This window comes from Mercenaria mercenaria, chromosome 1, assembly GCF_021730395.1.
Source record: "Mercenaria mercenaria strain notata chromosome 1, MADL_Memer_1, whole genome shotgun sequence".
Classification (NCBI taxonomy): Eukaryota; Metazoa; Mollusca; class Bivalvia; order Venerida; family Veneridae; genus Mercenaria; species Mercenaria mercenaria.
The window spans coordinates 49,418,428-49,538,537 of NC_069361.1; the positions used below are offsets into that span (position 1 = coordinate 49,418,428).

At 35.0% G+C, this 120,110-nt stretch overlaps 1 protein-coding gene across 1 annotated transcript; it reads left to right on the forward strand.

Moving 5' to 3' along the window:
- The first annotated feature begins 16,591 nt into the window (after window positions 1–16,591).
- LOC123538728 (uncharacterized) lies at window positions 16,592–86,502 on the forward strand. The gene is made up of 14 exons (XM_053547094.1): window positions 16,592–17,207; window positions 17,871–17,987; window positions 25,175–25,291; window positions 33,337–33,417; window positions 33,630–34,070; window positions 34,931–35,137; window positions 35,739–35,801; window positions 39,042–39,236; window positions 42,080–42,178; window positions 48,145–48,243; window positions 63,287–63,528; window positions 68,603–68,651; window positions 75,794–75,976; window positions 78,885–86,502. The coding sequence occupies exons 1-14, from the start codon at window positions 16,592–16,594 to the stop codon at window positions 79,568–79,570; spliced, it is 3,195 nt and encodes a 1,064-aa protein (XP_053403069.1). The 3' UTR covers window positions 79,571–86,502.
- The last annotated feature ends 33,608 nt before the right edge of the window (window positions 86,503–120,110 follow it).

Consider the following 120,110-nt stretch of genomic DNA (forward strand, 5'->3'; position numbering starts at 1 on the left):
TTGTATGTCTGTCTCTGTCTGTCACAAATCTTGTCCGCACTCTAAGTCAAACATTTCTTATCCGATATATACCAAACTTGAACAAAATGTGTTTGATTATATGACCTCGGCCAAGTTCGTTAACTAGCCAAATCGACCAAGGCGCTTCGGAATTATGGCCCTTGAACATAATTACCAACACCACTGATACAGCACTGTAGACCGGTTACTCAAACACTACCGATACAGCATGGTAGACCAGTTACTGCAACATGTGAATATCAATAGGCTACAAACAGTATACAAAGACAGATTGACTATTCAGATGATTAGGCAGTTGTTGGAGACATGCGCTTTTCTCAAAAGCATCTCTAGTTTATAAATAAGATCAATGCATTATTTATGCCTATATTATTCTATATAATAATGGTCGAAACATATACCATTTTAGCAGCATTCTGAGTTATGTGAAACAAATAATTGCATTATTTGCCAGCGCATGTATTATTTAGTCATGTGACATTACTTGGCTGCAAAGTTACCTAAGCAATATCATAATGGTCACGAGTGTCAGTACATTTTGCATTGATGTTGATCTTTGCCAAAGAAACTAACAGTTACCTACAATTATACTTCATTCGTATAGTACTTACTTTTGATTATATTCTAGTTCTGTCTCTTCCATTAAAGTAAACAGTTTTAAATGATTTCAGTCACATCTTTGTCATTAAACCCACAATGGCCAGTATCAAACTCTTTGTTTAAATTTGGGAAAATGGCCTTCACACACTACATTATGGTACAAGGGCAACTTCGAAAATTTATACCCGATCATAAAATCCAACATTTTTTCTGAACATTCCGCCAAAATTGTCAAAACAAATAATGTCTCAGATAAAACACGTGTCTCAGGGAGAGAGTTTCTATAAAAGCTATTAGCTTCCTAGTCAATTCTCTATGTTCATATATGTAATATTGTAACAACTGAAATTATGTTGAATAAAATATTGTTTAAACCAAAACACGTGTCATACATTTGTTCTATGTAAGTGAGCTTGTCTTCAAACAGACGCAGTATTACCCCATGTGTGTCGGCATCTAATCAAGTTTACGCGGGAAAAAGTCCTATGCACATGTGAATAAAACTTTTCAGCATTTACATGCACCAACAACTCTATTATCATTATTACACTACATCCACTCAAATCATTCGCTAATTGTATCTGTCATTTTTTCCGATCTACAATCTTCATCTTGAACCGATAATTTCCACAATTTATTTTTTAAGAAGCTGCATTGGTGCAAATACTTTTTATTCTTAACCAATTAGATTGTTTCTATCAATATTGCAGGTAGGAGAATATAAATTAGTATACTATACATGTCACATTCGCGTAGTAGTCATAACAATAGTATTGCTTGTGTGTAAGAGTGTGAAAATAATTATGCTTTTGACGCACACGAAAGGGAGATAATTCTGTGTTTTTGAAAGGACAGACATAGCTACATCGAACTGCTTTGAACGATAATCTTCAACACTGAGCAGCAAGTTTCGAAACCGGCTTAACCTAATTACTCAAGGTACGGGTGTATTTCCTTCTAAGAAAGGCATCATTTATGACAAACAGACAATAAGTCGAAATTTCGAGTTAGTAGACAAAAATGTTTCAAGTAGGTAAGCCGAAATTCCGATTTATCTCTCTTGAAATTTCGAGTTAAGTATTTATTAATGATAATAATAGCAATACATTGTACACAAACAGACACATCCGGCACGGCTTCACTTTTCTGCCGTTTGCACAGTAGGGTATTTGAAAGTTGCAAATTATATTTTCATTACATTCCATATCACTGCCGCCGAAAAAAAAAGAGTTCGATTATAACTTTTTATAGCTACGTAGAGGGAACCTACTTTCGAACTATTTCTAAACGCAAAACTGGTTTTAACTGGACTTATTTTAGAGATTAGATGTCTAAATATAGCGTCCTTTTGCGTTTAATGGATTGACCAACACGAATAAGTAAGTGCATGTGTTTTTCATAGAGATTTTAAAAGATTGAATGATAAAAGCTTTTTTTTTTTTTTAAAGCTTATTGCTTTATACATTTAGCGCGATAGCACAAGTTACTTGCCTCTCTTTTGATTTGATTAATACATGCATGTATGTTCCTGTCTTTAGAAATAATAAAAGCATTATCAATACTATAGTCACAATTTCCCTTCATATAACATAACACAGCAACACTGCCTTCGACATCGATGTCTCACCTTCTCAAGGCCAAACTTATTTTATTTTATTTTTTTTTTTGGGGGGGGGGGGGGGGGGGGGGGGGGGGAAGGTTAACGTGGCACCGACACAATTTTAGGTCATATGGCGACTTTCCAGCTTTGATGGTGGAGGAAGACCCAAGGTGCCCCTCCCGTGCATTATTTCATCATGGGCGGCACCTAGGTAGAATCACCGACTTTCCTTAAGCCAGCTGGATGTCTTCCTCACATGAAGATTTAAACGCTCCGAGGGAGGCTTGAACCAACATCGGTGAGGAGCCAGTGATTTGAAGTAAGCGAGCTTAACCACTCGGCCACGGAGGCCCCCAAGGCCAAACTTAAGGTTAATATCATGATATAATATTATTAACCAAGTGATTTATATTGACCTTGTAATGTGTTCGAAGGGACATCATTTTGGCTAAAGGCAGAAGGCCGTATGCCAATTCCCCAGGGAAAAATAACTAGGCCAATTCGGTATCACTTGATAAAATTTAATGTCGATAATTTTTTTAACTCAACTTTCAAATACTTGTTAGAACACAAAATGAATTATGGTAGTTTTGCACATTCATATCAAGGTCACGTGACTGAGACACGTGATGAAAATGCTAATATTGCGTAGGTAGGACCTAGGCAGACATCAAAAATACCAACTTTCACTTTTATTTTACAAAACAGCTTCGACCCAACTTTTGATGCATATGAATAATAAACACCATTTTAAGACAAACTTGGTATATCACTGGCAAAATTGAGATGTTTTTTTTTTTTTCGGAAAGTAGGCAAAGTTCTGATTTTGAAGGTGATTCAACACATCTCGCTTTCGCATCAGCGACATCAGTTTAGTTAAGAATGACAGAAAGCGAAGAAAGAAATGTAACGCCGTATGATACTTTATTCAATGAAAAGAGCTGACAGGTTTTAGCAGGTATGGATGGCGTACCGTATTGGGGCATAATTCCGGCCCTATCCAATCTTTCAAACTGAAAATTGGCAAAATTGTTGCCTTACGTACAATAATTAACTGGGACAAAATGGTTTTGAAAACTTTGACATTTCTTATAGCCTAAGGCATGGAGGTACTAATACGCCAGATATGCCTCCGTGATCCGCTCGAATGTAGTCCAGGAATTTTCCGGTGAAGCTTTATGCCTGTTTGTAGAGTATTGTCTGCGAATGATATATGCTTCAAAAGTTGAGTCGAAGCTGTTTTGTTAAATTAAATTAAATTAAGTTAAATTAATTAAAGTACAAGAAGGCATTTCCTGATGTCTACCGACACAATATTTGCGTTTTCATCAATGTCTCAGTCACTCGACCTCGGTTTCACTGCATTATGCATTATTTCAACCCCATATTTTCTTGCCTACTTTTTGATTGCCTAAAGACAGACCTACAAGACAAGGATAGTCTCGCAGGAAATAAAAGGCTAAAACGCTGATATAATATATTATAAATTGTTTGTTTCGTACATAGAAAGTAGTAACGGAGGCATTTAATACCTTCTAACTTATACCTCGTCATCATTCTATGGTTCGACTACTTTACCCGGGACTTATTCTCTGTGTGACGTCACAAAGCTGGTTCCGGGTCCGAAGGAATGATAATTCTGTCACGCATTGTTCCCAGCCGAAGCGAAATGATTTAATTTTTCAACGCTAAGGAAATACGAATAGCGTACAGTAAATGCATACGACTGCTACCGTTTTTGCTTTAGTTGTGTTTATACTTAGAACCGTTTCATGTGTTTGAAGGGCAGCGAATTTAATATGCAAACTAATTAAAGAGGCAGAAAATATTCAGCGATGACGCAATGGAATAAAGGTTTAATTTGTAGGCTTCCCCTATATATCAAAGAATTTCCCCGTTTCCCGCCGTTTTATAACTTTTCTGACTTGATACTATCAGTCTAATTTCAAATTGTTGTTATTTTAACATTCAATATGCATTACTAATTACGTTCTATTAATTTTAAAGATAGGACGACCAACTATGAGCACTGCTCTCCCAAATGAGGTGATAAACTTATATCTGAACAAATTTGGGAGAGGAACTTACATATCTTCATATCCCTTCAGAATCGCCGTACCAAACTGAACTTAAGCAATAATTTTTTTTTTCTTTTATGCCTTTACAAAATTTTATTAGACATCATTTAGGAAACATGATTTGACGGATGACTAGGGAATACAGTTTTGTTCATATCCTACCATCACCCGTCGCCTAAGCAGTGCGATGGTAGAATACTTTGATTGCAAGATGGTAGGATAATAGAATGATATGATGAGTGTTGTTACGATTGTAGGTCAGCGGTATTAGGATAGTAGGATAGCTATGGGATGATGGTCGGGCTTTTTAGCGTTATCCTGACATCCTATCATCGATATCCTACCATTTTACTATTTTATCATCGCATTCTACTATTCTACCATCGCCATCTTACCATCCTACTATACCTGCTATCTTACCATCCTACCATCGCGCTTTGATAATTAAGCGATGGGCGATGGCAGGATATGCAATAAACAGTATTCCGTAAAAATCAGCAAAATGAAACTATAAATTTAAATAAATATAACTCTGTTTTTATTGCTGCATACCTGTCTTTTTGAGTATTTTTAAATCTGACTTTATAGTTATTCATGTGTTTGTTTATGTTGAAAACAAAGACAAATATCAAACAGGGAATGCCACGTACCAAAATCGCAGCCTCCCCAAAACGAAACCTACAGCACGCAGACGTGCACACCACAAACACACACACACACATACACGTGCACACACACAAAGCCAACACATGAGGACAAAACGAACAAACAAAGGAGCACAAACACATACACACACAAAGCCTACACAAGAGGACAAAACGAACAAACAAAGGAACACAGTGGGGCACCGCCTTGGAACGGTCAGTGGCAAAAACACCACTGGGGAGCTTAAAACCGGTTTATGATGCGCACCCAACCTCACTCTTACCCCCACCATGTTCCAAAGACACGGGACAGTGTAAATAAAAGTAATCCCCTCCAGGTGAATCTCTAACACACGTAATGGAAACAAAAAGGCATGGCATGTAAAACATAAAAATGCTCGTGTATAAATATATAAAAAGCAAGTCGCACTAAAGCCTTATGAATATATGTTACTCCTAATTACATTTGTATCAAGCTGCCTTGATAGGATGTAAGGATAGTTTGATGGTAGGATGATAGGATAGCGAAGTTAAGATAATAGGAAGGTAGGCTAGTAGAATAGTAGGGTGATAATATAGCGTTAGTAAGATTTTAGGATATCATCGCTATCCTAACATCTTACGAGTACTATAGCAATTCTACTATCCTAACATCGCCATCCTACCATCCAAACATACCTATATCTTGCCATTCTACCATCGCGCTTTGATAGTTAGGTGAGGGGCGATGCTAGGATATGAAATAAAAACTATTCCTTACGAATCAACCTTTGACGTCCTACCATCTACCATCGCTATTCTATCATCCTACCATCGCTAACGTACTGTCCTACCATCCTACTGTCCCTATCCTACTTGATATCCCTTATCCTACCATCGCGTTTTGACAATTAGGCGATGGGCAACGGTAGGACATGAACAAAACAGTATTCCGTAGATTACCACGATTTATCCACTTAATGCTTGCTTTTAGACGTCCTCAGAGCTTTAGAAATCCCAATCAGTTACATTAAAATAATTGTTGAATGCTGTGTAAATAAGTAGGCTTCTTTTAAAAAAGAAACCAAGGAGAGGTCCGGTGTTGCTCCTTTTAAAGTTATATCAGAGACATAGATAACAATTGTTATCTATGTCTCTGGTTATATGATATGTTGTGCTATAGACGAAAAACAGTTTCCCTGTTGCAGGTCACTGTGACCTATTAGGGATCATAGTCACTGTGAACATGACCTAATGACCTCAAAATCAATAAGTCATCTTCAGGTTATGATCAACCTCCGCCAATCCGAGGTCTGCAGGCCCAAGCATATCTTAGTTACTGAATTTCATTTAAAAATGTTCAAAAGCTACCTCTGCAATAATTGTACACTGAACTTGGCCCTGGTGAAAGCTGCAAAATTAGCATCATACCATTTTTGCGAGAACCTCACCGGACAGCCTTGTTTGTCAACTGCCCCGTTCGTTTGGGCCCAAGAGAATAGCTTCCGAGAAGCTTTAGAAAAAGCTAAGAACCAAATCCCAATCGAACGGACGTCTGCCGGAAGTGAAAAAATATATCATTCTTTTTTTAAATGTATTTTTTCAGAGATTTTTCTTGTTAATGTGCTATCTGAAAAAAAACTCTAAACATTTTATTAGAGTCTAGTTTATTACTCAGTTTGTAAGGTTTATATGTCGAATTGCCGCCTTGTTTAAATCACGTGATTAACATGTCCGACTATCGGGTGGAAGACACAGAAGCTCGGGAGAACTCTTCTTATTCCGGTAGATCTTCCGAACGGGGCAAACGAACCCGCCAGTTAAACAATAAATTCATTTGATTGAACGAAATACATTTTAACGTGATTCAATTCATATGTATATCTTTGAATACTGCGAACAAAGAACAGTAAATATATCTCTATGTATATATATATATATATTTGTTAATAACTGAACCGTTTCCAACATTTGTAACAATAGTATTACACTGTACTTCTTTATTATAAACGAACAATTATTTTCGTCTTAGAGGATTTCAAAACTTAATTGTGCGCAAGCGCATTGGGTCATTTTAAACTGGCTCGCCGTAATTTGCGCTAGAAAGTGGAATCTAACGCCGTAAAATTGGTAGATTAGTCTAAATTCTCCTAGTTTGAAAGCCAACCCTATGGAGAGGTCTTGACCTCTCCAATAAGATACCCGGCTGAAATTTCGTGTAAAATATAGCTGACTTTATTGTCTAAATCATGAAAACACTTTCTGTTTGAAGAAAATAATTTTTTGCGGAAAGTGCATTGCCACAAGAACATGAAAAACATATTTAAAATACTTAACTGGAATCGACAAAGATATTGGAATCCTGCTTAACTCATATCATGTGCCGTCCCACGCACAACGCAACACACGACAGTATGATACGACATGCGACACGACGCAAGACACGACGAACGACAATACGACACGACGTCGCGACATCAAAGTCGCATGTCGTATCTCATTGTCGTGCGTCAAGTCGTTTGTAATGGTGTGTTGTCGTGTGTTGTAACGCATGTCGTGCGTCAACCTGATTGAGTTTACAACGCTATAAAACGACACGTCTTGCAACATTTACGATCACATAAGGAAATAGAATGGTAAGGCGCATATGTTATGTTATGTAACAATATCGTAAGCAACGTTTTTCAACATAAAATACCTCGATATACCGGAGCGAGAGAAATATCGGAAATTTTTTACACCGTCATTCAGATCAAGTGATTCTCCACTTTGTTTTTTTTTTCTCCTCTAAACGTTGTTCACGCCCGGGGATTTGAATTCATAGATTCCAAATTTTAAAAATACGAAATTTAAAGGAGGTTTGTTTGTTCGTTGGGGTTTTATTTCGAGGATTGACAGAACTCTACTAATTTTAGTCCTTAAAGCCCTGCTCCCGTCCTACCTTTTAACCTTGAATTGTCACTGGAAAAGCATGAAAATCCTGACTATGAACAGTGACGCATGTCAAAATAGAGTCTATTTTGATCTAGAATCTATCTGAAATACCAGTGGTTTTGCGTGCTTAAGTGTGGCACGTGGCCGTTAACAGTTACCTATTGTAATCATGGGTTGCATACACACAATAGAATTTGAATAGCAGCGGAGCAGGGCTTTAACGATCCTGTATCTACACCTCCGTATTTTTGCAAATGATATTTTCTCGTTAGATAAAACAAGACATTTAAGTGTATCTTGTGACTTAAAAATAGGTACAGTCGTTCAAGTAAAATCCTTGCAGTTTTGGAATGTCTTGCTTTTATTATGAACTTATTAGTAGATACATACTAGTATGTCATCAAGTGTGCGAAAGTTAATACTTGTTCTTTAAGTGTATAAAAGGATTTTTAAAACTGTTCTGCGCAAGTATGCCAACTTCCCCACATGAATCAGAGGTAGAGGAAGAATGATTTCAGAAGATACAATGTCTCTTGATTTGCGTACGTATGTGTATAGGGAGAGGCTTCGGCTTCATCAATTTGCCTTATATATCGTATCGGGTAATATTCGCCTCTATAGACGCAACCTCTATTCAGGTAGTGCTCATTACGCGACTTATTTTCAAGTGCATACACTATACACAGATTGGTTTGTTCATACTTCAACTTAATCCCCGACTTCAGATTCATAATCACTATTTGCAATACATAAATTCACAACATGACGGCAGACGCCAAAACAGGTAAGATGCTCTTTTGATAAAGTTTAAGTATCAGACGAACTGTAATAACTTTTAAATAATATACAAATAGTTACATAGAACAAGCATAGGGTGGTTTCAGGATTTTTTATAAATTGGGCCCGCCAGACTGCAGAAAGTATATAGTTTCACCAAAGTTTTTCGTCGTTTTCACTTTATTTCATTTCCCACCATTTTAGGTCCGATTTTCAACATTTTTTAGAATTAGCAAATTTCTTAAGGCTTGAATTTATGCGACAAACCTGCAAACCTACTAGAGGGGGTAACAATGAAACATTGTTGTTACTGTCAGAATCAATTTCAATTTCTATTGGGCCTACGGTCCTGGGTCTCTTCTGTTTATAGGGGCGTAGGAACGGGGGCGTGAACAAATGGGTATGTGCCCCCCATCCAGGCCAAAGTTCGAGTAGCAGAAATTAACAAAAGGGAAGGCAAATTTCAGTAAGGGAGCGTCATAATGTCTATAGGCAATACTTCTATTTGTAGACACCGCTGCGATAATATATTAGTGGAACAGCCGAATTCATATCTTCTTGATGGGTGAATATTTTAAAAAAAGACAAGACAACACGTACTTACAGTCTTTGTTGCTTCTGAAGTCGCAATTCAGTTGGTGAGTACACACAAGAATGGGTCTATGTGGATGGATCTTGGTAGCAATTTTTGAAGAAAATTATGCGAGAAGAAGTTTTCTTAGGATAGGCTGATTCCAGTAGCTGAAAGGTAGAGAATATCTAAGTTTTATCTTTATCTTGGTTGGTCATTGCATATTATAGCTAAATTTCAGAAAAGGACCTGCGTCAACCTAATGTTCATTTCAATAACGAGGACGGTATCCGCCCGATGGTATCACGGTTCATCGTCAGAGGTATCCTACACAATGTCTTCAAAAAAAACAAAACGCTCTAATTTTACTGTGCTTCCGATTTTTGTAAACGAAAGCATTGGCTTACGCACAGAATGCCTGCTTTTCATTTTCTTAACAAAAATTTCCTAATTCAATCCTAAATAATACCATTATTTATGAAAATAGATAGCATCGCCTTAAAATATCTTCATTTTCGTGACAAAAAAACGTATTTTGTCACAATTATTCATATCATATGAGATAGAAATTTGACATGGATATTGTTAAGGTATGATCTTACAATACAATACTAAAACTTTTAAAATCTTCAGTAAATTACGGGATAAATACACGTTTTAGGTGTGAATACTCAGTACACATACATGTATATAAATCGCCGTAAGACCGTATCGCTCACACCAGTACGTAGCCGAATACCCAGTGTGATGTTAAGTCAAAGTGAATTCTCTTCGTTGACTGCAAAAAATGATAATGACTTTATTGTTCAGGGCAGAGTTATGGGTTTTGTGCCTTTCAGTTTCTTTTTTTACAATATCACTGAACATTTTCTTCTCAGTAAATTCAGTTCATTCTTTTAAATACCAAAAACTGGTAAAACTTTAATACAATTACCAAAGAAGACATTTTCTAGAATCAGATATCTCATGAGCCAATAGGTTTCCATTTGTTTCAGAGCTAAGGAAAAACAATAATGTTGACCGTCTGAAAGTTCAAAGAGGGAACAATTTTGAAAATAAAACGTGGACTTCCTCTGAACTTGACCTAATGTGTGTATTATGATCCCCCATTGCTAGAAATGCATAGGTTTTATTTAAGCTAATAGTACTCTAATGTCATTTTGGTTTCAGCGCTATTTAAAGTAAACAATCAATTTGCTAAAACCCACCTTGAAAATCCGAAAGAGGGAGTAGTTCTGTCAAATCACAATAACACGCAGAGATCACATGGAACTTGATTTGAGATATGTATCATTGCATTATAATTTCACCTTGTGTGAAGATTCATAGTTTTTATTAAAGAAAGTAGCATTTAATGACATTTTCAAAGTGAAAAAACTAAGTGATTTTGTTTAAGGTAATGTCAGAAAAATAGAACCTCGGAGATAAACTTGTCTTACAACCTGTTTTGAAGTTCAATGAAGTACCTCTATTGGTTTCTGAGAATTTTTAAGGAATCAACAATTTGCCATATTTCCTAAGTTTCAGATTTGCAGTATTTCAGAATATTAATCTCTATGATCTGATTTTACAACAACTTGCTGTATGATACATTAAAAAAAGATATACAATATGTAAGAAAAATGTTGTCCCAATTTACCTTCTGAATAAAATTGTAGACCCGAATTGTTTATGTCAAATAGTAGCCCCGTAACGGAGCAAGTGACATCTATAGTTATCCATACTCTTAACGCAAGTGTTTATGGACAGCCGCTAAGATTCAAACTTAATCATTGACATACTAAAGGATAAGTCAAAAAACAGATGTTAACATCGGTTACTTTTCAAAGTATAAAATACATTTATCATAAATTTAGTTAAGAAATATTACAAGACTATTATCCATGTGGTAGTGTTACCCTCGAGGTCCGCCAGTGAAAAATCAACGCATGCGCAGTCACATTAAAAGGTTTTGTTAAATTGCTATTACACTTATTATGGATTACCCTACAGATAAATTAGAGATTTAAGGTAATGATAATTAATTTTACAGTTTTTTAATATATTTTTCATCTAAGTTTAATATCTATAAAAATATATTTAGGTTAATATTTTCGAACACAGGTTATGTAAAGTTTCCAATTTTTTCTATTTTTACTATTTATACTACATATTTAATTCACTCGACACTAAATAACATGGCGGTGACACATTAAACTTAACAAGACCAAATCATAGATAACAATAGCTACGAATACCGACAAAATTCTTCTGGACAGAAAAGATCAAGCTTTAAGAATTGCTTTGGTTTGACACTAAAGAATCTAGAAATACGAGAAATTGCAAGTTATAAAAGCTGAACCAAAAGTAAAACAAACAAACAAAAATAACCCCCATATTTACAAGTGTTCATGTATGCTTAATTTACCTTTAGTGATACTCAGTCGATACGTAATGTTTAAAAACTTTAGGTTATAACACTTTCTGATAAAAAAATATGTAAACGAAAAACAAAATAGAAATTAGATTAGGTCTCCTTGAAAGTGGAAAATGATAACATACCTGTGTATCAGGTTTCAGAAGTAATTTACCTTAAAGAGGTAGGTTACCTTGTTACAAGGGTAAATTCAAGTTAGTTTAACCGCAGCATTTGTTTATATTTCGTGTAATATGAAGTTTTACCTGCTACAATATCAATTTCGTTTGTCTCTGTCCCTTCAAATTCAATTTTTACCCAGGTTTGAAGAACATGACCCTCTTAAGGTATTTCATATTGAAGGAAGAAGGAAAATACGGATATTTAACACTTTTCAGTGTATTTTAGTTTCATTGATATCCGTAGATGTCTGCATAATTGATAATTTTACTAGTATGCACGTTAGCTTTCTAATATAAGCTTTAAATGTATATGTCGCGGGGCTCGTGTTTCCATGGTAACGCATTTTCTCTCATTTTTAAACAACTATGTATAAAAGTAGGGGTTTTCGACGGCTTCAGTGCCATTCTGTTAATGACCAACATGGAATATTTTGGAAATATTATTAGCAAAATACCAAGCACTTTACATGGTACTCTATTTTCTTAAAGTTAACAGTAACCATGGCAACAGAGCTGTTTAAAATAGCATATATCTTGCTTTTTGTCGTAATTTCTTATAAAAAACATCGAATAAGATTATCTTTCTAGTTAATGTAGCTTTAAAACATATTATTTCTAACGTAAGTTATATTTTCGTGTTATCTGCATTTATTCAAACAAATTTCACAGCCTAGAATACTTACAGCAGTACCCCTCACCTGGCATTTTTCATGGAAAAATCGTTCAGCATGCTGATATTATTCTCATGGATATTGTTGAAATGAAAATAAAAAGCCGAAGCTGTGTTTCTTAAATAGATCAGTGTCAACGCTTTTGAATTTTACATTTAAATACATAGGTCACGGGCTTCGTTTCCATTGTAACATCAATTAAATTCAAGAAACCACAATTTTCTACAGAAATTCATGACGTTACGTGTCAGTTACCGCGCAAAATTAATAGCTTTTATCTTGAAAGTACGTAATTCTGTGCATTTTGTTTATTTTAACTATTTTCAAATAACCAATATTTGCTGAAATATTTGTTATGAGTCTTTTGCTCTGAATAATCATCAATATTTTGCTTTTTTATGTAGTTATATTGAAACGTTATGCGGAATGTAAGAAAATGGATGATGGTAACCAATGTTATTTGGAATATAATTGGATGAAAGGTTACTTGTAACGGCCATTTTCAAATAAAAAAATCTAGCAGTTTGATTTGTAATACCTATTTTTCAGGTTCCGTTGATAATTTGTTATTTATATACTAAAACTAAGATCTAAAATTGTTCAAATTTCTGTAGAAAATTGTGGTTTCTTGAATTTAATTGATGTTACCATGGAATTTTAAGGCAACATTGTTTAGAAGCGTTTCTGCGGCAGTTTATTCATTATTTCTGCATTATTAAACCATAAAGCATCATATCGGAGGCAGGGTCATGAATTGTTTTCAGGAGAACGAATATACAAACACATTTAATTTGTCGTAAACGTCGTCGTAAATCGTTACGTTAGCTTCCGGTTGGACATGCGCACATACAAATATGAAGGTAACCTTCTTCCTTAAATCAATATAGCACACTCATTACACATTGCGGAAGCAATCATACACGAAGTGCCTATTCAACTGCGTTTTTCTTGTGCACGTTAATCTCCTTAACTGAAAATTACATTTCTTTAGTAATTTTTGGTATTTGGTATTACAGTTCTAACACTTTTCGTATCTTGTATGCAATTAAACAAAAAGTCAAAAGAATCATTGTTATTTAACCCTCGGACGTTTTATAATTCAAAAGGTTCGGTATTGATAAACGGGGATATGTACACCAGTCAAAGGAAAAACATTGTATTGTCATATGTTTTAAATCCCCTTTACATTAACAAAACTGATATCCTTCATGTGGTTTTAAGAATATTTTACCTTTTTTCAATTGGTTTTTGTTGTTCTTAAGGATTTGTCTCTTTTACCTGTTCTAATAATGAACCTGGCTAATATATACACGGTTACACGCACACACGCACACACACACACACATATATTTTTTTCATTTTTTTTACCGTAGAAGTGGGCATCCGTAAAATGCCAACTTACTGTAAATTATATATATATAGTGTACAGTTAGTAAAACGTTTATTGAGCATTTCACAAACGTACATCCGTACGTGATCGATACTTTTTTCAAATTTATACCTTTATGTACCAATAAAATATATTTCAGATATGTTTCAGTCAAGAGTGTGTTAAACCTTCCTAAAGTTTGACTTTGTTATGGTTGATTTTGTTTTGTTTTTTATTCAATTTTTCTGCACATTCTAATTATGGTTGAATTTGTTTTTTATTCAATTTTTCTGCACATACATCTATGGCATGTACGATTTGAAAGGGCGGGACGGGGTCATGGGCGGAGAGGCTGCGTTTTGAAATCGTGGCTTTTTAATTGAATATTTGTCATTGTTGTTTACGATAGAGAAACTTTGCTGTATGACTTGGCTGTTAAAATATTTAATTCGTATACGTGTTTTATTTTATAAAAGAACACCATATTTCTGAAGACTTTGCAAAATCTGCATAGTGTTTTAAGACATCATGCAATTCACTTTGGTTAAGTATTTTTCTTGATATTTCAGGCATATTTGAATAAAACATGACCAACAAAACTGACCTTTAATAAATACAAGTTATAGGGCTGACAAATACAATAGATCAACGAAGAACAAATCAATGAATATCATCAAAAATAACAACAAAAGTCAAACAGCTAAATTCATATTCAATGACCACAGCCGCCAACACATAGTCAAAGTCTTTGTATTTACTAGTAAGTAATGTCAACGATTTATAATTGAATATTATACTACTTACGTTTTATGGTTGAATATTATATAACTTACGATTTATAATTGAATATTATACTACTTACGATTTATAGTTGACTATAATACTACTTACGATTTATAATTGAATATTATACTACTTACGATTATACTACTTACGATTTATAGTTGAATATTATACTACTTACGATTTATAGTTGAATATTATACTACTTACGATTTATAGTTGAATATTATACTACTTACGATTTATAGTTGAATATTATACTACTTACGATTATACTACTTACGATTTATAGTTGAATATTATACTACTTACGATTTATAGTTGAATATTATACTACTTACGATTTATAATGGAATATTACACTACTTACGATTATACTACTAACGATTTATAGTTGAATATTATACTACTTACTATTTATAACTGTACAATTTAATGCGTGTAGTAACAAGTTAATTTTTACATTTGATATCTAAAATTCAGTTTCAGTGTCAATATATTGAAAATCAAAAACAAATCCAAGTTCCTGCAAACAGCAATTAATGGATATCTACTTATTCTTAAACATTTAAACAAGATAACATTTATTTTTTGATACATGAGCTTCAACCTGTTTATATATTGTCTGGGTTGGGCATATATTGTAAAAGTCGTCTGGTCATGGTTGCTCCGTGGTCTGGGTTTTCTCGTGTTTTAGGTTGTGTTGTCTAGTGGTCTAGGTTGTTTCGTGGTCTGGACTGTCTCTACTTCTGAAGGGACAGTTCAATAAATGCAAGTATGTTTTCAATGAAAACAAAACATTCAGTTTAGTGTTATGCTTATTACATGTGAAATTTGGAAAACCATTCTAATAGCTGTTAGTCAGTGGAGTTAACTTCTTATAATTCCATATTGTTAATTAATCATTCTTCCAATATTGACCGCTCCTCCCGCGTTAGTCACAAAAAAAAGGGTCACTGTTACAGCAGAGATCAATATCTGCTTTTCTTTTTGGTGTTTTTTTTTCTTTAATCAGGAATTATAGGAAATGCTGTTTTTAAATGAAATGTGGCCGTAATCAGTGCGGCGGAACTATTCGCGTCGTGCTCAAAAGAAATGACCAAAAGCACGCGGAAACATCGCTTCGAGCAATTTTGGAGGGTTTGTTCTCAATGTAAGTCGGTTTTGTGTTCATTTTATATCTTATGTAAATGTTTCACAAAGACGGTCAAACCTGCTCTGTGCAAATGAAGACTTCTGTTCCCTGTGCTTCAGTTTGTTCATGATGCCCGGAGAAAAGGGGATAGAAATACCAAAAACTAAATTTTAAAAAAGAAAATGTTTGTTTCTCTCTTTTTCTCAATACAGAGTCATTCGCACGGCAAGAAGCATTCTTTTCTGCATTGTATGTTATATTTACAATTGCAAAGAGTAAGTAAAAGCGGACGTTTCAACTTAGTCAACAACAAATATGAAATGCATTTTTGGTCATTTGCCCTCCTTTGTCTTGATATCATGAAAATACAGAGACACAGAGGTCATTAATATACACATGTACGAAAATAGTAAGTTGGACTCTCGTCTTTGGTTACATTCTATATGAAATGAAAACAAGACTGATTTACCTACCTGACATTTACATGATTGGAACGGAGAATAAACACAATTGTGTTCACCTTTTACTTTTGGTCACTTTTGCTCACGTCACAAATAGCTTCGCAACGGTGTAGTTACGTCTTCCAATAATTTCCACTGGGCATGGATTTGGCAGTTACAGAAATTTAAGAAGAGTGTCTAGCATTTTGTTCCCCCAGAAATGCCTAGTAAAAAAGATTCTGTTGAGTATGTGCCCAGAGATATGAACATGTGGGTGCAATTTTAACGTAACCGTAAAAAAGCAATTAACAATATATCATATTATGCTGTGTTTACCACAGATCTATCTAACTTTTCAAACCGCAGAGTAACACCAACCGTTGTGAAAAATGTTTTAATTTCTTTACAGACGATGGCAACTTTAGACAATGAGAGGTATTTGAGACACATACTGTTGTTAGGCGAGGGTGGACTGCTTGTGTTAAGAGGCATTGTAACTAGAGAAGCAGCAAGGAGCGGTCAGACCCTCGAACATATACTTGCATCAAATAGAGCATTATTTCATAACCTTATCCAAGAACAGTATATCATTTTGTTTCCATCTACATCTACAGTTAATGCAAATGTACAAAGCTGGGATATGTCCCTACTTATGGTCGTAGTAAAAAGATTGTTCATGGGCACGTCAGGTTTATCGCCTGCAGAAACAGCTTCTATTCAAGCCTTAAAAGCATACAGAAATTGCATTCAAGGGCATCCCACCAGCATGAGTATGAGTGCAACTGACTATGCTAGAGATCGACGTTTGCTAGAAACAGCTCTTAGTCATCTAGCATCAGGTATAAGTGCAGATATGGATACAGAAATCAAAGACATGATAAGGAGAACAGATTCAGGGCATATTGATATTCAGTCGTCATTCGAACACATCAAAGAGCTACATGCATTCAAAACTAGTTTTCTAGATGCATTAGAAAGCAAATTATTAGTACTAACGGATATAAATTGCGAGTTAAACGATATTAAAAGTAAGTAAGCAAAACAGATTGAACAAAATCATACTTATCTTTACATACTGTCAGCCATCTGATATATTACTTAAATCCCTATTTCAAAAATGATTCGATAGTATGAAACTTAAACATACAGTCCTGCTTGTTCAATATCACTGCAAAGATGTAAATTAGTTTGGTACAAAAAAAAGAGAATTGAATAACTTTAGAGTGTGATAATTATGTAATAACCTCTACAAATCCCCGCCCCATGATCCAATAATAACTACCCTTATTTTATAACAACGTTTCGCTTTATATTTTCATAACGTAGAAAGGGTGAGGTTTCATACTTTATCTTTGAATATGGTATCACTTTCTCTGTTGAAAATTAATTTTGTATTACATGTATTTAGCACATGTTTGACGTCGCGGGAGTGTAATAAAGCATTACATAAAATGATATACACTGGTGTAATATACCTATGATGTCTACGTCGTTTAATGTATATAGGAGACGTTGCTCAAATTGACTTGTTTATTATAGTTAAAGTAAAATATTTGGTGTTTCGACAGGAAAAGCTAACATGTGATATTACAATTGTGACTTCCCACATTGAATTTATTAAACGAGTTGAATAAAGTAATAAAGTGCGAGACTCTATGAGAAGGCACTCATGTAATATCATCTATTTACAGCATGCCTGAATAATATGGATGGAAATCATGCAGGCAGATATGATGCGTTACAAAAACAACTGCAAGAAATTGATATAACCACAGGAGCGACGAAGAACGATATGGCCGATATGAAAGGTACACAATAAGGAATGTAGGAGAATTTTATTATATCTGGTTATATTTTATGTATATGGGTCCCATTCCGACAGAGTTAGTTATGCGGAATGCCTTTATTTAGTTAAGACCTGATATTATGCTTTTATAATTACACACATATGGTTTCTATCTTTATATTAACTAAAGGTCTTATTAAGTAACAAATAGACTGTATTTCTTTCAAATTTAGATTTCGAGGATATGTAACAAAAATTAGCAAAACGCGTCATGCTACAGTTCAAGTAACTTATTTAGCTATTTTCGATGAAAACACGGAACTAATGTTACGATTAAAATTTATAAGAATAAATATGAAAACGAATCGTTCAAAAAAAAAAATAAGCATGAGATTGCATACCCCATTTCTGAAGAGAGGCATGTACAATGTTTACTATCCATTAGTTCGTTCGTCTGTACGAAACACTATGTTGTTATTTATAACTTTTATTACAATTTAAGTGATTCCAATGAAAATATATGTTAAATATTTATCGCCAATAAGAGATATTACAATGACACAAACAAATGAGTGTTTAGAAGATACGTGTCGAGATAAGTCTCGCCAATACGTCTGAGGTCAGTGTCAAAGACGATATAATTTTAATGCATTTTTTAATACACACCACTTCGTGTCTGAATCATTTCTTTAAAACGACCAAGGGTTCCAACTGAACTTTGCACAAACATTAAGAATGATGAGACTGGAATGTCCTTACTTTTAAGGTCAATGTCGTAGGCAACGAAACATATAGTTTTCATACACTTTGAAATCCAATAAGAAAAGATAGGATTCATTTATTTCAAACTTTGGACTTTGCCAGCTAATCATCAGTATTACAAGGATTACCAGAAAATAGTCTATCTATCATTGACATCAACTATGTGATAAGAAATAATTAAATTACCGAAGTAATAGATTACTTAATAAGTGTCATTAATGAGATACGCTAAAAATAATCATTTGATGAAATAGACATGATACAATGATTTAAATATGCTTCAAGAAATTTCACATCAACTTTTTCCATAAATGATTGACAAAGTCGACTCTATTCCGATTTATTAAATCGGGAATAAACAGAACCTGGGCAATTGGTCCATCTCAATTTTACCTGTCATTTCTAGAGCAAACTCCTGTTATATAGCATACATTTTTAAAAAGACAAATAATTTACATAAAATCAGGTTTGTCAAAACCACTTATGCCACATGGCTTTAAATCTACAGTATTTATTGATACATTGTTGAAACATGTTAGCAGTGGTAAATAATAAGGGTCCTTATTCTTTATCTTTGAAAACTGCTGATCTTTTCGTCCATGATGTTTTATTACATAAATAAAGTGTTATTACTTCAAAGAAATTATTTGCATCATACCTATAAAAAATAACCCAAATAAACAAAATAAGACATTTTATCTATTCTAACTTATTTCAGCTCGATTATGATGAAAGCTTTAAGCGTACATGACTCACTCCCGTTATGACACCATTACTGGTTTTGCTAAGAACCGGACTCGCAAATAAAACATCCACAGTCTCAAAAGATGGGTGTACCTCAATGCTTGATTTTATGACCTCTTTTATGTCTTCTTTATATAACAGATATCACATTTATCTCAAATACTGTATATATCGATATACGCTTGATAAGTTTTTAAAATGATATTTTAGTTACTTGCAGGAGTTGCATAATGTTCCTTAAAAGGTCAACGTTTGTGCAATATTAAATATATGTATTTTACACCTGGAAAGACGAAATGCATTCTTCTAAAGAACAACTGTTAAATAGAATTTGCAAGAAGTCTAACAATCTTTTGTTTCCAATTTTATCCAATAAAATGAAAATTGCTGGATTATATAAAATGTTATATAACATGCACAAGTTCGCATTGTTGTAAATGAACTTTATTCAGTTCAAAAGTCACACTTTTCAAAATAAACAGATGTCATAAGATTATCATGATATGATGCATATATTATGTGAAGCATGGACTGTCGGACTTTCTTGAAATATGATCCTGATCAAATACAGAGTATCCAAAACACTGTGGTATCTGTAATAACCAACACATGTACATGTATCACATATAACGCTTGATATATCTATATATTTCTTACCTTCGTACAAAATTATCCGCAATTATTACACGACTGTACTGGTTTTGAAATATAACCACAGTCTATTACCAAATTGCTTGTCGGAATTATTAGCGCTTAAGGTACTTCCGCCATCTTGAATTTAGAGTGACCTTCAATTGAGGTGTGAAAATATTGTGAACAAAAGCTTTCAAATGCAGCTGTTTCAGAGTACAAAAACAGCTCAGTTTGCAAGATCTGAAGTAAAAGTAGCTGTATAAAAAGTAATAATAAAATTTGGAAATAAACAAAGAAGATATTTTACCTGTATTTTTCCAAATTTTTGGTTAGATTTATAAATCCTTTCAAAATACTTTATTAAAAATTCATGAATGGCAAAAGTTAGTTCAAAGTATCAATTAGTGCATAGGAGAATTGTCTTACCGAATAGAACTAAACTTAGTACAAAATCTGTTTTCAAATCTGACCACCTCATGTATTAAAACAAAAATAAATCTGTACATATTGCTATTTTCAGCATACATAAAAGTAGTGCAATGTGCGGACAATGATTTTTCTATGTATGGTGTACCAAACTGCCTAAAATTGTAAGAGAAGTCTCAGACTTAATGTGAACAAGATTTGCAACGATCCAAAATTCTCTTCAAGGATTGTGCAAGTATAAGAAAATTTTAATTTACTATTGTGGACTTTATGTACTAACGCGCTGCTTATCTCACGGAAAATTTGGTGGAAATGGAATTTTCGGCACTTCCTGCGCTAACTACCGAAATTACTTAACGTAACTTTCTCACACATACGTGATTGTATATTTATAAGTTACAAAAACAATCGAAATATTTGCGTTATCACGTTATATGCAAATATTTTAGACAATCTTAAAACATTTGGCCACAGTATTTCCGCATACTGGTCGGGGACAAGTTCGATGTGTATAATGATTCCTTAGAGGTTTCATGCGTCGTAAACTTGCCAATTTTGATCTTTCGACTTTTTATACAATATGAGAATTTATGCAGCATGTAATAAATCGCAGAAAAAAAATGTGCAACAAAATATGTTAGGAGGTATTATAGTTTGTATACAATTGTAGATAACCTGATGATTTGTCACACTTTCATAGATTTTAACAGATATTCTTGCATAAAAACTACTTTTTTCACTGGATCCGCCCATGTATTAACGGGAGAAAAATCGTGTGCAAACAAGGCAATTCACGTGCTGTTAATACCCGATTTTTATTTTTAAAAATGCTTTCCCAGGGACGTATATGTAATTCTGCGCAGATTGACATCTAGTATCTACGTCTTTTTTCTTTCATAAAAACCTCTACTTGAAGCATTAAATATGCAATCTAAACCATAGAATGATTTACTGTATCAATAAGTTGAGTAACTAACGAATACGCTAAACTCCCATTTTAACTCTGCGTCAATTCAGATTTTGTAGACAACCGTGAATTTTAAAGAATTGCGTGTTTACCTGTACGATTCTTTGTTTTTAGGTATTATATTTATGATTTTGATATGTATCAATCAGTATGTTTTTATCTAATTTCTCGAAGAAATTATATAAACAGCTTGGAAACATGACACTACGTTCGCACTCATCCGTACTCCAATATAACTCGAATGTAAAGTTATTATTCTTGAAGTTGTGATCGAGTCCACCAAATTGTGAACTGATACGAAAAATTATCGGTAATTTTATATTGTAATAATGAGAGATAAAAAATCGCTTAAAAACCTTCAGGATGTGCTTTTGATAGTGATGTTTATTTCTGAGCCCTGGATACGGATATTTAAAACATGTTTACCGTTTCCGAGAACAACTGGAATGGTAAGTAAAAATGTACCGGAATCGTCAAGTCATCACATATGAAAACAATACATAAATCGTCGTGAAATATATTTTTATGCAAGAATAGCGGCCTTCGGTCTCGGTCACAAACAATCCCGCGGGCTTCTGCAGACGTTACTACACACACAAAAAAGCGTGTATTATCCCTACAATAAATGTGTATTGAAATTCCGGCATAGAAATGGACACTGACTTTACATTAGTGGTCACTGCGGTGTTGACAGCGGAAGCAGCGGTCCAGTACTAAGACTGTCTACAAAACCAAGGATAACGAGTTCTTTATCTGAAAATTACGAACATTGGGATCAGTGTTCAGTATACACCTGAAAATGATAGACTTGCTAATTGCCGAGTGCACACTTGTTTTCTATCATCGTTAATATAAAGTAAACTAGTAAATATTCGAACATATGCATAATCTCATAAACACTTCTTTATTGTATGTTCTCTGAAATTAACAAATAACTGGCTCAGCTGAGACACCATACTTTAAAGTAAATTCAGTTTATTCACCACGAGGGTTCAAAATGCACGGGAGTCTCGTGATAGTACATGCCTTTATTTCACATGGTTGAAGTGTAAACAAATAGTTAAATTTGCTTCGTTTTATTTCTCACGGAAAAGATCGGACGGTTTTTTATATTGGAATAATCATAGAACAATATATGCATTTAAAGTTGAAAGTTGATTGTTTTATACAGGACGTAAAACTGAAACAAGTAAGACCTTTACTTTTCCAGCAATGTTCCTCAGGTGAACTTTGACATTGTTTACAAAGAGAAATCAGTTTTGTGTCATCTTGAAATGCGTTGTTCGGCTGAAACGTAAAGTTCCCGGAAAAGTTCTAAAATGGCTTATTTGGAGGATTTTTGTTTTATTTATAAATTCAACACAATGTGCAATATTTCCAGTTTTTGAAAATGATTGAAATCGAACTGTTTTTTAGAAAAAGTCCCGATCTTTCATCAATATTTTGTCAGCGGATGCTTACAAATTTAAGTGAAACGGCTTTCTTGTCCAAAAGAGGTGTGTAAAGCGAAAAACTATCATTACACATTGCGTTTATTCTTTAAAGGTAAAGGATCGGTAACAAATTAAGGAGATCGGACAGTGCAAAACTATACTAAATGGATATCTCTAACCATTGATAAGGAGGCATATATATTTCAGTAAGGAAATCTGAGGTAAAAGAACAATCATATATTTTATTTCTTGAAATAAACATGGAGGCGAAATATTTTAGAAAAACTGTGCACGTGTTTTGCGCATTAGAATGTTTAACGACATTTTCTTGAGAAAATAGCGCTCGTGTGCACTATTTTGGCATTTCTTTGATTTGAAAATAAATATTTTATAGCAATTTAGGATGCATACGATACTAAAATTTTGCACCAAAAATGTTCACTCATTTTCTTCCAAAGCACTGTGGATATAGGGTTCAACGTAACTTTCATACTCGTAAGCTTACCTACAGATATATCTTTTCAAGTTTTATCATATATATTTTTGTGTCCTTGCATTTCGAAAGCTGTTTCGAGGATTCTGATTTTTCACATGAATTTCTAATTTAAATTTGCGGAAGTACCTTAATATGCTCCTAAGGAGATAAATAACCGGTGTTCATCGACGCGCAAGGTCTTTTCTCTACTGAAGCTCCCAAACAAACAATTGAAACAAACATTACTTTCAATGGCAAAGACATATTAAATTTTGTGGAATTATATTTCAGCAAACATATAATTTCTGTACAGCACATTAACATTCAAACATTTCTTTAAGGATTATTCTGAACATGTTATATTTGGTTGTGTTACATTGTTTTAGATATTGCCCCGATGTTATTTCTATATCATCAATGCATATGTTGTGGTATACATAACAAAAATTGTTATGGTAGTTAATAAAATATATCAGAATATTCTTTGGATAATGTTTTTAAAATGAGCCTATGATACGTATGGATAAGTGTACATGCATGTTAAATAAAAACTGATTCCATCCTTTATTTAACTTTTAAATAGGCCGTACTGGAAAGAAGTTGTATGTATTGTTATATACCCTTCGTGTTTTACCTTCTGAAAATAAGGTTTTTATATCTCATTTCGTATCTCAGTCGATTCAAGAAATTCCAATGAAACAAACCTCAGGTACAAAGCATAATAGGAAGCAATGTGTATCTTGGTAGAACCATTGAAATTCTGCAACTCAGCTGGATCTTTTCTAAAATGCCCCACAGTTGAAGGGTCGTTAACTAATTACCGTAGCATTCTCTACAACGTGTTAAAACTGACATTAAACCCTTTTTAACCCTTGAAACATGCAAATTAAATGCTAAATAAACAAAATAAATTTTTCAAAGATATCATGGAAATCCGCGAAATTATGTTAACATTTAAATGTTATATGTAAAGTTTACATTATTTCTAAATCTATACACGCGGTCAAGAGGTTAAGAATGCTATTATCTTTAGGTATACATGTAGACCAAAACATTTTCATTTTTGCGAAAATTCAAACGAGCAAACTTGCAATCAGCATTGAACTAAAATGCTTGACATCATAACAGTTGACGGTGTACATTGAATTTAAATTATTAATATCTAGATTTGACAATAATAATTCTTAGATCATTCCTTTTTCAATAACTCAATATAGAGTTATGTTTCCTATAGATTATACTTTCTCTCAATATCTTCTGTTAATATTTGAAAAATCAGGAAAATGAAAACTATGTTTTGGAGTTATTCTACGGACAAATGTTATCAGTAAATTCTATAATTAGAACTAACAGAAAGCAAATTATCAGTACTAACGGATATGAATTGCAGGTTAAACGGTATTGAAAGTAAGTAAGCAACACTGTTCGAACAAGATTAAATTTCCATTTATCTTTACATACTGTCATCCATCTGAGATATTAGTTTAATCCCTAGTTCTAAAATGATTTGATAGTACGAAACTTAAACATACAGTTCTGCTTGTTCAATATCACTGCAAAGATGTAAATAAGTTTGGTACAAAAAATAGATTTGAATAACTTGCATGATGATTATGAAATAACCTCTACAAATCCCGTCCCCATTATGTATCCGATAATAACTACGCCCCGTTTTATAACAATGTTTCGCTTTATACTTTCATAACGTAGAAAGGGTGATATTTCAAGATATTTCATCTTTGAATATAAATGCAAATTTAACATTACAGCATGCCTGGATAATATGAACGGAAATAATGAAGTCAGAAATGGAGCGTTACAAACCCAACTGCAAGAAATTGATATAACCACAGGAGCGACGAAGAACGATATGGCTGATATGAAAGGTACACAATGAAGATTGTAGAATTTCATTATATCTGAAATTATTTTATGTATATGGGTCCAATTTCGCCAGAGTTAGTTATGCGGAATGCCTTTATTTAGTTAAGACCTGATATTATGCTTTTATAATTACACACATATGGTTGCTAGCGTCTTTATATTAAGTAAAGGTCTTAATAATTCACCAATGAATTAAACTGTATTTCTTTCAAATTAAAATTTTGAGGAAATGTAACAAAAATTAGCACAATATGCGTCATACTACAGTTCAAGTATCTAATTCAGATATTTTCGATGAAAACACGGAACTAATATTATGATTAAAACTTATATGAAAACGAATCGTTGAAAAAATAAACATTCTGAGATTGCATACCCCATTTCTGAAGAGAGGCATGTACAAATTTTGTTCTATAGCTTATAGTCGCAAATATGTTTTAAAAAGACAGACAGTTTACATAAAAACAAAGACAAATATCAAACAGGGAATGCCACGTACCAAAATCGCAGCCTCCCCAAAACGAAACCTACAGCACGCAGACGTGCACACCACAAACACACACACATACACGTGCACACACACAAAGCCAACACACGAGGACAAAACAAACAAACAAAGGAACACACACACATACACGCGCACACACACAAATAAAATCTTGAAAGTAAAATCAGGTTTGTCAAAACCACTTATGCCACATGGCTTTAACTCTACTATATTTATTGATACATTACTGAAACTTGTTATCAGTAGAAAATAATAAGGGTCCTTATTCTTTATCTTTGAAAACAGCTGATCTTTCCGACTATGATGTTTTATAACATCAATAGAGCGTTATTACTTCGAAGAAATTATTTGCATCATACCTATCAAATATAACCCAAATGAACAAAATAATTTTTTTTATTGATACTTACTTATTATTACTTACTCGAATATGAAGAAAGCTTCAAGCTTACATGACTCGATATGATACCAGTACTGGTTTTGCCACTGGCACCAGATCAGAAAGAAAATGCCTCCGAACGTGGTGTACCCTACCCCTAGGTATTCTATAAGAACCATGGTCATGAACGGGAAAATATACTAACCCGTTTCAATCGCGCATTTCATACCTAAAACACGCAGTGCGGTAAATGTGTACTATGGATATCAAACAAGTGGTAATTTATCTTCCATTGTGTACCGGTCACCTTTTTTCAATACATCTTATCTTAGAAAAACAACGCGTAGTTTATAGTTATTTCAACGTTACAAAAAAAACTTGCTTGAACTTCCCTGGTGAATCTCCGTTCTAGATTACAAAACCATTCTGACTGGCTGTTGTGTAAATGTATAACAATCGTCATTTTACTACACGTTTTCGCTAAAATGTGAAAATGCAGCATAAATGTGTAAAATGAATAAAATAAACAGAACAGATGCAGACCAATGTACGATTTAAAGTTAAAGATCATATACAAGATGAATTTCATTCATCATTTCGATTTTTAGTGTAAAATTGTGATTTTTTAAATTCTGTTTTTGTTTGTTTACGTTTCGCCAAACATGTGCACACAGCCGTGACCTCTAGACCGGATGTTCATTAGGGAAGGTCAAGCAAGTTTTTTCAGTAACGTTGACGAAAGCATAAACTATGTTGATAATCTCAGCAATATGGAATATTGAGACAATGTGACTGGTGCACGATGGAAGATAAATTATCGCTTGTTCAATATACCAGGTACCCATTCACCGAACTGCGCGTTTAAGTTGAGAAATGTACGATTGAAATGGGTTAGTGCACTTTCCCGTTCATGACCATGGTTCTTATAGAATACCTAGGGGTAGGGTATAACACGTACGGAGGCATTTTCTTTCTGACCTGGTGCCAGTGGGTTTTGCTATGAAACGGACTCTTAAATAAGACTTCCACAGTCTCAAAAGATGGGTGTACCCCATTGCATGATTTTATGACCTCTTCTATTTCTGCTTTATATAAAAGATATCACATTTATCTCAGATACTGTTTATGTTTATATCGATATATATGCTGATGACTTCACTGTTTATAAATTTTTAAAATGATATTTTAGTTACTTGCAGGAGTTCAATAATGTTCTTAACGTTTGTGCAATATTAAATCTATGTATTTTACACCCGGAAAGACAAAATGCATTCTTCTAAATAACAACTGTTAAATAAAACCTGCAAGAAGTCTTTAACAATCTTTTGTTTGCAAGTTAATAATGAATAAATAAAATAAAATAAAAATTGCTGGATTTTATAAAATTTTATATAATATACACAAGTTTGCATTGTTGTAAATGAACTTGAGTCTGTTCAAAAGTCACAATTTCCAAAATAAACAGATAAAATATAATACTGATCAAATGCAGAGGATACAAAACACTGTGGTATCTGTAATAACCAACACATGTACATGTATCACACATAACGCATTGGTATATATATATATTCTCCCCTTCGTACAAAATTATCCGCAATTATCTCACGGCTGTACTGGTTTTGAAATATAACCACTATCTTTTACCTAATTGTTTGTCTGAATTATTAGTGCTTATGCTCCTAAGGAGATATATTAATAACCGGCTGTAACCGACTCGCAAGGTTTTTTGTCTATTGAAGCTCCCAAACAAAACGTTTGAAGCAAACATTACTTTCAATGGCAAAGACATTTATTTGTGGAATTTTATTTTAGCCAACATAAAATGTCTGCACAGCACATTAACATTCAAACATTTTTAAGGATTATTCAGTACATCAAAACAACCTTACAGAAAATTTCATAACTGGTTGTGTTACATTGTTTTAGATATTGTTCGATGAAATTTCTATATCATCAGTGCATATTTTGTGGTATACATAATAAAATCCATTATGGTAGTTAATTAAATCTTTAAGAAGATTCTTTGGATAATGTTTTTAAAATGAGCCTATGATACGTATGGATGAGTGTACATGCTTTCCAAATAAATGCTGATTCCGTACTTTATTTGACTTTTAAATAGAAGGCCATGCTGGAAACAAGTTGCATGTATTGTTATATACTCTACAGGTACAAAACATAATAGGAAGCACTGTGTATCTTTGTAGAACCATTAAAATTCTGCAACTCAGCAAGATTATCTTTAAAATGCTCCGCAGCTGAAGGGTCGTGAACAGTGTGTTAACTAATCACCGTAGCATTCTCTAAAATGTGTTAAAAACTGAAATTTAACACTTTTTAAGCCTTAAAACATACAAATTAAATGCTAAATAAACAAATTAAAATTTACAATTTACAAAAACGGCGAAATTATGTAAGCATTTAAATGTTGTATGTAAAGTTTACATTATCACTAAATTTATACTGATATTTTTATTGATGTAAACTCGGTCAAGGGGTTAAGAATAAAAAAGCATATTATTTTGAGGTAGACTCCAAAACATTTTCATTATTTGATGCAATTAGCGAATCAAACCATAAAATTGAAAAGGTGAGAAATGAAGTGTTGGCTGTCAAAACTGAAATAGTGGAGGTAAAAAATCAAGTGTTTGAAATTAAGTTGAAAGTCGATGGCATTGAAACAGAGCAGATCAGCATGGAATCCAGAATTACGAAACTTGATTTTCAGATGGAAAAAAATTCATACAGGAATGAAGTTCTTGAATCAGATTTTGAGTCTTTAGCATATAATTATGAGAAGAAATGTGAAGATTTTGATAAACTAGAGAAGCAAATTTATAATTTGGAGAAAGAGAACCGTCAAAACAATTTAAGAATGTTTGGTCTATCTGAGGATGGAGAAGAAACAAATAAATTATTGAAAAGTTAAATTGAAAAAAAGGTGAAAATTGCCTATCCATATCATGAGTACGATTCTTGTCCAATACTTAATGCTAAAAGAATGGGAGCTATCCAAGATGGCCAGCCTAGAATGGTGTTGGTAAAATTTAAACATTTTGAAAATGAAATGAAGATTTTCACGGTGAGAGACGAACTTATGAATAATGGTATTAAAATAGCAAATAACCTTACACATTTGGAAAGGGATAAGTTGAAAGAACTTGGAATGCGAGGAAAAAGAAGGTATTTTAAGAATGGTGTTTTACAGATTTTGCCTGACATGGAACAGGATGACGTGCAGAAAACAAGGATATTTAGAAAGGCATCAAGGAAATCAGATGTGAATCAAGCATCTCTCGTACAAATGGATACCACTATAACAGTGGTGTCTTCAAATATTGACTAGGAGGAGGCCAAAGCTCTGCACATTTTTATAATAATTTTAACATTTTATCCTGGAATATATGTGGTTTTGTAGAAAAGATAAATGAATTTGACTTTATTGAGTATCTAACTTTAAGACATTTGATATTATCTGTCTAAAAGGAAGTTGGGTTATTGATACAGATTTAAGCCAGTATTATTTGAATAACTATGCTTGCCATGTTTGTAATGCAAAAATGTCGAAAAAAAGGTGGCAGAAATATGGGCGGTGTTTTGGTTTATATCAAAAGTACCCTTTCAGCACTATTTAGCCGTATTTGTAAACGTTATTAATATGGAATAATTGTTCGCGTTGATAAAAAATGTTTTAACTTAGGAGTAGATGTTATTTTTTCGTGTTTATATTTACCTTATGAGAATTCGCCTTTTTTATAACAATGAAACGGAATTTTGTATTAAGTGTTTTGAAAGCCCTATTGTTGAAAATGCAGACATTTTTGAAAATTGTGAATTGCTGATTGGTGGCGTTTTAAAATGCAAGGACAGGGCATTTATCAGATAGTGAGTCCGTAAATGAATCCATTCCTGAACTGAAGGAATACATTGATATTTTCAATGATAATGTTGGAATTCCACGACAAAATATTGATGACGTTGTCAATAAAGTTGGCAAGGAATTAATAGAGTTTTGTAAGAGTTATTCTATGTTTATCATTAATGGCAGATTTTGGGTAATAGTGAAGATTTTGCGTATATCAGTACGCATGGATGCAGTGTTATTGATTATTTTATTTGTACTAGAACTATTTTTGATAAGATGTCTCACTTTTCAATAAATTCTAAGTCTTAAACGGAACATTTACCATTAATTCTATGTTTGCAAATTAATTTTACTGAGAATATGTCTTCATTAAGCGATGATTTGTATGAAAATATTACACCTGAAAAAGATATAATTTGTATAAATAAGGAAAAACAGTGAGTTGTTTGAATCTTCACTGTTAGATAATGTAATAGGTGGTGTGTTTGATGAAATTGATAAACAAATTGATGATAGTTATTCAAATATTGACGATATTGGCAAAAATTTTGAAAATGCCGTTTTAGCATGTAGTGACCCGTATAAAAAAACGCAGACGGAAATTTGTAAATAGGTCAGCTGTGGAATAATATTGGTTTGATAAAAAATATAAAGTTCTTAAAGTAAAACGAAATAAATATTCGAGAAAATTTCGTGAAAGTAAATGTATTTAAATTCTAAATTCTTATATTGACTGCAGAAAAAGAGTTATAATGCCGCTTGTTTATATAAACTTGAATCTGCTCTTGAATCAATGGTAAATTGTTTCTGTCTATAAAAAGTTTATATAAAACAGTGAAAGCATGTGTAAGATGTAATAATACAAATACATATACTTTTGAATGTCCTCTTGGGTTGACCCTATACTTTATCTTGGGACCAAACGCCGCTCTTCATGGAATTACACGCCTCAACACGTGTATCATTGAAGGTTCTATGTTCTTTTAGCATGTTTAGTTCTGCTCAACCCGGGGCTAGAGGGCGTGGACGGTAGCCTGCATTTCCACTACCGTCCATGAACAGGCTCAGTCAAACTGAGCCTGCAACATTTTCGTTTTTGTTGTGTTGAGCGACCTGTGAAGTTTCCACTTTTCTCTATTTTATTTGGGACTCTAGAAGGAAAAGGTGTTTTTATAATGATAAACGTATTGAAACTACAAATGCTTTTACATAACTATGTTGGTTAAATTATCATTGTTTAAAATGTCCGAACAAATGGCTATAAACGCCAAAAAGGTATTAGTAATGCTTTTGAACAATATCTATAATTAACTACCAATGTCACATAAAATAGAAAAAGTGGAAACTCCACTTGTCGCTCAACACAACAAAAGCGAAAATGTTGCAGTTTCGGTTTGATTGAGCCTGTTCATGGACGGTAGTGGAAATGAATGCTACCGTCCATGCCCTCTAGTCCCGGGTTGAGCAGAACTCAACATTTACACATGTTAAAAGTACAAAAAAACAACAATTTATAGACATCCGCAGATGTGTTCATACGGCAGTGCACAAACATATTTCAAAATTTTTGACTCGAAGGAATGTCCAATTTTGTTATACGGGTCAGAAATATGGGACCTGGAAGTTATGGAATGTATTGAACGGGTGCATATATATGCATGTAAGAGATTCACGAGTGTTTCTTTGAATTCATGCAATGCAGCTATCATGGGTGATTGCGCTAGAGAACCGATATGTATATATTCCTCTAAAAGATGTATTAAATTTTGGATAAGAACTTTGTATATGAAAAATGATAGATATGTTAAGAAATGTTATCTTATGCTTAAGCACTTAGATGAACTCAAATATAAAAAATGGGTGACTACATAAAGATTAAATCTATATAAGAATGGGTTTGGTTATATATGGGAGAGACAAAAAGTAGAAAATCCAAATCTATTTATTACAACTTATGTTACTAGATTAAAAGATCAATATATGCAAAGTTTGGAGTATGAATGTTTTGAAAATAGGAACTTAATGTTATATAGAAACTTCAAAAGCTGTTTTGATTTTGAAATATACCTAGGTTGTATTGATATTGTGAAATTCAGGCGTAGCATTGCAACCTTTAGGTCTTCTCATCAACTGATGATTGAAAAAGGAAGACATATTGGAATACGAAGAGAAAATCGTTTTCTGATGCACCATTCCCTCTTAAAATGTCCAATCTACGGAAATCTACGTTTAAAGTACATACCTAAAATACTGGGAACATGCAAGTTTGCATAAATTTAAAATGCTAATGTCATGTAAAAATGAAGATATGTTACGTAATTTAGCCATGTTTATATATTATGCCTTTAAGCTTTGATCTGAAATAATAGTTTACTGTAAATATATTAATGTTACATGTATCTGATAAAGTAAGCGTCATTGTATGTATTACTGAGTTACATAATGAACATTCTAACATGCTGTCTTGACAATTTGATGAATTGTATATTTGTATAATTGTATATATGTGTATGGGCCAGTTTCCTTAATGCAAAATAAACTGAACTGAACTTCATTTTTGCAAAAATCCAAACAAGCAAACTTATTAGGGTACAATTAGCATTGAAGTAAAATGCTTGACATCATATAATTGACGGTGTACACTGAAATGAAATATATTAATATATAGATTTTTCAAGGATAAGTTATAGATCATTCCATTTTCCATAACTCAATGAAGAGTTATGTTTCCTATAGATTGTACCTTCTCTCAATATCTTCTGTTAATTTTTGAAAATTCAGAAAATGAAATCGGTGTTTTGGAGTTATTCTACGGACAAATGCTACAAGTCAATTATATATTTAGAACTAATTCTTCAGAAAGGAAACAATGAAGCTATGGTTCTTGTACAAAACATCTTATCTTAATGTCTTACAGTTTGAATAAAGAACAATGTTATAAAAAGTAGGAAGATAGAGTAATATTTTTTTTACATTGCAAATCATCTCAATGGGTTCTGTACAAATACACAAATTGTTAAATGAGCATCTAACAAATGTTCAGCATGCCCATATATGAAATACATACCCGTATATGAAATATTGCTTAGAAATTAATTAATAAACCAATGTTCCTAGGCTAAAGCAACAAAGGCATCTGTTTTAATTTTTTTGTGTATGTAATATTTGTCTAATCTTTGATAAATCACAACAAATTTTTTTTTTCAGAAAAAAATACTTTTCATTCACAACTGAATATATCACATACAGTTATTATATGTAGCTTTTTTCATTTTATTTTCATACATGACAGCACAACAGGCAAAGACTTCACGTCAAGTTGAAAAAATACTGAAGATGAAGATAAATGATTGCACACGAAGTACTAAGAACGGTAATTTGAAAAATACTAAAAGTCAATTCATAAAACTTATTAAAAGCATAAATATTTATGCAATTTATTTATAGCTCACGTCATGTATCTCAGTTATATTTCTTAACTTATAATCGTTAATCATTTAAACGGTAATTTATCTTAGATTTTAAAGCTGTCTTTACTTGTAAGAAAAGGAAATATGTTTATTATCGCCTTTTATTGCTTAACAGCATTACAGACTATCATAAAAGCGGAGTGTGACCAAAGGCAAAAAGAAAAGGATGCCATGCGTCTTTTGTTTGAATTCATTGACATTATTCAGAATCGGGATGACTTTTCTAAAGAAGAAATCAAAAAGATGCTAGAACAAAGGATTCAATGGCATGGTGACCTTTGTGTCGAGTTAGTAGACGATTTACTTTCCTGGTTTACAGATATGAGAAATATTCCCGACACAGTACCTGGAATTGCAGAATTAGGTTGCATCCGAATACCAATAAAGTGCTCTTCAATGAAAGGAATGTTGAAGCATTTAGAGTATATGGATAGTGATGAAAGCAAACAACGTCTTTCAGATATATCATGCAGTCTCAGCAAAATGCTCGGTTTTTCTTGCAGCCTTTCGTGGACCATAGCACCTGACAGTTTACAAAATGTTATGAAAACATTATGTAAGTTTAAGATCGGGCCAGAAAGCTTGTTCAATTGTCTAGGTTTTTGGCACTAAAAGTATTTGTTGTGAAACAGCAGAGTCGAAAATCTTTTGTCTTTCAATAATGATATTTAAGGGCAAGGAAACCATGATAATAAGTTATTTTATGTGAAAGCTTATCTAAAGCCTTTCATAACGCTGAAAGATTTTTAAAAGTTTGAAATTTAAGATAATGACTGATTATGGCGGTTATAAGTGTTAATTACGTCATTTACACACTGCTGATTTTTTATTTAACAAATAAGTTGAAATAACCATTTGAATAGATTAATTTCATATATTTTTGTTGTGTAAGATGTAAGACATGGTAATTTCTCGCAATATAGCTGGGAAAAGTAGAACATTATTTTAAAGAAATAAGTAAATATAATTCAGATACGTATCTAAAATGTTAATAAATCTGCCATGTTTGTTTTTGTTACCATGGAACCAAAATGGCTGCCATTTTAGATAAAATATTTAAATGCTTATAACTTTCTCATTTTTAAGCCTATTTTGAAAATTCTTTCACTGGTTTAAATGATTAAAGAAATCCTAGAAGATGAGAACAGCATTGACATTCCCTTTTATTAAAAATCTATATTATTAATTGTGTATGGAAATAATAATTTCTGTGTCTTGTTTTATATAAGACCAAGTAATATACCAAATACTAAAACTGAGAATGTTTTATGTCTTTATGTACATTAAAACACGTTAATCGTGTTTATATACCGACCTTTCGAAACATTCTTCAAGAACTCAACATACAAGTAAACAGAAATACTCCTGATTTGTTGTCAGCATGCATAATATTTACCTTAGTACATTTTCTTTCAGCGGAAGAATTTAAAATTGTGATTCCATTTGAAAGTAAATCACTGAAAGGCTTAACAGATATGTGGACTTTCTTCGAGGGAGAGGAAGCCAATAGTCATCTAACAAAAATATCGGAAACGTTATCAAAAATTGTTGGTGCAAACGTGAGTCTGACTGCATCAGTTGTAATGGACCAGTTTACAAAGGCAGTGTATGAAAGAAGTAAAGGTAAATATGTTACTTTAAAGACCACGAACATACAGAAAGAAGTATGTCTATCATTTTATCAGTATGTGTTGAAAGTGATATCACATAAATTTTGCAAGTAACTACCGGGTATCAGAGGTCTTTTATCACAAACGGTTAATATATATAAACACCTCTGCTTTTAATATTAACTTCTATTCTATTTATCTTTTTCATAGCAATTGCAAAACCTTACATATATGGCAGGCACGTTTTGCACATCAAATAGCCCAATACAATGAAACTTATAGAGATAGTATAGCAAGGCAAAAGACGCTTGTTACGGCTTGTCCATTATTTTCGCCATTGGCCGTCAAAAGGCTTTGTCATTTCGTGTTCCTGTATTAGCTTTTAGCTCAGATTGTTTTTGTATTTTACATTCAGTGTGCCGTGACCTTAGAACATTGATATTCCTTTTTGATCTGTGTCATTAATTTTGATATACAATCGTCTATTTAATATTAAGATTTCAGATATTTTGTTTATTAGAAAATGTGCTTTTTGGCATTATGTTACCCGTGATATAATCACATATTAAAGAAAAAATGGTACTGTTATTTTAGGAAGCTTTATTCTATTTAAGATAACATATCAAGTTCAATAGATACAAAGGCGCAGGGACAGGAACAACTAGGAAACATTCAAGGCAAGTATGGCAAGATAAACAAAACACTGATTTCTATAAATCTAACTTTACTACAACAACTTTGTTTCAACATACATGCAATATTTGTTAGCTAAATGGAAATGTATTGACATAGTCTTTCGGATATGTTTTAAATTATTTTGAAATTTACATATGTATCTCATACTTCAGAATTACGTCGGATGTGTCGCAAAGATATTATGCCGCAATTCTGCATACGCAATTTTTCCAAATATAGTACAATTTGAGTAAACAGACCACTTAGAGGATGGCAAAAAGTGATCTTTTCACGAAAACTGACTCTTAAGGTATTAGGCCCCTCATAGTGATGTTTAAAAATGGCATTTGCTTGGTATATTCTTACAGTTGACCGTGCTTTACATTGTGTTGCAAATTTTTAAAAAACTTTTACCGTGCCGTTTTTTATAAATTTTGTGTAATTCATGGTATTTCCTCAAGCTCAAGTAGAGACAAATTTCAAAGTGATGGCCTTTATCTAAAACTCTTGCAGAGAATTCATTATACCATTACTTTTTATGAAAGAAACATCAAACTACTGGTAAACAATTATAAAACTTAAAATAAAACTGTCAGTATCATTTTTTTCTAGGGTGCCTCAAGTAAAGGGATTTAATGAGACAGAATTCTAACTCCAACATTGAAAAATTAAGGTCGAATGCTGTGGGTCTGTTTTGAATTTTGCTCATTTCATTCCAAAAATAAGCTTGGGGCAGAAGTAAAACCTACCTGCATTTCTTCCACAATATGTAATCTAAAGAATGAAGGCAAAATAAAGAACTTTTACCGTATGTAACTCCTCAGTATTTTTAAAGATGTCTAACTCTACCCCTTCTGTTTCAGAGGTAAATTCACTTTGAACAGCAAGAAATCGCTTATCAAATGTTTTTTCCCCACTTCTATGCAATAAATCAACAACAAGTCATGAAAGAAGTGAAAACTTACTAGAGAAAAAGGAAAATAAGGGAAAATAAATTTGGTCCCAGTGGGGCTTGAACCTACGCCCCCCTGAAAATTGCAGTCAAAGTAGGTTTATGGTAAGAATTGAATACTCTTCAAAAAGAAGGTACTCTATTATGGGCCTAATACCTTAATTCAGCATACTAGTATTTTGTTCTTTCAGCTTTGGGGTAAATTCCAATAACGGTATCTTGCATTTCCACTACCGTTCATGAAGCTAAATCGAACCAAGCCTGCAACATTTTCATGTCGTGTTGAGTAACCTGTGTTTTTCCTCTTTTTCTATTTTCCTTACAAAGAGGACTGAAAAAGTGGTCTCTTCATGCAAGCGGTTTCACTGTACTATTGATGAAAATATAACACACATTTCTCTCATTACTACTCTCTCTATTTCAAATACCGTTAAAGCTCCTCCAAATAGCAGTCTGAGTTTACGAGAATTACTATCAGGGCCCGACAAAACCGTCTAAAAGACGGACTAAATAGCAGCCTTGTCGTGCCATTCACGAATGTCTCTTGGTTCGCTGGCCTCTAATATAAGCACGCCTCTTCTGTTTGACAACAGTCTTCATATTGAACTCATATACATATACTAATGTTTACCTACTATAAACACACAACTTCTTGTAGACACACCCTTTCCTCTCCTATCAACAAAACTTAAAATAATTAGGTTTGTGATTTAAAAAATATAGCTAAATTTACTTACGAAAATTATAAACTGGCTCCTAAATAAACACTCAGTTTTATACAATGAATATTCAGCTACAAACTGGGATTTAAAGGTTCTTTAATTTCCTATAGTACCAAGTGCAACATTTTACCCTCCTAGATAACTATTGAATGATCTCCTCTTTTCGCATAAAGAGTACTAAGTTAGTTGCCCCGTACATGAATTCAGTACTTGAATTATATGTTGTTAAATTGTCCTGTCCTTTGGGGTCATGGAGTCCATTTAATAAATATGTAATAGAATTCCGCTTAAGCCGGTGCTAAGGGGTGTGAAATGTATTGCAATTTCAATTATCTCTCGTGAGCAAACTCAATTAAACCTAGTCTTTTCTAATGCATGCTGGGTTGCATTACACTGACACCATATTGTACCTTATCCCTGAGTATGCTAACCATTGTAAGAGCCATTGTCATGAACTGGAAATTGTACTAACCCATTTCAAAGGCACATTTCTCACCTAAAACATACATTTCGGTTAATGGGTACTATGCATATTTAACAAGTGGTAATTTATCTTCCATCGTGCACGAGTCACATTGTCTCTATATTTTTCTTATCGCAGAGACAATATATATATTTCACCATTTCGTTAACGTTAAAGAAAAATCTTGAATGAACTTCGCGGTCTAGACGACACGACACATGTTCTAAGTAAAAACAGAACGTGTAATATTTACATTCATATAATAAAATTTGAAATGATAAATCATAATAGCCATCATTTGTATTGTTTATTCAATTCACAATGCACATTTATGTCGAACAAACACATTGTAGCGTACGTGTATAGTAAAACAACAATTGAAATCGTTCAGATGGAGCTCTTGGTACTACCTGTATCACGGGACTGTTATGCATCCTACCCCCGTTAAGCATGTCTTCTATTCTATTTTAGCCCGCCCGCTTAGCTCAGTAGGTAAGAGCGTTGGTCTACGGATCGCGGGGTCGCGAGTTCGATCCTCGGGCGGAGCGTATGTTCTCCGTGACTATTTAATAAACGACATTGTGTCTGAAATCATTAGTCCTCCACCTCTGATTCATGTGGGGAAGTTGGCAGTTACTTGCGGAGAACAGGTTTGTACTGGTACAGAATCCAGAAACACTGGTAAGGTTAATTGCCCGTCGTTATATGACTGAAATACTGTTGAAAATCGGCGTAAAACCCAAAACAAACAAACAAAATTTATTCTACTTTAGTAACACAGCATACGGTTACTTCATAATTTCACAGGTGATATCGCCAATACGAAATATAAATAGACTGAAGACAGTTTATATTAAAGCCTAACAGTTTCCGAAAAAATAAAGAAAATTGCATTTATGAGATATTAGGTGGAATAAGAATCTAAAATATCGCTGAAAAATACGGATATGATCTGATAGTTTTGTTTTAAATATGAGTCGTGAAAAAGAAACATAAAATGTTGGGTTTTGCTTTAACATCTATGAATTTAAAGTTAAATGATCCATTCTTTTCTGAAATCTCTCTTTTCTGAATAAATAAACAGATGATTAAAAAATATCTTTAGAAAAACCAGAGGAATTGTTGCAAGAAGATGGAATAAAACAACACGCTGTAGAAATGAAGTCGGAGGAAAAAAGCCCAAAGCCAAAGAGGAAAGAACATGATTCTAAAAGCAAGAAAAAGGGAGCAGTCGGAAAGCTAAAAGACGTCGTGTCCTCAACATTTTCGTTTTTACAATTTAAGTCTTACAGAAATCAAGGTAATCTATGTCCAATATTTTTTTTCTATTATTTCTATATATTGTATTTCAAAACAGTTTGCTTCGAGATTCATGTGATTCGTGTGATTATGCCCCCAACCACCTAACTGTCCGTCCATAACTCTTAATTTCTGATCAATAACTTGAGAACGATTTAACATAGAACTTTCCAACAGATATGATGATTTCTATTGATTTTACAGCCATATTGTCAACGTCAAGGTCACAGGGACCTGAACATGGAAAGCAATTTCCGATCAATAACTTGAGAACCACTTAACTAAAATATATAAACTTCATAGGATGATTGGATATATAGAGTATACGACCCCTATTGATCTCGGTCACTTGATAAAAGGTCAAGGTCATGGAAAGCATTTCTGATCAATTACTTTAGAACCATTTGTCACAGAATCATCAAACTCATATGTTGAAAGGGCTAACGGAGTAGATGACTACTACATGTATTATGTTTAGGATAAATCAGTCAAAAGTAGAGGTCACAGGGGCCTGAAAATGGAAAAAATACTTCCAATAAAAACCATTTGACCGAGAGTATTAAAACTTAATTGAGTAATTGGACATGCAGTGAAGATGACCCTTAAAGATTTTGAAACATTCAATTCATCAATAATGAAGGTCTCAGAGGCCACCCATTAATCAACCAACCGTCACACTTTTTTCTTTCCGATCAATATCTGGAAAAGTAGCTGACAGCTATTGTTTTTGGCGTCGATCAAAAGTGAAGTTCACAGGGGCCTAAACATTGAAAACATTTTCCAATCGCAAGGCAGAGAACCATTTGACCCACAACCTTCATACTTAATAGGTTTAAGGGCATAACGGAGTAAATGACTATTAATATTATCACAACGGAAGGAGGGGGGATATATACTCAGCGTCACAGAAAAGTTACCACCCTAATGACCCTTATATTTCAAAAAGCGTATTGGACTGTGTTAAAAGCATAACACGACTACATTTTTGACGCAACTGAAACGTCACTGGTGTAAAGATTTGTCAAATTCGATTGACTACATTTGAGGCACGGGCTACACATGCAAAATCACTTTTTTTCTTCAGTAATGTCGACATGTACGAAAATTCTATCGCAAATCATTTATCGCACTTAAAAGTTAGTCGACAGACTAAAAGGAAAACGTTAACAAAAACAGAATATCCTTGCTAAGCATGCCACGTTTAAGGCACGATCAACGCCATCAGGCCATTGGCATGACCAAGGCCATGAAAAAGTGACGTCGATATTGTATAAAAAAGTAAAGAGGTATATATTAAATGGTTACTTTTCAATGACGCCCAGTTTCGCTTTGGTGTTGTCCGTTTGTCCGCCCGCCTGTCCGCAATTTCGTGTCTGCGTACCTGGTATTATATTTGGGATTTCACAATGCCATATTTAAGTTATGGTCCTTGACCTAGTGAAAAATACAAATAAAGTGCTTGTGTAGCATGTTTTTTTTTATCAAACATTCACCTAGAGTCATGAAATCAAGTAGGCATATTTTCCAACATGTGAATTCGTGCACCTGAATTAAACTTTGTTGTTTCTTTCACTTTGCAAGACTAGATTAGTTTATACAAAACAGAGTTCTTATCATTCACGATTCAGTGTTTCTTACATTTATTAAAGCTAAAACGGGTCATGTTCAGTTGACAGGTTTAAGGCTGTAATCACTGTCGTGTTTTTTTTCTTTTTTGTTGCTTATATCATTTGTCTGTTGCCCCACTTGAAAACTATTCAACGGAATTTGTTAGAATTTCACATAATATAAAAATGATATGTTGCAGCAAATAAGAACGATAATTCTATCTTGCTTTCCTTTTCTTTTTTTATTTCTTCTCTCTATTTTATTAAGGCATAACACTTATTTCTGGAGCATAACTAAAAACTATTATCACATATGCCATTGAGTAGAAGACTTTTGCACCGCCGTATGAACACATCTGTGTTTCTTGTACTTTTAGCATGTGTAAGACTTCTGCTCAACCCGGGGCTTCAGGGTATGTACGGTAACATGCATTTCCATTGCCATCCATGAACAGGCTCAATCGAACTGAGCCTGCAACATTTTTGTTTTTGTCGTGTTAAGCGACCTTTCCACTTTTTCTATTTAACATGCATACTGTTCATTGCTTTTGAAACATTTTCATTCATTGGACCTCCGTTTCTCAAAACAGTTGCTTTGGCAGGGGAATAGACGTGTATAAAAGAGTTCCACGTAAGACTGTGTCTCTTTTAAGCAGTTTTTGTAAAGTTTTTTTTTAATGTTAACTAGTTTTTCACTAGTTTGGAATGTATTTAAAATTTACACACTTGTCAATTGTTGTAAGCTGATATGACATGTTCTATAGTCCTGTTATGCATTTCTTCAAAATTATGCCTGTTTTGGACTTTAAAAAATTATGCCTGTATCATTTTGACACACATCATGTTAAAAATCATTTTTGTGCGGGAATTTATATGCTCAATATACAAAGTTTCCTTTGTTTCTTGTTCATTCAGTATATTTGTTATTTGTGTTACAATTGTTTGTAAAACCAGAAAATGAGAAATGTACATGTTTCCGTATGTATTATTAAATCAGCATTCGTTTGAATTGCAATTGCGTGTCCGGTAACAGTACTGTTAATTGCTAGTTATCATAAATTATGTATCAGGACAATGACTAGACTGATTTAGCCATAGGTTTACTATCATTGCTAAATAGTTTATTTCATACATTAGATGGGAATAATACAAGTGCATGGGGCAAATCAGAGGATATCAGTTGGTCATTTGTCAGTTTGTGATATTAGATTATCATTACTTTGAATTGCAATTGCAGATGATGGAAGAACCACATATAAAGGCACAGCAGATGGAAATAATGCTGAACGGGAAACTACAAAAATTGACATTTCCCCAAGTTTTGAGCCTTTAAAAGGTAATTCGCCTTCCTACAATATTTTTGAAGAAGTGATACAAAAAATATACAAAGACTTTAAGAAGGTTGTTCTGTAATTTTTTATTAGATTAAAATCATACAAATAAGAAATTGGGATACAAAAGAAAGATTCTGGTCACAGATATGTCAGCGTGTCAGTCAGATGATTGCAAAAAAGAACAATTTTAACAAATGGTCAAATATATTTAAAGGTACATGAAAGGTGAAAAATCTCCTAAAATGTTCCTTAACTTGAAAACCACTTGACCCAAACTATTGAAACTTCATAGGGTGACTGGACACGCAGAGTATATGACTCCTATTGATTTTGGTTCACTTTGGGATCAGAATATAGAAAACCATTTCTGATCAATAACTTGAGAACAACTTGTCCCAGAACCACCAAGCTCATAGATTGAAACGGCTTACGGAGTAGAAGACTACTAGACATTGTCGGTCTAAGTGTATGCAAATATCGGACAGTGAATGTCAACTTAATCCTAGGGATTCTCAAAATTCTTTTTATTTCAGGTTTCGAGCATATGTAATGATTCTTTCACAAAATTCCGTTCAATATTGACTTCTTGCATTTTGAGACTTTTACAGTTCATCAAGTCTTAAAGAGTCTAACGTTTATTTTTCAATGTACTCAACTGTTCAAACGAAAAATGTGCAAATCTTGCTGTATGTAATACCCGTGCATTTTGAGATCAGTACAAGGAACAATAAATAATTTTCCACACCCAAAATAATTGCATTTTGAAACAAATATCACAATACAATCGCTTCTCTGTACTGTATGAAAATGTTCGCAATGATATTTTAAGCTTATACGGATGAAAGCTAATTGAAGAATATCAAAGATTTGTTCCATCAATACTTTTGTTATGACAATTATCGTTTTAATTTGAAGGTGAAATACATGCGCATGTGCATCCACTAATACTTTACACAAGACCATGGTGTTCATACCCAGATTTGTATTTCATGTATTTGATTGTATTTTCTCCTTCTCTCACATTATTTACATTTTTTAGCTCACCTGTCACATAGTGACAATGTGAGCTTTTGTGATCACCCTTCGTCCGTCGTCAGTCCGTCCGTCCGTCCGTCCGTCTCGTGTGTCCGTGCATCAACAATTTCTTGTCTGCACGATAGTGGTTTCATTAATGATTTTATTTTAACCAAACTTGCACACAACTTGTATCACCATAAGATCTCGGTTTCTTTCTTGAACTGGCCAGATCCCGTTACAGGTTCCAGAGTTATGGCCCCTGAAAGGGCCAAAATTAGCTATTTTGACCTTGTCTGCACAATAGCAGCTTTATTTATAATTTGATTTTTACCAAACTGGCACACAACTTGTATCCCCATAAGATCTCGGTTCCTTTTTTGAACTGGTCAGATTCCATTATGGGTCCCAGAGTTATGGCCCCTGAAAGGGCCAGAATTAGCTATTTTGACCTTGTCTGCACAATAGCAGCTTCATTTATGATTTTATTTTAACCAAACTTGCACATAACTTGTATCACCATATGATCTTGGTTCCTTTCTTGAACTGGCCAGATCCGCTTATGAGTTCCAGAGTGATGGCCCCTAAAAGGGCCAGAATTAGCTATTTTGACCTTGTCTGCACAATAGCAGCTTCATTTATGATTTGAATTTAATCAAACTTGCACAAAACTTGTGTCACCATAAGATCTCGGTTCCTTTCTTGGACCGGCCAGATCCCATAATGGATTCCAGAGTTATGGCCCCTGAAAGGGCCAAAATTAGCTATTTTGACCTTGTCTGCACAATAGCAGCTTCATTTATGATTTGGTTTTAACCAAACTTGCACAAAACTTGTATCACCACAAGATCTTGGTTCCTTTCTTGAACTGGCCAAATTCCTTCATGGGTTCCAGAGTTATTATTATTATTATTATACCAGATTTATATAGTTATGGCCCCTTAAAGGTCCAAAATTGGCTATTTTGGCTTTTGCAGCCATATAGAGACTTCATTTATGGTTTTATTTGATACAAACTTCCAAAATATCTTCAACAACAATAAATCTTGGATTCCATGACAAATCAGATCCATTCGTAGGTTCCAGAGTTATTTTATATCTGATTACCTCCCCTGATTGTAATCAAAATGGATTTATATCAGTAAGTACTTATAGGACTTATTTGAAATTCATTATTGTCATTAGTTGGACTGAGTAAATGAGGGTAGATAACTATGGACTGATTTTATGTCAAATTACCTCCCTTTATTTCAAATTAAAATGGGTATATCTCCATAACTAATGAAGATACTGATCTGAAATTTCATTTATGTCAACAGATTTATTTGGCAGATCCTTCTTTTGTTAACTTACAATCATTTTTTTTAATTACTTCCCTTTTACGTTACAATAAATAGCTTGTTTTTAATAACTTTTTTATTATTGGCCGTAGGGAAAAACCAAGAACACTTTTCTGTAGTGGATGGTACCTCCAATTTTTAGGTGTATTTTGACATATCTGTACCTTGTAAGAATGTTTTTTCTTTTTGGTTTAATTTCTTCTCTTTGTTGTTCCTGTCCTTTGGACTTAGACATTTTTTCTGAGGACCTTCTTGTCCTCAAGTGCAATGATAACAGGTGAGCCATATAGGGCCATCATGGCCCTCTTGTTTACTGGTGCACACGTTTGAAATTTAAGATCTGTGAAAACTAAAGGTGTGTGTTAGAATGGCAAACAACATGCTTTCCTTGGATCGCGTCCTGCAAAATAGTTAACAACAGCAGCCAATCGAGCGTTGTTATGTCTAGAATGATTTACCTTTACGTGACGTCATAGCCATATGAGTTTCATGGAAGTTTAAAGCATACTGCCCATTTATCTTTGCGAATACAATGGTAAAGTTAATATTTTAAGATGGTGTTTTTTCCCCAATAAATTATTTGGCAGTACTTGACAGATGACATTTTTGACTAAATTGTAATACGTATTCATATTAGTTGAAACCACATATTGTTTCCCATAGACTTACATTATAACATTATGGTGTGTATTGCCTTCCATAAATCGAAACATGTATATCTAATTACATGTTTTTCAAGAACTATCTTAGTTCTACCGAAATATCGGACGAAAAACATATGAATTTACTTTATTTAAGTAATTTTCGTGTTAATGAGTTGACTCCCTGTTTACATCGTTGGCATGGCGGGAGAAATCCGTTTGATAAAACTTTTTTATTCAATGTACATGAAACATAACAAATTTTGTCAAAATGTATAATAAAATACTGCAAATGCAGTAAAAATGTCAGTTTTGAAAAAAATCACTTCTTGGGTTTGTTTACATGATTGACCACTTAGAACGCACAGACGTTACCTTATTCCCAGGTATACACTTACCTCATTCCCAGTAAGTTTGTACTTTGGTGGTCTCTGATCTATAGCATTTTTATAAATTATTTTATATATTTCTATAAGTAGTAATAAAAAAGTCGTTAAAAACTGTCATTAAGATGTTGGCGGATCCGTAATGGCGCAGTGTGACTCACGTGCCATAATCATAATGATCCTGGGAAACCGGAATGTCAGCGCGTTCAGACGTTGACGTAATCAAGCAACGTCATTATGGCGGGTGAAGGGGTGCTGAATCGTTTCACATCGATTGTCAAATAATGATGGCAAATGATCTTTATAAATTTGTAAAATATGTAAAATGAAAACACCAAATTAAATATGAAGCGAAGGTTCATAATAAAAGGTCAATAAACGGCTAGTCATAATGGCACGCCTAGTTTCATAATGGACCTCGAGCATTTATGGCACTAAGAAGGTACAACCAAGCCGTATATTAACCGCTTAAAGGGGAATAGTCAAAATTTGACCATGTATATATTTAGCAAGAATCTAATGAATACTATAAAGTGGCCAAAAAATATAAAAATCGGACTACAACCAAAACATATATGGCTATTTAAATATTATCAATTAATTAAACGGCAACCATTTTGGGCAAGTGACGTCATCGTCATTTCCTTATATGGCGTAGTCCATTCGTCCGTCCGTCTGCAATTTCGTGTCTGCGCATCTGGTGTACAAATAAAGTGCTTGTGTTGCATATATCTTAAAAGAAAATACCTAGAGCTATATTATTACGTAGGAATATTATCCAGTATGTGAATTTGTGCACCTGAGTTAAACTTTGTTTTTTTTTTTTCTTTTCGCAAGACCAGAGTAATGGCCATTGACTTAGTAAAGAAAAAAGATTTTGCTTCATGTATGTCAAAATGTAGAGTCATAAAACATTGGATAATTGTTTTATAGCCTATATAATTTTGCATCGGATATTCTTTTTAAAATTTAACTCAGCTAGGCGTGAGTAATGGGCCTTCAGTGAAAAATACATATAAAGTTCTTAAAAGTTTCTTTTGCAAACATCTTAAAATGTTTAACATTGAGTCAAAAATCTATTTAGAGTGACAAAAGTGGGGCACGTGTGTCCTATGGACAAACGTCTAGCTTATACTAAACAGACTTGTAATCATTCATGATTTAGTGTGTCATACATATATATTCGAGTTCAAATGGTCATGTTCAGTTGAGGGCTCTAATCGCCCTGTTTTCTTTGCTCATATGCCTCACTCGAAAACTATTAAAGTATTTAAAGGCATAACACTTATTTCTAGAGCATAACTAAAAATATTAAGTCATACGCCATTGAGTGGAAGTGCAGTGCAAAAGAGTTGTAACTGTACCTACATATTTTTTATTATAGCCCTTTATTAAATGCATACCTGTTTTACTGCTGAAGGGATTTTATTCAGGCATATATATTGATCACTAGGTTTGGATTACACTCTTTCTTTCCTAACTTACATGTATACTGTTCATTGCTTTTTTTGAATCATTTACTTTTATTGGCCACCTTTTACACAAAACAGTTGCTCTTGACAGGGGAACAGCCATGTCTAACATCTACCATGGATCATTGTATCAGTAAGGCAAGTGTCAAGGTCAAAGGGACTTACATTTACAGCTGGCGCATACTTGGACCTGTGTTCATCCAATTTCATACTATTATTGTCTTTGACAAAAGGAAGAACCTATTATTTTAGATCAACGGTCAAGGTTCCAGAGATTATGAGTCTGAAAACAGCTTCTTATAAATTGGATGAATGAATGTAGGCGCAAGGTGGCCCATATTGTTTTCTGGCTCAGTAGATGCGCACGGTCAAGGGCACAGCGACTTCGAAACTGAAAATGTTTTCTGATCAACAACTGAAGAATGGTTTGGCCCATGACTGTCAAACCTCTAATAATGAGTGTCTTTGGCCAGAAGATGTTTTTGTTTTTGTTTTTGGAGTTATTAGGTCAAATCATCAGGTCATGGAAGATTTGAGACTAAAATCGTTTCTTATCATGAATTGAGAATTCTTGGCCCTATGGCTATTACACTTATCAGTGCCTATTGATAGTCAACTACTGGTTGAAAACCACTTTCGGGGACTAAAGGATTGCGGTTTTCTGTGTCTGCAAATCTTGATCCTGCGATAACTCAAAACGTATTTAAGGAAAGGTCATAAAACATGGTATATGTATAAAGGGTAATATACAAATTATGCATGTACATCACTTAGGTCACTATGAAAGGTCAAGTAATATTTGTTTCTGCTCCATAACTTTTATATGCATTGATGGTTTATCTTAGTGATACACACAAACGTTTCCCATGATGAGGCAATATGTCAACGCAGTGTCTATACTTATCAGTTAAAGATCAAGGTCACTGTTCAAGGTCATGTCAAAATTTGTTTCTATCCCATTTCTTTTAATTGCTAGGTTTACTATTATTGCTAAATAGTTTATTTGATATATCAGATGTGAATAATACAAGTGCATGGGGCAAATCAGAGGATAGCAGTTGGTTATTTGTCAGTTTGTGATATTAGATTATCATTACTTTGAATTGCAATTGCAGATGATGGAAGAACCACATATGAAGGCACAGCAGATGGAAATAATGCTGAACGGGGAACTACAAAAAAGGACATTTCACCAAGTTTTGAGTCTTTAAAAGGTAATTCACCTTCCTACAATATTGTTGTATTATCTGAGTGCTACACACAAACGTTTCCCATGTTGAGGCAACGTGTCAACGCAGTTTCTATGCTTGTCTGTTAGATGTCAAGGTCACTGTTCAAGGTCAGGTAACATTTGTTTCTGTCCCATTTCTTTTAATTGCAATGAAAGTATTTTTATTTTAGTACTACACAGAGATGCTCCCAATGATTAAACTATATGTCGTGCGCACGATGCATGGTTGTCGATCAAAGGCCAAGGTCACTATTGAATGTCAAGTAAAATTTTTCACCGGTAGGGGACTTCTGTAATTCCACTGTAATACTAATAAAGTTATAAAAGTTTTGTTTGTAAGCTGGTGTCTAAGTTCCCACAAATGAAAATGTTTGAAACTTCACATACTTGTTAAATGTCATGATCTGACATGCAATGCACATGTTACATAACTCTACTTTCCATTTTGATAAAATATGCCTCTTTTTCAACTTAGCAGGTTTTGGTCAAGTTTTCATAAGCTGGTATCTCACTTCCCACTTTTGGGAATGAATTAAAACTTCATACACAAATCCACTGTCGTAAACCGATATTCACTGCACAGGTTTCGTAACCCTGTTTTGCAGTTTTACAAAATTATGCCCCTTTTACGATTTTCAATTGACAAGGCTCTTGAATAGTTGAGCGTTGCTGTCCTCGACCAACTCTTGTTACACATATTATTTGCATGTTCTGCTTTCGTGATTTTCAATGGAGCTATGGCCCTTGATTAGTCATATTATACTGTGTTTACACTACTTGCTGTATAAAGTTAGGCTGAATTTCACAAAAATCACAAGTGGTAATCGTGAAGCATAATTAAACATTTTAACGTCATAATCTAATTAATAATAAAAAAGGATTGTCAGCGGAATCTTAAGTTTTCAGAATCTTTGATCTTTGCTGCTTCCTCCGTATCATTGAATGGAATTCTACCATATTTCAAACGAGTTGCCACTGCTAAGCCTGCTTGTGTATATAACTAGAATCATGTTTCAGTGATTTGCCTTGGAGCTATGATCCTTAATTTGTGACAGGTGTCAATTTCTGCAAAAACAAGTTCTAGTTTGAATAACCACCGTGCATTCAAAAGTTTCAGACTGGACAACGTACTGTGATCATCCAGGCAGGAGGTCTAAACCCTAATATTTGTCAGGTTCCTCTGGTCTACGAATTAGTTGCTACATGTAATTCTCCCAAGTTACACAAATGTATGTGCCCCAAAACTTTTGGATGGCATACATGTTTCTGTTCAAGTATTTGGCATACATATCTCTAAAATCATTTGGTCCAGGATCATCAAAATTTACAGGATTATTATTCAGCATAAGAAATTGTGCACCTTGTGTTTCAGTTTGGATCTAACACAGCCAGACCATGGTCCGGTCCTTGACTCAGTTAAAAGTAAGCATAAAAAGAGCCCCATTTTGTGTCGCATGTATCTCAAAAAATAATAATTCCCGGTTTTTGCATTGTTACAGAAATATTATCTAGCCTTGGAAGTTGTGCACCAGGTGTTATGTTTGAGATATAAATCAGCTAGATCAGAGTTATTGCTCTTGGCTATATCCACAAAACGCATAAAACAACTTAATTGTTTACGTCGCACGTATCTGAAAATGATTTTGGGAACTTCTCTTTGGGATTTCTCACAGCTAGACCAGATTAATGGTCCTTAACCTAGTGAAACATAGTAATAAAGTGCTAAAAAGTTTAGTTTATGCACCTCTTAACACTATCAACCTAAATTCGTGAAACCTTAAACAGCGAAATCATTTCGGCATATGCTGAATTTACAAAATCTCCTTTGTTTTCGTTACCCGTTAATGGGTGTAAAACACTTCAGTCAGTGTATGTTATCTATAAGTTACAACTGTTGGTCAATTCAGAAAATAAGAAATGCTTATTTTTCAGTTTGTAATATTAAATCAGCATTCTTTTGAATTTCAATTTCATGTCTGGGAACAGTACGGTTAGTCATGATCAATTATGTACCAGGACAATGACTAGTATGATTCATTCCGTATATCAGATGGGAATAATACAACTGTATTGTCAAATGGTTTACATAGACTTATCTAGGAAAAACTTTGAAAATCTTCTTGTCCAAAACCACGGGGCTTAGGGCTTTAATATTTTGTATGTAACATCATCTAGTGGTCCTCTACTAAAATTGTTCAAATTATCCGTCTAGGGTTAGATATGGCTCTGGGATCACATGTTTTATAAATACTTCTATAGGAAAAACATTGAAAATCTTCTTGTCCAAAACTACAGGGCCTAGGGATTTGATATTTAGTATGTAGCATCATCAAATAGTCCTCTACAAAGTTTGTTCAAAGTATCAAATATGGCCCCGTCCCAGGGGTCACATGGTTAATATAGACTTATATAGGGAAAAGCTTTGAAAATCTTCTTGTCGAAAACCGCAGGGCCTACGGCTTTGATATTTGGTAAGTAGCATCATGTATTGGTCCTTTACCAAGTTTGTTTAATTTATCGCCCTAGGGTCAAATATTGTCCAGCCCAGGAACGGTTCACATGGTTAATATAGACTTGTATAGGGAAAAACTTTAAAAATCTTCTTGTCTGAATCCACAAGACCTAGGCCTTTGATGTTTTGTATGTAGCATTGCCTTATGGTCCTCTACCGAGATTGTTAAAATGAATTATTAACCTGTTTTACATATATAGGAAAAACTTTTAAAAATCTTCTGGTCTGAAACTGGAAGGCCTTGGCTTTTCATATGTAGTATGTTGCATTGCCTGTGGTCCTCTACCAAGATTATTCAAATTATGCCCCTTAATTAAAAAAAAATCTTCTTGTCTGAAAGTTCAAGGCCTAGGCCTTTGGTATTTAGTATGTATCAGTGCATTGATGGTTTGCTTTTCAAGGTCAGTGTTTCACTTAGGGTCAAAGATCATACCTTTATACGTATATTGGTCCACGTTGCGGTGCTCTTGTTGCTTGATCTTTTTTATTCTTCTGAGTACGAAGTCCTGCGTGTGTGCATTTATCCGTCTTTTGTCAACAATTTTCTTTGAAGACTCAAAAACCACTGAACTCATGAGCCAGCCATGTTGGCTCAAGTTCAAGGTCACAGCTCGAGGTCAAAGGTTTGAGCCTTCCATTTTGTGTCCGTTCTGTATCTCCTGAACCCCTTAAACCCCTTGAAGGATTTTCATGAAACTTGAGTCAAATGATCACGTCAAGCAGAACTCATGTGTCAGGTTGAAAGTTTGAGCTCTGTATTTTCTAAACCCTTTGAAGGATCTTCATTAAACTTGGATCAAATATCACCTCATCAAGATGATGTGCAGAAATCATATGTCGGGCTAAAAGTTTGAGCTCTGTATCTCCTAAACCCTTTGAAGGAGTTCATGAAACTTGAGTTAAATGATCACCTCATCAAGACGATGTGCAGAACTCATGTGTCAGGTTAAAAGTTTGAGCTCTGTATCTCCTAAACCCCTTGAAGGATTTTCGTGAAACTTAAATTAAATGATAACCTCATCAATGATGTGCGGTCAAGGTCACAACTTAAGGTCAAATGTTTGAGCCTGCCATCTTGTGTCTGCTCTGTATCTCCTTGACCCCTTGAAGTATTTTCAAATTCATTGATTTCCTCTAACATGGATTAAAAAAATATACTTAAGAAAGTCAATGCGTCCAACCAGTACCATCAGCCCTTTCACGATCCATAGCAGCGGCGGGGATATAGCCGTATTTCAGACTGCCTTGTTAATTTTGAAACTTTAGCAAAGAAATTCGTTCAAGGAAGAAACTAAACTCAGGTGAGTGATATAAGGCCATCATGACCCTCTTGTTTCCCTGTTATTCCTTTTTTAGCTCATCTGATATTTTGAGAAAAAAAGATGAGTTATTGTCATCACTTGATCGGCGTCGGCGTTTCCTGGTTAAGTTTTATGTTTAGGTCAAATTTTCTCCTAAACTATCAAAGCTGTTGCTTTAAAACAAACGTGTAACACTTGTTCACCATCATTAGCTGACTCCGTACAGCAAGAAACATAATTCCATCATGCTTTCTGCAAGAATTATGGCCCCTTTTGGACTTAAAAAATATCAGATTTCTTGGTTAAGTTTTATGTTTATTCAAATTATCCCCCTAGGGTCAAATGTGGCCCGCCCCGGCTTATAAAGCCTTAAATAGGGAAAAACTTTGAAAACCTTCTTGTCCAAAACCATAAGGCCTAGACCTTTGATATTTAGTAGCAAGCATTATCTAGTGGCCCTCTACAACGACTGTCCAAATTGTATCCCTAGGATATAATACGGCCCCGCCTTGGGGTGTCGCATTGTTTCTAAAGACTTATGTAGGGAAAAACTTTGAAAATCTTCTTGTAAAAAACAAAAGGGCCTAGGGCTTTGATATCTGGTACGTTCCATCATATAGTGGGCCTTTACCAAGATTGTTCAAATGTGGAGGCACATCGTTTATGTAGACTTGTATATGAAAAATAACCTTTAAAAATTTCTTGTCTGAAACCACAAGACCTAGGTTTTTGATATTTGGTATGTAGCATTGCCTTGTGGTCCTCTACAAGATTGTTCAAATTACTCCCCTGGGGTGAAAAGAGGCCCTACCACGGGGTTTCCTAGTTTAACATAGACAAATATAGGGAAAAAAATAAAAAAGATTCTTGCCTGAAACTGCAAGGCCTATGCTTTTGATATTTGTTAGGTTGCATTGCCTAGTAGTCTACCAAAATTGTTCAAATGATGCCCCTGGGGGGAAAGAGGCCATGCCCTGGGTGTCCCAAGTTTTACATAGACTTATATAGGAAAAAAAAAACTTTAAAAATCTTCTTGTCTGAAAGTTTAAGGCCTGTGCCTCTGATATATATTTTTTTGTATAATTGCCCAGTTGATCTCTAACAAGATTGTTCGAATTATGCCCCTGGGGTGAAAAGATGCATCGGCACACGGGTTCACTTGATATATGAGTTATATAGGAAAAAATACTTCAAAAATTATCAGATCATATTTCTTATAGTGTCTTATTATGATTACATGATGACAGTAAGTAATAAGGGGTCACTTGACTGTGACCTTGACCTGCTGACCTACTTTCTTGTTTTTTAAGATACAGCTTTGAAATTTGGATGACATGTACAGTTTTGCACACCGATCTTAAAACTGACTTTCAATGACCATGAATATAACCTACTGACCTACTTTCTTGTTTTTTTTAAGATACTGCTTTGAAATTTGGATGACATGTACAGTTTTACACACCAATCTTAAAACTGACTTTCAGTGACCATGAATATGACCTACTGAACTACTTTCTTGCTTTTGAAGCTTTAGCAAAGAAATTTGTTCAAGCAAGCAACTTAAATCAGGTGAGCGATATAGGTCATATATAATAATATAGATATATAATGTCCCTCTTGTTTAAGATACAAAATTGAAATTTGGAAACTTAAAACCAGGTCACTAGGTTTAAGGTCAAGGTCATACTTGGAGGTCAAAGGTTAAATTTAAGAATGACTTTGTCCAGAGCATTTCTTCTCCATGCATGGAGGGATTTTGATGTAACTTGGCACAAATGTTCATTGCCATGAGGCACCCTTGTTTTAAGAATTACCTCCCTTTGTTTTTATTATAAATAGATTATATTGTTACTTTTTTATTAGTGGCTAGAGAAAAATCGAGACCACTTTTCTGTGGTACAACATGCATGTCACGTTGAATTTTTAGAGGTATTTTGACCTATCTCTACCTGGCAAAGAGTTTTGTGTGGACTTGTAATATATTTTTTTCTAATAGATTTTTGTTAAATTTGTTGTTATTAATTTCTCTTAGTTGTTACTATAGATAACTTATATGATAATGTTTTCATAACTGGCCAAAATAATTCCATATGAAAGCAACTATAGGTGTTTATGTATGCAAATTTTAATCCAATTGTTTTGTTATAACATATTGTATTATAGTACAGTATCGTTTATACATCATTGACATATATCAATTCATTATGTTATACTGCAGTAGAAACAATAAGGTGCCTTCCAGTAGGGGACTTTGTATTGCATGGCAATACTTCATTCACTTGTTTTATATGGTGTACAGAAGGTTGCTTTTCAGTAATACTTTCAGTGAGTGTTCAGTTTAGGATGAATGTAATCATGTAGTTTTTAAAGGTTTTAAATCTTCATTTTGTTTTACTTTGAAGAAAAACACTGAATTTCGAATTGACTTTATTGAAATGATATTTAATTAGTATGCATCATATTTATATACAGCTCTGTCAAATAAGGGAGGAGCTTAAAATTCCGGGGCGGGGTGTACTTCCATGGTTGAGTTGTTAAGGTGGCTGAATTCAAAGATTCAAATCACCCTTCACCACTATGGGTCCAAGCCTCACTTGGGCCATTGAATTGTTCATTTAAGGCATCCTTTCAACTGGCTTACAGAAGATTAGTGGTTCTACCCTTGTGCTTGCCTGTGGTGAAATAATGCACAGAGGGGCACCTAGGGTCTTCCTCTACCATCAAAAGAGCCCGCCCGCTTAGCTCAGTAGGGAGAGCGTTGGTCTACGGATCGTGGGGCCGGGAGTTCGATCCTCGGGCGGGGCGTATGTTCTCTTTGACGAATTGATAAAAGACATTGTGTCTGAAATCATTCGTCCTCCACTTCTGATAATTCATGTGGGGAAGTTGGCAGTTGCATGCGGAGAACAGGTTTGCACTGGCACAGAATCCAGGAACACTGGTTAGGTTAACTACCCGCCATTACATGACTGAAATATTGCTGAAAAAAATGCGTTAAACCCAAAACAAACTACCATCAAAAGCTGGAAAGTTGCTATATAGCCTATAATTGTGTTGGTGTGAGGTAAAATTAATCAGAAACAAGCAAAAAAGAATTTCAAGTTATGCTAGTTAGTTTAGGGTATCCCTGCCTAACTAGTTTCCAACCGCTTAAGTTTTCTATCCAGTTTTGTTCACATACAAGTCCAACTCTTTGCTTTATTGCCTCATACTTTCTATCAGCATAAATGATAAAAATGCATAGCATTTAAGTTCAAGTTTCTTACTGAATCCCTGGCATGATCTCAAATTTTGGAAAAGTGTCTGTCGGAAGTCATGCTGGAAATTTACAACCTAAATCCGACCATGTGTGGTATTTACGCTCTAATAAAAAGAAACAGCAGTAAACTTTTAATGTAGTTTCCTTTCACCATGGCAAACTTAGAACACCGACAAATCAAGTCTGGTCACAAAAATCCAAAACAACATGGATGATTAATATACTGTGGGTACGCTTGCCTGAGTTGGCAGCTACTCTACAAGGGGTATGGTAAAGTAAATGGCAGGCAATAGTTAGTGCATTATCTGCTACATTGATAACTATCAAAGATGACAATGTATTACTTTACTGCTAAGCCTTTGAATCTCGGAATATTTCAACATGCTCAGAAAATGAAGAAAACTGTTTTTGTTTTTTTGAGGGGTGGTGGGGGCGGTTTATACCCCCTAGGTCATCAAACTGGGGATGGAACTTCAAAAGTAGGGGTATTTTTTTTTTTGGTTCATGCGAAATGAATGACAGAATAGGATCAGCAAATCCATGAATCACGTGAATCATTTCATTTCTTAATTAAAATCCTTCAAGGGATTTAGGAGATACAGAGCGGACACAAAATGGAAGTCTCAAACTTTAAACCTCGACTTGTGACTTTGACCTTGAGCCGACATGGCTGACTAATTGAGTTCTGCACATCGATTTGATGAGGTGATCATTTGACCTAAGTTTCATGAAAACCCTTCAAGGGGGTCAAGTTGTATGGAGTGGACATAATTGTTACGGGCGGACGGAGACCATTCCTATAACTCCCACCACTCGTGGTGGTGGATCAATTAACAAAGTTAAAAATTCTAATATGCCTTTCAAATTTATAAACAAATTTTATTTCCATATTGTTGGTACATGGAAAATAACCAATGTATTCAAGTCGATGGCTTGTATTCAAGTCGGTGGCTTTGCTGATTTTCTAACAAAATATTTGTGAACTGACCAAGCTGCGCAGACCTGGAAGACAAAAAAAGTGTAATTATTTTCCAGCATGTATACAAAACAAGTGGACCATGATGGCCCTATACCGCTCACCTGAGTTTAGTTGTTGTTCGGCGGGGTGGGGGGGGGGGGGGGGTGAGGGTGTGTGTAAAGGTTGGGTATGACATTGGGGAATGATGTGATATAAAACATGAAGATTTTTTTTACAGTTTCAACTACATAAATAAGGGGTAAAGTGACCACATCTAGTGGCAATACTTTTTGATGAAACAGAATAATTTGTACAATCTTCGTAAAGGGTCACCCAAGAATCATTTATTATTTTAAAATTGGACCTACTGTTTCTGACAAGAATGTTTTATGTTTCCGATATATACATATATGGAAAAAATGGCCATACCTCCTGGCAGCCATGTTTAAATGAATCAAAATAATTTAAACAATCTTTGTAGACGGTTACACAAGGTCCATGTCTGTGAAATTATTTTCAAATCGGGTCAGCAGTTTCATACAAAAAGGTTTTTTAAGTTACCACCATACGCATATGCATCAACTTCCACCAAAAGGTATCAGAGGAGATGATGTTTAAAGAAAGTGTAGACGGACGCCGGACAATGAGCGGTCACAATAGCTCACCCCGAGCACTTTGTGTTCAGGTGAGCTAAGAATGCTAGTAGAAATTAAAGACTTAACCAAATATTGCTAAGCATCATAACTTTGTAAATCACCATAAAGACTTATGAAACATTTGTAGTGCGTCACAGTTCCTTTGTGAAGTTTTAACATATTCTCACTAGTTGTTAATGGGCAAAATAAACAAGAGGGCCATGATGGCCCTACATCGCTCCCCTGAGTTTAATTGCTTCAAGTTGCTTAAACAAATTTCTTTGCTAAAGCTTCAAACACAAAAAACTAGGTGAGAAGGTCGTGGTAAAGATTATTCAAGATAACTACTGAAATATGTTAAAAAATTATACAGGTGGTCCAAATATCTTTGCTGTAGCTTCAAAAAGAGGAAAGTAGGTCAGTAGGTCAGGGTTAAGAATAATAAAGATGAGTATTGAAATCTGTATCAAAAGTTATACAGGTGGTCCAAATTTCTATACTGTAACTTCAAAAACGAAAAAGTAGGTCAGTAGGTCATGATTAAGACTTTTCAAGATGAGTATTGAAATCTGTATAAAACATTATAAATGTGGTCCAAATATCTTTGCTGTATCTTCAACAAGAGGGTCATGATGACCCTGAATCGCTCACCTGAGTAATATGAGCCACATGTTTCAAATGGCAATCTGATGCTAAAATATTAGAAAGTAGGTCAGTAGTTCACATTCGTGGTCACTGAAAGTCAGTTTTAAGATCGGTGTGCAAAACTGTACATGTCATCCAAATTTCAAGGATGTATCTTAAAAAACAAGAAAGTAGGTCAGTAGTTCAAGTTCACAGTCAAGTGACCCCTTATCACTTGGGGTCATCAGGTAATTATAATTGAACAGTCAATAAATATGATCTGAAATTTTTTGAAGTATTTTTTCCTATATAACTCATATAACAAGTGACCCCCAGGGCGGGGCCTCCTTTTACGCCAGGGGCATAATTTGAACATTCTTGTTAGAGATCCACTAGGTAATGTTACATACCAAATACCAAAGGCCTAGGCCTTGAACTTTAGGACAAAAATATTTTTTTCCTATATGTTTATGTTAAACTTGGGACCCCCAGGGCAGGGCCTCTTTTCACCCCAGGACATAATTTGAACAATTTTGGTAGAGGACCACAAAGCAATGCAACTTACCAAATATCAAAAGCCTAGGCCTTGCAGTTTCAGGCAAGAATATTTTTAAAGTTTATTCCTATATAAGCCTATGTAAAACTTGGGACCCCCAGGGCGGGGCCTCTTTTCAACCCCAGGGGCATAATTTGAACAATCTTCATAGAGGACCATTAGATAATGTCACATGCCAAATATCGAGGCTCTACGCCTTGCAGTTTTGGACAAGAAGATTTTTTAATTTTTTCCTTTCGGTTGCCATGGCAACCAGAGTTCTGTGTGGAATTCAATTCTTTGAAGAAATTTTGAAGGGGACCACCCAAGAAACATCCAGGCCAAGTTTCATCAACTTCCACCAAATAGTTTCAGAGGAGATGTTGTTTAAAGGAAGGTGTGGACGGACGCCGGACGACGGACGGTGAGCGATCACAATAGCTCACCCTGAGCACTTTGCTCAGGTGAGCTAAAAAAACTTCACTTAATCATGATGCTGATGTGGATGCCAACAAATGGGTGATGTGTTCTTCAAATAGCTTAAAATATTATCCAACCTTAAACATCTAGAATATGCGCAACTACAACACAGGCTTACTACTATGAAGTTTCATTCATATCCTGGCTTGGTCAAATTTGATTAAAGCGACATTATGCGCATCTTACTGCAGATAGCGTGTTTTTGGCGAATGTTTAATAAAAGCAATTTTCGGTTGCTGTGCATTTAAATGTGCTAAATTAACGACAATGCCCGCCTAAATATTTGGAGCTGATTCTTTAGAAAAAAAGAAATTGAACTAATAAAATAATAGTTCTTTTTTTCAAACTTCTACGCAATTATCTCCCTTACCTATAGGTAGAGATTTCTGAAAGTTATATGGAAGCAAAACTGTGCAGTTTGACTTCTCTTAAAAAACACTGCCCCAGTCAAAATAAGAAAAGTCATATTTGGAATGTTATTATTTCATACTGGTAACAGGAAGAGTTTGGTATATTGGGTTAAAAGCTATAATTTCCTACATCCATTTTACACAAACATCTATTTCAGCTGGATTTTTACTTGAAAAAAATGCGTATAATTCCACTTTAAACACTGAACCTTCAGGGCTAACTCCTTAATGAACTAGAACTATCATTAACGGTGATAAATAACCCCACACAAACCGTCCCAGTGGATGTACAGAGCACACTAAGTTAAACTATTCTTGATGTCTAAGTGTTTAACTGTTCCTGGTCATTGTGACCTTGACCTATGACCTACTAACCTCAAAGTCGACCTTGACCTGTATTTTATGATGTTACACCTGTGTACCAAAATTTGTGATCCTATGCCTAAGCATTCTGAAGTTATCATCCGGAAACCATTTAACTGTTCTGGGTCATTTTCCCCTTCACCTTTGACCAACTGACCTCAAAGTTGAATTTCCCTGTATTTTGTGATGTTACACCTGTGTACCATACATTATTTAAATCTGTTAAGCCTTTCACGGGTTACTGTCCGGAAACCACGAAAATCAACGGACTGACAGACCGACTGACAAGCTCACTTTTATATACACCCCACCAAACTTCGTTTTGTGGTGGTAAAATGATGCCATAATTGTGTAACACATGTCCCCTGAAAGTGCTTGACAGAGTAATAAATAAATTCCACAACAGTGCTATAACTCCAGAAAGAAGAGGACAGTTGTTGACATAATGTTCTGATATATATATATAAAATTTCAAAGTCCGAAAGAAGGGCCATAACTCCAGAAAAATAATTGGACAATATGCACATGCACTTGAGGAGTTGAGTACACATAAATGTTTGAGACACAGACAGTTCAAACACTATATGAATTCCAGTTTGTTGACAGCAACTGCATAAAAATCATGAATTGAAATGGATTTTACCCTAGGTGACCTTGACATATGACATCATGACCGGAAATTATTAGAAGTCATCTTCAAAAGGAGACTGGGTATAAATCAGTTCTGCTGATACTGATTTATAAAGGATTTGATGCTAGGTGACCTTGACCTTTCACCCAGTTACCCTAAATTGATAAAGGTCATCTACCAAAGGAGACCAATCAACCTATGAAATCTGAAGTATGCAGGTCAAACATGTAAAAATATTAGTTTAAAATGGATTTGACTAAATGACCTTGACCTTTGACCTGCAAATGATCAGGAGACTAAACATCCAATAAAATATGAAGACTCAAGGTCAAATAGTTATCTCAAGGTAATAATCAGAAATGAATTTAACCAGTTAGGACCTTCGACCTTGCCCTTTGACCCCAAAATCAATAGGGGTCGTCAACTTAAGAAGACCAATCACCCTGTGAAATATGACAGCTCTAAGAATAATCTATATCAAGATATCGAGCAGAAATGGATTTCCTATATAAGGCCCTTGTGATCTTCACCTTTGGCCCAGTAATCTGAAACTCAATAAGGGTCATCTGCTGGTCATGATCAGCCTATAAAGATTCGTGTTCCTAGGCCCATGCATTCTCAAGTTATCATCCGGAAACCGTTTAACTATTCCGGGTCACCGTGACCTTGACCGTTGGCCTACTGATTTCAAAATATATAGGGTCATTTGCTGGTCATGACCAACCTCCCTATCAACTTTCATGATCTTAGACCCAAGCGTTCTTAAGTTATCATCTGGAAACCGATTGGTCTGCGGACCGACAGACAGACCGACATCAGCAAAACAATATACCCCTCCTTCAAAGGGAGCATAATAAAGATACTGCTTGAAAAAAGAACAAACACCAACCAGTACTGTATATATCTTTGCACTTTTCACGGGCAAAAGTTATCCATGCTAACCATTTTCATCAACTGGAGTATTCCATTTCCACTTGCTTTTTGCCATTGTCAATTTGAAAATTTGTTTTGAATCACACATCAAATTTTATCCTACAATAGAAAAAAAGTACAATTTCTATAATGACATCAATGAATTTAAAAATAACTATATATACACAGTAATAAGTGTCACTTCAAATTCGTTATAATATACCAGAAAATATTAAATTCACCCGGTGGCGTACAGGTAGTAAGTATGACCTATCTTTATATCATTATTTAATCATGGTTTTGGTTTTATTATTCATTGTATATGGGTTTAACATCAGTTCAGATAGTGATTTAGTTATGTCAAGGTAGTCAGTGAATCGGCTGTTTTTCTGCATTATGTACCAGAAATTACTTAAGTCGTGAAGTAACTGACAACATACATGTAGCAGAGGTGGGGATAAACATGTACAATAATTACAAAAAGAATGTAAGTCTTTAACTTGGCATCCAGATTGACAGTCCTTGTGACAAGTGTGTCTTACTTTTTTTACAATATTTTCTAGAAATAGACTTGAAAACATTTTTTATGGAGAAAAAACTGTTCACTAAAGAGTTATGGAATAGATAAGAGACAGACCATGTTAACCTTTGACTTTTAAGTGTGACCTCGACCTCTGAGCTAAGGTGGGTCTTGCACATGACACATTGTCTCATTATGGTAAACATTTATGCCAAGTTATTTCAAAATCCCTTCATGGATGGCAGAGTTATGAACTGGACACGAAACAGACCATGTTAACCTTTGACTTTTAAATGTGACCTTGACCTAGGAGGTAATGATCTGGGACCTGCGCGTGACACATCATCTCATTATAGGAAACATGAAATTTTATGCCGAAGTAATTTTAAAATCACTCCATCGATGGCAGAGTTATGGACCGGATAAGAAACAGACCATGTTAACCTTTAACCTCTAAGTGTGATCTTGACCTTAGAGCTAGGGGTCTGGATATTGCGCATGTCACCTCATTATGGGGAACATTTAAGCTAAGTAATTTCAAAATCCTTTTATGAATGGCAGAGTTATGAACCGGACACAAAACAGACCTTGTTACTCTTTGACTTCTAAGTGTGACCTTGACCTTGGAGGTAGGGGTCTGGGTCTAGGGCATGACACATTGTCTGAACCAGACTGTCTGTTTGCAAAGAGCTAGGCTAAGTTAGCCGGACATGCCTGTATCTAAAAAGGATTTCTCTCTGTCTGTTCTGGGGGCTTTATCTCACTCTGTCCCTCTGGGGTGCGTTTCATAAAGAATCTTATGTCTGTTTTTACTCCTAAGTGCAAAACTAGGTGAAAACTGCGTTTCAAGAAAAATCTTAATGCGCACTATTTGTAAAATTAAGACTAAAATTAGGCACCCCTAACTTTTATCTTTTGTCTTAAGAGAAAAAACACGTGCAAAAATAAAATTTTAAAAATCTTCTTGTCCAAAACTGCAAGGCATAGAGTCTTGATATTTGGCATGTGACATCATCTAATGGTCCCCTACCAAAATTGTTCAAATTATGCCCCTGGGGTGAAAAGCGGCCCCACCCCGGAGGTCCCAAATTTTACATCTAAGACTTATATAGGATTTTTTTTTTAAAAATCTTCTTGTCTGAAACCACAAGACCAAGGCCTTTAATATTTGGTATGTAGCATTGCCTTGTGGTCCTCTACCAAGATTGTTCAAATTATTACCCTGGGGTGAAAAGAGGCCCCGCCCTGGGGGTCCCAAATTTTACGTAGACTTATATAGGAAAAAACTTTAAAAATTTTCTCGCCTGAAACTGCAAGGCCTAGGCTTTTGATATTTGCTATGTTGCATTGCCTAGTGGTTCTCTACCAAAATTGTTCAAATTATTCCCCTGGGGTGAAAAGAGGCCCTGCCCAAGGGGTCCCACGTTTTACATAGACTAATAAAGGAAAAAAAATAAAAATCTTCTTGTCTGAAAGTTCAAGGCCTTAGCCTTTGATATTTGGTATTTTGGTATTATAGCATTGCCTAGTGGATCTCTAACAATATTGCTCAAATTATGCCCCTGGGGTGGAAAGAGGCCTCGCCCCGGTGGTCACTTGTTATGTGAGTTATATAGGAAAAAATACTTCAAAAATTATCAGATCATATTTCCTAGACTGTTTAATTATAATTACCTGATGACCCCAAGTGATAAGGGTCACCTAACTATGACCTTGACCTACTGACCTACTTTCTTGTTTTTAGCTCACCTGAGCCAAAGGCTCATGGTGAGCTTTTGCGACCGCTCAATGTCCGTCGTGGGTCGTGCGTCGTTCATAATTACATACTTGATACTCTATACTTTATTGTGTAATTATCCATTTTTTCTGAAATCTCTATTTCGCAGATAAAGAACCAGATGATCTTAAAGAGACGGAATCTCTTTTAGAAAAAGCAGAGGAATTGCCGCAAGAAATTGGAATCAAACAACACACTGTTGAGATAAATTTGGAGGAAAAAAGCCCAAAGCCAAGGAGAAAAGAACATGATTCTAAAAGCGGGGAAAGGGAATCAGTCATAAACCGAGAGCACATCGAGTGCATTGAAATTAATTACAATGCAAATACTCAACATAATCATTTTTACAATGTAAGTGTTACAGAAATTTTCACCCAACTGGGGGAGACCTATTGTTTTTGCCCTGTCCGTCCATCACTTTTCATTTCAGATCAATATGTGGAGAACCATTTGACCTTGAACCTTCAAATTTCATAGGGTGATAGGGCTTACAGTAGATGACCTTTAATGTTATTGGGGACATTTGATCAAAGGTCAAGGTCACAAGGACCTAAAATTAGAAAACCCAAAATGTTGAAACTTTATAGAATGATTAGACATGCAGAGTAGATGACCCCTATTAGTTTTGGATCACTTGATCAAAGGTCAAGGTCACAGGGATCCGAACATAGAAAACCATTTCCGATCAATAACTTGAAAACCTTCCAGAACCATTAAACTCATAGGTTGATAGGGCTTACGGAGTAGGTGACTACTATTGTGTTTGGGATAAATTAATTAAAAGTAAAGGCCACAGGGGCCTGAACATGGAAAACCATTTCCAATCAGTAACTTGAAAACCACTTGACCAAGAATGTTGAAACTTCATAGGATGATTGGACTTGCAGAGAAGATTACCCCTAATGATTTTGGGATCATTCCATCAAAGGTCAAGGTCACAGTGGCCATCCAGGGGTTATTTGGCTATATTCCCAATGCCAAAAAATATGCATTTTTCCCAAAATGAGTGCAAAAATTCCCAATCTACATTCTGAAAAAAAAATCATGAAAATTGCACAAACATTGTCCAAATTATGGACAATTTTGTAATGGCAGTATGTTAAAGAGGTTGTACAATGTGAAACAAGTGTATGAGAAAGTACTTAAACACATCCTTACTATATCCTATGTGCCTAGATATTTCCCATTTGGGAACATTTACGCATAAAAATTCCCAATTTTTGGGGTATAGGCTATGTTCCCAAAACAGCAAGAAAAAACCCTGCCATCCATCCATCCATCCGTCACACTTCATTTCCGATCAATAACCTGAGAACCATTTGACATAGATTTTAAACTTCATAGAGTGATAGGGCTTACGGAGTAAATGACTCCTAATGTTTTTGGGGTCACTCGATCAAAGTCAAGGTCACAGGGGTCAGAACAAGAAAAACTGTTTCTAATCAGAAACTTGAGAACCATTTGACTCAGGTGCTTCAATTTTCATAGGGTGGTAGGACTAATAGAGTAGCTTACCCCTACTGTTTTTGGGGCTAGTCAATCAGAAGTCAAGGTCACAGGGGCCAGAACATGGAAAACCTTTTCAGTTCATTTACTTGAGAAACACTTGACCGAGAATGTTGAAACTTCATAGGTTGATTGGCCATGCAAAGCATATGACCACTATTGATTTTTCCGTCACTCAATCAAGGTCAAGGTCACAGGGCGAACATGGAAAACTATTTCCAATCGATAACTTGAGAACCATTTTATCCAGAACCTTCAAACTTCATAGGGTGATAGGACTTAAAGAGTAGATGACCACTATGTTTTTAGGGGTCACTCGATCAAAGGTCAAGGTCACAGGGACCAGAACATCGAAAACCGTCGCCCATCCATTACATGAGAACCACTTGACCCAGAACGTTGAAACTACAAGGGAAGATTGGATATGCCGAGTATATGATTTCTTTTGAACTTCAGGCATTAAGCCAACCATCTGTGTCTCTTTGACTTTCACTCAAGTCCCCTATTGACTTCTTACCTATTACTACTATGCTTTAGGGGGAGACATGTGCTTTTCTACAAAAGCATCTTCTAGTTACCGTTAGTTTTGAACAATAAAATATGATGATATTTTTATGCTCTCCTCACCGCTGTGGGTTTGAGTCTCACTCTGGGCGTTGAATTCTTCATTTGAGGAAAACATCCAACTGGCTTATGGAAGGGGCATCTTGGGTCTTCCTCCATCATCAAAGCTGGAAAGTCGCCATATGACCTATGATTGTATCGGTGCAACGTTAAACCCAACAAAACAAACAAATTTTTGAATGCATCCTTCCGCGTCCACATGTTGTGATACCTCTTTTTCTCCCTTTGTCTCTGTAATTACTTGATGGATTTGCTTTAAACTTTAAATAGTTTTTCCTTATCATCACCTACATCATCTGGCACATGGGCCATAACTCTTGCACAAATATTTTATGAATTATCCCCCTTTTATGGGAACGCCCCTGGCGGGTGTATGGGTGGGCGGGCGGCGTCCACAGACTTTGTCCGGAGCATATCTTCTTCATGCATGGAGGGATTTTGATGAAACTTGGCACAGTTGTTTACCATCATGAGACAGAGTGTCGTGCGCAAGAACCAGGTCCTAGGTCTAAGGTCAAGATCACACTTAGAGATCAAAGGTCAAATTCAAGAATGACTTTGTCCGGAGCATATCTTCTTCATGCATGGAAGGATTTTGATGTAACTTGGCACAATTGTTCACCATCATGAGGCGGAGTGTCATGCGCAGGAAACAGGTCCCTAGGTCTAAGGTCAAGGTCACACTTAGAGGTCAAAGGATACAAGAATGAAAACTTTGTCCGGAGCATTTCTTCTTCATGCATGGAGGGATTTTGATGTAACTTGGCACAATTATTCACCAACATGAGACGGAGTGTCATGCCCAAGAAGCAGGTCCCTAGATCTAAGGTCAAGGTCACTCTTAGCGGTCAAAAGATACAAGAATGAAAACTTTGTCCGGAGCATTTCTTCTTCATGCATGGAGGGATTTTGATGTAACTTGGCACAAATGTTCATCATGATGAGACGGAGTATCATGCACAAGAACCAGGTCCCTAGGTCTCAGGTCAAGGTCACACTTAAGAGGCCAAAGGTCAGAGGCAATAATGACCTTGTCCAGAACATTTCTTATTCATGCATGGAGGGATTTTGATGTAACTTGGCACAATTGTACACCATCATGAGACGGAGTGTCATGCGCAGGTCCCTTCTTTAGAATTACTTCCCCTTGTTGTTACTATGAATAGCTTATATTGTAACTTTTTCATTACTAGTCGTTGGGAAAAATCGAGACCACTTTTCTGTAGTACAACATGCATGTTACATCCAATTTGAGGTGTATTTTTACCTATCTTTCCCGCTTAAGGAGTTTTGTTTGGACTTGAACATTTTTGTCGGGGGTGGGGGGGGGGGGGCGGTTATGATTCACTTCCCTTATATTAGTTGTTACTATAAATAACTTATATTGTAACTTTTTTATAATTGACCGTAGGGAAAAACCAGGACCACTTTTCTGTGGTACAAGATAGATGTAACTAACTTTCAAATTTTAGGTGTATTTTAAGGTATCTCTACCTGGTAAGGAGTTTTTTGTGGATTTAGAAAAACAAAAGAATTACAATAATTACTACACAACCACAGAATTAAAATTCCATTTGCAAATACAAGTACTAGTGTAAAGAAATTTGCTATGATGGGCGTATATTGTGACATCCTGGCACTCGTGTACTTAGAATTTCAGGTTAAAATTTTGGTGCACTTTCACTTTATCTCAGTTATTACTAAATGGATTTGATTCAGACTTATTTGATTCAAACTTCAAATAGTTGCTCCAAATTATTAGCCACATGATATGGCACAATGTCATGGTGCATTACTTTTGCAGAAATTTCCATGAATTATGTCCCTTTTATACTTTAAATGTTTTGATACACTTCTCTGTCTCTGTAATTACTAAATACATTTGACACAGACTTAAGCTATTGTTCAATATCGTCATCCACATTGGAGTAATTAAACACCCCAGTAACAGTCCCAGCTTCCTCAGATGTGCCCAGTTTCACTATCCAGCATCGAAATAGTCGAGCGTCTGCCTTCTGTGACAACTCTTGTAATATGACCTAAGGCAGTTAGTTATGTGATGGGGCTGGTTGTCTGCCCATCTGTCTGTCAGGAATTTAGTTTCTGCGCCATAATTAAGAATGCTTTGACTCTCAAACTTGCTCTGCACACTACATTGTTCATGGGCAGAGGATGACTGCTATTGATTTTGAAGTAAATGGATCAAAGGTCAAGGTCCCTGTGCTAGTACAAAAACCTAAACTGGTCAGTATCTTAAGAAAACCTATCTTCAAACTTGGTAGGCGCATTGTTCAGTGGCAGTAGATGACCTTTACTGATTTTGTGATCAGTGGGTCAGAAGTCAAGGTCACAGTGCATGTTGTAAATACAAAACAATATAACTGCTAACAGTCTTGAGAAGGCCTTGACCTATGATCCTTAAACTTTGCCCATTGTCCATGGACATTGAATGAACCCTGTTGATTTTGAGGTCACTGGATGAAAGGTCAAGGCCACATTGACTGTTAGTACAAAAAGCACATTCACCATAGACCCTGATTGGTTGGTCTGATGGACAAATAGTTTGATTGTTTTGGTTGTTCATCAGACTTGGTTTAGCATCATTATACGGTCTTTTGCCAAGTTTGTTTAAACAGGGGCACTTGGCCACTTATAGTGGCCACTAGAGCTACAAATAGAAATACATTTAAACAACTTCTTCTGATAAACTGCTTGATTTATCTTTATCAAACTTGTCTTCTCCCATTTTTTTTCAAATGGGGTGCTTGGCCGCTAGAGCTGATAAAAGAAATACCTTAAAACAACTTCTTCTCATGAACCGCTTGATGGATCTTAATCAAACATGGTTCGTAGCATCAGTGTAAGGTCCTTTCTCAAATTTGTTCAAAATTGGGGGCACATTGCCCCTTGTAGGGGCTGCTAGAGCTAAAAGTAGAAATACCTTTAGACGGCTCCTTCTCATGTACTGCTTGGTGGATCTTCATTAAACGTGGTCTGCAGCATCAGTGTATGGTCCTCTCTCAAATTTATTCCAATGTTGTTACTTGTACCACTTTTATTCAAGTTTGGGCACCTGGCCTTTTTAGGATCTTTATCAAACGTGGTCTGTAGAGTCGTTGTAAGGTCCACTCTCAAATTTGTTTAAATGAGGGCACTTGACCTGTTTTATGTTTTTGTATGCTATACACAGATGTTTACATCCATGATTCAGTGTGTCATATGTTTATTCAAGATCAAATAGTCAAGGTCAAGTGAGTAACTTAGGACCACCATGACCCTCTTGTTTATTTTTCAGGATCAAACACAGCCTGATGCAGCATATACATGGAAAGAAGTAGAAAATGGTACTGGTACTTTTTAGATAGTTTTAGAAGTTTGTACGCCTGTTTCACAATACTTTCGTATGAAGTCAGTGCGAATATCATTTCGTACGAACATTTTTTACACTTTCGGAAAGCCCATTTCTCCCAATGTAGAAAATTATTTCCTTTGTAATGGTGAAATCTGTAATAAAGGCCAAAGTAAGCATAAAACAACAGACATACTTTACAACAGATTATTATTATTATTATTATACCAGATTTATATAGCGCCCTTTTCATGAAAAACACGTTCAAAGGCGCTTTACATATAGCAAACGCAGCCACACAGGGCGCGAAATTCATCCTCTACTAGTACAGACGCAGAGCGATCTGACCAGAGGGACAGAGTGAGATAAAGCCCCCAGAACAGATAAAGAGAAATACATTTTAGATACAGGCCTGTCCGGCTAACTTAGCCTAGCTGTTTGCGAATAGACAGTCTGGTTCTTTAACGTGCCCGGTGTATAGCACCGATACACGCAAAGCCGTCTTTCCTGGAAAGAACCAGTACAGGCCTCTTAGTTAGGTGGGAGACACTCAAGAGCATCAAGATGTAGAATAAATGATAGAAACTGAAAGATGGTTATCTCTTAGAGTAATGTGTATAAATATATTCGAAGTTCCTATTTCAGAATAAATAATTAATCATTCTCCGTATTGTTTAATGAAAACAAAAAATAAAAGAAGAGAATCTCGCGCTAAAGTGACGATAATACCTTGTAGGCTTTTTTTCAAAATCAGACGAGCTATATAAAAACAATATCTGTTCAACAAAGTGGTGTCTCTTTTTAAAAAAAGAAAAGACGGAAAAAAATAACTCGAAATACCAAGCGCAACAAAATGATAAGATAAGATTTATTTTGAGTCGGTAAGACTACAACAAATAAAAAACTTACTAGATATACAGCTAGATACTAACAGGCAGCACTGGTTTGCTCAGTGTGTTAAGAAGACGTGGTTGATAACTGCATCACATCGTTGCCATAATTATATGATAATATTTGAAGGTCCCTACATAATTGTGAAAAGGTTGAAGTACGTAGTTCCCTAATAAGTTCATTTAGGTCAGACAGCTTTTAATTATAAGGATCAGGTAACAGCATATGCGACATGGAAACACTCATATACCTGCTAAAAAGTATGAAATAGGCGATATATATATGTTAGAAGCATTTGACAGAGGGCACATCATACAATCGGGTTCCTTTGTTTTAGAAAGTGAAAGTAGATTGATTCGATGACTACTATGTACAATACACTCAAGTAATAAGCCTAAACATTGTCAATGATTCTATTCAAGAGCAAACCACTGTAACAGTTTTATTAGCTCACCTGAACCAAAGATTCAGGGTGAGCTATTAGTATAGGGTGGATGGTCCTGCGTCCGTTGTGCGTCGTCCGCCGTCCACATTTTTACTTAAACATCTTCTCCTCTGAAACTACTGGTTAGAGTAACACCACATTTGGTCTGTAGTATCCTGGTGAGATCCTCTATCAATTTTGTTTAAATGGGGGCATTTGGCCCCTTTTAGGGGCCGCTATAGCTAAAAATAGAAAAACCTTTAAACGACTTCTTTTCATAAACCGCTTGATGGATCTTTATCAAACTTGGTCTGTAGCATCATTATAAGGTATTCTCTCAAATTTGTTCAAATGGGGGCACTTGGCCCCTTTTAAGGGCTGCTAAAGCTAAAAATATAAAAACCTTGAAACGGCTTCTTCTCATGAACCGCTTGATGGATCTTCATCAAATTTGGTCTGTAGCATTATTATAAAGTCCTCTCCCAATTTTGTTCAGAGCTAAAAATGGAAATACATTTAAACGACTTCTTAACATGAACCCTTGGATTGATCTTCATCAAACTTAGTCTTTAGCATTATTATATGGTCCTCTATCAAATTTTTTCAAATGGGGGCACTTGGCCCCTTTTAGGGGTCGCTAGAGCTAAAAATACAAATACCTTTAAACAACTTCTTCTCATTAACCGCTTGATGGATCTTTATCAAACTTGGTCTGTAGCCTTGTTATATGGTCCTCTCCCAAATTTGTTCAAATGGGGGCATTTGGCCCCTTTTAGGGGCCGCTAGAACTACAAATAGAAAAACCTTTAAACGACTTCTTCTCATTAACCGCTTGATGGATCTTCATCAGACTTGGTCTGTAGCATCATTATAAGGGTTTCTCACAAATTTATTCAAATGGGGGACTTGGCCTCTTTTAGGGGCCGTTAGAGCTAAAAATAGAAATACATTTAAACAACTTCTTATCATGAACCGCTTGATTGATCTTCATCAAACTTGGTCTGTAGCATCATTATAAGGTCCTCTCTAAAATATGTTCCAACGGGGGCATTTGGTCCCTTTTAAGGGCCGCTAGAGCTAAAAATAGAAATAACTTTAAACGACTTCTTCTTATGAACCGTTTGATGGATTTTCATCAAACTTGGTCTGTAGCATCATTATAATGTCTTTTCTCAAAATTATTGAAATGGGGGCACTTGGCCCCTTTTAGGGGCTGTTTAGGCTAAAAATAGAAATACCTTAAAACAACTTCTTCTCATGAAACGCTTGATGGATCTTCATCAAACTTGGTAAGTAGCATAATTATATGGTCCTCTCCCAAGTTTGTTCAAATAAGGGCACTTGGCCCCCTTTAGGGGCCGCTAGAACTAAAAAAAGAAATACTTTTAAAAGTCTTTTTTAATTTAAATTTTTTTTTTTAATTCTATTTTAAATTTAATACTTTGTCACAAGCAAGATCTAATTAGGTCAAAGTCTGTCTCAGGTGAGCGACTTAGGCCCACTTGGGCCTCTTGTATATATTATTTCGATCCTAACACGTTATCAAGTATAATTGTAATCTACATCTTTAAGATATTCTCCAAATAATTGCCCATTTAGTGAGCTTTTCTTTCTCCAGCGCGCCACAATGACGTCTGACGCAATGACGTAATAATTTGTAAGGGTAACGCATGTATGTTATAACATCTGCTTTATCCCGAGGGATTGGTTGGTGCCCGAGCATGTTAGGGTGAGGGTACCAATTTATCCCGAGGGATTCTGAAGATGTTAAAACACGAAATAAAGGTGCGTTAACACTATTCTAGCATAACGCTAAAACTGATAAATGAATACATTTCACTCAGCATTAAATTTTCATGAAATGCGCGGGAATGTCTGAGTTTTTAGCTCACCTAGTGACAGGTGAGCTTTTGTGGTTGCCCTTCGTCCGTCCGTCCTTCCACAATTTCTTGTGAACACGATAGAGACCACATTTTGAAATTGATTTTGATCAAACTTGCACACAACTTGTATTGGCATAATATCTCGGTTCCTTTCGAAATCTGGTCAGATCCCATCATGTGTTCCAGAGTTATGGCCCCTTAAAGGGCCAAAATTTGCTATTTTGGCTTGTGAACACAATAGAGACCACATTTTGCAATTGATTTTAATTAAACTTGCACGCAACTTGTATTGGCACAATATCTCGGTTCCTTTCGAAAACTGGCCAGATCCCGTCATGGGTTCCAGAGTTATGGCCCCTTAAAGGGCCAAAATTTGCTATTTTGGCTTTTGTAGTCATATAGAGACTTCATTTATGGTTTGATTTGATACTATCCCTACTTTTTGTTGACAAAATTCCTACTTTTACCCTACTTTTTATCACACCTGAGCCAAAGGCTCAGGGTGAGCTATTGTGATCGCTCACCGTCTGGCGTCCGGCCACACTTTCCTTTAAACAACATCTCCTCTGAAACCATTTGGTGGAAGTTGATGAAACTTGGCCTGGATGTTTCTTGGATGGTCTCCTTCAAAAGTTATTTAAAGAATTGAATTCCACACAGAACTCTGGTTGCCACGGCAACCGAAAGGAAAAACTTAAAAAATCTTCTTGTCCAAAACCGCAAGGCATATAGCCTTGATATTTGGCCTGCTGCATCATCTAATGGTCCTCTATGAAGATTGTTGAAATTATGCCCCTGGGGTGAAAAGAGGCCCCGCCCCGGGGGTCCCAAGTTTTACATAGACTTATATAGGAAAAAACTTTAAAAATCTTCTTGTCTGAAACCATAAGACCTAGGTCTTTGATATTTGTTATGTAGCATTGCCTTGTAGTCCTCTACCAAGATTATTCAAATTATTACCCTGGGTGAAAAGAAACCCCGCCCCGGGGGTCCAAAGTTTTACATAGACTTATATAGGGAAAAAAACTTTAAAAATCTTCTCGCCTGAAACTGCAGGGCCTAGGCTTTTGATATTTGATATGTTGCATTGCCTAGTGGTCCTCTACCAAAATTGTTCAAATTATATATCTGGGGTGAAAAGAGGCATTGCCCTGGGGATCCCAAGTTTTACATATACTTTTATAGGAAATTTTTTTTTAAATCTTCTTGTCTGAAAGTTCATGACCTAGGCCTTTAATATTTGGTATGCAGCATTGCCTAGTGGTTCTCTAACAAGATTGTTCGAATTATGCCCCTGTGATGAAAAAAGGCCTGACCAGGTTTGGTGAACATGGAATATGTTTATTTCATGAACACTAGTGACCAAACCTGGTCACTAGTGTTCATGCACCAAACCTAGTCACTAGTATTCATGCACCAAACCTAGTCACAAGTATTAATGCACCAAACCTGGTCACTAGTATTCACACGCTAAACCTGGTCACTAGTATTCAGGCACTAAACCTGGTCACTAGTATTTACATATCAAACCTGGTCACTAGTATTCACGCACCAAACCTGGTCACCAGTATTCATGCACCAAACCTGGTCTCTAGTATAAGGCATGCACCAAACCTGGTCACTGGTATTCATGAACCAAACCTGGTCACTAGTATTCACGCACCAAACCAGATCACTAGTTTCCATGCACCAAACCTGGTCACGAGTATTCACGCACCAAATCCGGTCACTAGTATTCATGCGCCAAACCTGGTCACTGGTATTCACACACCAAACCTTGTCACTGGTATTCATGCACCAAACCTTGTCACTGGTATTCAGGCTCCTAATCTGGTCACTGGTATTCACGCACCAAACATGGTCACTGCTATTCACACACCAAACCTGGTCACGGGTATTCACTCACCTACCTGGTTACTGCTATTCACGCATCAAACCTGGTCACTGGTTTTCATGCACCAAACTTGGTCTTGTTATTCATGCACCAAACCTGGTCACTTGTATTCACGCACCAAACCTGGTCACCGGTATTCACGCACCAAACCTGGTCACCGGTATTCATGCACCAAACCTGGTCACCGGTATTCACGCACCAAACCTGGTCCACGGTATTCGCATACCAAACCTGGTCTCTAGTATTCATGCACCAAACCTGGTCACCAGTATTCATGTACCAAACCTGGTTTTCAGTAATCATGCACCAAAACTTGTCACCAGTATTCACTCACCAAACCTGGTTACTAGTATTCTTGCACCAGATTTTGTCACTGGTATGCATGCACCAAACCTGGTCACTAATATTCATGCACCAAACCTAGTCACTGGTGTTCATGTACCAAATCTGGTCTCTAGTATGCATGCACCAAACCTGGCCACTAATATGTATGCACCAAACCTGGTCTCTAGTATTCATGCACCAAACCAGGTCACTAGTATTCATGAGTGGGTCTTTCTCAAGAGTTCAATCTCTGGGTTGGGCATATGTTTTCTGTGACAAAATTTGATAAAAGACATTGTTTCTGAAGGCATTTCATCGTCCACCTCTGATTCATGTGGAGAAGTTGGCAGTTACTTGTTGAGAACAGGTTAGTGCTTGTATTGAAACACTGGTAAATATAATAGGTTAATTGCCCGCTGTAACATAACTGAAATACTTCTGAAAAATGGTGCTTAAGGTAGTTCTGCATGTTTGATAAACCGGAAGTGATGGCTTAACGTCATTTATCTGGATAACATAGAATAAAGCCTTGATTCAGCTTACGGAAATGAAAATCGTTTTATGATTAATGGCAACCCGTGAGTAAATTTATTACAATGGCAAAGTAACTATCTTTCTAAAGTTAAAATATGATGTTAAAACAACTGACACGTTAAATAATTCATAATTATGGCTTAAAACCATCTAGAAATGTGCGGATCACTATAATCATGGGCAGATATCTCAAAGACAAGCACATGGATCTATACATTTTATTTCACCTTATAATAGGCCATATGTTTATTTACGACTGTGAGAAGTTTCATTAAAATCTACATTGTAGAAAAATTTCTATTCACAAAAATGTTACGACAAATGTGATTTTCCTATAGATTCCAATACAGTCAAACTTGTGCTAGCGACCACCCGTGAATAGCGACCACCTGTAGACAACGACCGGTCTCTCGTTCCCCCGTAGAAAAATGTTCATAAAAAGGCCGTGAATAGCAACCACCTGGCGACCGCGACCAGTGACCGGCCTAATTCATTCCCTAGGGCCATATTTGCCCCCCTAATTTTTCAAATCAGTCTATCAAAACAATCAAGCACACGACACGAAACGTCAGGGTTTAATCAAAATCTTCATTGAAGAAAACAAATTGATCCGAATGTGCAGAACTACCTTAACCCATAACAAAAACATGTAAACACATGGGTCACCATAATCCTTTAAACAACTTTTCTCATGAATGGTTTCAATGCTTCTTTACAAATTTAAACTTTGTTTTGATCATCCTGGTATGAGCTTAAATTGTTTTGCTCCTTGTCACATATACTCTGCCTGTTTAGCTCAATAGATCAATACAAAGAGTGGAATGCTTTAGATCAGGAGGTTATTGGTTGAATTCCTGAGATAGTATGTATGTTCTCAGTGATTATTGACTGAAAACAGATTTTCTTTGTTTGTACATCCTCCAACTCTGATTTATTTTGCAAAATTGTCTGTAATTATAAATAAGATAGAGTTTTGAAAAAAAAATCAGTTGTGAAATTGTTAGCTATGTAGACAATTTTCATACTCCTGTAGTCGTCAGGTGATATAACTGGAATTAAAAATGTTATTGTCGTCTAAAAGTTATTAAGTTCTATCAGATTTATCTAGTAAATCCTACTAAAATATTGATAGAATCAAGGGCAAATTGTACAATTTACTTAAAGTATTCTTTTACTATAAATTTTAGCAGGGGCAAAAGCTGGTGAACTAAAGAAATCACTAACCCCCACTAGATGGAACGCATTAGGCTGCCAGCCAGAGAGTGTCGGTTGTCTCATATCAGATGGAATTATAGCTGGGACAGTGTTTAGAGTAGGAACAAGCTTTCTTATGACAGCATTCCATGTCATCAGTCACATAATTAAAAAAGGTATTTATATTTCAAGCTTGCAATGATGACAAACCAAGAAGCTATTGCTATACCCAGGGCATCAACATTGGATGTAGACAACCTGTTAACTAAAGTTATTTTCAATGTGCAGTTTCATATCTGTGTTACTACTATATAGGGATGGCAACGAATAGCATTTTTGGTATTTGAATATTCTGTCAACCTTCCAAACGAATATTTGGTCATCAATTGATAAATAGAACAGCTCAAAAACTAATGTGTAGCCCGTACGTACATGTAAGTAAGTTTCTTTGTACACACATTACACGTAGCCGACTTCTTATTATAATAAATTATTGGATGATTACGTGAAATACTTCCAAACAGCAGAAGGCATATGTAGCATTTTGACAGAAGATTAATGTAATAGAATGAATTTTTTTCAGTCAAATGAGGTATTCTAAACAGCTGAAGTGTTTAATGAGGACAATATAGGCATACAGACACTAAATAGGAAAATGGCGCGAAAAAAATTGGTAGTCGCATAATGGCGGATTAAAATAGTCTTCAGTTTCTTTTTTTTGCTCTGTAGAGCTATTTTCCTTATTTCCTTTGCATTTTTTCCCTTAAATCACACGACAGATCTATGCTTGACATTTAGGTAGCATTTTCATAATGAAATGATACCATGACTGACTTTGTCATTGAAACTTAGATCATACACCCTCACTACAATTTGGGGTCTCATTTTTTAACTGAATTTGCTTGACTGAAAATATTTTTCTTGCATCAAACATGACCCCCACTTTTCTTTTGATTTTTATTCAGCACTGACAATATTCTTCAAGAAAATGCAAGTTGCAGACATTTAAAATTGGTCCTGATGTGTGCTGCGGCCATTGGAAATATGTCAGTTTTATATAGAATAAAGAAGACCAGCTATTTAGTGTGTTGTAACCTATAAAGAAATATTTGGCATAAGTACACCACTTGTCTTAATATTGAGGTTTACCGTATGAAATGCATTTACTTGTTGCATTTTGCAAAAATTGTTTAAGTCATAGCAATTGGATGGTGCGATTTACGTCAAAAATATTCATTTGACTTGTTTTCTTCACTTTTAGGTATTTTTCTTTACTCAGATACATCTGTGATTGTCTTTGATTGTTATCTGAGTCATTAGATCAAGCGATGTTCGGTGTTGTTTTAATTACCAGCGCTTTGCACCTATTGTAAACAAGGCGATTTGTAACTGATCTGTATCAGTTTATGACCATTAAGTTTTCTAAAGGCCAGCAATTAGCAACATTAACTACAGGGTACAGTGTCATCACCATAGTGATGTACAATTTTGGCAGTCTAATATACAAAATGACACGTCCAACAGCGGCGAAGGCCATTTACACGCATATTTCTTATGACAGCTGAGCCCCGTTTGGCATTATAAATAAACGAACATTTTGGTTCTTTCAGTTAACTTTATCTATTTATCATAAATTTATATATTTTTTCGAATAATAGAATAGTAAAACAGTACTTGAATATTTGTGTAATGAACGAATATTCAAATATTTGTTGCCATCTCTAAGTTATAACACATCCCAACTGAATCAAATTACACACCGGCCTTCCCTATTGTTAGGCCAGGATACTTTGATATTGTTTTCAATAAAATTCTGTTTGTGAACAAGTTACTTTCATTAGCAATTATAATATGTTTAAGAAAGTGGAATATGGACAAAATCCCCGTTTCTTGATTTAACTGAAGGGGAACAAAATCCCCTCATTGGTATTTTTCAACATTATCCAGATTTTCAGTTTATTGTTTTAAAATTGATAAATATCTTCATAACTATTGTTTTATATTTACTTCTGAATTCTTTTAATTTTAAAGATTTTATTTCACAAAATCAACTGGAGGATTTTGTTGGCCTTGGTCAAATTGAGGAGGAGGTATTTTGTATGTGGGGTAGATAATAGTCTGCTCAGTGAGCGAGTATTCTAAAAGTCAAAGTAATTTGCTGCAACAGAGTATTTTTGGGATATAATAACCTTTAATAATAGCTTCAGTTATGTTCATTTTATTGGGTATTAATCACGCAACCACAACTTTAGATCATATTGTAGACTTGCCAGATGTTCCTCTGAGCATTATTTCTGTCATAGAACGGCACCTGGTTAGAACCATCAACCTTTTGCAAGCCAGCTGAATAGCCCTTACCCTGCTAAATTTCTATAATGAACTTGTCCATCTTCCAATAAGTACCATTAACTGTTAAAAGGGATACTTACCAAAAAGATACTGACTGAATGGCAAACAGTGCAGATCTTGATCAGACTGCACAGATGCAGGCTGATCATGATCTACACTGGTAGCAAAGGCAGAATCAATCCTGTACGGCAGGATAAGGGATAGACTTACCACAGGAATAAAGTCTGCAACACCAAAAAAGATTTTGAGCCCATAGCAGTGGGTTGCAAGTAATTTGAACTTGGCATACTTAATTAACTACTCTACCACAGAGCCCCTTGCATAAGTCTGAAAAAGAAGGTCTTTTATATAAATATATATTGCTGCTGTATATAAAAATGTTTGCATCCTTCCTTAAAAAGTTGAATAAAACCAGTGTTTGGAGTTCAGATGTTATGGAATTATATCACAATGCAGTGTTAACAGATATGTTATTTCAGTTCTAACATGTTATCAAGGATTACTATTTACATCCTTAACAACATCTACCAGATATTTGCCTGTTTTGTGTCATATTCATTTTTAGCACGCCACTATGACATTTGACATATTGCTGTAATGATTGTGACAAACCAACAATGATTTTGTTGCATAATTATGTAACAGTTTCTGCCTTCTCTGTTTATACTAAAACAAATTGAGTTGACTGTTACAAAATCTCTATGAAATGTTTTCATTTTTTTTATTTTTTAACAGATCCAAAAGGCCCAGATAATGAAGACAACTTTGACTGGCTGCAGCTGACATATGACAGAGTGTATCCCAACTTTAATGAGTCAGTAACTGATAAGCCAAAAATAGTGTCAAAAGTTTCTTGTATTTTCTATAACGTCACATTGGACGTGGCTGTTCTCCAGTTTGATGTCATCAGTGACCTGCCAAGAAAAATGATATTAGATACATCTGGATATTTAAAACCGGACAGAGTATATCTTATTGGGTTTGGACACCCAGAGAATACTTTGAAAAAGCATATTGACCCATCTTGCAAAGTTATACCATCTAACAGTTCAGAAATCAAAAATGCTCATGCATGGCTCCTAAAGGATGGCAACAGATCGTACAGAGAGAAAGTAGACAATCCTGATCTTGTAGATACTGGCTATCACGGGTATGATGATCCACAAAAGATAATCCTAAGCTGCTACCTCGAGCATGGAGCTTCTGGTGCACCACTTCTGGCTGTAGATAACAAGCGTAGTGTCGTGGTAGGCTTTCTTACTAATAGTATGCCAGAGTTTTACTTCCATTTGTCTGCAGAGGACCAAAGGGCTTTTCCCACAGCTTACAGATTTGAATATGGAACAAGAATGAAATACATTTATCATGCGATTCGAGAAGCCAATCCGGAGTTGGCCAAAGATATTTTTGGGGAACAATGAGATAAAATAATGCTGTTGAAACTTAGTACCTCGAACTCGTTTATCTTGAAATTATGGTTATATTGAAAGAATATTCCCTCTTAATGTATTCGTTTTCTGTTTCAATCAAATCTGAGACACTGCAACTTTGGTTGTGTGAAAGTAAATATGAAGTCCCTTGAGATACTGTAACTGTGATTCAACTGTAAAGATACCACCTGTGTCGGAGTACAGACAGTGAGGGTTGTGTGCCATATCTTTTATTCACTGTTTTGTGTCATTATGTTATGCTATGTGTCATAATTGTGACATACTTATCCCAAATTAACATCACAATTCCAGTCATCCTTGTTTAATAGTAGAACAAATTGGGTTGTGTTAGAATTGAAATTTATGTATAACATGTAAGATAGTTTTCTATGATAAAGGTACTGTGATATCATCGAATGTAGGACGTTTTGGCCAGCGGACATTTTGGCCCGGACGTTTTGGCCTAGGATCTTTCGGCCTAGGATGTTTTGGCCAGGCATTTTTGGGTGTAGGACGTTTTGGCCAAAAATAAATTGTGGTTTCATATCGTGCAAAATATGGTTTGGAGATTATTCTAAAGAATGTTATAGTAAAAGTGAACAAATTAAACTGATAATAAAACATACTCATGGTACTTTATTTTTATAATCTTTTTATATATATATTATACACATATAAACATATACACATTGTATATGTGTGTGTGTGTGAAAATATTTGCCATTTACAACAAACCAAAAGAGTTATGAAAGTAAATTTTATTCACATCATTAGTTATGAGGAATACATTTTCTAGAGATAGACCCTAAAATTTCCAATGATAGTTATACATTAAATAAAGTCTAGAAATTTATTTCCAAGTCCTTCAAATAACCAAAAATGATTTCATAAATGTGAAGGTTATGATAATTTTGTTAATATCAATAACAGAAGTTTTAATTTTTAATTTAAAATTGTGATCCACAAAGAATGGCAACTCTTGCCTTGGGCTAGTACTTATAAGCAGAAATATCTATTAGTTTACTTCCCTTGCAATTACACAATTGAGTGGAAAATGAAAACTGTTTTAGACACAATATCATACTTTTTTGCACAACAAAAACGTTTAGGATTTATTGATAGGTGCTTGATTTACCCCTCAAAATATGGTTCCTATTATTTTGTCAACTTACTTATGGTAAAAAGTTAACTTTTAACAAACCAATAATAAAATGAAATACCAGTTAGTAATTAATAGTGCAGATAATACAGTTTTGCTTGTATCAAAATGTCACAATAGAAGCACTTTTGTAATACAGAACACCTGGTAGGATTAGTAAAGGTGCAATTATATTGATCTCTATTTCCTATGACTACATTTTCATTGACTTACTTGTAGCATCAGTCTAAGAAACTGAATCCCAACGAACAAAAAGAAGTTCTTATAATGCTAGCATTAACTTTAATATACAAAACTTCATGTCCCAACGAACAAAAAGAAGTTCTTATAATGCTAGCATTAACTTTGATATACAAAACTTCATGTCCCAACGAACAAAAAGAAGTTCTTATAATGCTAGCATTAACTTTGATATATAAAACTTCATGTCCCAACGAACAAAAAGAAGTTCTTATAATGCTAGCATTAACTTTAATATACAAAACTTCATGTCCCAATGAAACAAAACTATAAAAAAAATTATGCCACAAATTGATCTCATAGTACAGATATATTTTATATGAACTTTTGTTTCAATAAAGTATAAGATATATTTTTGTTAGAGAATGTGTGATTTAAAATATGATGTGAACAAACTTAACGTTTTTTTTAAAGAATATATATTGTCATTTAGTAGTTGTAAGTGTAATAATAATGTGTTCCTTTTTGGAATTGACTATATGTTTTGTATAGAAAGTTGTTTTTTTAATAAACAACTAGCAAGATTTATGGGTTTGCAAGAAGTCCCAATGTTGTTTTTATCCATCTAAATTCATAGAAAAATAGTATTTAATCCTTGAATGAATTAATTCAGTTGAGAAATGAATCACAGTTTAGTTGTTCACATTTTTGTTCGGAGGCCAAAGGCTTATATGGATCCAGTGTCGTATACTTTTGAAGTTAACATATCTCTAAAACAAACTAAGTGGCTGACTAGCAGAGGTTGTTGGAACATGTAAACAGTCCAGTAAAATGCCAAAATTTCATATGTAACATAACATATTAACAAAAATGGTCTCCCAAGCAGTGCGACCTGTGGACTAGATTGCCATTGTGAATGGGGCAATAAAGTGTGCCATGCGGCCGCTGCATGGAAAGAATTCACTCAACGCGGCAGGTATTCTGATGGACATCTTCCGATACCTGGATGATTATTTTACATCGGATGATGCCTGTAAGCACCCCAACAGATGCCTGGATGTTGTCAGTACAGTCCGCGGACGATTTTGAAAGTAAAATTTTGAACAAAAATCATACAATCTCCATCCAATTCAAGCAATCACTGTCCGACGCCCTGCTTACAGTTGGACAATGCTGTGACAATGTGTTTACAAGTTCTCAGAAGGTGAAAGAGTTGTCTGGTTGCTGCTGAATTTAAATTTCCAGGCGCCATCTGATAAACCAAATCTTACCTTGTCACCATCCGATTTACTTGCTGCTGGACAGACACTGGAGGATTTTTCCTAATTTTCCCTTAAATACTCACTGTCTAGCATTCAGTTCACCATTTGTGACTCAGGGGCATAAATTTTAAGTTGTTTCAGAACTTAACGTTGTATTATACAAATCAACTTGGCTGAAGTATGTAAAATGATTAGTAAAGGACACAGTACTTCCAACTACAATGTAGTTCTTTCTTAATTTGTTAGGATGTTTCATAAGGTGCAAAAAAATGTGAAAAAGTAACTATTATGAAAATTATGAGGAGATATGTCTATTGATACATACATGTTACAGACTTCAAAATTATTTTATTTTTTGTGAGAGAAACATATACATTCAATTACATCTCCTTTATTTTTGATATTTATCTACCAAGTTGTTGTATCCAGTATAAATATAATGGATAGTCACATGGTTCAAATGCAAATCACTGACTGGAAGAGAAAATTAGGTGTATATTAGAGTGCTGTTTCTCCACACAAAATGTTTATTTCATGTTTATGTAGATACTATATTGTAATTGTTGAAATTTTTCAAGTATAAAATTTAAACATAATACATTTCTAACAATTTTATGCATAATATTTTGTTGTTTTGTTTTGCTTACTGTTAGAAAGATACATAACTAGTTAGTATTTTATTGTTAAAACTTATATATTAATATTAAATATATTAATTGTGAAACTGAAACATATCATATAAGGTTCCATATTTTCACTGTTCTTTGAAAACTCGTATAAGCTATTTTGTTCATTTTCCAGGAGACATTACCCTGAAATTTCTTTTTGGCAAGTCATCAGTGTTGTTTTTGTAAACTGTAGCTCATTTTAAAAAGACTTTTAAGGTTTTCTCTTTAATTTTGTGTATGGTTTTTATCAATACTTGTTAGTCCGGAAAAAATAATAAAGTTAAATTCCAGAAGTTGTCTATCTTTTAAAATATTTTTTATCACATATATTGAGTTTTATACTTTCCTATGACATTTGTACATATTTGAATTAAATGTTTATTGATTATTTTTATATGTTTCATAAGAACCTTTATCCAAGGAGAATGTTTTTGAAGGGATCAAATTATTTATATTTTCATGCTTATGCAAAATCTATTACTGTGAAATCATTTAAAATCGCCGACAGTTTCGCAGGGGATTTAATTTAGCACATTTTCATTTAAAGAAAGAAATTAAAAATTTTTTTTTTTTTAGAAATCACCAGCTTGTGCAAGTCAGTATTATGTACTGCCGTCAATTAAAGCGGTCCATTTTATGACCTAGTTAGATAAACAATATGACACTGTCAGACAGTCCAACTGATTATTGTTGTTAATTGACACTATGGTTCAGTAAAGTGTAAAAGAGCATTAAAGGATCGAGTAAAATTAAAAGGGTTTGAAGTCTTATTATGAATGGCGCTTGTCCAGTCACTCTAAAACTACAATGGCAGGTGCAAATATTCACGAAGTGGCGCTGTTACCTTCAATTACGCAATGTGACAAATTTGAATTTTGTGGACGACAAATGAATTTATACACATACGGTAATAATTCCAAAAATTACATTGTTTTCTGTCAAGGACAAAATAATCAATAAAAGAAATATTTCATTGCATTTGTAAGACGATGACAACGATATAAAACAAGCTTAAGTATTCGAAGCAATCGTAAAGAATAACCAATGAACCAATAATTATAAATGATTTAATCAGATTTCATAATGATCCATTTTGGTATAAACATATAAGTTCCTATCAAGACAACCTTTAACTGCCGATAAACTGTGAAGTTTTGAGAAAAATTGAAATACTAGAGTCTTATACAATACGCGTATTTCAGACATGAAATAAACTTGGATAACTATATATTAAATGGTTGAATAATAGCGCGGTCTTAAATTTGCGCATTGTTCGTAGCACGACATATAGGAAATTCGTCCTGCGCGAACAAAATTGATTTCACAGTAATAGCCATACAGAAGTGTAACACTGTATATTGTTTGATATTAACTTTGGCTCTGGCATTCTAATACTTTTATGTACTCTTACACAGTATGTTTTGTGCAGTTTTTCTTGCAATACTAGTTTTTCTATTATCTGTCTTTTTTTTTTAATGGGCATTCAAATATTACACTTAAAGAAATTACAGATAGATGTTGGTTTTTGCCCATCAACTTAAGTAGTGCTCTGTATGGTGTTCATGTATGATTAATTGTATGTGTACTCTTCGTTTTGTAGTTTGCCATTGCTGTAGTCACAGTGACATTGATACCTACGTTGTCTAATACAGAATATCTATGCAAGAGTTGTGTCTTAAATGAGAGGAGGTGCTTCCAATTTGTATTATACAACTGTACTTTGTACATTTAATTTCTACCATTGTAAATGTGTATAGAATATGTATAATAAGAAAATGCTGGTCTAGTCCTTATAAATTGACTATAAATCTCATACAAGTTGTTTCCTTGCATTCACTTTCTGTACTTTTATTAAATTTATTGTTGTATCTTTGTTCATATCACTTTTGTCATTGTATGAAAGTATATTCATTCAGCATTTGATTAATAGACATATATGACAAATTTGCCAAATACTTACCAAAACATTATTGAACATTTTAAAAATCTTTATTTTTACTAAAAAAAAAAAAAAAAATAAACAAAACAAAACAAAACAAAACAAAAAAACAACAAAAAAAAAAAACAGCCAAAAAAAAAATTACCACTTCCTATTGATGATCTTTTTATATTAATACATGTAACTTCAGTTTGATTTTTCATGTAAATTATAATTCAATGTCTCATTTAACCATAATATTCTAAACTTGCTCTGTTGTAGGATTGCTACGGCTTGCCCGAAGTCTAAGGCCAATACCTGCAAGACTATTGACTTGCAAGCCAATTGGCCATTCAAGTGTTTTACTTGACATCAAAAATGAGTTTTTTCGTTGTTAATGTTGGGCTTTGTCCCAGCAAACCTGTTTTGAACTATAGACTGGTAAAAAGCACAAACCATTGACTGGCACTGTTTATAAATTAAGTTATTTACTGGTAATAAAGCTTAAGACAGGGTGTATTTGAAATTAATAAATACAGTCAAACCAGTTGTAAGGACACCTTTGAATAAAGGTCCCTACTGTAAAACCTGCTTACACGGGTCACTATTTTCTCTGTAGGTTTAACCATAGATAGTATAAATTAATATGTGTTACAAGTGATTCTGCCTTCGCGACCAGTGCACACCAAGATCAGCCTGCACATCTGTGAAGGCTGATCATGGTCTGCACTTCGCTATTCAGTCAGTAATTTTCAGTGAATACCCATTCGATTAATAAATTGTTTGCCCAAATTGAATGATGGACCAGTCCATTTTAGAAATTTAGTAGGATATCGGTTAAAGACAGGTTTGACTGATTCCACATCTGTTTCCTTAGATTTTATGTAGAGAATTGATTTCTTTGCTAGTCTTGTCATTAATCAATATACTCAACCTTGAAAAATATGTGGGTGTCTGTTTTGGTTATTTCACTGTAAATAAATGTCATTGTTATAGTCCAGGGCATATTTTTACAGTTTCTTAAAATGGGCATTTAGCTACATGATCCTAGCTTTTTTCTTTTTCTTCAAAAACTGAAGAACGACAAATGGAAGATTTATTTGCCTCTTTTTAAATTCTTATTTGGCTCAAAACTCTCTTGGTAGATGACCTGTTAAAGTTTTTAAAAGTTATTGAAAACAGATTCACATTATCTGCAAGTCAGCAAAGAAATGTCTGCTAGATTAAATTTGTATTTAATGTGCACCACATAGAAATAGCTAGATAATATTTCTGAATTACTCTAGTCACGTCTGTATATAAATCCATCAGCTGGCCATGCAAAACTCCTATATGTACATACCATGTTCAGTATTAGGTTTTGCTTTTAAGAAATATTTTTCAGTGAATATTTGTTACAGACTGAAGCGGCCTTATCAGCTTTTTATTTGTGGTCTTGAATAAATTATTCCATTTAAAATATACTGCAATATATTTGATATGTACACATTTTTCATTGTTTTGTACATTTTACTTTCCAATATACATTTACAATTGTAATAAATAACATAGGTTACTAACAAAAGAACTGTGATAAGTACTTTCTTGTTCATTAATTAGTGTTACTTATTGTTAGTGTAATGGACAGGCTGCATGGTCAGTAAGTCAAAGGATTGACATTTAAGTATCAGATTGTCTTTCATATCTATCAATGTTTTACTTTACTAAATTGAAACAAGTATTTTAAACATTCTGGATTTATTCATTATCATTATTATCAATTATTTTATCTTTTAAATAATTGCTTTTATTTTTCACGAAATCGTCAGTTTGTCATCGCGTATCTATACCTAGGTCAGTTTGTCGTTGTGCATCTATACCTATACATGTATGATCATGTATGTTTACTGTAAGCTTTGTGAGACAAAACCAGTTTTGGTTCCAGGTCTATTATAAACGTTGTATATAAATAAGCCAGATTTGTTTGGGAACCAAACGTAATATACGTACATATATAACACAGAAACACGTGCAATATTCTCAGTTAAACTTGTACTACCTACGAAGTAACAACTGCTAGATTTTCATCTGAACGCCTGTTAGAATTTACATAACTAGACAACTGCATACTAGCACTGATGCCACGTGGCAGAGCTAGAAGAAGGGCTAGACAGGAGCCCGCCGGGAGGCAGGAACACGCCGGCAACATCAGACGCCAACCGGCCAGAAACGCTAGGCAACAACCAGCAGAGGAGGTTAGACAAGAACCCGCCGGCAATGTCAGACGCCATCACGCCGGAAACGAGGAACCCGCAGGCAACGCAAGGCGACAACCCGCCAGAAATGTTAGACAAGGGCCAGTCAGGGAGGTCAGGCAAGACCCTGCCGACGACGCGAGGCGCCAAGCGGATGCAAGAGACGAACCCGTTGACCAGAGAAACGGTGGCAGGGCCGGAAACGAACGGCGGACGAATTGGAAGGTTTAGTAGAGGACAGAATGTTGCAAGATAATGCCGGTAGGTGTAATTTTATAGATTTTGAACACCTCATGAGAGAGGCACAAGTTCAAACCTAACAGACATGATGAAAATAGTTTAAGGAATGATGGTTTGGGGGTGGCCAACCTATGTTAGTAAATTCTATGTCAGACAGAAACGCAAGGGCATTAGAGCATAATCAATTTAGTGACACTTCGAACAGTCTCGTTAAATACACAAAATACCCCGTTGTTTAAACAACGCAAGCTCCAATAACATTTTGACAATGTTAGCTTACCGTCGGTACGGTTAGCCGACGACGACATTGCAGTTCACTTCCCAAACTGCGTTGGAAACAACAAATTTGCAACGGCTCGTATGTTAATTTGGCTCTAATGCTCAAAGGAGCGGTAGAATTGTCTGAATATTGTAATGGTTCAGTTTTAAAGTTAAATTCAGACTGGCAGATTCAAACTTCTCAAAAAGAATGCAAAGAAAAAATCTATGATATAGAAAAATGGACAAACGCGTTTCTAATTTATGCATCAGTCTACCTGTCTAATCATGCTGATAAAGTATACGAATTGCTACATTACATGTACAATATTAGGGAAGCTGCGATGAGACAAGGGTCTTTGAGCTGGCGGGAATATGACGAGCAATTTCGCTTACGTCAAGCTGTCTCACCGTCATCCTGGTCAAAAATCAATAATGATTTATGGTGGCGTTGTATGCAATTGAGGCCAGTTCCGAGAACCCCATCAAATTCATATAGGTATCCGTGCAATGATTTTAATACCGGCAACTGCACTTGGCCTAATTGCAGATTTAGTCATACATGCTCAAAATGCCAAGGCCCGCACCCACAGCTTAAATGCACAAGACCAGGCATACCTGCCCCATCGCAAACCAGTCCCAATCTACATCTAGCAATTTTTTTCGTGGGAGACCATTCAATAGGCGGGCACCTTTAGGCCCCCCAAGAAGAAATTAAAAGGGAATCACAGCACCAAGAAAGTCAATCTAACTTAGATAAATACAATTTAGCGAAGTCACCAATTAAAATTTTACCATTGAAAAAATACTTACAATTTTATGACAAACAGGAGTCCGATTTCTTGCTTGATGGTTTTACACACGGGTTTCCTATTCAATACACAGGGCCACGTGCCCCCAGAGACTCTAAAAATTTACGATCCACTGTTCTAAATCCTGATCTAATAAAATCCAAAATAAATAAGGAAATCTCTGCTGGCAGGGTAGCCGGTCCTTTTACAGAACGACCGTTACCAAATTTAATTGTGTCACCAATCGGCCTTGTCCCAAAGAAAACACCGGTGAATTTAGGATGATTCACCATTTATCCTATCCTCCAGGCGAATCGTGAATGATTATTGACCCCGCATTATGTTCGGTTCAATACACAAGTTTTGACGAGGCCGTTAGACTGGTTCAAGAATTAGGACAAAATTGTAAAATGTTCAAAACAGACATCCGCAATGCTTATAGATTAATACCAATAAAACCGCAGATTTTGAATTACTAGGTTTTTGTTTTCAAGAAAAATTTTACTTTGACAAAGCCTTGCCATTTGGTGCTTCGATAAGTTGTATAATTTTCGAGAGATTTTCTAGATTTTTAGAGTCTTGTGTTAAAAGAAAATTGAAGTCGGGCGGATTAATACATTTTTTAGATGATTTCTTGGGTGCTGGGAAAAATACACAGGCCTGTACTCAGGCTTTGAAAATTTTCTGCGAAATTATGTCAGAACTTGGCGTCCCTTTAGCGGAAGAAAAAACAGAGGGTCCTACAGAAATCTTGGTATTCTTAGGTTTAAAAACTCGACGCTAAACATATGACTGTAAGAATACCTTTAACAAAAATTCAAGAAGTGATTCAGAAAATCAATGAGATGCTATCTCACAAAAAAACCACCTTAAAAAAGATGCAATCACTCATAGGCTCTCTGAATTTTTGCTGTCGTGCCATACCGATGGGCAGGCCTTTTTCTCGCCGTTTAATAGACTCTATCTGCGGTCTTTCAAAACCCTTCTACCGTCTTCGTCTTAAAAGGGGAATTAGATTAGACTTAGATATGTGGCTGACATTTCTAAAGGATTTTAATGGTTTATCACTTTTTCACGACAGATATGGGTTTCCAATGCTGACGTACAACTGTTCACCGATAGTGCAGGCGGCGAAAATTTTGGGGTTTGGAATTTACTTTCAAGGTCACTGGTGTCATGCAAAATGGCCGGCTGAATGGCACAGGCTAGGCATTACTTTGGACATTACAGTTCTCGAATTGTTTCCAATAATGGTGGCAAATTATTTTTTGGGGTCCTCAGCTAGCCAACAAAAAGATTAAATTCAACTGTGACAACATTGCAGTCGTTCATATTTTAAATAAATTATCATCCAAAGCCGATAGGGTTATGTGTCTGATAAGGTTGATTACATTACGTTGTCTAAAGCTGAATATTTGGATTAAAGCAGCCCATGTCCCAGGTCATGAAAATACTATTTGTGACTGTTTATCTCGTTCACAGTTGACACGATTCAGGGAGCTCGCCCAGAAGCGGACCTCGAACCCAGTCTGGTGCCCTCTTTTCTGTGGAACATCTTCAATCTAGAGCAAGACAACTCGTTTATTCATCTTTAGCACCAAATTCATCGCTAGCATACAATACGGCATTAAATGTGTTTGAGAAATTTAGGAATAATTATAACCTCGCCTTTTTATGGCCAATTCCATTAGCACATATTATTTTGTTCATATCCTTTTGTTTCGAAAAGGGACTATCACCAAGATCAATTACATCATATTTGGCGGAATAAATTATTTCATAAAATTAAGGGTTATTATAGTCTAAATGACAACTTTCTATTAAGAAAGATTTTAGAAGGTTGTCACAGAAGTAGGTCAACTTACGATAAACGGGCGCCGCTAACTATGAATATTCTGGTAGAAATTTGCAACAAACTACCAACCGTTTGCTATGATAGATATGAAACAGTACTTTTCTCAGCTTTATTTAAAATTAGCTTATTTTTGGGCTTTTTCGGGTCAGTGAATTGACAGCAACACGCTCATTTCAATTAAATCACGCCATACACATTGACGATATTTGTTTTTATCAAATAATCAGTATGTTGTAATCCGTCTTCGTCATTATAAAACAAACCAAAAAGGAAAGCCAGCCTTTATTAAATTACCCAGGCAAAACAATGTATTTGTCCGGTTTTTAAACTAATGGAGTTTTTGAAAATACGGCCTAAACATCAAACTCTCCTTTTTTGCCACGAAAACGGCACTGTTGTGACTAGGTCTCAAATTTTCTAGCGTGTATCAATGGCTATCGGTAAAACGCGTTACAATTCTGGACATTTCAGGTCACACAGTTTCAGAATTGGCAGGGCGACTGACCTGGCGGCTCAGGGTTATCCGTCAGAAAAAAATAATGAAACTGGGCCGTTGGTCATCAGATTGCTATAAGACATATATACGTTAACTTCTTAATCAAGGGTATATGAACGATTCGGTATTCATAAACATATAGTTCAGTACCGTTATTTTTACATTTAGATGTTTGGATTGTTGGTGATTCAATCCCGTATGGGCGGGGACACATGCTACAGCCACTGGAAAACCTAACTTAAACATAGAGGGAGTGTCGTTGCATGGTGGGGTAAGAGAGGTATGGGTTGGAGCGGATTTAGACAACACATAGAGACACAGGTTCTTCTATCTTCACCGCCCAGAATAATCATCATCAATCTAGGTGGTAACGATTTACTCCAATTCAAAACCCCAGATATTGGGAAAACTCATACGGCAAGAGATAGTTTACCTTAGAGACGCCTTTCCGCAGACAATGATTATATGGTTAGATATTCTGCCAAGACAGGTCTGGCCGGGTCAAGAGGGGGGTACATTCCTATCGAAACTAAACGCAAACGACTGAACAGAATCGGTCGTAAAATTGTATTAGAGTCGGGAAGGGCAGACATAATTTCAACAGATATTGACGCAGAAACAGCCTTTTATCGTCCCGACGGAGTTCATTTAAATCTAGTTGGCCTTGAATTTTATTTAGACTTCATTAAAGACGCCATTCTGAGAAACATATCTGAATAAATAATTACAAGATTTGCAAAATTATTAAGAGCTGTCTGTTCTTGCTGTTAAAATTTACTTGAAGTATTGAAGTATATAAGCAAGTATTTAAAATCGTTTCTCTCCAGAATTTTCGGGGGATAAATTTCAATAAAATTTATTGTGGCGGGGAAGAATTCTGCCGATCAGAAGTTGACTGGGCGTAGCATACTTTAACATTTTTATTACTGTCAAGTACGTACTTTATTCAAAATGTATTTAACTCTGGTTCTGGTTTTACGGCTCGTGCGAGTTACCAACGTGAATCGGGGGACTAGAGCCAGAGCATTTCAATTCTCTTTTGGAGGGTCATTTTTATAGACAACTTGCGTGGCATCGAGTAGTGGTGTACAAAAGGTATTGCCCAAGTACTCTGGTAATATCTTTATAAACGTTGCGTTATAGCCTTGCCTAGCTCTATATAGCCTTGCTCAAGGGTACATTGCCTTGCCTTGCTTTGCTTGGTGAAACTAGCTGGTTATCCAGCTAGATTTCCGTTATGGCTATGGTTACCCGTAGAATAATGAAGGAGTCATACGTGCTGATGCTGGTCACTACAGTGCTGTTCCGGTTTGGTGACACGTTTGGTATTTTTCATTATTGCTGTGGTTGCCCGTAGGATAATGGAAGATATCACTCGTCTGTCATTTCGTCCGTCGTAGTGAACCGTAGCATTGATGAAAGTTGTGTCATGTTAAAAGTGTTTTTCTGTAAATAAGTAAGTTTTGCTGGTCATGGGTTAGAATATAGACTCGGAGCACGCCTGGTCTTCTTTTTGGGCGGCTAATTTGTTCCCTACAATTTGGGCTGGTTACCCGGCTGAATTGGCTGGTTTGACTGGTTACCCGTTTAAACCTTGAGTGGCCACAATTCCCAATATTTAAGGAAAAGCTACTCACGCTTTTGAATACTTTATATTGATTATATCATATTTATTCAAAGATTAAATATATTGAATTAAATTGAGAATATTGCACGTTTTCTTTTGGTTTTGATTTCGGGTAATGAAATAATATCAATTATTTTATCTTTAAATAATTGCTTTTATTTTTCACGAAATCGTCAGTTTGTCATCGCGTATCTATACCTAGGTCAGTTTGTCGTTGTGCATCTATACCTATACATGTATGATCATGTATGTTTACTGTAAGCTTTGTGAGACAAAACCAGTTTTGGTTCCAGGTCTATTATAAACGTTGTATATAAATAAGCCAGATTTGTTTGGGAACCAAACGTAATATACGTACATATATAACACAGAAACACGTGCAATATTCTCAGTTAAACTTGTACTACCTACGAAGTAACAACTGCTAGATTTTCCCACCCGCCACACCCCAAATCAAAACGAATTTTGTACTTTCGTCAAGTTATAATATTTTTTACACAAGTTTATTCATTTTGTTATACAATGATATTGTATGTTTATGTTTAACTGAATTTGGACAAACTAATTGCTCTTCGTAGTATTTGTGTTACAGGCAATTTGCCACCGAGCTGACGAGCAAACTTGGATACAAACTATCACGCACTACCTCAAGGGGAACAGATGTGATGTACAACTGTCGCTAAATTTGTGATGAACATTCCTAACGGAGATGAGACTTAACTGTGAGACATAAACTTTCCTATGTGTGCGTGTCATTTACATCGACTTATGTATGTGAAGTGATATTTTCCAAGTGTTAGTGCTCGTGCTTTAATTTCTACTTTAAGTAAGTAGTGGATACAAGCAAAAACGAACTATGACATACATTTATGTATTATATGTTGGCTGAAAGACAAATAATTTCTGTGTATATACATTGATAAGAATGAAATATTATCTTTAAATGATCTTAAACTATGATTATGAAATATTCTAATTATGTCACTCAAATTTTGTGCTTGCGGGGAAGAATTCTGCCGATCAGAAGTTGACTGGGCGTAGCATACTTTAACATTTTTATTTACTGTCAAGTACGTACTTTATTCAAAATGTATTTAACTCTGGTTCTGGTTTTCGGCTCGCGCGAGTTACCAACGTGAATCGGGGACTAGAGCCAGAGCATTTCAATTCTCTTTTGGAGGGTCATTTTTATAGACAACTTGCGTGGCATCGAGTAGTGGTGTACAAAAGGGATTGCCCTAGTACTCTGGTAATATCTTTATAGCGTTGCGTTATAGCCTTGCCTAGCTCTATATAGCCTTGCTCAAGGATACATTGCCTTGCCTTGCTTTGCTTGGTGATTCTAGCTGGTTATCAAGCTAGATTTCCGTTATGGCTATGGTTACCCGTAGAATAATGAAGGAGTCATACGTGCTGATGCTGGTCACTACAGTGCTGTGTCCGGTTTGGTGACACGTTTGGTATTTTTCATTATTGCTGTGGTTGCCCGTAGGATAATGGAAGATATCACTCGTCTGTCATTTCGTCCGTCGTAGTGAACCGTAGCATTGAATGAAAGTTGTGTCATGTTAAAAGTTGTTTTTCTGTAAATAAGTAAGTTTTGCTGGTCATGGGTTAGAATATAGACTCGGAGCACGCCTGGTCTTCTTTTGGTCGGCTAATTTGTTCCCACAATTTGGGCTGGTTACCCGGCTGAATTGGCTGGTTTGACTGGTTACCCGTTTAAAACCTTGAGTGGCCACAATATCCCAATATTTAAGGAAAAGCTACTCACGCTTTTGAATACTTTATATTGATTATATCATATTTATTCAAAGATTAAATATATTGAATTAAATTGAGAATATTGCACGTTTTCTTTTGGTTTTGATTTCGGGTAATGAAATAAACCCCCACAAAACATGTTTGGAGGGGGGTATATAGGAGTCAGTTTTGTCGCGTCTCAGTTATTACTAAATGGATTTGATTCAAACTTAAAATAGATGTTCCATCTTATCACCCACATCATGTGACACAAGGTGCATAACTCTGACACCAAGTTTTCATGAATTATGTCCCCTTTTACTTAGAATTTTAGGTTAATTTTGTTGTATTTTCACTATATCTCAGTTATTGCTAAATGGATTTGATTCAAACTTAAAATAGTTGTTCCACCTCATCACCCACATCATGTGACATAAGGTGCTGAACTCTGACATCAATTTTTTTATGAATTATGTCCCCTTTTTACTTTAAATTTAAGGTTGATTTTGATGTACTTTCACTATATCTTTGTTATTACAAAATGGATTTGATTCAAACTTAAAATAGATGTTCCACCTCATCACCAACATCATGTGACACAAGGTGCATAACTCTGACACCAACTTTTCATGAATTATGCCCCTTTTTACTTAGAATTTAAGGTTAATTTTGATGTATATTTACTATATCTCATTCTGATTGGCTTAGAGCCAAAGGGAAGTAACCTTTTTTTTAACTTTTGTACTGAGTTTCTTCCCCTTAAATTCCAGGAATTAGTCTATCTTTAGAAATCCTATTTTTAGATTTTCAATATTTTTGGTATTTTTCTAACTTTTTTATTATCAGTCCTATGTAAAAAGTAAATACATTTTTTCTGTAGTAACATGGGTCGATAAGACACTTTTTTGTATTCACTTTTAGTGTATCTCTAATATTAGAGAGTTTTTATATTTACCTCATCCCTCATCCGGGGCACATAATTATACTAGTATTACTTATATGTGGAAGCCCAGGATGAAGTACTCCAAAGACGAGTAAACTTCTTTTTAAGTATTAAGCTTTTTTGACATTTTTATATTATTCTAAGTATTTTTCGGCGACGTCGTCTAAATTCGTTTTCGTTACCTATGCCACGTGACTTCAGTTTACAAATCAAACTACTTGATAAGGCATTATAGATAATTTATCAAAATGGAAGATTTATGCAACACTCTTCCTGATTGGACGAGAGTGTCAATTTCTTTCACTCTGTTGATTGTGCTACGCTGAGTGAAATGTAGACAAGCGTTTATCCTAAACGACGCCCTTCACAGTTTTAAAGCTAACTTTGGCTCAGTATATTTAGCAAGAATATTGATATATCTCAAAATGATAAGTAAGTTTAATAAATATGATAAAAACCTGTTCAAATACCAACATATATCAAATTAAAGAAAGAGCTGAATACGGTCTGCGTATCACATGAATAAGGGTGTGATAAGAGTCTTTTATGTAGAGAAGTGCTTTTTAAAAGATTTTCCTTGTTACAATTGTCGTCTGTATATGAAAAGGTTTCATGACTTCATGACTGCTTTTGTGACTTATTCAGATTGCATATTAAAATGAGTACTTGTTTGCTTTGATATATTTGTTATAAATTATTTAACTGATTTATTATAATTATATGAATATTTTTCTTTAGTATGGTATGCAAATATTGAACTCAGTTGAAATCTGTTTCATTATATATATGCTATATAATGACTGAACCTCATTACACTGAAATGAAGGTACGCTGCATACAGTTTATCTATGTGATATGACTACGGTCAAACTTTGTTTATGAAACAGAAATATTGAAATAGTTACAATTGTATGTTTTGCTTGACCATCACTTTTTTATAGGTGTGACGTCATTGTCTAAAGATTCATGAATAGCGAATATGCATTTGTTAAAGCGGGATCAGTTGGCCAATTTTAGAAATAAATAAAAATAATAAATAAAAAAATCCTTTAATTGATTTTTTCTCATGTATTCTAATCAAACTTGATTTGTAGCATCTTTATTAGGCCCGCAACCAACTTTGTTCAGCTGGGACATTTGACCCCTTTTAGGGACTGCTACAGCTAAAACTAGAAATGCCTTTATACAGCGTCTCATGAACAGCTTGGCGGATCTTTGTCATACTTGGTCTGGAGCATCATTATAAGGTCCTCTTCCAAATTTTATATAGGAACTTGGGCCCTATTAGGAACCACTATAGCTAAAAGTAGATATGCCTTTCTTCGTATTAACCACTAAAATGTAATGGAGTTTTATCAAACTCGATGTGTAACAATATCGTAAGGTCTCCTGCTATTTTGTTACAAATGGGGATAGGGACCAATTTAGCTAAAAATATAAACACGTTTAATGCCCTCTTCTCATGAACCGCTTCATGAATCTTCATCAAACTATTGCTGTAATTATTTGTCTAAGATAAACGAAACAAAATTGCAACCCTACGAAACCTTTGCGAAAAAATAAAAGAGAACCATTTAAATTGTTAAAGTGCGGTGTTTAGTTTTGCAATTTGAAAAATGTTAGATGAAAGACGAATGTTAGATGAAAAATTCATAAACTTCTTTCCTTATTACAATTCGCTGACCATCATTTTTAAAGATATTTCTTGTTAAGATTACTTATGGTTGCCATTCTTCTGTGACAACACTGTATGGTGGGGGTATGAGTCACTCCTGTGACAGTTCTAGTTTTTGTCTGCACTTGCCAGAGCGAGGCTCCAGTGGGGAAAGACCCCTGGTGTCAAATTATGTAGGGAATAACTCAGTTTCGTGAAATAGCAACAAAGAATTGTTAAATTTTCTGCTATATTTTCACGAAGAACATGAATTTGCCATGTGTGCGAAACCGCGTACAGTACGACACCGGGTACACTGACTCTACAGTTACAACCAGCCACCACTCATTCATCCATAAGCGAGGTACGCAACGGGGAAAGAAGTTTACTTTCGATTTCTCTAGCGGTGATAAATTACTAAAAACTTTCAATTAGAATATATCATTTTAGTTTAGGGTAACAAAAATTACTAAATATGTTCTATTTAATATGTGCATTCTGATAATGTCGTTTAAGACTTAATAAATGGTTTATCTTCTCAGCGCGCACCTGTTCCGTGTCCCGATTACTACAGAATCTAGGTCAAAATCCATGTTATTCAGCTAACGCCGGAAAATACACACAATTTCTGACTATTGAAGTCACAGGAGCTCGAGGTCGGGAACGCAGATTTTTCTGCCTTATCTGGCCTTTATGTATTGACAGAGCTTACGGCCTTTACGAATATGATCCAAATTTTCCATAATCTCAACTTTTAAAAATTACTCACAAACTTTGATATACTAAAAAATCTAGATTTTTTTAATCTTTTTATATAACCAAATTTATTTTTAGTTTTTTCCACTCTAAATTTTTTATCACTATATTCTTTCTCTTCGTGGTTTTGACGCGCAAAACGTCTACGTTCCCGCAAGGGGTTTGATGTCAACGGCAGATAGAGAGATAGGCCGGATAAGGCAGAAAAATCTGCGTTCCCGACCTCGAGCTCCTGACTGATTGAAGTGTGCAAAAAGGGATTTGAGCACTTTTGGATCAATGTTTTACTATGTTTATCTCCATGTAACAGAATATAAACAGAGAGAGTGGTACTGTCATTTATAGCATCCAATGCTTCAAAATAACACGGAGTGCACTTCACTTGCTTATGATTTAAGGAAAAAACCTACTTTGAATTATGAAATAAAATATGAATACCAACTTTTGTTATGTTCAATAAGTGTTTGTATAAAATAACTTTAAATATTTCTAAATGCACCTAAACTAACAAAACATATAATGTTTCATCATTGTCTTATTAAACATCTGTAACATGATGCTAAAACAGATCTCTTGAATAAAAAGAATATTTAATATACACATAGAGGTAATATAGTCTATATTACCTACATGATATGCACTAGAAGGAACCTTTTGGTCAGCTAAATCTTGTTAGTACAATGAATATGTCAACCTCCGCGTAGAAATATTGTCAAACAATCTACTGTACTGGCTCATAGACCCATACTGTATCCTAGGTACGTTACTGCAACCTGTGTGTACAATAGTTTACAAACAAATATCAATATCATTGCTCCACCTACATACTACGGACCGCCTATAACCGTAAGGAAGCGTCAGGTTTTCTAACTGTAAGGTGCGTCTTCGTATGTCTTCGACACTGGTATACCAGTGCAGTACAGAATCACAGACGCTTGGTTAGAGGTTACTTAAACCTCTGAATGGTCAAAATCATGATGAAATATTCAACTAAGCATGCATATAGACCGAAAATGCCCAGAAAGTAACAAAATAATGGGTTTTACCGACAGTCCCCAAATCAGACTTGGGGAATGTCGGTACTATGTAAGCTAGTCTGATTTGGGGACTGTCGGTAAAACCCATTATTTTGTTACTTTCGGGGTATTATGTAAGTTAGTCTGATTTGGGGATTGTCGGTAAAACCCATTATTTTGTATCTTTCTGGGCATTTTCGGTCTATATGCATGCTTAGTAGAAATATTTCATCATGATTTTGACCATTCAGAGGTTTAAGTAACCTCTAACCAAGCGTCTGTGGCTGAACTTTTGTCTAAAATGACTGATGTATTAATTTTAGGCTGTCAAAAATTAATGCTTGTTGGATTTTGGCCCCTTTCAGATCAGCCCATGCTTCACCCAGTAAACATCACAGTGAGATGTGCACTTACTGTACAGCTATAACTCCTGGACAAATTTTGCAGTCTTGCATATCACTTCAAAGAGTATTTTTCTTTTATTATCTTTTTATTCATTTAACAATTATGACTAGGCCATATCTAAAAGATTTAATAAAACTGTCCCTAGACAGAATGTAAATCAATTTGTCAAATACAGAAATGTTTTTGTATGTTTACAGTTATTTTCATTTCAGTTTGTTAGCTTTAATACATCTATATAGGTACTTTTAAACTATCCATCACAAGTATTTGATAATTGTACATTTTTAAGATAGAGAAAAGCAACAATAATTTTGCTAAGGTACAAAAATGTACATAATGCAATGAGGACAGTCCCATTTTATGGTGTGGGATCCCTTAGGCCACATTTAAACTAGAGCTATCACTGAAGGTGATGAATGTACCCCCCGCATGCACTGACACAGTACATTGCAATTTGGCACACACAAGACTGCATAATTATGTGGACAGTAAGTATAAAGACTCTATGTATATAGTATAGTAACAAAAAACAAAGTCCCATAACTCTGCAGAATATTTATCTTAAAGAATGTATCATGCACAAGTAGGGTTGGTACTGATCACTTGTGTAAAGTTTCATTAAATTGTGTGCAAGGGTTCGGGAGATTAGGTGCGCACAAGATTGCATATGCAGACTGTATGTATATAGTATATTTACAAAAAACAAAGTCCCATAACTGTGCAGAATCTTTTTTCGAAAGAACCTAACATGCACCATGTACAACTAAGGTTACTACTGATCACTTTTGTTAAGTTTCATTAAATTGTGTGCATGGGTTCAGGAGATTATGCGCGCACAAGATTGCATATGCAGACTGTATGTTACACTGAATGTATAAAGAATAGTAACAAAAAACCAAGTCCCATAACTCTGCAAATTTTTTTTTCTGAAAGAACAAAACGTGTATCATGCACAACTACTGTTGTTACTGATCATTTTTGTGAAGTCTCATTAAATTGTGTCACTGGCGATGAGGAGAGTTGGTGCGCAAAGATTGCATATGCAGACTGAATGTATATAGTATAGTAACAAAAATCAAAGTCCCATAACTCTGCAATTATTTTTTCTGAAAGAACCTTACATGCAACATGCACAACTACTGCTGTTACTGAACACTTGTGTGAAGTTTCATTAAATTGTGTCATTGGCGATGAGAGTTGGTTCGCATAAGATTGCATATGCAGACTGAATGTATATAGTATAGTAACAAAAATCAAAGTCCCGCAACTCTGCAATTATTTTTTTTTGAAAGAACCTAACATGCAACATGCACAACTACTGCTGTTACTGAACACTTGTGTGAAGTTTCATTAAATTGTGTCAAGGGGATGAGGAGAGTTGGTGCGCACAAGATGGTGTCTATGTATATAGTATAGTAACAAAAAATAAAGTCCCATAACTCTGCAAAAAAAAATTCTGAAAGAACCTAACATGCATCATGCACAACTACTGTTGTTACTGATCATTTTTGTGAAGTTCCATTAAATTGTGTCAAGGGGATGAGGAGAGTTGGTGCGCACAAGAGTTTGTCTACGGACAGACAGACGGACGGACGGACAGACAGACAACCTGAAACCAGTATATCCCCCCTTACACCTTTGTTGTCGGGGGTACAAAAAGTCTTCGTTTGCTGTCTCCCGACCCTACTTTTTAAAGTTGGGTAGGTAGGTAGGCAATTCTTTTTTTTTTTTGGTGGGGGTTAAACTTTTAACAGTAGATATATGATCATTTATTATAGATTATATTTTTTTTTTTTGTAAAAATAAGACAAATCTTTATATGTTGTATAAAAGCATGAAATGAAATAATACAATTTAAACTTTTTTACTTATTAGTTTGCTTACTTGAAATGTATGCGGCACTTTTCATATATCACACCTTTAAAAAAATTGACCACTATTATCCAATAAAAACTTTTGGGGAGCAGCATTTTAAGCGGGTAGGTAGGGAGACAGCAAACAAACATATTTTTAATTTTGGCCTTAATTGTTATAAAAATGTATTGAGACAACCATGCACATTTTGATGATTAATATGCAAGTATGATCATGAATTTATCATGTACAAGTATATTATTATTTCATATTGTCCTTGTTGTACCAACAAATTATTGTGTGGGAAATTTAGAGAATACCTGTTTATTTTTTTGTGGTTATCTATATTATTTCTCAAGGTGTATACCAAAACAAAATTGTACAAAAATATACAATTAATGACAAAAAATCCACAATGTTTTGTAAATTGGAAATCCAAATAAATATTTCTCATATACAAAGGCTTAGCCCTCACATATCTAAGCGTTTTCCCTTTTTGTGAATTTTAGAGTGTTATTTCAAGTCAGACATTTTTTAATGCTATTTACTCTTGAAAAAATGTTTTTTTATCAAAATTAACTAAAATTATCTGTATGAGATGTATTATGTATGAATAAATAGCACTTTTGGGTCAGATTTACTTTTATGCTGCTGTGCTGAACCATAATTAATATACAAGAAAAAGCACATTATAATTATTATTATTATACCAGACCGCATCTTGTCAGGAAAGGACAAACAGCAAAGTATGGGCTTAAAGTAGTATAATTTTCTGAGTAATTGTAAACTGTGTTTTATACCTATTCAATAAAAATTGGGGGAAAAACTGGTTTTCTGTGAAATCAGACCTCTTCCTACATTCTTACAGTTATGGAGTGTGGAGTGTAGCAGGCATTTCTTTTTCAAATCTGGAAAATATATCATTTTTGAAAACATTTTGGCACAATAACCTTTGAATTTCACTCAGAGTATATATATTTTACTGTTTACATAAGTAACAGATTGGTCAACACATTCTGGTGTTCTCCAATGAAAAACTTACATGTGGTCAATCTCATTTAAGATACATGTTATATATAGCATTTAAAATGAAAAAAAGAGGCATATTCTTATACAACTGGCATCAGTTCCAAGAAACCATAGAACCTCCAAAATAATGTCCATGTCTCAGCTGCAAAAAAAAAAAAAAAAAAAAAAAATCCACTATTTTCCATATACTAAATACTCTTATGCAGTCCTAAGTTTCCTCAAATATCATAAAATCTTCAAAAAAACACTTTGCTTGCAGTGTATTTAATTTAAAACCCAACTGACTTATAAAGGGAAAATGAAATGTTTTGTTTTTAAATAATAAAAATTATAAAAAATATTGTTTGTTTGCAGTGCTCTGATGTAGATGCTTTACCCCCCCCCCCCCCCCCCCCCATTCTGCCAACACAGACATGACAAAAATACAAAGAAAATTGAAGATGTCAATATTTAGGTTAATAATGAATAAATTATGACATTCTACAGAAATAAGTAGATACTATTTTCACTGTATGCCAGGGCTTCCTGCTAGGATTTGAACCTAGAATTCTTAGTGAAGTAAGCGTGTTTCCTTACACTACAAGAAGTAACCCCATAGCAATACAGACTTTTTTAAAGCATCTTAACACTTTTATTTGTACATAATATAAAAGTGCAATTAGTTCCCAAATCTGCAATGACAGATGATAACTGAAAAGACATACAAAACGGCGATCTATATTATATAATTATGTGACTGTGATACTTGTAAATATTTCAACGAAACAAAATTTAATATATCATGAACTGTTGTGATATGTGCTGATAAATTAAAAACACTTGGTAGTATGTACAACTACAAAAAATAGCAAAATGAGCCGCGCCATAAGAAAACCAACATAGTGTGTTTGCGACCAGCATCCGTGCAGTCTGGTCAGGATCCATGCTGTTCGCTTTCAAAGTCTCTTGCAATTAGAGAATAATAAATGTACAGAGTTTGGTTAATAGTACTGTTTATGCGAAAAAAAGAGAATAACCACAGTTTGCATTGAAAATGTACTGAAAAATCTGTTCATATTTTTTTTGTTATGAAACACGATAAATCATCAATTAATGAGAAAAAAGCGCTTACCATCTATTTGCTTTTTTTTCAATATCATAAGAACGTGAGAATGTACTTTTTTGAAATTAAACATAAATTGAAACGGATACGTTGATAATGACAAACAACTATTTAAATTCACAAAATACACATAAAAATAATTTCGGCATATTACAATGACTTCAAGAACAGATTGAGATGCCGTAAAATGAGCACATACATATGATGTCAATTTTTGCTAAAAAATGTGGATAGAAGTTCAAGCTATGATTTGATGATTTGAACACATACATGTAGCAATAAGGAATAGTTTATTTGCGTTTCAGCGGGAAATCTGCACGTGTCGTCGTGCCGCTGCTTTTGCAATGATAACGTGTACACATTCAACAAAATTTGTAATCGGTCAGTTTATATTGTATAACTATCTGGTTAATAATACATGACTTGTATTCTCTAGGAATTTCACATACCGACATTTGATTAGATACTGCAGGTTACTATTTATTTATTTTGACCAATATTGCATATTTTGCACGTGCAGGGCATTACTGTTTGGTTAATAATGCATGTATTCATACGAAATTTCTCATGCCGACATTTGAATAGGTACTGCAGCTAATTATTCATTTATTTTGACAAGTATTGCATATTTTGCACGTGCAGGGAATATGCGGCAACATGCACGTTTAAAAAAAAACACATCATAGTGATACTGACAAAATAATTTTGATACAAATTGTTTGAAGCTGTCACTTTGATGCGTATTTCCAGTTTTAATCTCATTTCCGTTTACAAGAACCTTTAATCGATGATCTACCATCCGCGCTCTAATGTCGAAATTTAACCAAACTACAATATAAACTGACCAAGTAGGAGTTTTGTTGACTTTAGTAATAATGAAAAATGTTAACGTTAAGTCAAACAGTGCCTGGTAATGACGATTCTTCACTTATATTGCATATATAAAAACTATTCTTACCTTGCTAGGGCTGCGCTGGCATCATTGCCGGTTCCAGAGACTACACAGTTCTGGCATAGAAAGTTCAAATGAGCAGCTGACCAAGCTCGCAGATCTTTATCACTCAGATTTAAACATTTACTATGAATCCAATTCTTACGATTTGAACATTGTATGGTGTTTTGCAGACACTCTAAAGCACAGATGGAGCATGGATATTCCAAATTATGTGGCTTATTTGTTTCTCTGTTATTTTTATTTCTTATATATACGGGTGTGAACTTGCAAATTCACCATTTTTAAATTTCTTGTAATAAAAATTCTGACAATACCCTACTAAAAGTTAGAATAAGTGTCACCTTCAGGATTTTTAGGCCATTATAATTTTATGTGTGCAATATTTGAATGTTAATTGAATTAACAAACAATTTATGACCAATATGTTTTAATAACTTGCGAGTTGCAGGTGACTTCTGCTAGTTAATTTTCTTAAAAAAACATGGTAAAATATTTCACAAAAAAGAACAAACAAAAAGAACAACAACAAAAAAACAAAAAAAAAAAAAAAAAAAAAAAAAAAAAAAAAAACAACAACAACAAAAAAAACCCACATAATTACGCCGTAGATCAAAATGGTGTTGAAAAATAAATGGAATACTTTGAATACAGAAGAATATTCTTAATCATTTGTGTAATTCTGGAAACAAAACTTTCTCAGAGAATAATAGTTATTTTCTTGTTTCGTTTAACAAAGAACAGAAATAAATTTAATATATGAATGAATATATTTCGTGTTTAATCAGTGTAATCATATCAAATTGATTATACAATTAGGACATGCTGTGCGTTATAATTATGACACCTATGTGTTTATTGCTGTCTCATAAAAACGTTTATTACAACTGCTGATCAATATATTTCTCAGGCGAAGGTGAAATGCAAATTTTTTTTCTATTTAAGGTTTAGGAGTATACCACCAAAACACAGACATTTTTTTTTGATAAACGAACAACATCGTTACCAATATTTTAACTGACCATCACATGTTCTGTCGTACTGTCCCGTACTTTAAATATTCTGAAAAAGTTGTCCCCCTTTGAAAATGAATGCCATTTGTAAAGAAACAAGAGCCATGTTACACATGGCTAATCCCCCCGCCGGGCATATTATATTTGAAGGCTAAAGTTCCTGGCAAGTTAGTGTCTGGAAGTATTAATTTTGGGGAAAGCTTAATTGTGGTCCGCATCAGGGGTTTTTAAAGATGTGGAAAAAAGAATGTCAGTAGTGAGGTGGTTTACTGCTAAATTTTATTAATTTTCATGAACAGTATAGCTATGATGTTTTTCTATATGGCTACTGTTAAAAGAAGGAATGGAAAGCTAACAGGGAACAAGAGTGCCAGAATGTCACAATAAATGCCCGTTGCAGCAAATTTCTTTACTCTAGCAGCTGTATTTGCAAATGGAATGTTAATTTTGTTTAGTAATCATTGTAAGTCTTTTTTTTTTTTTTTTAAGTGCACAAAAAAACTCCTTACCAGGTAAAGATACCTTATATATAATAAAATACACCTAAAATTGGTGAGTAACATCTATGTTGTACCACAGAAAAGTGGTCTTGATTTTTCCCTACGGTCAATTATAAAAATGTTACAATATAAGTTATTTATAGTAACAACTAAGGGAAGTTAATCTTACAAAAAAAAAATTGCAAATCCACAAAAAAATCTTTTATCAGGTAGAGATTGGTCAAAATACACCTCAAAATTGGATTAAGCATGCATGTTGTACTACAGAAAAGTGGTCTCGATTTTTCCCTACGACTAGTAATGAAAAAGTTACAATAAAAGCTATTTAAAGTAACAACAAAGGGAAGTAATTCTAAAGAAGGGAACTGCGCAAGACACCTCGACTCATGATGGTGTGTAAGTGTGCCAAGTTACATCAAAATCCTTCCATGCATGAAGAATAAATGCTTCAGACGAAGTCATTCTTGTATCTGACCTTTGGCCTCTAAGTGTGACCTTGACCTTAGACCTAGTGACCTGGATCTTGTGTATGACACTCCATCTCGTGGTGGTGAACATTTGTGCCAAGTTATATCAAAATCCCTCTATGCATGAAGAAGAAAGGCTCCGGACAAGGTTTTCATTCTTGTATCCTTTGACCTCTAAGTGTGACCTTGATCTTAGACCTAGGGACCTGGTTCTTGCGCATGACACTCCGCCTCGTGGTGGTAAACATTTGTGCCAAGATATATCAAAATCCCTCCATGCAAGAGGAAGATATGCTCCGGACAAATTTTTTTAAGAAAATATGATAAAGGGAAATAACTCAAAAAATAGGCAAGGTAGAGTTATTGTTCTTGCATACTGCACTTCCTCCCAATGTGTTCTATAAGTGTATGAATTTTGAAGAAAATCCCTCCAGTACTTTTGGAGTTATGCTCCGGACAAATTTTTTATAAAAATATGATAAAGGGGAATAACTAAAAAAATAGGCAAGGTAGAGTTATTGTTCTTGCACATTACACTTTCTCCCAATGTGTTCTACCAGTGTATGAAGTTTGAAGAAAATCCCTCCAGTACTTTTGGAGTTATGCTCCGGACAAATTTTTTTAAGAAAATATGATAAAGGGGAATAACTAAAAAAATAGACAAGGTAGAGTTATTGTTCTTGAACACTGCACTTCCTCCCGATGTGTTCTATCAGTGTATGAAGTTTAAAGTAAATCCCTCCAGTACTTTTGGAGTTATGCTCCGGACAAAGATCGTTGCGGACGCACAGACGGACGGACGGACGCACGCACGGACGGAAAGCATTTCTAATATCCCCTTCGCTTTTGTCGGGGGGATAAATAAAAATAAACAATTGCTGAAAACTGTGTTCCAACTAGTTATGTGAAATTTCAACACTCGCACGCTATTGCAAATGCATCAAAACAAACTTGTGTAACAGTTCTTTGAAAATGGTGAGTTTTTATTTGCGTTTGACTCTCCGGAAGATGGACCCCTTTAGGCAGTCCTTTTCCGGAATTCAATGTTTATCTCTTTATATCAGTATCCTGACACATGTTTTGTAGTTTTTGTAATGATAGCGTATACATTACTCTACAAAACGAGTGTCAGTATACTGATTTAAACATTGAATTCCGGAAAATGACTGCCTAAAGGGGACCATCTTCCGCACAGTCAAACGCCTTTAAAAACTCACCATTAGTTAGGAAATAAACTAACTAGATCTGAATATGTGATCTTTTCTAACCGCCTACAGGGTTCCCACTGGCTCTAACTTTTTTCCGCCAAAAAATATCGAAGTCAACGACACATAGGGGGAGGGGGCGTCCAGTGGATGTATTCTCCAACACACTGTGCATGTTGCAACAGTTTGTCATTTTCACAGTTTTTTTTCCATTTTTTGATTGTAAAACTATTATTGGGGATATAAAGGGGCTTTCCCCTTGGAAATTTTTGAAATACAGGCATGAAATGGTGGCCTTCGGTGCATTTTAACGTCTGAAATTTTGAGATAATGGAGAGGTTAGTACCCTTTTGATGAGGTGGGAGGGGGGGGGGGGGGGGTCAGGGGGCTTTCCCCCTGGGAAATTTTGAAATACAGGCATAAAATGGTGGTCCCTGGTGCATTTTCAGGTCCAAAATTTTGAGGTAAGGGAGGGGTTAGTACCCTCTTTATGAGTTGGGGGGGGGGGGGGGGGCAGGGTTTTCCCCCTGGAAAAATTATAAAATACAGGTATGGAATGGTGGCCTCTGGTGTGTTTCTTGGTCTAAATTTTGAGAAAATAATATTATTATTTCTTTGCCAAAATAGTAGGGTACTTCTAAGCAAAAATTAAAATAAATAGGCATCCTAGATTGAAACTGACATAGTAGGTTCCTGGCAAACTGGGCAGAAAATGGGCCATATATGGACTGACAAAGCAAAATCGCCTTTTATTGTGAATACTGCACTTTTCTTCAATGCTACAAAGCCACTGTTTTGCATATCAGGGACGAAGCTTGGCGTGTTAACTTCTAGTTTATTTTCATTTATTTTACAAAAAACGGAAGACAAATGCATTGAAAGCATGCCCTTCACGATAGAGGGGTGATTTGCGATGAATGGGTATGGGTGAGAAGTGTCGTCTGCAAGAGAGAAGATGTTTGGAAAGAAGTAATGTAACTCAGTTACTAACTGGAGCCGTTTACGTGCATTTAAACTCCTGCTTTCTTGAATTTTTATCTTACACTTCTACCCAGTTAACCTTTGCAGTTTCGACATTTTTTTATTTTTTTATTATATTGCCTGTTGGAGACTACGCTACTGCATAGCTTTTGTTTTTCTACAAAAACAAAAACAAATTTTCAACATGTTTAGAAAGCAAACGAACAGGAGGTTTTGAGGCATGATCGTAAATTGAAATCCCCTTGTCAAAAACTGATGGAAATGGAAAAACAAACAAAAACAATCTAACTCACTACCTGTGATTGTTAATAGATCAGAGAAGTTTAACATTAGGTTCAGTAAATTTTCCTCAATAATTCATTTCTATGCATTTTTGTCAGAATCTATATAAAATGTATACATGTTCTGGGTTTTATCTGTTCTGTTAGTATACTAGTTTTATCAAATTTAGATTTCAGACAAAAGTTTTAAATAAAGTTTGAATATAGATGACCACAAAAGTTGTTAAACATTATGATAATCACAAACTTTACATATATGATGGCAAATAATTTTTATGTGAAGATACTTTGCTGAACTCTAGTGTTTAAAATTGTTATAGTAGAGTAAGGATTAAAAAGAAATCTTACCTATCAGTTGTTGCTGATGTAATTCATTATTATGTCTCCCACCATACAGTGGTGTGGGAGACATATTGATTTACTCCTGTCTGTCTGTCTGTCTGTCTATCACAAAGCTTGTCCGCACTCTAAGTCGAACATTTCTCATCTGATCTTCACCAAACTTGAACAAAAAAGTGTTTGACCATAAGACCTCGGCCAAGTTCGATAACTAACCAAATCCACTCAGGCACTTTTGAATTATGGCCCTTGAATTACTGATTGGATCCAATCGTCTAGGTCATCCAGACATACAAGGCAATTACTGATTGGATCCAATTGTATAGGCCATCCAGACAAACAATGCAGTTGTGGGAGACATGCGCTTTTCTCAAAAGCATCTCTAGTTGATGTATATAGTTCATGAATGATTACAAAATAATGATGGTGCATGTAAATATGTATATAATCAGAGGGGTATGTATATAATCAGTTATAGATGCAGTCAAACTTTGTTTGCATGAACTCGAACTAATGCGCTTTAATGAAGTGTAGATCTGCTGAAAAATGTTATTGCTGTGTTTTTGTGTAGTGTTTTTAAATTGACTTTAACATTTTTACTGTGTTTTAATTTGTCTGTTTTATATAGACTTTTGATAATTTAAACATGTTTCTACTGTAAATAGTTCTTTTTTTACGGGACACATGCATGGAAAATATAACTTTCCATTACACAAAAATGGCTCTAGATATCGTAAAGGTCCTCATTATAGAGATCTTTAGAAAGATTACCACATTTTTTCCTTGCAGAAATTTATGGAAACAATCTGTCACATTAATAGACTTCAGTAGGCATTTTAAATTATGTTTTTATGGTAACATATCCTTAAATTAACTTTCATATTTGCAGAATAAAGGTTGTTATATGGTTTATATTCTTAATATAAAATTCACGTTTTGTGAAACAAAATTTACGATTTCTGTTGATAAAATTATAGATTATTGACTTTTGCTTAAGTTTTTCATTGCTTGTAATTTAGAGGAAAATGTATATAAAAGTCTAGCTGTTGGTAGAAGTGAATATTTATTCATGCAAATTGGATTATTTATTTATAAGTGTACTTTTTTGCTTGATTGTTCTTTTTACCATAGAATGATGTACACAGATATTCAGCCTAGTGGTAGAGCGTCCGCTTCGAGTGCGGGAGGTCGTGGGTTCGATCCCCGGCCGCGTCGTACCATAGACGTAAAAAATGGTATTAGCAGCTTCCTCGCTTAGCGCTCAGCATTAAGGGGATAGTGCTAGGACTGGTCAGCCCGGGGTCAGTATAATGTGACTGGGTAGGGTATCATGCCACGTGTCTATGGCGTGATATTCCAGTGAGGCAGCACTATAAAGTTGGGCATTGGGCTCACTGCTACAAGCAGACACAGTCGTTTATATGACTGAAACATTGTTTAAAAAGACGTTAAACCTGAAAACACGCACGCACGCACACACCACACACACACACACACACACACGCGCGCACGCGCGCACACACACACAGATATTCATGACAAAAACAGATTATATCGTTTTATTGTAAATCCTCAGTAGAACAAAGATGTAATGACTATGGTTTTCAAGACATTAGTTGCAGAGGGACAATCTTTTACCAGATATAATTATGTTCTGTGAAAAAGTATTGAAGGCTACATATTTTTATCCTTTAATGAATATTGATATTATAATGAATACTACTATTTAATTATTGTTAAATAATGATATGCTATTTATTATCATGAAAATCCATTTGAGATGAAAACCAGTTATAACCAGACTCAGTTGTAAATAGTCGTTTCATAATTTCCTTTTCTTGAAGCAGCACACATTTGTAGTTATTTCTAGCATTTGGAAATATAGTGAGCTGTGGTAAAATAAAAACTGTATGATTTGATGAATTTAAATGAAACATTTAGATTTAAAGATGATGTACATATATGTATTCTTTTAAATTTGTTGTAAAACATTTTACCATGTTAGTTGCAGTGTATAATTTAGGTGTAAAATGAAAAGATTTTCCTATTTCTTTAAAAGTTACATGCAAAGTATCACATGCAATATTTGTCTATGATTATATAGATATTTCTGAGTTGAATTTTTTTAAAGACATTTGCATGTGAAGAGGAGCTTCATTTAGGAAGTCCACCTATTATGACAGCTGGCGATGTATGTTTGTAACTGAAATGTCAAGTATTAATGGCTAAGAGTGCCAAAATTGAATACAAGATTACATAATCACACTAAAATTCCTAATTTTCATGAGCATATTTAACTTTATGTTACCGTTATTTGCAGGTTTGATGACAGTTTAGTCTCGCCAAAGCAGGTTTTTGACCAGTTTACTTATATGTATAGTTTTTCTTTGTAGTCCTGTTTGGCGCCATATAACCTACACTGTGTTGGTGCGCCGTAAAACCCAAATAAATAAATTTGTAACATCTGTTCATATTTATGCAGTGTGGTTACGATAAATTGTCAGATTTTCATTCATTTAGCCTTGTAACTCAAATTTCATAATTTTTTTATTGATATGGTTTTGCATGTATATATAAATATATATATTATATAAATAAAGAAAATTGTGTGTGTTCTACAATTGCCACTGAGTGGCCAATAAATATGTTAGTTAGAGTTGTTCCATTTGTATTGTCCCTTGTTGGATGGTTACAATTTTGTTATTATTCATATAGGTCTTTCATATTCATTAAGTTTTATTTCAGTGATATTCATGTGTGATTTTTATCTAGTGCCAGTAACTCTTTTGAGAGGTAACTGGTAAGTAAGATGCAAATGTTCTGGTACAGTAAACATTTGTAACAATTTTAGGAAACTGAACCATCAGTTTTTCCGTACCTTGATTTATTCTACTTACATCTGTTTTATCCAAACGTCTGATAAGGGTCCACAGTTCTGATCCAAGCTAATTCAAATTGCAGATTATATTATCCGCATTTTCTCGTTAGATTTAATGTAATGTAATTGTAACCACATATAAATGATATGAATCATTGAGAGTAAAATGTTGCTTAAATTTAAACCTCTATTGTTGCGGGTTATGTGCCTGAAGTCATTGGGAAAAAACAACATTAAATTAAATGTGTTGCAGATGGACTGATAAATTACAATATACTGTAAAATCATTTAATTTGGTGGGTCTGAAATTTTGTGGCTTTGGTAAAAATGGCAATTTCATGGGGATATGAATTCGTGGATGGATTTCAAGTTTTGAATATAAAATTAATGGGAATTTTACTTGTTCGTTGGGATTAAATTTCGTTGATTGACTCAACCACTAAATCCCCGAAAATTAGTTGCACACGAATATTAATGATTTCATAGTATCATAAATGTTTGCATTGTTTCTACACTCGTCAAAGAGGGTTAAGCTGTTGTGCAGTTAGTATCCAGGTTGAAACTACTGTTATTGCTGCTGTTTGTTTATCATCAATCTGTTACATAAAACATTTTATATCTTGTATGTTATCATTGTTTTGAAAATCCTCTTTGAGCTAAGAAGGTTGTATATACTGTTGAACCTGTATTAAGCAACCAGTTAAGGGAGTAAAAACTTCTGACTGCTAAAGACAGATGGTTTCTCAAGAAAAAATTATATATTAGAACTGGCTTATAGGGAAAGTGGCTGCTTAATACAGGTAGCTGATTGTATTTGTACTAACAGTAACCTGGTTACATCTGCTGTGATTGTGATTATAAATGTAAAGTTATGATATATAAAAGGTGTGTAAACATTGATCTGAATTTTCACAGTATTTGTACTATTGTTAAGGTGGTATACATGTATCTTTGTCATACTGATCTGGTCATCCGTTTTTGCATAATTATATCAACTGGATTCTCATTTTAACATTTTTTTTGCAACTTTGCTATAAAATTGCATGTTAAACAAAATAAAAAGGTATGACTCTGTACTGTGTTGTTATACATTAAACTTAACTTCTTGAAACTATTAGCCCAAATCTGTAATCTTGAGAAATTATTAACTGCATATAAACTCTCTATGTTGCGTTTAGGTGCAGATTTATGTTTCTGCCTAGGAATTAATAACCAATCTGTTATGTATATGCAGGTAAATGACCACTGTTAGCTGTGCCTGTACTGTATATTTTAAGCAGCTACTGACCAACCAGAAAACCACAAAACTACCTGCACTAAGGCTACCAGTCAGAAGACCTATATTCATGTATATTCTAAACTACATTGAAATTGCAAATGCAAAAAGTTTGATCCCAATTCTTACACTAGTTTTCCTCAAAGTATACTGCCTCGGGCAAAACATTTTGTTAAATACTTTGAGCTTTCAGGGTTGAGCTACATGTCATGTTCAAAGTCCATTCTTTTTCCATGACACTCATGTATATAATGGACAAATTTTTGTTAAAGTTTATCACCCAAGGCTGTATTTAATAAAATTAAGATAGTAGTAGACAATCTGATGCCGTTTCTTAACAACTGCACATAGTTCATGTCTGTTGCATACGATTTGAGAGGACATGAGGTACAAGAACGTATGGGTCAAAACTGAAAGTCACAATGTTATCCCCCTTGTCTCTATATATGGTTTATATGTGAATTTATTTTTCATGAATTCATTAAAAACATCTAAAAGAAATTTTACCCTACTATCATAGCATGTGACGGATCCCTGTGGCCTAGTTTGAATTCGTGTGTGTAATTTAGATTAACAGTTAAGTTTAATCTGTATGCTATGACCAATACTCGCCTTTCTATTTAATTGTATGAATAGGTGCAGTATTATTTACATGAGATAATATCGCTAAACATCAATAAATATTGTGCAGGTTAATCAATTGTGTCTTTTTTTAGTACAGGAAAGCCCCAAGTGTTACTAAAAACAGATTTTCGGAATTCAGAAATTAAATATCTATATATGTATGGTATAGTTTGTACAGGGAATACATATGCTTCATTGTGTCTGAAAGGGCGGATGGAACGTTATTCAACTTAAACGAATATTTTGTTTACTGGATACGGATATTCATCAAAGAAGGTACATAATTTTTACTTTCTAAATTTTCTCGAATTTTGAATAAAAAATGTAGTACATACAGGTACATGTAAATTGGATATCTTATGAGTTTTTTTGTGCCCCCCCCCCCCCCCATGAGTGGTGCGGGCATATAGATTTGCTCTTGTCCGTCCGTCCGTCTTTCCGTCCGTCCTTCCGAGAATGCTGTGTCGCGCCTAGCTCCAAAAGTATTTGATGTAGTCACAAAACTACAGGAATGTTAGTCAGCATTTGTAGTTGTGCACCTGGGGTTTCGCGTCCGGATTCATTCAGTCATGTAGGAGTTATGGCCCCTGACTTTGTAAAAATTGGTCATTTTAGTGTTGTGTCGCGCGTAGCTCCAAAAGTATTTCACCTAGAGTCACCAAAGTTTACAGGAATGTTGGTCAGCATGTGCAGTTGTGCACCTGGGGTTTCACGTCCGGATTCATTTAGTCATGTAGGAGTTATGGCCCCTGACTTAGTAAAAAATTGGTCATTTTAATGTTGTGCCGCGCGTAGCTCCAAAAGCATATGACCTAGAGTCACCAAAGTTTACAGGGATGTTGGTCAGCATGTGCAGTTATGCACCTGGAGTTTCACGTCCGGATTCATTTAGTTTTGTAGGAGTTATGGCCCCTGACCTAGGAAAAAAATTTTCATTTTAATGTTTTGTTGCACGTAGCTCCGAAAATATTTTACCTACAGTCATTATTTCAATACACAAGACCAGACTTTTTGTCCAGACTTACTCAAAAGTTTGTGAAACATGTATGTTAAAATGTACTTGACCTAAAATCATAAACAATTAGAGGATTGTTCTATAGCCTATGAAGTGTTCTCTTTAGGATTTTACTCAGCTAGGCCAGTGATATGGCCAAGTAAGCGAAAAATACACATAAGGTTCTTAAAAGTTTGTGTTGCAAACATCTTAATTTTTTTTTAACCGGAGTCATTAAACCATGTTACATTGGGTGTGGGGGGGGGGGGGGGGGGGGGGGGGGGGGGGGGGGGGGGGGGGCACCTGTGTCTATCAAGTTTTTATACATGTATATGTCAGACATAGTTTGAAGGATTTCAATAAAACATGGTAAAATGTAAACTGTTACGGGACATAAAGCAAACGGTCCTGCAAATTTCAGCGGCGACCGCTATGGTTCTCGTCAATCAAGTCTTTAAAATGTTGATTCTGGGGCATGCAGAACCATCATCAGATGGTGGGCTATTCAAATCACTCTGCGTCCGTCGTCCTTCCGTTGACAATTTCTCGTTATCGCATCTTCTCAGAAACTACTGGGGGGATTTTGACCAAACTTTGTCAGAATGATGTATTGGTACCCTAGTTGTGTCCCCCTGAAAATCAGACTGGTTTAACAATTTTTGAGTGAGTTATGATCCTTTGTTTATTTTTATAATTTACATAGATTTATATAGGGAAAAACTTTGAAAATCCTCTTGTGCAAAACCACATAGCCTAGGGCTTTGGTATTTGGTGTGTAGCATCATCTAGTGGTCTCTACCAAGATGATTCAAATTATATCCCTGGGGTCAAATATGGCCCCGCCCCGGGGGTCACATAGTTTATATAGACTTACACAGGGAAATTTTTTGAAAAACGTCTTGTCCAAAACCACAGGGCCTAGGGCTTTGATATTTTGTATGTGACATCATCTAGTGGTCTTCTACTAAGATGGTTCAAATTATTCCCCTAGGATCAAATATCACCCGCCCTGGGAGTCACATGGTTTACATAGACTTATATAGGGAAAAACTTTGAAAGTCTTCTTGTCCAAACCACAAAGCCTAGGTCTTTGATATTTGTAATGTAGCATCATCTTGTGGTTCTCTGCCAAGTTTGTTCAAATTATCCCCCTAGGGTCAAATTTGGCCCCGCCCCGGGGGTCATATGGTTCATATAGACTTATATAGGGAAAAGCTTTTAAAATCTTCTTGTCAATAACCTACAACATTCAGATTAGGACCATATGTATAGTTTGAGTGGCAAGATGAACCTTGACATGAGTTGACCTTGATTTTGACCTAGTAACCTACTTTCACATTTCTGCATAGTTTTGTGCGCTGAAAGAAACTTTTACCTTGACATTGACCTAGTGACCTACTTTCACATTTTTGAATATGCAGGCTTCAAATTTGGACCTCATGCATAGTTTTATGTTCAGAAATGAAATTTGACCTTGATTTTGACCTAGTGACCTACTTTCACATTTCTCAAGCTACAGCCTTCAAATTTGAACCACATGCATAGTTTTGTGCACTGAAAAAAACTTTGACATTGACCTAGTGACCAACTTTCACATTTTTGAAGGTACAGGCTTCAAATTTGGACCACATGCATATTTTTGTGTTCTGAATTGAAATTTGACATTGATTTTTACCTAGTACCTACTTTCACATTTCCCAAGCTACAGCCTCCAAATTTCAAGCACATGCATAGTTTTATATACCGAAATGAACTTCGACCTTGAAATTGATCTAGTGACCTACTTTCACATTTCTCAAGCTACAGCTTTCAAATTTGGACCACCTGCATGGACCACATGCACAGTGTTGTGTACCGAAATTTGACCTTGAGGGGCCTTCATGGCCGAATGGTTAAGGTCGCTGACTTCAAATCGATTGCCCCTCATCGATGTGGGTTCGAGCCTCACTCGGGGCGTTGAATTCTTCATGTGAGGAAGCCATTCAGCTGGCTTACGGAAGGTCGTTGTTCTACCCAGGTGCCCGCTCATAATGGAATAATGCACGGAGTGGTACCTGGGGTCTTCCTCCACCATTAAAGCTGGAAAGACGCCATATGACCTATCATGTGTCGGTGCAACGTTAAATAGAAAAAGTCTTGAAATTTGAAAAATTCAAAAATGGCTCATTGGTAGGCGCCAAGATCACTCAGTGATCTCTTCTTGCTGTATACAATCGTGCACTTCCATTGAACCACTTTTTGCGTTATGAAAATTAAAGCAGAGCTATTCGTCTTACAACGTTCGTTCATTACCATCTGCCATTGTATACCCTGCCACAAGGCATCAAATAGGTATTTTCTAAGTGCAATAGTTTGTCGAATAGAGTCTTTGACATTCATGCAGTATAGTTTCTTGGCCGTCTGTCAAATGTGCTGTCGAACAGGATATTCTTTTAGCGCAATGCAGTAAATTAAAAATCAGCATAACTTTGTCCTAGTTTCATTCTTACGTTTCTTGTTCGGTCAATAACTAACAAGGTGTTTAGCTCGACTATACGAAGTATAAGGAGAGCTATCCTACTCGCCCCTGCGTCGGCGTCTTTCCGCGACCCCACCTTGGTTAAAGTTTTGGTGCACTTCCTCTTTTTTCAACTTATCTCTGTGATTACTTGATGGATTTGATTCAAACTTGAAATACTTATTCCTCATCATCATCCACATCATCTGACATAAGGGCCATAACTCTGACACCAATATTTCATGAATTATCCCCCCTTTTCACTTAGATTTTCAGGTTAAAGTTTTGATGCACTTTCACTCTACCTCTGTTATTACTAAATGGACCTGATTCAAACTTAAAATGTTGTTCAGCATCATCACCCACATCATATGACACAAGATGCATAACTCTGGCACAATTTTTCATGAATTATTCCCCTTCCTTTTTTACTTAGAATTTCAGGTTAAAGTTTTATGCACTTTCACTCTATCTCTGTTATTACTGAATGGATCTGATTCAAACTTAAACAATTGCTCAACATCATTACCCTTATCATATGACACAAGGTGCATAACTCTGGGACCAATTTTTCATGAATTATTTCCCCTTTTTACTTAGAATTTTAGGTTAAAGTTTTGATGCACTTACACTCTATCTCTGTTATTACTGAATGGATTTTATTCAAACATAAAATAGTTGTTCAACATCATCACCCACACCATATGACGCAAGGTGCATAACTCTGGCACCAATTTTTCATTAATTATTTCCTCTTATTACCTAGAACTTTAGGTTAAAGTTTTGATGCACTTTCACTCTGTCTCTGTTATTTCTGAATAGATTTGATTCAAACTTAAAATAGTTGTTCAACATCATCACCCACACTATATGACACAAGCTGCATAACTTGGCACAATATTTAAGAATTATGCCCCTTTTGCTAGGATATACTTATATAGTGTTTTGATACATTTTATCTTTACTCCTTATTACTTTAAGTTGATATTTTTGACATAGATCAGCTATGTGCAATATCTTCATCCACAATTGGAGTCATTAAACACTCCAGTGACAGCTCTAGTTTCCTCAGATGTACCCAGTTTCACTATCGAGCATCGAAATAGTCGAGCGCGCTGTCTCCTGTGACAGCTCTTGTTTATGCCCCCGGCATCTACTGGTGCGGGAGGCATATAGTGATTGTTCTGTCCGTCCGTCCGTACGAGGTTAACCAAATGGGACCGTTTCGTCTAGCATTAATACCCTTTACTAGAATGACTTGATACTAATGCAGATGTAACCTGTGACCATTCCTCATCTTCAGATATCACCTGACCTCAGTTTGACATTGACCATGACCTCATTTTGGACTTAGGTTGCTTTATATGGGCCATCTTTTGGTTAACCAAATGGGACCGTTTCGTCTAGCATCAATACCCCTTACTATAATGACTTGATACTAATGCAGATGTAACCTGTGACCATTCCTCATCTTCAGACATCACCTGACCTCAGTTTGACCTTGACCTCATTTTGGACTTAGGTTGCTTGATATGGGCCATCTCTTGGTTAACCAAATGGGACTGTTTCTTCTAGCATCAATACCCCTTACTAGAATGATTTGATACTAATGCAGATGTAACCTGTGACCATTCCTCATCTTCAGACATCACCTGACCTCAGTTTGACATTGAACTTGACCTCATTTTGGACTTAGGTTGCTTTGTATCGACAGAGATGCCACCGGGGGCATCAAGCGTTTATTGAACTTCTTGTTTAAAATTACTTTGTACAAATTTTCCCCGTAATGTGACAACGTGTCACTTACAAGACGCATACCCCTAACTTTTAAAGGCCAAGGCCACACTGAGGTCAAACGATAAGAGTGTCTTTTTCATGTCCGGTCCATAGCTCTGCCATTCCTCAAGGAACTTTGATATTACTTGGCACAGACCTTATCCATGATTATACAATATTTCATAAACGACACTGTCTGAAATGAAATCATAAGTCCTCCACCTCTGATTCATGTGGGGAAGTTGGCATTACTTGCGAAGAACAGGTTTGTACTGGTACAGAATCCAGGAACACTAGTTAGGTTAACTGCCCGCCATTACATGACTGAAATACTGTTGAAAAACGGCGTTAAACTCAAAACAAACAAACAAAATGTCACATTCTCATCCCCTTGTCTAAAAGATCAATAATACACATAGAAGTCTAAGACGATACGACAGTTTTGCCTAGTTGATAGCTTTACTGTGCATTGCTGGATGTTCAATTAACTTGTCACAATGTCAGTCACCATAACGTAATTGTTGATTTGTGGTATGTAAGTCCCAGACCTCTAGCTCATGGTCAAGATGGTCACTTGGAGATTAAGATAATTGATTTTTTATGCAAGCATGTATATTCATATAGCTTGGCATAATCGGCATAAAGTATTCGCCATTGTAAATACCCAGACCTTTCTCTCAAAGGTTAAGGTCACATTCGTCTAAGTTAACTTTCGTTTTTTTATTGGTATTTGAACTTACTTGCCCTTTAATAGCTCAACTGAACTTTGTTCAGGGTGAGTTATTAGTATAGGTGGATTTTTAGCCAATCATCATTAGATATTGGGCTATTCAAATCACTCTGCGTCCATGATTCTTTTGTCCCTTCGTCCGTGCCTTAACAATTTCTCGTTATCGCCTCTCCTCAGAAACTATTCTGGGGATTTGGGCCAAACTTTGTCAGAATGATGATGTATTGGTACAATAGTTGTGCGCCCCCCCCCACCCCCCCCACCCCACTCCCCCCTGGATATCTGACTGGTTTAACAATTTTTGAGTGAGTTATGACCCTGTGTTTATTTTTATTATTTACATAGATTTATATAGGGATAAAAATTGAAAATCTTCTTGTCCAAAACCACAGGGCCTAGGGCTTTGATAATACAACATTATCTAGTGGTCCGCTACCTAGAGTGTTCAAATTATTTCTCTAGGGTCATGCGCTCGTGGGGGGTGGGGGATGGGGAGGGGACAGTTACATGGTTTATATGGACTTAGATAGGGAAAAACTGCTTGTCCAAAACCACAGGGCCTAGGGCTTTGATATTTTATATGTGACATAATCTAGTGGTCATCTACTATTATCTTGGGCTTTGTTATTTGTAATGTAGCATTATCTAGTGGTTCTCTACCAAGTCTGTTCAAATTATACCCCTAGGGTCAAATATGGGCCCGCCCGGCGGGGGTCACATGGTTTATATAGACTTATATAGTGAAATATGGCACCGTTCCTGGGGGTCACATGGTTAATATAGATTTAGATAAGGAAAAACTTTGAAAATCTTTTCGTCTTAAATCAC

Excerpts from the sequence above, each read along its gene's own strand:
- LOC123538728 (XM_053547094.1), top strand. The coding sequence starts at position 16,592 with ATGGCAACTTTAGACAATGAGAGGTATTTGAGACACATACTGTTGTTA. Across the intron at positions 17,988-25,174 it reads CGATATGGCCGATATGAAAG|CATGCCTGGATAATATGAAC; the intron begins GTACACAATAAG and ends TTAACATTACAG. Across the intron at positions 39,237-42,079 it reads TAAGTCTTACAGAAATCAAG|ATGATGGAAGAACCACATAT; the intron begins GTAATCTATGTC and ends TTGCAATTGCAG.